The following is a 144179-nucleotide window of genomic DNA, read 5'->3' as shown; positions in this document are numbered from 1 at the left end:
CCCTGGTGGCGCAGTGGTTGAGAGTCCGCCTGCCAATGCAGGGGACACGGGTTCGTACCCCGGTCCGGGAAGATCCCACATGCCGCGGAGTGGCTGGGCCTGTGAGCCATGGCCGCTGAGCCTGCGCGTCCGGAGCCTGTGCTCCGCAGCGGGGAGAGGCCACAAAAGTGAGAGGCCTGCGTACCGCAAAAAAAAAAAAAATTATGATCACAGGCACAGAGGCAGGAAAGCAAGGGCCAACTTCATTGCATTGCAATTGGGAAGTGAGAGTCCATGAAACTCCGTTGTAGGGAGAGTTGGAAAGCTCATTTGGGGTATGCTGTAGAACGCTTCAATGCCTTACTTAGGAGATAGCAATTTATTTCTCAGGCAATGGAAATCACTGAGATTTTAACAACAAGAATTAGATAAAAAGTGTGATTCGGGGAAACAATTCTTGTAATATCGTAAAGTATAGATTAGAGATCGGGAAGTTAGGGGTGGGAAGAGCCAAAAGTAGGCTATGACAATAATTCAGTAAAGAAGGAATCAAGTGTAAATTTGTATGATTCTGGAAAAAACCAATAGGAAGAAGTCAAAGCAAAAACATCGCTGGGAAAATCTGCACGATGACACACTGTGCTAAATTCAAATACAGTTGGGAGGGGAGAAAAATTCAAAATAAGACTCAAGCTGAATACTTGGGATGGGGATCTGGGTAGCTCATGAGTAACTGGTATTCAAGGTGAATTCGGTTTACCTCCTAGGTTGTATTCTCTGTACTTTAGGATGAGTCAGGAATCAGGAAATGCAGTTGGTAAGAAAAGATCAAGATTTTACTGAGTAGAGAGTAAGAAACCAGTGGAAAGGAAGAGTTTGAAATACAATGAATAGACAGGAAATTGATGGTGGAAGAGGGTTAGAAACCAATCAAGATCACAAGAGGATAGTTAGCCTTAGAAAACAGGAGGGGTTTTATATTTTTCTCTCAGTAGAGGAAGGAGAAGAAGATGGATGAAAACATACAGATATTTTCAGATAGGACAGAATATATTTGAGGAAGATAGAGTTAAAAAGCCTAGATCAGAATAAAGTCCAGGGTGAGGGGATTTTCTGTTTGTGAGGGAACTATAATTGTGGCTGGAGACAGAAGAGTGTAGGTAAAATGGAGACAACTCACTGGGGAGTATGCAAGACCCTGCAACATCACGTACGAGGGCTTACAGCTGCTCACCCTTCATGAAGAAGTTCACACCAGCTGGGGGAAGTTGGTCTCACTCAATCTGTCCACAGCAACAATTTTGGTAAAGCTCAGATGGAATTTAAACGCCAACTACACTAAATAAGTCATAACAGGTTCTGAAAATATGGCTATTTCCCTGTTTCTTAGGAGTTGTTTTTCTCCCATTTTTATTTTTAATTGTCCCTTTCAAACTGTATTTAGATGTGTGAGCTCCTTCATTCTTTTTTCAGGAATATGTGGTATAACTATACATACTTCTCTAGGTTTAATTATAGATTTCTAATCCTATACTCTTTTGTTCAAGTGCTCTCAATCTAAAGCTGTTTCTTTTCTAAAATAGATGTAATAATCATCAGTACTTACACTAAGTTTTATTGAAGAGTATAGAGGTATACTCTATACCTTTTATTGAAGGTATAGAGCTGATCTGCCACATCTTTTTTTGTAAATTATGATACATACTTTTATTTCCATAGTGCTTTCACTACTATATGTAACATACAGTTGATTACAGTCTTATAACAACTTTGTAGTAGGTATTGTTTTATTGCCATTTTAATTTTGACAAAACCTACTTCTAGAGAGATTAGGTAACTTCCCTAAGGTCCACAAGTTGACTTCACTTGGTAAGTGGGAAGAATTAACTTAGACACTGATCTTCCTACTCTGTCCTGTGTTATGTCTATTCAGTTAACTAAGTTGAAATTTGGGGATTCATGTATAATAATTAGTCATTATTAAACTTTACCTTTAATTTAGTTAACAGATCTTTAACTTATTCTTAGGTACTCACAATTCGCTGATTTCTGTGAGAAATCAACTAAGTAGAAGGATTATCTCTGTGTTCTTAAGGAATCAGTATTCTATTTAGGAAATCATAACACATGTATGCAAATCTTCTTAGTGAGGGAGGGTATGTGAAATGAAAGGTGTGTCTATATTACAAATTTCTCATTTCCTAGTGTTTTTTGTTCTCTCTACATTGTTCACTTCCTGTATCAAGAAAAATAAAACTATGCTTAGATGAAAGAGATTGCTGGTCTCAGGGTCATCAAATGACAAATTACTTTATTCAGCAAAAATCATTAGACAAATTTTTGAACCTAGTTAAGGGCAAATACAGCAAGTTTCTGCTAAGATAATTCTGTTACATTGAAAACATATTTATAAATAAAAATAATTTTTCATTTCTGTTTTAGTATATATCACGTGAGCCCCAAATATACTTTTCTCTCTTTATTTATACAGCAATGCTAAAACTTTGTTGGCAAAGAACAGGGGATATCTACTGCAAAATATTACTAATCAAAGTTATACCTTTGCTACCTAAGAGATTTGCTTTTGAATTCCTTTAAAATAAGGACTATCAGTTTCTTATTCATTCCAAAATAGTTCTTTCTTTTTAAAATTCTCATGAAGTCCTCCTGCTGCTCTGTATCCATCTGGAAACAAGGCAAGAATAACTAAGTTACCATCTTCCTACAAATTGATGTTAACCACTTAGTAGCCACTGAAATAAGCTTTTGGCTTCAGTAAAATTTCATTATAATGTGTTCAATTTTTCTCCTTTATTACTGCTTAACTTTCAGGACTCCTGGTTGAAAGTAATGAAGACAAAAAAGGACATCCAAAATGATACTGATTGGTTAATGTTCCCACATTTGGAGGGAAAGAAACGTTCTCTTGAGCCAAAAACTGATTTGCTTTTCATGGATTCTACTTTGAGAGCATTAGAGAAGAGAGACATTTGCATATCCTATATATTGTATAAACTCAGCCTTCTCATTATATCTAGGATTGGATTTTATGTACCTTATTTCAACAATATCCAGATCATTTATGAATTATGATTTCAAAATAATTTAAGTTTAATTTGTAACATTTATGTAATATTTTATATCCTCTGACATCTAGGCCTTGTTTTATATTTCCTGTAGCATTATTCAAGATGTTCTACATCAATTGTTCTTGACCAGGAAATATTTATAGTAAATGGCCCTAGGCCAATAATATGTCTTTTGCTTAATAAAATTGCACTCTGAATAGTTTAAAAGGTGCCTGTGTTTAATGGCAAATATAACACTGGCTGCTCCTTTCCTGTGCCAAGTTGCTGTCTAGTTCAAGGTGTTAAATAGCATAATGAGTTTGGTCCCTTCTAATACTGAAATAAAGACCCAAGAGAACTTCCACAGAGAGGGGGTTTTACAATGGAGATGACAAGTCATTGTGAATATGACTTTTCCGAGAGAGGAAAGCTTCTAACTTTTCAAGGCTGTGTTCGTTCTCCTAATTCATGAGGTGGTCAGAAAGCTGTGCCAGACAGAACTGTCAATAGTTTAAGACGTATTTCAAACACTGACATTCAAAGATGTTAATATTGCTTTTTTCTAATTTTGCCTATGTGAACATTATTCTCTGCTCAGAGTAAGTGATTTGGTAAAATAGTCTTTTATTCTCACAAAATCAATTCTGTGTAAAAAGTATGAATTAAATCTTTCAGAAATCCTGAACTGTAGCTTTGGTTTGGATGAAACAGAAGCTTTTAGTGGTTATGGATTTTTTTTGGGGGGGTGGGAGTGGAGATTATAGAGTTTGACTTAAGATTTGAAAGTAATGCCCATGGACTTACACTAAAATAAAAATTCTTTCTGAGCTTTGATTTTTTATAATTTAATTATTAACACCTTTAAGGGAATTAATAGACTATAGCATATCTCATAAAGAAAAAAACTATTTACTATTTTAAAATAATTCTTCTTATACATTTTAGATACATTTTAACCTGTTGGAATTTACCTTTTCATATATTTAATAATTGGGCTTACTGATGTTTTACACAAAAAGACAAGCTTAAGATCTAGAAATCAGACCTAGTATAAAAAATTTCTAAAAATAAATTCCCCTGGTAAGCCATATGAATGATGCAAAATGTAGACTTTTACTGCTGTCTATATTCTACGTTGTAGAATATATTGATGTCCTTATAAAGCAGTTGTTTCCAAAGATTATTTAGAAGATTAGATGTTATTTCCAAAACTAATTTCTGATGAAATATATTGAGCAAATATATTTAATGAAGTTAAGCAGATTTCACATTTTATTACAGGACTTTTCAGAGCCTTTCCTATGATAAAACTCATTGTGATTATCTGAACAAATGTGTATAAATGTAGAATGCATTTCCTAAATTCTTAAATCAAGAAAGCTTCATTCACAGAGCATTTCTGTGGGATATTCTGTCCAAAGCATAGACCCAATCTCTACCCAACAAAAAAAACCAGTGTTTCCCTCTGTCCAACAGAACATAGTTCAAATTCTATTATAGTTTATAATTTCCCTTGAAATTGGCCGCAATCTATTTTAATTCTTCATTTACTGGCACCCTCTTCTATTGCCCACCTTTCCACTGGGAGAAAACAGAAGGTCTTTATTTTCCAAACAGTTCAGGTACTCAAGATTCTAGCTTATTGGATAATTAACTTTTGTATTTTTAGTGAAGAAAAAATTGTTATACATAGAAAACTTAAAATAATATTCCCGTTAGGGAACATGGCCTGAGACTATCATCTAAAGCTCTTTGGTTGAGGTTTATAACAGATATGCCTGTATAAAATCCTTTACCATAATAAGTGATATCACAGCAAAATTCTAGGTTTTATATGTGTGTGTGTATAACTGATATATTCTACTGATTTAAGTGAGATACACTGAAATTGAATTTTTAAAAAATCCCTATTATCTTTCCTTGGCTTGATGAATTCCTCCAAATAGGTACTGAAACAAAATTACCAGTATTGCAATGCTATATCTTCATGAAAATAAATGTATTTAATTTTAAAATTTATAAATATTTATGTCAACCATCTCTGGAGGAATTCTATAACTGTAATTAAGCCTAAATAGGTAACTAAAACTTTCTGTTGACCCAATAAGCTTCATTAATAAAACTCTACTCATTTTTGATCATGTGTTCAGAGACCACTCAGTTCTATTTTTGAATGAGGGGTTTGCTATATAAATGATGAATTAGTTATAGCTAGGCACTCATCACTAAGTCTCACAAAGTCCTTGAAAATACTTTGCAATTTAATTCAAGTGATATGATTTCAGCTAAGTACAAAGTTATTAGATAACTTATATTTGGCTTTGTGAATAATAACTATTTTTATTTTAGTTAACTTTAGTTTATGATAAATAATATGTATTCTGTCTGATAATATAAAAGAACACATTTAAAATTTTGAATTATATAAAGAACATGAAAAATATTAACCATAAACAAGCCACTCAGACATGATAATATTTTGCAATTGCTCCTAAGTTCATATATATGCACACATATAAATTTAATTGTGCATATAATCCATATTTATAACAAATTATTTAAATTTATATGGATAATGGAAATACATTAAAATTGAGATTGTAAGCAGCCTGCTGTGTCAATTAATCTTATATTGTGTGTGCTTTCCTCAGTTTTTATATGGTCTAAGAAAACATTGATTGGATCTTCACTCATACTTAATCATTTAGCTGGACATTGCTTGTGTTCAATTACAGTCAGCCCTCCATATCTGCAAGTTCTGCATCCACAGATTCAACCAACCAGCAGATCAAAATTATTAGAAAAAAAAAATTCAAGAAAGTTCCAAAAAGCAAAATTTGTCACATACCAGCAACTATTACCTAGCACTTACACTGTATTTACAATGATTTATATTGTATTAGGTATTATAAGTGATCTAGAAATGATTTAAAGTATACGGGAGGATATGTATAGGTTATATGCAAATATTCTATTTTATATAAAAGAGTTGAGTATCGCAGATTTTGGTATTGGGGGTGGGTCCTGGAACAAATTCCCCTGGGGATATCAAGGGATGGCTGCATTGACTACTATAAATAATATTGACATAAATATGCTCATTTATAAATCTTTGAATGAATAAGATTATATCTTTAAGATGAATTACTAAAAATTTATTAGATCAACCTACTAGATACCTTTACTATTCTTTGACCTGTAACCTTTTATCACACTGCCAACTGCAATGTGTGAAAGTATCTACATTACTGTCCCTATCACAGCATTAATATAATATTTTTGAATATTTTGAAAAATTAATTGCTTAAAAAGACATTTTTGTCAAATTCATGTATTAGTTTATTTGGTTTGATGAAACATTTTTTATATTTATTGACTATATTTTTGCTTTTGTTAGTTACCAGTTTAGATTCCTTTTCTTTTTAAAAATTAGTACACTCATGTTTATTTATTTAGAAGATATTTATGTTTTTAACCCTGAAAATATCCTATGTGCTACAAATATTTTCCCTGCCTGCCTCTTTCATTTTAACTTCATTTATAGGGCTATCATAATATGGAGGTTTATATTTTTAACCTCAGTAGCAACAGTTTCGTGCTCATTCCTCCCAGATTTCAGGGCCACTTTCTTGAGTTAACCCCATATTGTCATTTCTGTTTTTATTTCTTCTGGCATTCACATCTAGATGTCTAAATAATTTGCTCATAATAAATTTCATCAATTCAATCCTTGATAAGGGTTTGCTAATTTACATCCCCTTCCACCTCTATCTCCAACTCCAATTAGGTTTGTAAACCCATCTTTAATTCCTCTATTGCTTATAATTCGATCATTAAATCAATACCTTAAACATATAGGTAATAAGTAGTTCTTCATTCCCTCATAACTTTAAATGAACTTATCAAGGACCCTGCCATCTCATTCTCTTTCTCTTCTCCCTTACATCTGTGTTTTGCACACTTTATTAAATGTTTCTTGCTTTATTTATAGGTTGGTTCTAAAATTTGAAGTAAGCATTATTTATGATTATGACTAAATAGATAAAATTCACTGCAGAATCATATAGTTTTCTATAATTACACTTCCTTCTCTGTGCTTTCAGTGTCACAACTCCAGCACCACTCAAAAGCGACTTCTTTGTTAAAGCCTAGTAGGTGTCTCAAATTACACTGTTTTTGCTCTACTTCATATTTGAATCAGGCTTTTCCAGAACTGAAAAACGTTCCTCCTTTGGTTCCTCCTAGAGCTGCTAATTACCTTTCTTTTGTTGGGAAAAAATTAATACATGCTTTCTTCTCCATAAAGAATATTTGTGGTTGTAATGATGCCATTATATTTTTATTTTTGATGTACTCTTTCTCCTCTATTTTTCTTCGTAAACACCAAAGTCTTCTTATTTTGTCTTGGATAGGCTTCTTTACAATTGATCTGTGGCTGTCATTTACAGTTGTTTGTTTTTCCTGAAGTTTCTGATTGCCTGTTATTTCATACCTTATTTCTTCTAATGTCTCTATTATCATAATTATCCTGTGGAGCATCTTTTTCTCAAGCCTGATCTTTTGGCCAAATGTAGCCCTAAAGGATTAGATCAACTCAATCTTGAATCTCTTAACTGCTTATCTCTTGTACTCATGTTATTTTTTAAAGTATAACCTCAGTATCTTCCTATGAAAGGTACCAGGGATGTAAGAATCTTTTCATGAATGAAATACCTTTGTTCTGCCTTAACATTTGATTGTTTGAATAAAGAATTGTATTTCTTAAAGTGTGTTTTCTCAGCACAAAATGCTTTTAAAATTGATGTATTTAGATAAACTTTTATTTTCCTTTATAATATCTTCTACTGCTCTCATATTTAGTAAATAATTCTTAATCCCTACACAGATCAAAATTCACTTCAATTTTCTATTATTTCGTTTTTCAGATTGAATCTATTATTCCAAAATGTAGTATAGTGTAAGATTAGGATCAAAGTTAATTTTTTACTATAATTAGATGTATTTCTTTATACCATCTGGTGAATAATCCATCCCTTTCCCTGATTTATCTGTGATATGTCCTGTGGTATATTCTAAATATCATCTATATTTAAGTATCAACAAAATTAATTCTGCTTGACCTGTCTGTTTACCTTCTTACACCAGAATCACATTATAGAAATAATTAAAACTTTGTGCTATGATTTAATATCTTGAAGAAAAGTCTTCTTTCTTTATCCATTTTATTACTCTTATTTTTTTCTGATTAAAGATATTTACATATCTTTCTATATATAAAGATTATCATTATATATTATATATATAAAAGAAAATAAAGATCAGTGGACTACAATAGGTTCAGAATGTTAATATTTCACATATAGTTTCCAATTCTTTCATATGTATAGAGTCACAGTGGAAAATGCACTCATCCATAACTGTATCATGACTGCGTAGAATTATTTCCCTTGTGAAGATAGATGTACATTTCTGTAAATGTTTTAATACTGATGGACATTTCAATCGTGTCATTTTGTCTATTAAAAAACAGTGCTGGCAGCACTCTTTACAATAGCCAGGACATGGAAGCAACCTAAATGTCCATCAACAGAGGAATGGATAAAGAAGATATGGTACATATATACAATGGAATATTACTCAGCCATAAAAAGGAACAAAACAGTGCCATTTGCAGAGATGTGGATGGACCTAGAGACTGTCATACAGAGTGAAGTCAGAAAGAGAAAGACAAATATCATATAATATTACTTATAGTGGAATCTAGAAAAATGGTACAGATGAACTTATTTGCAAAGCAGAAATACAGTCACAGATGTAGAAAACAAACTTAGGGTTACCAAGGGGGGAGGGGGAGTGGGATGAATTGGGAGATTGGGATTGACATATAGACATTACTATGTATAAAATAGATAACTAAAGAGAACCTACTGTATAGCACAGGGAACTCTACTTAATTCTCTGTGGTGACCTAAATGGGAAGGAAATCTAAAAAAGAGTGGATATATGTATATGTATAACTGATTCACTTTGTTGTACAGCAGAAACTAACACAACATTGTAAAGCAACTGTACTCCAATAAAAATTTTAAAAAAACACAAAAAACACAGTGCTGATATGGAAATCCTTATGCATATGTCTTTGCACTTATCAGATTATTTAACTGATACAAGTTCCCTAAGGAGAATTTCAACACATGCCCCTTTCATAACTGTAATATAGTTTCAAATGCCTATTTATGAATTTATGTCAAATAGTGTACACTAGTGGCCTGATTTCCCTATTATTATTAGAAAAAACAAAAAAGTTGCTTCTGATAGGCAAAAATCATATCTCATCTTAATTATAACTTTTACCTATTTGGATTACTAGTAATGATTATAGGTCATATGTATTTATTTTTAAATTATGTGTATTTTTTCTGTTATCTATTAGACAGTAATTTTTTCTTAATGATTTGTAGAAGTAGCTCATAGTTGACTGTCAAATATTGTACATTTCCCCCAGTTTGTCATTTGTCTGTTAAATATGCTGTCATGTTTTTACCAAAAGTAGTGTTCATTTTTTAAAATTAATTTTGTGAGGGATTTTTTTTCCTGGTTTTAGATCAGAATTAGAAAGGGTGTGATACCCATAAGATTTTTTAAATTTAAATTTTCTTCTAGAACTTTTAATAATTCCATTTTCATATTTAATTTAGAAATGAATGTGGAATTTATTCAAGTAGAAGGAATAACATAAAGATTTAACTATTTTTCGCAAATGGCTTTTCATCTGTCCTAATGCAGTATATCCCCCACTGCTTTTGAATATAATTTTTATCATATTGTTTTAAAATTTGGCTCTCTGTCTGGACTTAATTCCATTTCAGCAAGCCATATTTCTATTTTTGTTCTAGTTTGAAGGTTTAAAATTACATTAGATTCTTAAAATATTTTAATATTATTGCCAATTGGCATGTTCTGTCCCCATTAATAATTTATTTTTTAATTTGGTGACTTAAAGTCCTCTCTCCCAGAAGACCTGGCTAGCTTGCTTTATTTTTTTTTTTCTCTTGTATTTGCATAGAGAAGTCCTTGGCCTCCCTTGAGTGCCCTGGACCTTGTGCTTTTTCCACAACGTTTGCAGCTTCACGTTCCTATAGGCCAAGCCACACATTCCAGTCCAACTTCCACAAAGTTTGTGTAGGGGGTTGTAGAGTCTCAGTCCAACTAATAACTTCTTCCATTTCTTAAACTTGTTAACTTTAAAGAATGCAGAGTTATATCAGGAACATCAGAGGGAGGGATAACTGAGCCAAGTTAGAATTCAAGCTTTCCTGTCAGGTGACCTGGTCAATCTTAGTTATCTCCCAGACCACAGCAACACCCGTTATCTATGGCCATGTGCCACAGGACTGTAACCAAATACCACACAAAACCTCACTTTTACTTACATAGTTATCTCCATCATAATATGCCATTTTATTAAATGTTTTTAAGTAGGAGTATTTGCTGAATTTTATAAAATACTTTAAATACATCTATACCAACAATCATATTTTTGCCTCTTAACATGTGTATGTGAACAATTACAGATTCCCTGATGTTGAAGCAAGCAACCTTGCTTTTGCAGAATAAACAAACTATAATCAGTTTATGATCTAGTATCCTTTTAATGCACTGCTGTATTTAATCTATGATCATATAAAATATATATAATTATTATACTTACAGTGAAATCATTCATTAATATCTAATTTATATCTAAGATGTTTCCATGTCTTTCATAAATGAGAAATAACAACACTTAGACATATCTATTGAGTGCCTACTCAGCAGTGCTTGGTCAGCAGTGTTTAAGGCACTTAGGTTTCAGCTGTGTCTTCATGGAATTTACCCTCCAGTGGCCAGAGATGCAAAGAAAGCATGTTAAAAAGAAAAAAAAAACAAGTAAAATAAAATTGGTTGAATAAGAAAGACAGTAATGCTGGGGCAGAACAGCCTTTGAGGGAAAGTTCAGGAGTTGCCATTTGAGCCTGAGTGATGAGAGGGATTCACAGCTTAGGAAGAACATTCCAGGGAGAAGGCAAGAAAGCAAAGTTCCAAGAAAGTGGTTTTAGTTTTTTATGTACTTTTTTTTTTTAACATCTTTATTAGAGTATAATTGCTTTACAGTGGTGTGTTAGTTTCTGCTTTATAACAAAGTGAATCAGTTATACATATACATATGTTCCCATATCTCTTCCCTCTTGTGTCTCCCTCCCTCCCACCCTCCCTATCCCACCCCCCCAGGCGGTCGCAAAGCACCGAGCTGATCTCCCTGTGCTATGCGGCTGCTTCCCACTAGCTATCTACCTTACGTTTGGTAGTGTATATATGTCCATGCCTCTCTCTCGCTTTGTCACACCTTACCCTTAGGTTTGGTAATACCAGCATCAAAAAATTATTGGGAGAAACTTTAGAATTTTCTATTTTCTGGGCTATGTTTCAGTGGACTAGAGATTATTTACTTGCTGAAGGTGTGATAGCATTTGTCAGAAAAATCAGAAGGAACTGGCTGCATCTGGTTCAGTATTTCTTTGATACTTTCCGTATTTTATATTTTTGGTTATAGATTAACTCCTAGATTTTCTACCACTTCAGAAAACCAGTTTAATACCTGTTTAAAATAAATACTTGTTTTCAAATTTATTTCCATCCTGTATGGAGTATTTTCTCATGATTTTTAACATACCCACTGCAATTGTAGTTCTTTGTATTCAATAATTACTCTTCTCAGTAATTTTCTTTATTCTGCTCTGAAAGGTTTCCAATGTTTGCTCTTTTTGTTGTTGTTTTTTCTAGTTGTCATCTTTTTACGAAGTATCAGACTATGAATTGTCGGTTCCCTGCTCTTTTGCTTGATTCCTTATTTATTATCTTCTTGTCAATTTTTTAACATCTTAGATCAAACTTTTAAGTAATGAATTGTTCCCCATCAAAAAGTCTCTGACAACATATCATTTGATTTTGTAATCAAAGTTTTGTCTTCCCTTTGACATAACATTTAATAAGAGGATCAAATATTTTTAAGTTTACATGGTTCTTATTTTTGCATAGCACATTGGAGCCACCAATTAACTTTTACTTGCTTCTAGTTTGGCCTTGCAGTTTGTAGAAATTTCTTCCAAGTGCTAATAATAAGTAGATTTTTTTTAGCTGAAGCTGTCAAAGTTTGTGTAAATCTGTATTCATTAATTTATATCTATAATTATATTAGTGGTAATTTAATAGCAATTTCCTTATGAGGTATTAGACTGATATCACTTTGATCAATTAGTTTATTCATTTAGCAGATATTTACTGAGTCCCTACCTTACACTAGTCATTGCCCCAAGAAATGGGGATAAGGCTGCTATAAAAGAGAAAAAAGATCCTGGCTTTATGTGGCATTATAGATATAATTTATAATGTAGAAAAAGAGAAAAAAAAATGCCTAACTGGAAAGATACAAAATCATCCACAGTACTTTTCATCAGTGATGAACAGTTACCACGTTGGTGTGCTTATTTCCAGTTTTTCTTACTAAGGTTTAAAAATAAAGATTTGAAAAAGAGATTTCACTCACTTTTAAAACATAAGCCAAATTCTAGAGACAGTCACATTAGATTTTAAGGGTCTTAAGGTGGGTCAAATAAGAAACCTGAACCATTTGAACCAATGTCCTCAATCTTTTTGAAAACTGGAAATAAGTCAGGCTTTCTTTGTTGCATATTTTCCATTAGCTGTTGCTTAACAGAGAGCATTTTAGATACCTCTCTTTGCATTGCTGTCTTGATTTTCTTTTTTTTTCAATTTCAGCAGAGTGGCTCATAAATAAACATGTTCACGGCTCAGGTTGGGAGTGACAGTTTATTCTTACTATTTTGATGGATTGTACAAGATATCTACAGTTCTCTTCTCTAACTAAACTTCCATGCATGGACTGTAAAATTAATCATAACATGGCAGCATGCCTAAGAATTTTGAACTGCTTCTCTCTTGGCGACTCTCAGTGTCAAAGTGAAACTTTCATTTCAGTAATGATAATTAACGTAACCTACTTTTTGAAGATTTACCCTCAAACTGATAATACATACTGCCCTTTCTTTCATCTACAAAGTTCATGTGTTCAGCTGTCTATAGATTCTAATTAATCAAAGTGAACTTCTTCCTTTGGTCACTGAATCATTATTGATGCTTTTAATAGAATCTTGTTGTGATATTTTTCACATATTTGCTGCTGACCTTGATGTCTGTGTACATACACAGTACTGCATCATTAAAGATTGGCATCCAACTGTGGTAATGCCCTTCTGTGAACCCCAGCTGCTCTGCATCTTGAGAACAAGCTTCATCCTAATTGCAAGGGAAATGGGAGGTAAAGGGAAGGCTGTGTATATATTACTTACCCCCAATACAAGGGGATGTCACACTTGTTCAAATGTTTACACTCTTTTTTATTCCTCTTCCAGCTGAGCTCTTTCAGCTCACTGGGAAGAGGCTGGTGCTTGAGATCTGAAGGTCAGGAATTCTATCACACTGGCAGGTTTCATGGATGTGGTTAGCAGATGACTATGATGCCTGTATTCTTTGTATATAGGGTCACAGATCATTAAACATCACTTCCATTAACATCTGCTTCTGTCTTTCAACAATAATGTATGAGCCAATGGAATGTCTTAACAGGGGAAAGGTAACAAATTTATTGGCCCTGCTTTCCAGGCATATTTGCACACATACACACAGAAGATATTAATGGCTGTACTTATATAATAATAACATGAAAGATTTTTCCCTTGTATGCTATATAAAAATATGGCTGAATGAAGAATTCAAAAAAGTAGAATCCCCTTTCTCAAGACCCTGCTAATGTTGTCTTCATAATGTTCCTCCTCTATTTCACTTCTCTCATGTTCTACTGCATACCCTTCACTGACAGTGCTGGACTATGGCATAATATGTAATCTAATTTTCATCTGTCTAATGTGGTCTAATGTCTCTGTAGCATACTGACTTGTTTATAACACTTCTTTACTCTCCTCAACCTCCTGCTCAAAATCCATCAATGGCTTCCTATTGACACAAAGCATTCAAATTCCTTAGCCTGATATTCAAAGTTACTTATAATATGAACTAAGCTTCTCTTTTAATTATTACTTCTTACTGCTATACTACATATACTCTCTTGTTTAGCCAGGTAAGTCACACCATGTGAGAGGGTGTTGCACAGTCAATACTTTGGGTATAGAGTTTGAGACCTGTCGTTTTAACACTAGTCTTTTATCTCTTATGATGCATTTCTAAAAATTATTAAATTTCGAGTCTCTTCTTCAAGGGGGACAACCACCAACTTTGTAGGATAGTGAACTAATGAAGGTAAAGTGTCTGCATGGAGCTTGAGGCAAGGGAGATGTTCTATAAAGAAAGCTGGTAGTAACTGTAATAATGGTGGCAAATTCTCCCAGCTAGTAGTTTCCAACCATTTCTATTACTCAAGACTAATCCTTCAATTAAGTTACAACAATATTACTTCTTGTCTTATGAGTTTTATTCATGATTATTATCAAGCTACTGATATTTCTGTCCTCCCTTAATTCTACAATCTAATTATCTGCATCATTAATTTGTGTTTTAAATGCTCTTGTTTTATACTCCACATCAAGATTGGAAGCTGCTAGAAGGGAAATCTCTTATGTTATATCTATTTTCAATTCTTTGCTACAATGGCAATTTCACAAATTTTCAGAGCATTTAATGTATATTTGTTGGTTATTTTATCTACTGATATATTACTAAGTCAATGCCATACATCTAAGGAATATGGTTTTATGACTATATTAAATGGAACTTAGTATTTTTATGAGAACTTTCACTAATAGCCTGAGTTCAACTTTAATTTTAACAGAAGTGAACGCAATTTACTAGTTGATGACAGAAATTCAAACTATCAAAAATTTCTTCTCTTTTAATTTTAGCTAAATCTATTGCATAACACAGATCCTTGTTGAACTCAATGACATAATTATTTTTATCCAATCAACTTTGTGTCAAGAACATGCTAATCCCCACATAATTCTGAACATGTTATATCATTATTCCCATTTTACAGATGACAGCACTAAAACTCAGAGACAATAAGGATAGTGCCCAAATGTAGAGAGCTACTGTGATTGATTGAAGTATTATTCAGCAAATATTCACTCACGTCCCTGCCTCCTTCTTGGAATCCAGTATGTTCTATGCCCTATCTTGATTTGGCCATGTGCTTTGGCAATGGAATATTCATAATTGAATATTTTGTGAGCAGAGCCTCTAGATGCGTTGCGTAGTTCAGCTTGCCTTTTGCCTTTAACTATTTATTATGATAGTAATATACCCTAGGTGGCCACTGATCCATAGGAGATGTACCTAAACCTGACCTGTACTGAAGAATCAGGCCCATCCTGATCACAGATTGAAGCAGAGCTGCCCAGCCAAGCATAGCCTGTAGAACCAGACTGCCTTGATCTGTAGACCTATGAACTAGAAAATTAAATGTCTGTTGTTGGGGATGGTTTGTTAGGTAGCATTCACACCCCAGTAGCTGCCAAATCCACTAACAATTCAATGAGCTAAGATTTGAACTCAGATCTGTCAAAATCCATGTACTTTCCACTATACCATGCTTCATGAGCCAAAATATACACAGAAGAACCACATTTGAAGTATTACTCAAAATCTCAGCTCATATAATTTCATATTGATCAAAGTAGCATTCTGCTTTCCTTACAGTGCCGCCAGAACACTCCTGTATGTAAAGCACACTGATTGTCAAAATGAGCATCATTAAAAATCCTTTCTTAATGCCTGAGAATCATTTTTGGCATACTATTTGTATAGTGAGGACATCCAGACCACAGAACCATTGCTTCAAAGGTCTGCTCTTACATATGTACACTACTCCAAACAAATCCTGCTTGAGGTGAATGCATTACAAGACAGTTCTAAATTAAATATAAAGTTTAGGAACTGATTATGTATTCACCAATGGTAAACAGTCATTTTTCAGAGGTAGAGGGTAAGCTACTTACTTTAGAAAGTCACGTCAAATTGGAAAACGGGTGATTAACAACATGTTAATTGTCAAATGTGGTAGATAATTGAAAATGTGATAACTGACATATAATTTTGGCTATTAGCACGTCATTCACTGATTCTAATATTTGTATGTCCTTCTGATAAAAATTCTGAGTGCCTAAAATAGATTGCTAACACAACTGAACTGGCTACAATCAGTGGTATTTAATTAACCAGTGCTAACTGGTAGCTGCTAGTTGGCATCTAACTTTGCCAACATCTCAGCATGTTCTTTCTCATTTTAAAATTTTATTTTGGAGTCTCAGACTTCTTAAATAGCAGCAACCTCATCGAAAAAGTGTTGGTGTTTCACTTGCTATCTGAAGTCTCACACATTGGAAATTCCTGTTAGCCACCACTTTCTTTCTTTAAGTGCTAGTCTGATAGTGATTGCAGGCGACGGCTGCAAAGATGGCTGCCAACAGTTCATCACATTCCCCTACATGCTTGTCCTAAACCCCCGCCACAAGGGGGAATCCATTTCCTCTCCTTGAATCTGGGTGACCTTGTAACTTGCTTTGACCAACAGAATGCTACCAAAATGACTCTGCCAGTTCCAAGTCTGGGCTTTAGGAAACCTGGTTGCTTAATGTTTGCTTTCCTGGCATCCCACTTCCGTGTAAAGAAGGTTGGGCAAGAATTCTGAGTGATAAAGCCTATGAGCAGAGTCCCAGGCAGCCCTGCAGTTCTTCTAGCTATTCTGAGGTGCCAGACGTGTGAGTGAAGCCATCTGTGATCATCAAGCCCCAGTCAAGCCACCTGAGACAATATCATGTAGAGCAAAGATGCCCCCAGTTGCAGAAAGGTGAAAAATAAAAATGGTGGTTGCTGTTTTAAGTCACTAAGTTTTGGAGTGGTTTGTCATACAACAGAGAGCTGAAAGAGGGATGTAAGATACAACGCAAGACGGAGTCTTTTGCAACACTTTTTAAACTTTCCTATGAATGATCTCAGTTCTAATAGAAGCATTTTCACCAATGAAAATCTTTTTTATTTTAAAGTCATTAAAAAGTCATGCTTTATTGCATTCTTTTCTCATTTTTGTTCAGTTTGCATCATTGGATAGCTCAACTATCTTTCAATTTTAATTGTTAAATGTATGCGCATACACTTAGCAGAAAAAATTGAAGTTCATATATAAAATATAGATAAGTCATAATATTTATTTCAACAATTTTTAATTTGGTCTTATAATAATATATATTAAAAATGAGTCATTTCATAGAGTTTTCAGCAGCAGAGGGTAAAAATTACACAAACTTTGGAAAATATTTACTTCAACAGAATATTTTGATGTTCTTTGAATACATATTTTATACCCCAATCTGTCACAATGTGGAATAGTTAAATACACTTTCACGATGACTATGTTTAAAGTGAGTTATAATTAAGCACAATTAATTAGCAACTAGCAACAGAAAGAATAACGGTTTAAACTTGGCTTTAAACTTACAATGATTTCTTCAAAGTGTAGGCATACACATAATAGAGAAAAAATTTTTTTTTAAATTCTGTATAGATAATTACAATAGTAATCTTAGTATATTAATTTTAAATTCACGTTCTTCTGACCACTGTGTCTAACAAATGAAATGAAGTTGTCCAGAATAAACAGACCACAAGGATGTTGCTGTACATACCAACTCGACTGAGAATCATTTTTACCTCCATTTTCAGGATTAAATAAGTCCCTATTAAGTAGAAAAGTCAATGACAAAAAGGCAGTAGATCAATATTGAAGCTAATTTAGTCAGTTTGGATATCACTTTGGATCAAAAGTCAGCATCACTGACATGAAGATTGTAAAGGTGGACTGGAAACTTAAACTATGGTATAACTCTCCTGATGTAACATGTATGTTGAATGGAAATTGTGGTGCTGGAATTCTTGCCTCAGGTTGCCTAGATGAACACGGAATTTTTGGAATATCTAGAGACATAAAAGGACTAAGGGAAGTAATCAATGTCAAGTTGAGAATCTGAAATATTTAACTCTGACTTTTAACAGAGACAAGCTCAAAGATTTAAATGGCTGGGAATGTCTCGGGATTTCAAAGGATTTATCCTTTTTTAATAATCATGAGAGAATAAAAGGGCTTAGGAAATGCACCTTTACACTGCATGATGAGAAGAAAAGAGGTAGAACAATAATATGTTTATAATTATTTTAGGCATTAAAAATACTCAGAATAGTATTGTATTCTGAGTACTGGGCTGCTTTCAAGCAATCAGAGCCTTGGTCACTGAGTGGAGTTTGAGATTTAATTACTTCAGCAGATGGCTCCAGAATTCTAACTTTAGGAAGAGAACTGTCTTTGGGGAAAATACCTCATTGAGACAGTTGGAAGTGGTTGATGAGACTCTGAAAGCATGGTTCTGAGGACTCCATGCTGGTAAAGGTGACTGTAGTACTGCTTTGCATTGGATATGAACAGAAATCTTAGGGGGCCGTGAGAGAGTAAAGAAAATAGGAGATAGGAGATGGCTGGGCAGCATGGTAGGAAGATAAAGTCAGAACAAAAGAAACGGTTATGAAGCTTCAGGAACAGCAGTATTTCCAGTGGGGGCTATTTTCTAAATTGACAACTTTTTAGAGCAGTTTTAAGTTCACAGCAAAAGTACAGAGAGTTCCCATACGCCCCCTGTTTCCACTGCCACCTCCCCAGCCTCTCCCACTAACATCTCACACCAGAGTGGTACTTTCTTACAACTGATGAACTTACACTGACACTTCATTATCACTCAAAGACTATCCTTTACATTAGGGTTCACTCTTGGTGTTGTACATTGTGTGGGTTTTGACAAATGCATAATGACATGTACCCACACTATAGTATGAAATAGAGTAGTTTCAATGCCCTAAATATCCTCTATACTCTGCCTATTGATCCCTCCCTTGCCTTTACCCACCAAGGTGGAATTTTAAGTTGAGAACCTTGCTGTGCACTCCTATCCCTCTAACCCTTAATAAAGGTTTATACACAGAGTATACTGAGCTCCTCCCCAGTGTTAGAACTTAAAAACAGAATAAGACGATCTAGACACTTAGTTAATCCCTAAATATAAATAAGAGAACTGCTGAAAATCAAAAACATCTTCAGAAATTCATAGAAACCTTGGGGAAGATATTTGATTCTCCACAATCTGTAGATTAGAGGTTTGAAACAATTTCATTAAGATCTGAAGAAACAACTTTTAGCTGATATCTGGATTAAACAAGTCCCATAATACTTTAAATGTACTTGGTGATAAAAGCAACAGCCTTCAATTTGGTCGTGCTGGGGATAGCCATTGTAAAATTGAGTAAATTGCCCAGTCTCTTTGTAAGTTCAATCAAAGGACACTCAGATCACCATTTCCTTGGAGTCTAGCAAAGTCCTGCACACATAAACCGGTCAATCAAATCTTAAGTATCTTAGCCTTTAAGCGATACTTTTGCCATTCATAAAGAGCTGACAAGTTTTGACATATGGATTTTTTTTTAAGGTGGGAGGACTCTTTCAAGTAAATGGAAAGGAATTTCAGAGTATTGGTCTCTCCAGGAACATTGTTTAAAAATAAAAGGAAACAGCATCAACAACAACAAAAACCTGGATGGATTTTTTTTTTCATTCAAGGAATGGACTTTTCTGAAGGAAATTTATTCATTCAAGCCATATATAATAAAAATAAATCAGAGACTAAGTCACATTTTGGGAGGAGAGGATCTTTGATCCAACAGCCTTGGGAGCAGAGATTGAGTGGAAATGCTATAAGGGAGAGGGTAGGAATCATTTTATGTTCAAGCTTGGGAAGTGGTGTGAGAAGAGAGAGAAAAGAGAGTGCAGACAGTGATCAGAGAAAAGGAAGGAGGACCCTATCAGGTCCGAGTAGATTGTTGCAGGGAGTCTTGTCCCATAGAGAAAATGTTATAAATACAGGAGAAGGGGGTAAAATGGATACAGTAAAAATATTAATATGTGCAACAAGGATGCAGAGCATTGGAACAATAGTAATAAATGAGTTAATATACAATAGAAATAATTAAACCAATGAAAGGCATGGTACTTAGTGGTTAAGAGGATAGACTCTAGAATCAGTGCATCTGGATTCAAGTTCTGAAGCCATCCCTACTGGCTGAGAAAGTTACTTAACTACTCTGTGCCTCAGTTCCTCCAACAGTACAATAGTGATACTGACTGCTTTCCTTCCTCTTTGCACCACAAGGACTGAATGAGTTAATCTCTATAAAGTACTTAGAATGGTGCTAAGCATATAGTGAGCATTTAGTACATATTAGCTATTACCATTACTAATATGAACTAATATTTAATAATGATAACAAAATATAGTAATAACTTGTATAAGTAAACCCACTGCAATATAAAATAACTGGAAAAAAAAAAGACAAGACAATATAATGGCCAGGTGAACAAGTTTGATTCACAAGGACAACTTGTGACACATAAGAAATTAGCTTAAGAGCAAAGGACAAAAAAAGGCTCGAACCTGGAGCTGTGTTCCCGCCTCCAGTCCTTAGCCACGAGCCCCACACAAGTAGCCTCAATTCAACTCAAGTTTGTATGTTTCATATAGAGGTGTCTGAATTAGTTGTATATAACTAATAAAATGGCTTAGTAAATCGGTATATGCCTTTTTAGCCATCCTGTGCTCACTGAACGAGCTTCAGTTCTGTTTTTGTTTGGGTACAGTTTTCATGTAAAAGTCCTAAGTAGGAAATTTTATGGAAATGATGCCTAGATCATCCTGATACTTCCACAGCACCCAAGGAGAACTGGCCCTCCCTTCTTGGGTTCACCCACCACATACATGGGGAGGGTTATCCAGTATCACACATATTAGTTATTTACTGACGGACTTTCTCTATAAATGAAGTTTTCAGCATTATGATTACTCTGTGATCCCAAGTGTGAGATATGACTATTATTATGTTTTCATAGAATAATAGGAATTTTTAGGTGAGAGAAATCATAAACAATATGTGGTTGTCTCACTTTATAAAATAGGAAAGTACAAGAGTACAGAGAGATTAGGTGGATTTTCTAAGATTGTCCAGCCTAGAAATAAAATGAGGACAAGACACCAGATAGCTTTATTCCTATGCCTGCATGCATTTGACAAACCTTCCTTGCTCACAGTGTCCGTTCTCTACTCACAGAGTGATGATGGTTTTCAGAAGCCAGGATAAAAATGACAATACACAGTCATCAAAAAGAATAGGGACAATACAATGGCTACTTAAGTTGCAGAAATCCTTCCATCATGCTGATCGTGTAAACGCACAATCAGCACTTAGAAGCAGTATTCCCCTGAATTGTGTCGATTGCTGCATCGGCTCAGCGTGTGCGAGCTCATGTATGTGTGCTTGTGTGTGTGTGTGTGTGTGTGTGTGTTTATTCTGTGATTTTAATTTAGCATGCTTCAGCTGAATCCTATTTACTTAGTAACCATTTTGGTCTTTTGATCCTGGTTTATTTAGTAACCATTACTTTTTATAAGTCTACAATATTCAGGGTTTTTTATGTCTAGATTGCAAGGAACTCTTTGACAAATTATACCTCAGAAAGTTGATTCAAATAATGAGTGGCAACAATAAGAATAAATCACTCTTTTCTATTCCAGTCTTATTTTGTTATTCATATATGTTGAGTGTGTGCATGTGTGTATCATGCATATATAGCATGTCTTTGTCTGTATATCTCTCTGTATATTGTTTTCTGCATGTGTTTCTGTGTCTCTCAGTCTTGTCGTCTATCTGTGTTAGTTTACGCAGCTGTTCAATCAACTATTTACCTTGCAAGGAAAATACTTTAATAGGTCTGTAGCCCCGTGGACTAATACTAGATAAAATGATAACTAAGACTAGATAAAATAATATGCAGAGCACACTAATTAACAGGTATCTGAGGCTTGGAGAATGCTCGAGACGACTGGGGAAGAGGTCAAGGGCGAAAGGAGAGTTCTACAGTCTGGGAGCAAAGCTGAATCCTGGGGGTAAGAGTCAACAAGTGTGAAGATTCCATAGCAGAAATGGTGAAGAATATTTAAGAAAAACACTTCTTAAAATTTATTTAAAAAATGTTCTGGTTTCCATGCTCTGAAAACTACCCCCTCCATTTTCCAAAACATGTACATAATGTTTGCCACACGTACATCTATAAGTTGGTGGTGCTTTAGAGAATAAAATAATCTGAGTTATACCTGGAGGAGCCATAATATAGCAATGAACACCATGCCTAGTACACAGTGTAAGCAGAGAAGCAGCTGGCAAATGCCTGGCTGAGAAGTGGAGACAAGACACACCGACCTTGCCCAAATATAGTAGAGGATGTGTACCCTTGAAGTGGGATGCATATAACACATGACCGTTAAGGTTCCCTGCAGAACCAAGTGCTATAACTAAAATGATGTATAATCTCTGTTAATCCCTTCATTTTGCAAGTGTAGACACAGACTGCAGAGAAATATAATCATTCTCTCATGACTTTTCTATTAGGCATAACTTCCTAAGAACTCCATTGTGAGAGAAGCTTAGTTTATATTTCATGATATTTCATATAATAATAATGTGGTTCCTGTGTAACTGTACCACTAAAAATAGCACCATGTCTCTGTAATTGCTAGCACAGTTGATAGTCTGTGCACTAAGCAGGGATGTGTCTCATTCCATAAATCATTCACAACTGCCGCAGTGATCCAACAGTTCATGATCTTAAGCAAATAAAAATGAACATATTCCCTAAACAACTGCACACATACACTGACCCTCAGCTCTTCTGCAGTTTGATTTTTTTTTTTTTTTGGTTAAAGCCAGGAAAACAGTATGTCTTTTTTGGTAACTTTTAGTCTTCTAGTGTTCCTTTAGATCTTCATCTCCTAACAAAGTGTAAGAGAACTCCAAATGTGTGTAATGTGACTGCCCTAAAGCATGTTAAAGGTTGGATCTATTCCATGACATGAATTAACATATCATCCTTGACAAAACCGGATTTGGAAACTTATAACTTCACCTTAGGAATATAGTCCCAAGTAAAAATAATCACCATAATGTTTGATCCTTGTGATTATTTTAAGCCCAACCTGGCCTCCCTAGGGTTCTGGTGAAAGAGGCTCCAAGTCATCAAAGAGAGAGAAAGACAAATCAGGACAATGAAGAAGTAACTCTGCTCTTCCCATGACTATGTAGCCAAAGAGGCAGGAGGTGGTACCAGAGTTGATACTCCTACGATGCCAAAGGTGGAGGATCCTAATTTTTAACCATAAAATAATCGCTTTGAAAATATTTTCTATTATAAGCTATTTAAGTATGTTAGAATAACTAACATAATTGTTAAAGCCGTACGCAATAATAAAAAGTTTTATGATGCACAATACTCACTTGGGCTGATTTTGTTTTTCCTCGGAACTAGGGGACTTTGTCCACTGTTACCATGTCATCAGCCCTCTTGTGCTGTTCTCCCAGGAGTTGAAGAAAACCCTACTAGTTGGTAGAAGAACTGTTCCTAATGACAGCATTGTGCCTGGAACGTCATAGGCATTGAATAAATATTTGTAATAGACAAATACGTGTAACGGACACGTACTTTTGGCTGGACCCATTCCAGTCTTCAGCACCCAATTTCACTTTCTGGATTTACTCTTCCTTCACGCTCAGTACTTGTTATTTGAGTGAGACTGATCCTACTCCCCCACCCCCAACCTAAAGCACAGACCTATTACCCAGGCCTGGCTCTTCACATATTTTACATATGCTCTTTCCTGGTCAAAATGAATATGCAACTTAAACTGGTATGATAAATGCTCGATTCTAGGATGTCAGTTGGAATTTTGGAATAGAAAAAAATCTTGCTTTCTAATAGAAATTCTGGCTATAAAAATGACATGAGTCTGGAAATGTCAGGTTTCTCCACATCAACACTGCCTGTTCAGGAAAGAGTTCAAAACAGAAAAAAAACAGAGAGAGTGAAAGAGCATGTAAGAGCGAGAGACAGAAAGACATGATAAATTGGATAAATTCCTATATTCTGCCATGCCTAAATCCAAACACACCTGTAATTTTCAGGCATTGAATAAAATTTTTTTAAATTTACGTTTATCTGAATTGGGTTATGGTTACTAGTAAAAGAAAGAATTCTGATTAACACATTTTCAATTGTTTCATATTTCCCCCAAAGTGAAGAGTGTGTTCCATTCATGAAACAAAAATGTGCGAGAGTATGACATGTTTCTAGGATGGAATGGGAGAATTACACATAAATTTCTTTAGGCTGATCAAATAAAAATACCTTAGAAAATGTTGGTAGTAGACTAAAACAGAAGAAATGACTCATTTTTTTAGCTCTTATTTTCTCTTAAGTGGGAGGGTGTAATACGTGGTCCCTGAGATGACCCCCAGTGATTCCACTCCTGGTATTCCTGCCTTTGATAATCTCCTCCCTTTGACTGTGGGCTGGATTTAGTGACTCACTTCTAACCAATAGGAACCTATGACATCATTTCTGCATTTAGGCTATAAAGAAACAAGTGCTTCCTCTTGAAGCTCTCCTGCGCTTTCGTGAATTTCTCACCATGTCACGTATTGTCCTGTGGAGGAGTCCATGTTAATTAGATTTGAATCAGATCGTCTGCCAGTCAAATCTCTAGATTGGACTGCAGCTCCAGATCATAGGTTGACTACAACCTCACGAGTGAGCTGGAGGCGTGGACATCTAGATACACAGCACACAGATTCTTAATCCACAGAAAATATGAAATAACAAATGGGTACTATTTTAAGTTGCTAAGCTTTGGAGTAGTATATTACACAGAAATAGATAAAAATACATAGGAATAGAATCATGATCAGAGCTTATACAACAGAATCAAAGTTGCTATTGTAAAACTGTAGCTATCTCTTGCCACCAATTAGCAAAAAGCAATCTGCTAAGGGAAATTCGGCTTGTTTCAGCTTTACCTGAATCTCCTGGCTGCTACTATCACCATAAAAGACTTGAATAAAGTTCTCTCTTCTAAGCAAACTCAGCATATAATTTCTGGCTTTTCCCTTTATGTTACTGGTCTGCCACGATTGCCTTCTATTTAACACTTAGGACCTTCGGTAGCAGAACTCGATATGATGTTACCTGCAATTATTACCTTTACAACACAAACAGGTTCTGAAATGTAACAGCAAAGAAACGTCACTTCCATGAATATGAACAAGTGAAATCAGGGCTGGAAAATTAGAGGACTACCCAGATTAAAAATAGCTAAAACTTCCCCCTAGAGGACTTTTATGCACAAATGTGCTTGGATACATAAGCTCACTTTTGGAGTTGAAATTTTATAAAGGTCTTGTAAATTTTCTTAAAATCCATGTGTATTGAAATTCTAAACTTTGATTATATATCTTAAGAATCCAGAGCCCTAAGATCTAACCCTGTGAAAATAAACTATCTCGGGAGCAAGTAAGCCAGTGGTAGTCATAAGTAAATGTCAGAATACACTCTAAATAAAATCAGGCTTCCTTTCTGGCACCATTGAAGCAACTACTTATTCAACAGACTTTTTCCTAAGTTGATGAATTTAGATTCTCTAGGATAATTTTTAATAAGGTTAAGTTTACTTTTCCTTCCACATTTCCTATTTACTTATTTAGGTTTTCTTTAAAAGCCAAGTCACAGAGCTGTCATTATGAGAAAGTGATTTACATGATCGCACAAATCTTCTTACGATCTTTTCGAGGAAACATATTTCAGCATCTCCTGGAATAGAGACCTGGAATTTTTAGAGAATTTCCAAAATACTCCATTTTCCCACACAACCACTATGTTGGCTGCTCTGAAAGAGTCTTAATGTGGACGGTTCTGACAGGAATCAAAGGGAGAATCCAAGGCAGAACATTAGAGTAGACATGACGCCTTTTGAGTTTTCTGATGAAATCTGAGTTATATCAATTAATAAGCCTGTTTTGTTTAACTCTTGTCATACTGACAGAATTGTTTGGCTATTTAACAATAGGAGTCATGGGCAAACCAGAATACCAGGAAGCACAGGAGAATGAGAGATAGATCAAAGAGAGAGAGGGAGGGTGGGATGGAGAGAGACTGGAATTTCCAGATCTGTGTCTCCATACCTGCGTTTTACAAGGCACCACTTCTAGAAGCTACCAGGCTTTTCCCTGTATCACCAATGAGAAAAGTAGCCCCTCCTCTCAAAGGGAAGAGAAAATCAGAGGATTAAATGAGGGGCAGGACCATTAACTCAACACTTCCCTCTTTTAGATAAAGGCGGAAATCTCCTTTCTGTCAGAGTGTGAAGGAATAACAGATAGTAACAGAACCCTTAACAGATCATTTTTCTCACCTCACGTGTGCCTTCTGTTCTAGAGAGCTATTCCTTTACTCATTCAACAGTGCTTCTCAAGCTTAAATATGCATACAGATCACACAGAGATCTTGTGAAATGGGGATTAATTCCATTGTTCTGGGTAAAGTCTGAGATTCCGAATTTCTAACAAGCTCCTGTGATGTCAGTCTGTGGACTACGTTTTAGTAGCAAGAATCAGAATATCTGGTATTTTGCAAGGCTCTCACACTCTCTCTCCTAGTTACTGTGGGAATATATGCAGACACTGTTCTCAAGGAGTGTACAGTATATGCAAAAAGAAAAGTCAATCTGTGTGTAAAAATAGCTCACGCATTAACAAAATTGATAGCAATTAGTGCATTGGGGAGGCACAGACAGGGCCGGCTTCATGGGTGTGTGACCTGTGCAGTCTCACGGGGCCCCATGCTAAGAAGGGCCCACACTTGGTTTCATGCTCTGCTGTCACTCTGGAAATTCTTATTTAGTTGTGAACGAGAGGCAATTCATTTTCATTTTGTACTGGATCCCACAAACTAAGTAGCTGGGTACAGATGAGGTCCTATGGGGCATGAAATAGGGTGAAATCTCCTCCTGCTGAAAGGAATAAGAAATAGTTTCAAAAGGAAGACGTATTTGAGCTGTGTCTTAAAGAGGAGAAGATTGGAACAGATATATATGTGGTGAAGTAATTGCGGGGGGAGCAATCTGGGCGGAGGGTTGGTGCGATCAAAGGAATGAGGACCAGAAACGGTGGCATGTGGGAGGAATGGCAAGTAGTTTAGTGTGGCTGGAACATAAAATGCTGAGTGCATAGGATGCACTCAATAAATTTTTGTTGAATGCAGGTCTGTTGAATGAGTGTCCCAGGGAGCAACGTACTGGCTGTACTGCCAACCTACGAGAGAAACAGTGACACCACTGTATTAAACTGTAGCAAGTAGTGTGGCCTGTACTTTTAAAGGTTCAAAAGTGGAGATGGGGGCTTCCCTGGTGGCGCAGTGGTTGAGAGTCTGCCTGCCGATGCAGGGGACGCGGGTTCGTGCCCTGGTCCGGGAAGATCCCACATGCCGCGGAGCGGCTGGGCCCGTGAGCCATGGCAGCTGAGCCTGCGTGTCTGGAGCCTGTGCTCCGCAACGGGAGAGGCCACAACAGTGAGAGGCCCGCTTACCGCAAAAAAAAAAAAAAAAAAGTGGAGATGGTTGAAAGTGAAGATTCAAACAAAGTTCACTAACAGGTATGTTTCTGAGCCCTGCAAAATGGTGGGCTCGTCACCAATTGTACCCTAAGAGATTGGGGATGGGGTGGTGATTTCATCTTTGCTAAAACATTATATTTTAATTTTCACTCATCTGGAGAAATGTTTTTTTTGTTTTGGACATTTTAAAGAAAGCACACATTGATACAAACAAACAAAAAAAGCCATTGCCTTTGAACAGAATTAGAGACTGAGGTTAAACCATTACTGTAATTTTTTAAACAGACAAAGAGCAATGCTCTACATAGGAACAGCATTCATATTACATGTGAAGAAACCATGCATAAGAGTGTAAAAGGACTGAAGTAACCAGAAAACAGGGGAAGAGTAGTGCATCATTTCGGTAATTTTTTCTTTTTTCGATAAGAATAATGAACATAAGCTTTTATTTGTCTGTTTTTTTTTTAGGAAGGAGGCCAGCATTTTGAGATAGATTCACTTAGGGAAGGCATACAACTTGATAAGGTTTATCTTTCTGCTTTAAAATTAGTGTTTGGAGTCCAAATTGACAGCTGGGGAAATTTTCATGCCTGACCGCAGTGCAGCTTTGCCCCTTTGCCCTTTAGGCATCTCTTAATTTTCCCAGAACTCGGTGTCTTTACTTTCCATCCCTGCAGGGACAGACAAAGTGGGCAGGACAACAGAATGCCATGGGCATAGCCATTCAATTAACTCCCATTTAAGATGCTGAACACACAGGCCAGAATGGTCAGTATGTTGCTCCCACAATTCCATCTCCAGGGCCAACTCTGTGCCAAGGTTCCCCTTGAAACCAAAAGCAAACGCCACACTGCAACAGGCACTACCCATGGTGGACTGCACAGCAATGGGATGTGCCCTTGATCTCTAAATCCCCTCTGCTGGCTACCCTAGAACTACTTTTGCATGATGTGATTGGTAATACAGGAGTATTTTATAAAATCCTTACATAAACCAGACCCTGCGCTTTGTATATGACATATTAACCCAGTATCTTTTTGCCTTCCATTTTGTAATTGCTATAATTGTAATTAATTTTTCTATCCCTAAAATAACTTCTCAACATAAAACCTTGAAAGGAAATAGAATGCATCAAAAGCTTTTAAGAAGCCTGAAATGTCTAACCTTACAGTTTCTCGCTTTCTTTTTGAGGAAAACAAAGCCAGACAAAAACCCAGCTGAAATAAAGCACTTTTAAAAATTATTCTAGAAACAAGTCTGTCCAGAAATTATGCATCATAAAATGGATATTTATATTTTGCAAATTAGCAGATGAAGTATGCCTGAATTGCAATAAAGATGAAAAAAAGCTTTATTTAAAATGTTTATTTCTTCATCTACAGAGTCTTCAATAAAAAAGCAAATATTGTTTCTGTCTTCTGTCTATTGGTCAGAGTATTATCTACCCAGTCAACCAGACTTTGCTCATGGTGTATAAATGCAGATATAGTGAGTTTCAGAATAAACTACTACAAACTTAGTAACTGGGAGCAGCTTTTTCATATATGGTCTGTATCTGCGGTCTTCATTGCTCCCATTAACTGGACACTTTCTAAATACTTGTTCCTTTAGTGTCACAGAGATTAAATTATATTTTCCAGTTGAGGAAACAGGTTGGCTTTTTGGTGCTGAGTCTCTCTGGCTTTTAAATAGAAATAAAACAGACCCACTTTGCAATGCTGTTGTTTGGATTGCCTCACTTATGTTCTAAGGTATCTAGGAGAGTCACTCTTCAGAAAGCACGTTCCTTGCTATGGAGACATTTGCATGCACAGAGGACAGACGAATATCATTGAATTGGCAAGTGTCCACAGTCAGGCTGAAGTGTGAAATGCTGTAATTAATTGGGATGTTTCAGACAGAAACCTATTAGACAAATAGTTAAGGGAATTGTGGGATAGGGGTTTCTTGCTTGAGTTATTCAATAATTACTCTCAATTTCATTTTGGCTATGAAAATGTGCCAGTGATACCAGATTTGTGTCACACTGGTCGGAGTGAACCCGCCGGCACTGTTGCCATGGTGAAAGACTTAGGAAATGTGCACTCAATTGGTTTCTGAAAATAGGGGATTTTTAATTTACCCTTAAATCCCTTACACATGTAAGCACTCTTCCTCTCACAATTAAGCCTTTTATGTTTTAGTTAGTTACCATTACCAAAAGAAATATGTCTAAATGAAATATTGCTGAGTTTTAAAAAATATATATAAAGTGTTAGCGAGACAAAGCATAATGACATCATAACACATAACATTCATGGTGGCTAATATATTTAATTTAGCTAGTTCAACATTAACCTCTTAATTTCTAGGAACATGTCTAAAGATAGACAAAGTTCAGATGATTTTGAAGGTAGTCAGGTACTACAGATGCAACTTGAAAGATTCATCACTGGAAATCTGAAATTCTGACACATGAAATATTATACTAGCATTGGGGATTAAGAAAAAGGACATTTAACTTGTGTACACTTTCTATTTAATCATCTACCACACTTCTCCAAAGTAAGAACGTTCCCGTAACTCTAAATGTTTAAATAGCCGATATGCCTGGGTGTTTACCCAATTCTCAATTTCTGGGTAGGACTGGGGAAAGTAGGGGGGCGTGGCTCTTCCTCCACAGGGCTCTGATTTTAGCCCAAACAGTTATACAGACATCAAAGAACACCCCTGGACAACCAGAATACAACAGCTGCAGACTTCCTTTGATCTCTGCTCAATGACCTCTTCATCACATTTAGTATCTTTCTTAGCCTGGGATAGTTTTTGAATCCCTATTCCTTCTAGGAAAGCTACTTCCTGCAGACTAACGCTAGTTACCAAAGTCTTTTCCACGGGGGAAGGAACTGTATTGACAACTGTCTTCCCTGTGGGCTGTGTGTGTTCTCTATGCCTATTTAGTACTGACATCTATGGTTTTTGATTCTGGTCTTTCTGACATAGCAACATCCCAATCTGTTGTAATTGGGCTGTAATTAGCAAGAGAACCTTGATAATTCAGGGCTTGTCCTCTGTGGGCTGCCTAGGTCTTTTGTTTCCTCAGTATTTAATCATTCCCCTGATGTTGTTCCCTTTGTAACATAAATCAGTTGGAAGAAAAAAAATTCTCAAATCAGAAAATTAGCTACCGATTCTAATAAGAAGATTGGTTGAAAAAAAAGCAACTGGAATAAATAACTCAGTGATTTCAATTTTTCATGTCCCCATGTTCTGTAGGAAAATAATTATAATCATGGTTAAGATGTTTATACAATTGTGGACCTTCTGTTCAGTATTCAGATGTATTTTTTGAGATCATTTACTTTACAACTTTTAATATGACTGATCTTATAGACATTTCACTTACTCCTATTGCGTTCCATTTTACCCACCAAAAATGTGTTAAATACTGGCTGCAGAACAGACGCTGTGCTAGGGTTCCTGTGGGAAACTTAAAGGGGGGAATAAACAAACACTCAGTAGCAGAGGGTCCTCCAATGGTATAGACTGACAAAACTCTGACACAGAGGGAAAATGTGATATGCAATACATGAAAATAATAATAAAAGATTTATCCAAATTTATGGGTAGAGGGCTGGCTTAATGGAAAAGGTGGGATTTGAGCAATTCAGTACTTTGTTGCAAAACTACATTATGCAGATAGCATCTTGGACACCTGAATAAATGTATGCATCTACTTATTCCTAAATGTATCTATATGGACCAAAAAAGTACCTGTGGATTTCTCATGCTGTGTCGAATGATTTACCACCTTAGTGCTTTGGGGAACATGTTATGGGAAGAGCTGAATGCACTCCTGTCCGTTAACTTTTTGGTTCATTTGTTTTTTGTTGCCATAAGCACTTATGATAATAGAAGGTCATCAGCAAGAGAAATGTGTTATTATACATTAAGCAATACAATCAAGCAGTAAATATATTTACTTCCTAAGAGTACAGCACCTTGTCCTAAAAGAGAATTAAAATGTGGATAATTGTTGATCACTTTCTCTTGGGTGAATCACAGGTAGGCTCATAATAATGGATATGGTGCTCGAGAAACTGACACATTATTATGTGAAGTCACTGCTTCTCACTTCCTCCCAGAAGGCTGGCTAGGTAAAGGCTATCATACGTCTCAATGATCCTAGCTCTTCTCCTTTATAGCACACAACACGCTGTGATTCTTGTTCAATGTCTGTTTTCACTGCTAAACTGTAAACTCTAAGAGGGTAGGGCCTTCCTCACTACTAAATATCCAGAGCTATAGTAGGTAAATATTTACTTACTAAATGGGTAAAGAACTATGTTAGAGGATATAGAGAACGCTTTCAAATTATGGCAAAATGATCTTAGTTTATACTTTAAAAAAAAACTGATGTATTTCTTCTTTGCTCTATATCATAAATGTACCTTGTTGACTTCTGTGGAATCATATCCCCCACACATGGTTTCATTATGTGTTTACATATCTGTTTCTCTTGTTTGACTTCCAGATCTCGCTCAAGGATATGATGAAAGAGTGTGTGGGAGATGTGCAGTATTTAGAACGGGGACCTCAGGGCTGGGACCAAGTGAACAAAAAGGAACTTTTACTCAGGATGGCTGAAACTTGAAACAGTACAGCCAGGAGGAGAACTTGCAAGATTGTCTGGAAGGTCCACAGTTAGTTATATAAAAAAGGGTTATCTTTCAGGTCCAACCTGAAGATAAACTGAAAGCAAGAAATTAGTATAGTAGGGCTCAAGTCTAGAGGATTTCAAAGAGGGAAGAATATGTAAATCAACTGTACTTCAATTAAAAATAATAAATGAAAAATAAAAGAGGGAAGAATCAAGAGTAAAAGGAAAGAGGAAAAGTAGTGTCCAGCCAGGGCCTTAGTCTGTCAGGGAACATGGAGTTGCCACTTTATTAATACGCAGGAAGCTAGGCTAACTGAGAGATACCGTATCTGGCTAGACTATTAACAGCAGGGAGCACGTTATCTGTGAATTTCTAGCACTTTGCACGGTTGTCGAGTATATGGTAGATACCAGTATTTATTGAATTAATGGATGAATCACTGCCACTTTCATATTCCAGACAGCTTTATTCTTTGGTTCTACTGGATTCTTTTACCTTGCAATGAGTATGTTTCCAAAACAATTCGACACTGTGAGCATCATAAAGATTATTGCCAAAACAATTAACAATTGTGATTTAAATGTCTTGTATGGATAGAAAATAATCAATTAATTTTTCTCTCTCTAATAAATATGTATATATATGTATATATATATTTATTTATAATTTACTTTCAAGAATAAAATAGTAACATAGTGAATTTATTTACCAAATTAACATTCTAAACTTAAATTTCATGTCAACAATATTTTCATTTACTAATGGATGTAATCTAATATTAAATATACATATTCACTTTCTGATAATGTAGTGTTTTATTACAAAAGACAAATGAAATGTGGATTAAGCTATATAATTCATGGACCCTGATTAGAAAATGTTATTCATTTTGCTTTGCTCTTTCCAGGCACTCTTACTTCCAGTTACTGTGTCATTGATAGTAACCTTTGTTTATCATCAATAATATCATCTTTAAATAGTAAAGATTATGTAAATCTTATATGAACATACATATTTCTATATTTTAATTTTGTGAGGGCTATTATTCTCTACTAAAATTGAATTGGTAATTAAGACATTTCTTTTGAAATGTTTGAAAATTTCCTTTTAGAATGTAAATACTTAAGCATTTGCAAAAGGGACATGAAATGTTCCAGACCAGAAGAAACAAGATGTCAGGAAGAAGTCTACACAGATTGGACATCACTAGGGCAGAGGAATATTGTAGAAAATGTGCATTCATGGGATGACCTGACTCCTGGCCAGCTTGAGGAAGGATATCAGACTAGACAACAGACACAAGACCCTCTCTCTTCCTGTACCAAAGACCTCTCTCTCCTCAGATCACACACTCTCAAAATCTTGAATCCCCATATAAACTACTCAATATTAGATTTGAAACCAAAACCGAGCCACAAAGGATGTAATATGAACAAATAAGAATGTAATAATGTGAAGAAAGTAGGGAGCACCTTGGATGTGTGTGACCATTCCTACCCAGGGAAGTTTCCAGATAGGGGAGGCCAAAAGAGTGGCATGCAGAAATTCAGGTAGATGCAAATTCTGCTGAGTGGGAGGCCAGGCACCCAGTCAGTGCTCAGACCAGGCTTCATGTAACTTCAGAAGCCTACTGTTTCACTTTGCTTAGTCTCCACCCAGAAATAGAAGCAATAAAGAGCAAAATAAGGACAGAATAAAGAAAACAATAATGTTAATAACGAAGAATGAAAGAAGTAAAAGCGATTGATACAATAAAAGAATTTCTAAAAGATAATAGATAACATTTTTAAGGTCAATGGTCATTTTAATCACAAAATTTCCCTCTCTGGGTAAAATGTAAACCCTCTGCATCTAGGTAGGTTCTATTTATCACCATTTCTAGGTTTAATCTTTTAAGCTTATTACTAAAGTTACTAACTTAGGTTATGCTGAGAGCGATGGTTCACTGGGCATACCCTCATGTTTGGGACACCAAGCTTTCCTAAAAACAAAATTAACAGATAAGGATTTTTTTTGAGTGGTGGTTATGGGGGAATAGCCACTATTTACTTTAAAATGTAAGCTATGAAAATATAGGTCTTGGCCTTGGAAAAGATTTCTTTTTTTCTATATGCCAAAACCAATACTTACATACAATTTTATTGTATTTTGACTTTGATCCTTAATTGTTAATAATGACTAATTTTTCTAGTACTAGTTTATACTCTGGTTTGAGTAGACCTCTCTTTCAACCATCTTGAATATTTTAATTAAATTTAAAATGTTTTCAAAGTGCACACACTGCTCTAGGGCTTTAGGCCAATATCCATCAATTGCTTTGCTCTTTCAGTTGAGTGCAAGTCTCATCCATGACAGCTTTCTGTAAATTAGAGATAAAGCCTTACTCTGCCTTTTTAACATTTTCCATGCAGCTTGATAACTTCTGCATCTTTCCTTTTTCAGGGCCAAAAGAGAAGAAAATTTGTGTTAGATTTCCTCCTTTGTTCTCTCTCATCAATTATTTGCCTTGTATTTATATAGTCGTCTTCTTATTAGCAATCAGATTAAAGTCACAAATTGTGCTCAGATGCGTGCTGTTTTCCATTAGAGGAACATGTGTCTTTTTATAAGACAAATGATTTTTAAGACCACTTTTAAACATAACAAGATTTAGAAAGGGAGATATACATTGATTTCACCATATGGCTTTTGTCCTAGCTTTGTGAAGCTATTGAAATACGTTATCACATCCTATCTCATCATTAGCATATTCTGACTTACTCTTTGTAAGAAAAATACTCTGCAGTCATTCAAGGTTACAATTATCTTTGCATTTTAAATTATTGTTACTCTAACAAAACCTAAAAACATAATTTCTGTTCACTTAAATTTAGCTTTGTATCTTTTTCTTTATTCATTAGAAGATCTTCTATTTACTAAATACAGGAATATAATTTTCACACTAACAGTTTAAAAATACAATTCACTTTTATTCTGATGACTTTTATTGTATTTTACATAGAAATGTACATTTCTGAGGCTTTAATTTTCATATTAACTATATTTATTCTTAACTATTTATTTATAATTTATAAATAAATTTACAAAATTTTATATAAAATAAAATTTTATTTTTAGAAAATAAATATAATTTATTTTGTTTTTCATATTAAGGAAGTGTCAGCTTCCAGTTGCTGTCGTTGGCTCTTGCTATTTTTGTCAAGATAGGTTAACAAAATCAAGTCTTTATTTAGGATGGACTTTGACACTTTGGGCTAAATGAATGAGGGCAGAATCCCCAAAGTGAACCAGGTACTGCTCAGAACATAGGAAGAACACAAATCCTACTTCCCATGACCTTCTAGACTCTGATATATATATACCCCGAGCTCCTTGAGTCCTGTTGTAGGATTTACTTGTGCACATATCACATCCCCAGCTCAGCATCATCCGTGAATTATGTACAACACCCCCCCATTCTCTCCAGTCACTGGAGGAGGTGACGCACCAGGCAGACCCACCACCATGATCCATCGGATTCCACGGAGCAAGCTGAGTCCTCTAGGCAGTCCCATGCCAACCGTGCCAGGCTACGATGCCTTTGCCTTTATGTGTAGTTTCTCATGTGTTTCTCATCTGTTTGGATAGTTATACCTACTAGAAGTATTTTAAAGTGCAATTTCACCAGACACTGTATCAAATGCTTTACCAAAGTGCATGTATTCCATCTACTACATCCTTTTATCTTCTATTCTTGTCTATACTAAAACGTAGGCCCCTCCCAGCTGCCAGATGCTTCTTCTAGATCCCTCTCATTAGCCAAAAGGAAGTCTGCAATTCTCCACAGCTGTGGCAGGGTCTCACGGCTCCCCATGCCCATGTCACTGTAGACTCTCACTTTTACACTACCTCCCAGTGAGGAGAAGCCCACTGATATATTCCCCCTCTCAGCTGCACAACTTCCTGGAACAGCTTAACAGTTAAGAAACCTGAAGTTTCCTCCCTCAGCTGCACAATTTAAAATCCTCCCCACCAAAGGCAGACCAGGAACCTACATTTTATCCTAAAGAAGCAGCCTTCCACTCATAGTTAAGAATATGGTGGGGCTTCCCTGGTGGCGCAGTGGTTAAGAATCTGCCTGCCAATGCAGGGGTCACGGGTTTGAGCCCTGGTCCGGGAAGATCCCACATGTCGTGGAGCAACTAAGCCCGTGTGCCACAACTACTGGGCCTGCGCTCTAGAGCCCGCGAGCCACAACTACTGAGCCCTCGTGCCACAGCTACTGAAACCTGTGTGCCTACAGCCCGTGCTCCGCAACAAGAGAAGCCACCGCAATGAGAAGTCCGCGCACCGTGACCAAGAGCAGCCCCTGCTTGCTGCAACTAGAGAAAGCCTGTGTGCAGCAATGAAGACCCAATGCAGCCAAAGAAATTAATTTAAAAAAAAAAAAGAATATGGTGATCCTGGCTAAAATATGATCGCTACCTTTGTAAGAAGCCTACAATGCCTCATAAAATATCACCCACTATGTGTTTAATTTAATGTTATAAAAATTTTTAATTGTTGTGAGTATGGGGGGGCAGGGAGATAAAAATCTGGATAAGTGGTTATGTAAAATAATGCATACTGAGGAAAATACCCGGAATTGCAGTCACATAAACAAAGAGAAGAAATTTGGTTTGAGGGAATAACATGGATGTTGAGTCTAGAAAGGAGACTGTATTGGCACAATCTTTGTGAAGAGCAACCCTTCTCACAGTCATCCACATGTTTCTAAATAGCTGGGTATTTGAATCGGGTGGGTATTGTGAACAGTTACGTTTATAGTTCTCCCCAGACTTCTTAAGTGTTCACTGAAAATAAACATAATAAAAATGGTTTTTAAAAAGGGAGATGAGAAATACTGACCAAATTTAATACTACCACATCTCAGTACAGATTCCTTTTATCCCTTGAGGGGCTGTGAAATCTGACACTGCTCTGCAGACAAGCTAAAGCAGTGTGTCCAGAACACCATCCAACATCAGAGGACACATGGCTTCAGTTTCAACAACCTTGACAGATGTGCACATCTCCATTATGGAACTAGGGCACACGTATAAGGAGATGCCCTTGCCTTATGTCATTTCTGCTTTATAAATGCAAATATCAGTTGAATTAAATGATGGACTCGAATAGGCTTCCCAGACAGAAATGAGGCTCCATTGAAACTGTCCGGATTTGGAAACATGGAGTGGAAAACACATCTATACAGTTTAAGAAGTATTTAGAAGGTCATGTTGTCAGAAAAACCAGTGACCTGCTGTGAGTCTTTTTCTAATTTTAAGCTGTAATGGATTATCCTTGCACAGGCAGCATGCACTTATAAGCCTAAGTACAGATAGGTTTGATATGATACAGTGATTTTAAACTGTGCTTTAATTTGCAGCTACTTGAACCACTTCTAGTTTTTACAGATATTGAAAGTTGGAAATGAGTCAAGCAGTAGCATGTTCCAACATATTGCTCCAAGTAACAGCATATCACTTCACTATGTACAGTAAGAGTCTGAAAATTAATAACCAAGCAAAAGACACTTAGCTAAAAAAAATGACAAAATAAGAGACTAGGACAGGCTTTTATTAAAACCTGATTATTGAGGGGGAAAGTGCTAAATAGATAGAATCCAGCAGTTCTGGCAGTGACAGTTGCTAACTCTGTGACTTTGGTCAAATCCATATTTTCTTTAAGCCTCAGATACCACTTCTATTAGATGGAAAAAATACTAGCCATTTTTATATAAGCATGGTTAATGTGAGAATCAAATGAGAGAGCATATTTTGAAAATAAAAGAGAGCTCTACAACTTCTGGTTTTATTATTATCTTCATAACCATTATTTTTGGCCAGGGCAATGGTATCTTTTCTCATGGAGCTCATATCTGATAGGAGAGACTGACATAAATAATTGTAAAAACATTGTAAATAGAAACAGAGGCGTATAATAGATGTTTATGCTACACTGAGAGAATAATCAACTCACTCTTTTTAGAGGACTGAAAAATTACTTCATACTGAGTGTGATGGTTAATTTTATGCGTCAGTTTGGCTGGGCCATTGGGTTCCCAGATACAGTAGTTGATCAAACATTATTCTGGGTGTTTCTGTGAGGGTGTTTTTGGATGAGATTAGTATTAAATCAGTGGACCTGAGTAAAGCAGTTTGTCCTCCCCATTGTGGGCGGGCCTCATCGGGTCAAAGTTTTGAATAGAACAGAAAGACTGACACCCCCCGTCCTCCCCCCAGGTAAGAAAAACTTCTACAATTGACTGCCTCAGTCTTCACTGGCGACATGGGTTCTTCCTGCCTGATGGTCGTTGAACTGGAACCTCACCTCTCCCTGGGGCCCCAGTATTACTGGCCCACTCTGCAGACTTTGGACTTACCAGGCTCCGTAACTGCATGAGCCAATTCCTTCTAAATCATATATTTTAATATATATCATATATATAGATAGATAGATAGATAGATAGATAGATAGATGTATATAGATGGTTCTTTCTCTTGAGAGCCCTAATACAGAGTATGCCACTTATCCTAAACATTAAACTCGTGAGTGGGACTTTGAGAAGTGGATGAAGACGTAAAGGACTCATAAGTAGAGAAAGCAGAATGCGAGAAATTAGAATTGGGTTGTGCAGAAACTCCGAGAAGTTCCATTTGGGCCTTCATGGTTGGGAGTTAGAATGGGTGGAAGGGGGTTGCAGGGGCAAGAGGTGAGTTTGGGTGTGAGATCACAGAAGTGCCTTGTATGCCATACGAAAGCATTTGGACTTTAACCTAGAGGAGATGAGAAGCCATTTGAAGGATTTAAACAGGGAAATAAGATGATTAAATTTGCATTTTAAAAGATTACTCTAGTTGCAGTGTCAGGTATGGATTAGAGAGGGTCAAGGCTGCTGGCAGGGAGATTACTGAACCAGTATAAGCCAGGATAATGAGGTCCTGCACTGTCAGTAGTGGTGGAAAAGGAAACCCAATGTATATATAAGATACAAAAGAGATAGAATCAACAGAATTCGATAAGTGGTTTAGCATGGGGATAAGGGGTAGGGCGGGGGGTGGGGTGTTGGTGGGTAGATAAACTAAATAGGGTGGCCAGCATTCAGGCTTGAGGAACTCAAAGGGACTGATATTGTAATACAGATGGAAAAAGAGGCTTGGGGAAAATGAGACTTAGTTATATTTCTAACACGTGACATTTATGATATATGTTGTAGCCCCAGAAAAAGATGTCTATTAGGCTATTAGATAAATGGATCAAGAGAAAGATTAAAAGTCAGGACTGGAGTTATAAAGGTAGGGATTTGGGAAACTAGATATAAAAATGATTGGTGTTGATGAGATCCTTCAAGAAATCTGTGAAAAGTAAAAAAGGAAGAAAAGTAAAAAAGGAAGAAAACTGAAACAGAACTCTTGAAGGCTCATGAAAATGAATCCCCAGTTGCTTGTTAAAGAGATTTCTGATTAGGATTGGAGCAAAAGATCCTTTATACGATGTTCCTTGAAAGAAAATAGATATTTAAACACTAGTTATGATTTGTACTATGCAAACGTGGAGTTTGATGCTGCTTTGACACACCATCATCTATCTTTCGACCTTATAAATTACATCTACAGAGCCAGCATTTTAGTGAGATGCAAACATTTTAGATGCCTTAGAAAAAGAATTGGCACTGATTTAAAATTGATGACTTAGGGACTTCCCTGGTGGTCCAGTGGGTAAGACTCAGTGCTCCCAATGCAGGGGGCCTGGGTTTGATCCCTGGTTGGGGAACTAGATCCTGCATGCATGCCATAACTAAGAGTCCACATGCTGCAACTCAGACCCAGTGCAGCCTAAATAAATATTTTAAATAAATAAATAAAACTGATGACATAAAACCTATTTTGTGTCTTAAGCGAGAATTACAGAAGACAACATATAGTCACTGTTTTCTCTCAGTAAGTTTCCTCATCAGGAAAACAAAACAACTTCAGAAACATATCAATGTTAACTGGAATGATCTTAAGGTCATTTCTAGAAATACTGGTCCATGGTCTTATGGTTACTATCCTTCCAATGTTCTTATACAAGTGGCTCCGCAAAGCTGCAGTATTTTATTGTATGGGAGGAACAATTCGGGCATTTTAGGAGGGGGAGGATGAAAAAGAGGGGAGGAGAGGAGGGAAGGTAAAAGAAGGAACAGCCCAGTCAGAGACCTTATGTGGCCCTTAAAGATCTATCTATCTATCTATCTATCTATCTATCATCTATCTATGTATGTATGTATATATCCCTTATCCCTTTAGAAAAACTAATCACTGACACCTGCATAGAGGATATATGTGTAAACAATATACAAGTCTGAGAGCAAACAGTCAAATTAACAAACTCTCCAAACAACAAAACCCATCACCACCAAAATAAAACTCCTTTATCTAAATTGACATAAACGACTAGTAATTTGTATTTTTTTCTTTTTGCCTAGTTTCCTTTGTAAAAGTCCTTTGGGGAGCACTGATTTTCATCACCAGAGCCCAAAATGTTCCAGAGAGATCCTTCCCATTGGAAAAAAACCTGTTCGTCACAAGCATTATCACTGGCCTATGAAACAGCCTCATCTCCTCTCTGCTATAGAAACGCAATGTCCGATTCATGATTAACTAAATCATCACTAATTTAGAATTCCAGAACACTTGACATATCAACAAATCTTTAAAAAAATCAACATATTTTATACTTTATCTTGGGGCAAAAATTTAAAGAAAAATGAATTGCTATTCTTACTGATAGGAAGACAAAAGTTCTTTGTAATGGTACTCTCAGGTTTTTCTTTTGATTTTTTTAAATAGCTGTTTGTTGTTTCTTTTAATAGTATTCCACCAGCTTTCACATAAGTCTGTTTTTCTTCATCTATTCCTCTGAAAAATTCATCGCCCACACTTCTCACCTGCTCTCTTTGTTTCTTCCCTCCTGATGAAGGAGTGGGGGGTACTAACAGCAACAAAACAGACACATGGCCACACCTCCAGCCCCTCACACACACTTCTTCCTGCTCACACCCCGTCTATCTGCTTCCCACCATATCCAAGAAATCCACTTTTTTTGTTTAAAAAAAAATGGCATAAAGACCCTTTATTCTGCTCTTCTGAGAACAGAATATTTCTATGACTAGAATTTTAAAATATTTCTTAGTTTTGAACAGAATAAATTACTATGAGAAAAAATATTTAAGGATCTGTAACAGAACAGAAAATATGGAAACGTCACTGTAACAAATGGTTGCATACATTCAAAGAAAAAACAAGTATCAAAAGAGATGCAGCGTCCCACTGAACTAAGCAAAACTATATGGCTAAAGGCGTTGCTGTCCAGTTATAAGATAGATAAGTCCTGGGGATGTGATGTACAGCATGGTGACTATAGTTAACAGTACTGTGTTGTATATTTGAAAGTTGTCAAGAGAGTAGATCTTAAAAGTTCTCCTCACAAGAGAAAAAAGTTGTAACTGTGGTAATGGATGTTAACTAAACTGATTTATGGTAATCATTCTGCAATATATACACATCTTCAGTCATTAGGTTGTACACCGAAAATGAATACAATGTTATATATCAATTATATCTCAATTAAAAAAAAAAGCAAAAGGCATTGCTGGATTCCTAAACTCTCATATATGGATCCAGAAAATGAAGTATTGCCTACTTCCCTGATTTCTAATTATTTCAGGAAAATTGAATTAGCAGTATTCTTCTGCTTACTTACGATTTTTCTATTAAAGTTCGTCTTATCATGTGAAGATATCAGGACCTAGGGAGACACACTCATGCTGCAGCAGAAAGTACAAAGAGCAGATGAAGAGCAATAATTTTATTTTTCTTAGCCTAATAGGCCACTAACCCAATTTGTTGATGCAATTTTGTAAGGTATACACAGGCCACTTGAACAAGGGAAATGAAATTAATCACTGCAACCTCAGTCAGGAGAAACGACCTTCAGCTAATGTCCCTTTTGAAACAGAAAAATTTCAGACTTCTAGAGAATTATAAGAAGCTCAGTGGAGCAGGCACTGCTATGCTTTTCTGAACCCCCAGCGAAGCCTGTGAACGTTACTCAATCCCACTATAGCAAGGTGGATCCTCTTACTGTTTCCACAGCTGCCAGGGTATTAAATTCTGACTGCATCCAATGCTGTGATCATCGTACTGTGTCTAACTGCACACCAGTCAAGTGTTGGAGTGAGTGCTGGCAGAGGACCTCTCCTTCCTGGAGCCTGTCAGGCTCTGATAAGTACGAGGCCTCCTGTTCTCCAGTGATCTGTCCATCAGCCACAAGGGCTCCTTGATGACCAGCACTCGCCTCTCCTGACTTTCCACATGCACTCCATATGATTTCCTGTTGAGCAATTTTTTTAAAGCATTATTAACTCTGTCAACTAAAAATCAAAGGTTTACTTACTAACAGAAAAAGGAAGCTTTTTTTTTTTTTAAAGTGGGGGATGACACTCAGCACTACCTTAAAACCCTGAATAGGTATTAACTAAAAAAAGACAGAAAATGAAGATAAATGGCTTGTACCTATTCTTCACCACACACTGTCTCTTGACCATGATTTCACTTCTGGTCACTTAAAAATAGCAGATTATGTCATATACTTCATATTCCCGCAGAAAGGCTAATGTATACCAATCACTTACAAGAAATAAAACCATAGATGATACCGCATTTTTTCAAAATATGCCAGTAAGTTAGCACCAATCATTTTATATGTATATTTTTTAAAAGTTGCCACATTTTGTGATAAATGGTTATGGAAGTTTTTTATGTAGTTATTTCTAAAGAGGTCCCACTGTGTGTATAGGAAAGTGATGGCTGTTATTAGTTTAAGTAATCTTATAAAACACTTCAAAAATAAATTTTCTATTGTTTGTAATCTCTTTTAAAATATTAATAAGATTCCCAAAGACACATACATAAATAATTTCTTTATATAAATATATATAAAATTTTTCCATAGTATCTCATTTTTCACACAAAAAAACTCCCTAATTTTTATTTCCCAAGAACTGTGGAAATTCAAGGTTTCAGATATGAGTTTGTGCAAATTATAAAAATGTTTTTGATTTCTTCATCAGTAGTTACTGTTTGTGTAGACTTTGAAAGTACACAATAAGAAACTTATTTGTAAGGAATGCATTTTGAGTCCGACAATACAGAAGAATGAAGGGAATAATCATTTGTGAATGACTACCTATTGTCATTTCTTTATAGTCCCAAGATCTTCCTAAGGAATATACCTACCAGATAAAACTTTCAACTTTCTAATAATTAGTTTTATCATAGTTGCAAATTATAGAAAGATAAACTTCACAAAACCTAAGGTAATACCAGAGTTAGCATACAAATATTTTAAATACAAATTATGTTGAACTCTCTAGCAAACAATTATTATAACACTTGGAGATACAACCAAGATTTACACTGCCATTAGATGTTATGTTGCACTTAGTGACATGTAATTTGATGCCATGTTTTTTTGCAGTAATTTCTCACAACCGTTCTGTGCTACCCATTAAAATCAATGGTTTCTTTCTAAAGAGAATAGAAGTAAATGCATGACGATGCTTGCTGAAAAGCACGTAGACAATTCCCTGATTGGAGTGGTAGGCAGATTTCATAAGTCTCTAGTTTGTAGCATTACTCATATTTATATAGAGTTGAAAGTGTCTCGTCTTAGAAAATGTATAGTGAAAGAACTAAGGGGATTAGGAAGGAATTATGTACAACTGAGTTTCAAACGTCTGATAAAAAATAGCATATGGCCTTTTAGATTTTCCTTATAAGCAGTTTGAAATAATAATAATAAACATGAACATATTTGAGTGTTTACTGTGTGCCAGGTAATGTGTTAAGAACATTGTGTGAATTATCTATTTTAATTCTCATAACAATTTAGGAGCAATACTCCTGTCATTCCTCTTTTCCATAAAAGAAAATTAGGTCTTAGGTTAAGGAATTTCCCTAAAGACATACAGCTATACTGTGACAGTGTTTCTGATGCCAACATACGTGCTTCTAACTACTTCTTTAAATAAAGGTGAAAGTATCAATAACTACTCAGGTGAACAAAACAATATTTGCAATCGAGATAACAAAAAACCCAAAAAGCAAAAGGAATGCTTTCAACATTATCTCTAGAATTAAAATTGTAGCATTACCGCTGATTCCTCCTTTTATTTCACATCCTTTCTTCACCTCATTTAGCTTGACTTTCATAAACACAGGCTATGCATTTTGACTATGCATAGATCTTACCAATTGGAACTTTGTGGTGGTGGGGGAATATTATTAAATTCATTATGTGTATAGCTCTAACACACTTATAAAGATCACATGTACAGAGTGTGATTATAGGGTTGGAGAGTGCAGGGTGGAAAACAAAATCCTAATATCTAAGAGGTTGCCTTATTCCTCTCTGGGCCTGAGCACCCAGCCCATATGCTAGGCTACTTTCAGTTTCACATCATCAGGCTTTGCCTTCTGCCTGGATCCTTTTATCATAGTGTCTACAATACTTAAGTTTTTTAAGATCTGTCTCTCCCTCTGCAGTCTAAATTCCCAGAGTAAATAGGCAGACTTTTATTCCTCTCTGTGTCTTCCACTGACATCTTGGTGCTTACCACAAAGAGATACTTTAAAATTTTCCTTTTAATTTAAAGAATAACAATTCGTGATTGGAATATTAGGTAGTGGATTCTTAATTTGAGGGAAATTTGGAATGGATAACTTTGTAAGTCCCTTCTGTAATTATGTGTTTAATATTACAGGTCAGTAGAGAAAATAGCACATGTATTTTGAATTTGGTGTGTAATGTTAAGGATATTGAGTTTACTATAAAAAAGCATAGTTTACACAAAAAAGAGAAATAATGTAACACATGTTCATGTACTCCCCACTCAGCTTAAGAAATAAGGCATTTTCTTTTCTTTCTTTTTTTTTTTTTTTTTTTGCGGTACGCGGGCGTCTCACTGTTGTGGCCTCTCCCGTTGCGGAGCACAGGCTCCGGATGCGCAGGCTCAGCGGCCATGGCTTACGGGCCCAGCTGCTCCATGGCATGTGGGATCTTCCCGGACCGGGACATGAATCCGTGTCTCCTGCATCGGCAGGCGGACTCTCAACCACTGCGCCACCAGGGAAGCCCAAAATAAAGCATTTTCTATAGGATTAAAGACCCCTCTTCCTTCTGCTCCTGCACAGAACTTGCTTCTACGCCTGAATTACAGATTTGCCATTCCCATACATTTCTTTATATGTTTTAATCATACCTTAATGTATCTATGACAGATTTATAATGTTTGTATTTATATTTATAACATTGTTTTCTGTGCTAAAAAATCTTCTATAAAAGTGATGTCAAACTACACATTCTTCTACCTTTTTTCACCCAGTGTTTTGTGACTCATCAATGCTTTGTGTAGAGTGCTCTAATTCATGACCTTTAACTTTGAAGAGATAAAGAACAAAATAGCATAGACTTAGTCCTTGAGCACTTGGAAGCGGCCACATGAAAATATGATCAGAAGCAGTCAGGGTTCCTCAGCTGTGTTTGGGGTTGGTTCTGGTGTGTGTGTTACGGTTATGGACTGGAACACAGAAAGGAAATCAACTCCATGAAGAGCACGAGGGGCAAGAGGGGAGCTATTGGGGGTTCAGTGACTCGAAAACAGGGAAACAGAGGTTATTTTGTCTGTGATTTAGAAGGTATTGACCCTGGGCTGAAAATGGGGGCACACTGGATGTTAATGAGAAATTAACATCGACGGAGATAAGAAATATCTGTGTGCCCTTGAGGTTAGTGAGAAGAGCTTGAGTGTGATATGTTTGGTGACGGGGAGTCAGTAATTATGTAGGGATCTGAGGGAGAACATTATAATGATCATGAGTGGAATGTATTGGAGAGGATGTAGAATCATGTCAGGGAAGTCAGTCATTAAGAGTGGTCTTTAAGTGAGGGATCAGCCATGGAGAGCATATGACTACAGGGGAAGCTGTGTCAAGGTGAAGAAGGATAAAACCAAAAGACAATTGTAGAGGAAAATCACAATTGTAGGCACAGCATCTTGATTAATCTGTCTCGCAAGAGGAGTGAAGAAGAGATAAGGGTTTATACACATTATCAGTGTTCCAAACCTGAAAATGAGCGTTTTTTCCTTTTAAACTACAAATTATGTAAATTAGGAAAGCTATCCCAATTGATAGAAAAACTTACTGGTTGATAGAGCATATAGATGATTGGAAATTAAAGGAAGATGAAAGACTTATTTCATCCTCTCTCTCAACTCTCTTAGGACTCTGTGAGGGTTTGGGGATTTGTGAGCAGGGGAGAATGAGAATAAACAAAGAGGAGGGGAAGAGAGTGAAAGTGCCAGGAACTTTCTGGAATGGATTAATTTACTCAAAGGTAAAATCAAAATGCAGAGGAAAAATGAGTTCCCACCTTTACCCTACCACCACTCGTTCAAATGCTAGCTCATTTGCAATTTTATTTTGCTTTATCTATGGCCAAGCTAGTCCAGTTTCTTCAAGCATGACATTCTTGAGGTCAAAGTCTTGGGTTTGATGCTTCTACAGAATAATTAACTTTGCTCTAACCTGTGGTCACAGCTCATATCCCAAACCCTGACAAGTTGCCTTTGTTTGCAAGAAGGGATGAGATGAAAGAACAATACTGTGAGAACAACAACCCCAAAGCACGCTCAGCAGACAGGCATCAGTAATGACATATTTATTTATAAAAGATGAACTTTGGACTCCTAATTTTCATTTTGTAGTCTTAAAAGATGAAAACATGAAACTTGCTATAAAGCATAAGGTCAAATTGACTTCTTCTAAATGAGCAAACTCAAAGAATACACTTAAAAATATTATAGCAATTAAAAAATCTTATTTTCCACTGTAACATGACTAGAACATCTATTAGCTAAATAATATAACTGATCATTACAATAAATAAAATAGTTTATACTATGAATTTTTTCCAGAAGGTTAGCATGATTTTTGATATTGAAATTATAGAGTTTCATCTCAGTTTTTATTAAATTTCACTTATTTTCCTTTTATTTAGATCCACAGTCATTAGCATTGCTCAAAAAGACTGGAAAATATAATATTCATTCTAAAGTCAATTAGAATTCTTTAAAGATTATTTCACACTTGAAAGCAAGTAAAACAAGTTTTTAAAATATTATATATTTTATTTCGATTCAGAAGTATTATAAGCGGGTTTTTGTTTGTTTTGTTTTTGTAGAAGCTCTTATTCTCATGGAATTCTTTTTCCTTTCTAATAATATTTAAAAATATTTCTCTATATTTCAACGTTAGAATATTTTGTATATTGCCCTTTATTCTAACGAATGATTTTAGAATATAAAAAATTCAAACAGTTTTTATTTAATCTACTTGGCTGTTTTAAAATTACAGTTAAAGGCAATATATAACATCTTTATGTATTTTCTTTATCACAATTGCATGCAATTGACTTATAAAATTATTCTTTGGTTTTCATGCAGACTTGTATATTGAATATATTCTTCCTCTTTATAATTTCACCTCTTTATCCTCTGTTAGATTTTGTACCTATCGGATTTGAAGACTAAACATTTTTTTCAAATTAAAAAAAAATTGTCATTATCAAACAGCTTTTTTTCATTTGCCTTTTCTCAAGTCTCTAGTGAGGGAAGGAAAACAAACATGGCCTTCATCTTGTTTGTGAACACACTACCTTGTTATCAATGTCACTATAAACTAAGCTGATCAAAGAAAAACCCTGTATGTTTTAACCCTAACTGTGGAAAGCATTTGGGTTAGACACAGTTAAGCATGGCAGAATCAGAGAGGGTCTAGGTCTTGGCTAAACTAGCATAGGGCTCACCCAAAAAAATCCAGTTTTTTTTTAAAATTTAGTTTTATATTGTAAAAACAAGCACATAGAAAACCTTATACATTTGAAAAATATCTTTATATTACCTTAGAACATTTCCTGAACTTTTATCAATGTATATCCATGCATTTATATAGTCTTAGTTGGTAAATGTTGGCTCTGCTGACTTAATAGACACATCTTCATTTACTAACACTGTCTGCATACTTATCGTTTTAAATTATTTGGGGGGGGGCGGTTGATGAATGATTTTTAATTATGCAATATAATTTTAAATCATTTTTAAATTGCATTAAAAATTTTTAAATTGCATATCCCTAAAGGTTAACTTTAGGGATAAAAAACAATAAAGGATTTGAATTAACTAACAATCCTGAGAATTTGTCTTTACTAAATTATTCAGCAGAAGACAAAAGCTATGTGCAATTTACCATTATCAATGAAAATTGGAAACCATAAAAATAGTCTGTAATAAGTGCATGGTTAAGAATAGAATATGATGATGTATCAGTTTGACCGACTACAGTGTAGTGATCAAAAATAATTGTTATCAGGCCTGATAAATATGGAGCCATATGTATAGAATTATGAAATGTGTAAGGCTCTGTATAAATATTAGAATAACTGTCTGAAAATGAAAACAGTTAAATTAGAGTGGTGGGATTGTGTAGTGTCTTGTCATTTTTATCAAAAACATTTTGAATATTTCTCCATTAAAGTGACTTCTTTTAAAATTAATGTGCTGCATCCTAAATATAGTTTGTGAGAGTAAGTTCATTGAAAATAGCATGATCTTGGTGGGAAAATAGTAGTTTAAAACCAAAAAGAAGCACTGGTCGCATAAAAACATTTAAATAGATGTTACTCCTGGAGGGAGGTTTTCCTTAAAAAAAAACTTCCATAAAACAAGAAAGAAAATAGGCAAATTCCAACTATTGAATGATACTGCATAGCAAATTAATATTAAAAATTGGTATGAAGAGACACTCTTTTGTAAATGGCATTAGAGTGTAGTGACTAGGAGTCAGGTGACTTGATGTTTTTTGCTCAGACTCTGTTAATCAGTGGCTTTATGATCTTAAACACTCTGGACCGAGTTTCTTACTATGAAAAATGAGTGTTTGAACTAAATGACCTTTTAGGTCCCTTTCAACACTGAAATTCTATGATATTAATTATTAGGACTTGGACCAATTAAATCAGCTGAGATAAGTGGTGGAAGAGAAGATCAGCATTAGTTCAGTGAAATTTGAAAGCAAGATTTTCAAAAATTGCAGTAAGAATATTTAACATGAGATACATCTTATTTTTAAGTGTACAATAAAGGCTCGTTATTGTGCAACAGATCTCTGGAACTTTTTAATCTTGCAAAACTAAAACCCTACACCCATTAAACAACAACTCCTCATTTTCCCCTCCCTCCAGTCCTTGGAAACCACCATTCTACATTCTGTTTCTATGTTTCTATTAGGTCTAGATACCTAATTTAAGTGGAATCATGCATTATTTGTCTTTTTGTGCATAATGTCCTCAAGGTTCATTCGTGTTGTGGTATATGGCAGAATTTCCTTCTTTTTCAAGGATGAATAATATTCCATTATATGTATATACCACATTTTGTTTATCCATTCATCTATCAAAGAACATTTAGGTTGCTTTCACCTCTTGGCTATTGTGAATAATGCTGCAATGAACATGGGTGTGCAAATATCTCTTTAAGATCCTATTTTCAATTCTTTTAGATATATTCCAAAAAGTGGGATTGCTGGATCATACGGTAATTATTTTTAATATTTTGAGAAACCTCCATACTGTTTTCCATTGCAGGGGCACCATTTCCCAGTTTTTAAGAATACATATTATTTTTAGAATAGTCTTAACTTTATAGAAAAATTGCAGAGTATTAAAATTGCAAAAAATTAACATTATAAAAATATGAGAGATATTAGAGTTCCCATACAACCTACACCTAATCTCCCCAATATCTCATGCTTATTAGTATGGTACATTAATTATAATTAATTGATATTGATAGATTTTATTAACTAAAATTTATACTTTATTTAGATTTCCTCAGTTTTTACCTAATGTACTTTTGTTGTTTTTCCAGGATCCAATCCACTTTACCACACTGCATTTAATTATCATCTCTCAGATGCCTCTTGGCTGTGTTAGTTTCTCACATTTTTCCTTGCTTTTAATGACTTTCACAGTTGTGATACATACTGGTCAAGTATTTTACAGAATGTCCCACAGTTAAGATTCCTCTGATGTTTTCCCCATGATTTGGCTGTGGTTGTGGTGTTTTGGAGGAAGACCACAGATAAAGTGCCATTTTCATCACATCCTATCAAGGGTACATACCATCAACATGGCTTATTACTGTTGATGTTGACCTTGATCACTTGGCTATAGTAGTGTATTAGTTTGCTATGGCTGCCTAACAAAGTATGACACATCGGGTGCCTTAAACAACAGAAATTTATTGTCTCTTGGTTCAGGAGGCTAGAACTACAAGATCACACGTCCGCCGATTCAGTTCCTTCTGAAGGCTCTGAGGGAGAATCTCTTCCATGCCTTTCTCCTACCTACTGGTGGTTTGCCGGCAATCTTTTGGCATTTCTTGGCTTATAAATGCATCACCCCAATCTCTGCTCTCATTTTCTCCTGTGATATTGAGAGTAGAGCCTGGACACTGACACATCAAATATCAATGTTTTTTTTCTCTGCAGTTAGAAACAATGGTATAAGAGAATCTCATAAATCCCTAATCCCACACCTTCCTGCCATCCTTCCTGTTACTGTATGAACAGTAGTTCTAATCTAAAGCCAGTCTGCCTACTTCTCTTTCCTATTCAATGATTTTATTTAAGAAATTTGTTTTCTCTCTCCTGCATCACCAGCCTTTTCCTCAGCACTGTCATTTCTTCTTGCTACCATCCTAGCCCAAGTCATCATCATCTCTCTCCTGGATAACTGCAATAGCCTCCCAACTGGCTTCCCTAGTTCCACCTTTGTCTCCATATGGTCTTGTCTCAAAGCTGCAAAGAAGATCTTTAAAAACATCCATCAGATTATGCCTACTCAAAATTCTCTAATAGCTCCTCATTTTATGCAGATTAGAGACCATAGACCTACATGTCCCTGCGTGATGGGCGGCTCCTCTTGCTCTCGGACCACATTTCTGCTGCCCTTTCCCTCACTCAGTCTGCTCTCGACAGAGGCCTCCATGCTGTTCCTTGAACACCTCAGGACCTTTGCACTGTGTGTTTTCCATGGCTTGCTTCATCACCTCCTTCAGGTCTTTGCTCGAATTAACTTTCTCAGTTAGGTCTATCCAGTCCACATTGGTTAAAAGTATGTGATCACCTGCTCATCAGTTCTGCCTCACCTGTATCCATAACATTTATTACTTTTTAACAGGAAATATACCCCTTGTTTTTGGTGTGCATTTTCTGTCTCTTTCCATTAGAATATGAGCTCCATTAGGCAAAGATTTAAGTCTGTTAATTTCTCCTGTTTTTGCCTAATGGCCAGACCAATGCCTGACACTTGGTAGGCTTTCAACAAATTTTAAAAAGAAATGTATATAATAAGATAATGACCAGCATATTGAATATTTTCTATGTGTTAACTAATCTTAATAGATTCTTTATACATATTAACACATTTAATCCTGAAAACAACTCTATAAGGTAGGTACCATTATTTTCCCACTTTTCAAATTAGGAAACAGGCCAAGTTCCCAAAGCTAATAAGTGGAGGGTCCAAGAAGTGTGGTCATTTTCTTATTTACCTTATTTTTTATTTTTCAAATATTTTGCACTAAGTATGTATTTCCTTCGTAATACCAACAAAATTTTAAAAGTCCTCCAAGTACTCCTTCTACTGTTACCTCACCCAACAATTTCTTACAAGATGTATTAGCTGATATCTGTGATTCTTTTCCTTGACTATTTAAATGCGTATTTTCTATATATTGTTTATCCCTAAAATTAGCTCCTGTGGTTATAACTACTCTTTTAAAAATGAATCTCACAGATTTTAATATAGTGCTCATTTATTGATGTCTTGAATGAATATGGGGTGATAAACATTTGGTTGTATCCAACTTTACTAAGAATGTTTATGCTTGTGGGTGTGCATTTTGAAAGTAAGTCTTTTTTTTTTTTGAAAGTAGGAGTTATTAATGCATTTGCTTCAGTTCTTTTACTTTGAAGTTGAACTACAGCATACTGAAGGACTTCAGCAAGCTAAAAGATCCTCTAAGCAGCCCCTTAAAACATGTCAATGAAATAATACAGGGTAATTATTTTGTTCTATTTTTAAAGATGGCACATAGAGGTTAAGTAATTTTCTTGAAAGCAGAACATTTACGTACTGTATTTTTAATTATCTTAACTTACCTGTGTGATTTACTCCTAAAATTTTTATGAATGTACATGTGGTTCAAAAGCTAGCAACCTGATGATACAGAAGGTAAAGAGCCAACAAGTTTGTGGTAAAAATGAAAAAAATCACTAGCAACCATTACAATCTCAATCTGGTAAAATGGTCTAGTGATATGTAACTGTAGTCATTATTTAGATAACTGAGTAATGGAGGTTAATTAGAAATCAGCACAGTATAAAGAGAAGTAAAATTTGGGTTAGTTAAAACAGTATTTGGGAATCAAAATTCCATAGCAGATTAATCTCTGAAAATTTATCTAACCAAACGAAATAGAAGTTAAATGCTATATTTTACTTGGTACATGGGCACTTATTAGGGGAGTCATCTGTCACAGTGTTAATCTCTGCCTTCCTGGTGTGTGTGTGTGTGTGTGTGTGTGTGTGTGTGTGTGTGTGTGTGTGTGTGTGTGTGTGTGTGTGTGTGTGTGTGTGTGTGTGTGTGTGTGTGTGTGTGTGTAGTCATAAAATGAGGCTCACATACAAGCGGTAGTTTTTTATAAAACAATGAAAACAAAATGATTTAGCAATTGACAGATTGACATAGTGTTTAATCTCTAACATGATTAATAAAGGCAAGATAGAAATTAATGACAAGGAAGTTAGTAGAGGACCGAGATGATATGTTTTTCTGTATGGACTATGTGTGGTGCACAGATACAGAGAGAAGCTTTATGGAAGATCTACTTCTCAAGTTAGCCCATTCTGAGCATTATTCCTTTACTGAATTTGCACATACCTTCCATGGTAGATAGTTTCCAAAATGACTGCCATAATATCCGTCTCTCCCTATATGCACATACTGCTTGTTATTTGCTCTTGGTTTAGCCTTAGTGCATTGTTTATCCAACAGAATGCAGTAGAAGTAACATTCTGGGTCTTACAAGATTAGTCCAAAAACAGTCTTGCAGCTTCTACTTTGGCTTTTGAATGCCTGCTTTGGGGATGTTTCTATTCGGAAACCAGCCCCCAGGCAGTGGGAAGTCAGTTGAAACCACATGGAGAGACCATATAGCTGCACTGGTAGACAACAAAGATGAGCTTCTAGGCTGAACAGATAGCATCACTGACAATATGAATGAGCCACCTTAGATGTCTGGCCCCGTGGAGTCTTCAGATCACTCCAGCCATAGCTGCCAACTTACTGTAACTTCATAAGAAATGCAAAAAAACAATCAACCAATTGAGATCAGTCGACCTACAAAACCATGGGAAATCACAATAAATGGTTGTTTTAACCCCTGAGTTTTGCAGTACTTTTTTCCCACAGTAATAAATAACTAGAAAAAATACAGTGCCAGAGGTTGGTTGCTGCCTTCACAAGAACTTAAAACATGTGGCCATTCTTTGAAACTGAGAGGCAGACACAAGCTGAAGGGATCTCAAGAGGATTATTATGGTAGATTTGAAAGGCATGGAGGGAATTTTGTTCGAGGATAAAGAAAAGTGACCCATTTTATATTTGTTGTATAAAAATGTTTGGCAACACTTGGGATTAAGCAGAAAACAGAAAATACTATAATGGATTTTGATTAAGATTTCCAGAACCATAAAAGTACAAATGTGTTTTGAAAGCCGTGTATGATCAGGTACAGATAGAGAGAGAAGGGATGAAAAGCGAATTGTTCATTTTCAAAAATAATTTTGAGGAAATATAACAGTCTGGATATTCTAGGTCAAAAGTTAAATCGTTTCTAATATCTTGGACTTTCACAATGACAAAAAAGCTTTCAAAATAAGGAACGGACTCTGGGCAAAGATCAAATACAAGGTCTTGCCAGTAAAATGAGGCTTCGGGGTAGCAATGTTCAGACTGAAGTTGTGGTTATAAGGCCTTTTGTTACGACTTCAGAAATATTTAAGGCAGTGCTTTGTGTACCATCTCAGCTAAGAAGACTTCTAAGAATCTTAAGGGTATACTTCCTAGGCATTTTAAGCTGGGAAGTATGATAATGATATACCTTTTAGACTCTCTCTCTCGACAAAAAGATTTCTAAAATCTTTATAGCATTGTGTCATGATTCTCAGCTCTAACCAGAATGGGGCTTGTCCCAAAGAAATTTTTGACTATGCCTTCAGTCAAGTAAATTGAACCCTAATAAGATTTATAAGAAATGTCTAACATTTTAGGGATATTGGATGAATAAAAATGTCATCACTTTGGAGTAAAAAAGGCAGAGGCAGTTCAAAATGAAAGCCTTCAGGGCCCGCAACCTTCTATGGGCAGAAAGCAAGATGAGAGATACTTAGCTGCACACACTGGTCATTTGTTATGGATGACGTGGATCTCAGAACCAAGAGTCTGGAAAATGGACTTAAGAGCAATGGAGAATCATTCCTAGAGGATAGATTTTAAGCTAACCAGGTAACTGGTGATATGTGCAGAGGTGGACTGGTGATGGCTACGTGCCCCCATCCTCTTTTTCACTTTTGAAATGGGAATGTCTATTACAATTTTCTTATCCCTGCATCACCATTTTATACTGGGTTTGAGAAGAAGGCATAGAAGAGGCAGAGCCATTATAGTTCACAGATTTTCAGACAGCGAGGGAGAGGACTCATACCTGATAACCTGGAGTTAAACCCAATTTAGATGCTAAGATCCTGGGTTTAAAACTAGTACTGTAATGAGGTGAGTTTCAAGCTCTTATTTGGTGAATAACTGGATGTCCCACGAGACATGAATTATGGGTCTCATAGGGCAGCCTGTGGAGGATCGTCCTGAAGATGCTCATCATCAATTCCTTCCCTTGTTATCCACGCCTACTGCTCCTCACATTAAAGGGTGAAATCCCCTCTCTCCCTAAATCTGGACTGTCTCTAGTGACTTATTTAACTCATAAAATATGGTGAATGTGACATTCTGGGGCTAAGTTAAAAGGCTTGCACTACACTTGGGCATCTTAAAATGCTGACTCTTAGAATTTATCCTTAATAAAAACCCAACACACTATAAGAAGCACAAGGTACAAAGAATAGCTGTTCCATTAAAAAATCCAGTTGAGCTTTAGTCTAGAGCCATAATCCACTATCTGTCATGGGAATGAGCTATATCGGAATTTGATTCCAGCCCCAGCCTCCTTTTGACTGCAACTGCATAAAAGACCTCAAGGATAGCCAAGGTGAGCTTGTCAACAAAGAGAACTATGAACGATTCTAACAAATTGATGGTTTAAACCAGTGAGCACTGGGATGGTTTATTTGCAGCAATAGATAACTGGAACACCATCATTGTGGCAATTTGGGGGCAGGTCAGGGGAGACAGAGCTTATCCATGATGATAGCAAGCAGGAGGTGATTTTTGGATGTTGGGGGAGAGGCCAACATCCTGCACACCTCTGTGGACCTTTCTATTGTATGGAACAAAACCTTAAGCTGCTTGGGGAAGGGTAGCAAACACTCTCATCTATAAGATGTGAACGGAGTAATAAGCAGTAGCACGAGGAATAGGGGCAAAGCTCTGCTCTCTTTCCAAGGTTCTTCTCTATGATGAAGTACTAGCCTCTGAGGGAAGGGCAAGTGTTTTTAGGTCTTATATCTTATATGAACACCAAGCAGAGTTTTCCTTCTACTGGAGCAGTGGTAGGAAACTCCCACCTAGTACCAACCACAGATACAAGGTCGGATTTGGCTCCCATGAGGAAGTGGATTATCAATGCTAAGATAATCCCACCCCAAGGTCCAGATGTATATGGCCTCCCTAAGGCTGAAGTGAGACAAGGATTACATAGAACCTCCCACCCCTAAAACAAAGTTGGTACTTATTAACAAGCAATATCAGCCAACAACTGAGGGAAAGACAAGAATGTGGAGAGAGACCCTTTCTGTGGTATGGGCATGCAAAGATGGTGAAAGCTGAATGTGGAACATAAGTGCTCAAATAAAACTGTGTTGCACCCCAATCTGCCCTCCCATAATGCAATGCTAGTTGACAACCAGAGGAACTGAAACTTGTAATATACTGACATTAACTGTACAAGCAACAAAACCAAAACCCAGCTAAGTTTCTGATTAGACTGACTGAATAGCCCTCCATTCTAATGGTCTGAATAAAGAGCCTATATTCATATTAAATATTATTTATCTCAGTCTCTATAGATTTAAAGCCCATATCTGGAATTCAGTGAAAAATCATAAGATATGCAGAAAAATAAGAAAAACTAGTCATTGTCAAGTGATAAATAATCAACAGGACCAGATTCAAACACAATACAGTCTGTCCTTTGAAACTTTGAAGCCAGGCATTGACTTCTCCTCTCTAGCTATGAAAATCCTAGATGGCATCTTCTTCCAATTGAAGGCTGTTTTGTTCACATTGAAAATCTGTTGTTTAGTGTAGCCACCTTCATGGATTATCTTAGCTAGATCTTCTGGATGACTTTCTGCAGCTTCTACATTAGCACTAAATGCTTTACCCTGCACTTTTACGTTATGGAGATGACGTATTTCCTTAAACCTCATAAACCAACATCTGAAAGCCTCAAACTTTTCTTCTGCAGCTTCCTCACCTCTCTCCACCTTCATAGAACTGAAGACAGTTAGGGCTTGTGCTGGATTAGGTTTTGGCTTAAGGGAATATTGTAGCTAGTTTGATTTTTCTATCCAAACCAATAAAACTTTCTCCATATCATCAATAAGCCTGTTTTGCTTTCTTATCATTTGTGTGTTCACTGGAGGAGCACTTTTAATTTCCTTCAAGAACCTTTCCTTTGCATTCACAACTTGGCTAACTGTTTGGCACAGGAGGCCTTTGAGCCTATCTAAGCTTTCAACATAGCTTCCTCACTAAGCTTAATCATTTCTTGCTTTTAATTTAAAGTGAAAGACGTGGGACTCTTTCTTTCTCTAGAACACTTAGACACCGTTTTAGAGTTATTAATTGGCCTAATTTCAATATTGTTGTATCTTAGGGAAGAGGTAGGCCTGAGAAGATGAAGAGAGAGGGGGAATGATCAGTTGCTGGAGCAGTCACAACAGACACAACATTTATCACTTAAGTTCCCCTTCTAATGCAGTGCCTCAAAACAATGACAATAGTAACATTGAAGATCACTGATCACAGATCACCATAACAAATATAATAATAATGAAAAAGTTTGAAATACTGTGAGAATCACTAAAATGTGAAAGAGAGACATGAAGTAAGGAAATGCTGTTGGAAAAAAGGCGCTGATAGATTTGCTTGATGCAAGGTTGCCACAAACCTTCAATTTGTAAAAAAATGCAATACCTTCGAGACACAATAAAGTGAAGCACAATAAAAAGAGGTATGGCTGTATTAGAAGAAGTAAAATGTCAACCCACAATTTTATATCCAGTTCAAAGATCTCTCAAAAATGAAAATAGATTGAAGCTTTTTTTTTTCCTGAAGAGAGAGAATTTCTTTTTTAGCAGACCTGCACTACAAGGGATGTTCTTCATTTAGAAAAAATATGCCAGAAGAGACTTCTCTACAAAAGGAATGAAGCACTCAAGAAGTAGTAAAATAGAAGGTACATATATGTACCATTATGTGTTGCTATGCACCACTCTAGATCTTTGTCTTTCTCTTCTTGAACACCAAATTACACAATGGAGGAACGAGCCCCTAGATAAATTTTTCTTCCAAATCTACATCACAATAACCAATTCTAGAGCTGCCCTATGTTCTTCATTTGGATTCTTTAAGAAAGTAGCTCCAGGTGGAGCAATTAGCCACATTTGATGCACAGGGTGATCAGTTTGATAACACATCAAAAAAAAAAGAAAAGCTTTTTTCCTTTCTAACTCCACTCTCTCCTTCATCATTTATAAAAACTGAGGCTATGTGTCTTAATGAAATAATAGTGTATGTTTTTACCAATCTCTGCTTTCAGTGGAATTTGGGACAGATGTTGGGATTGGTTAGTTAAACTGCTCAGCATAGCGATACATAGCTGTACATAGACCTGGGTTTTTTCTAGGTTTCTGCTCCACCATCATCAGGTGAGCTTTCTCTTGGTTGCAAGATGCTGTGGATTCCATTCTCATGATAACCTCTCAGTTCAGAAAAAGAGTTTTTATCAGAGTGGAAAATCTGTCCCAAATGACATGCAGCAGAGTTCCCCCATGTAACATTGGCCAGAGCCACGTAACCTGCCAGGCCTAAAGTAATCACTTCAGGGAATTAAGACCAGTGTGAATGGGAATGAGACCAGTGTGACCCATTTAGACAAATAATGATTCATTCTTGGGCCTGAGGACAGTGGCCATCTCCCATGAAAGATAGATATAAAGGATGTGGTGTGGAATCTAACAGAATCAGTTTGTTTAGGAACTTCTATAGATTGTAATCAGGCAACTGCTTCCCCCTCTGTCCAACTCTTTTTCCAAGAATTATTTCAAACTCCCCTGTTGAAAGTTGACAAAGAATCAAGTATAGAGAAAATAAGCAAAGATTTCTCAGGTTAGAGAGAATGGCTAACTGAATACGCAACACTAAAGCCATCTAAGCCCTCTCTAATCATTCAAGCCATTGGAGTTTTAGCAGTGTGTACTGGGGAGAAGCAAAGCTTCTTTGGCAATAACAGTGTGTCTTAAAATGAACACTTAACAAATTTGGAAGTAAAGACTCATGATCTGTATCCTACAAGAGGATGGTGACCAAACCGGGACAGAACAGAATGGAGCATAAATAGTGTGGAAGGAAATAATAGGATAAGCCAAAGCTGCACAATGAAACGAGGAATTCAGGCCAAGGCAGAACGATGTTATGCAGTTTTTACCACTTCCTCAGGAATAGAAGTAGATATTAGCAACATGTGGAAACATAAGAGTTGTTGAATCTAATTATGCCCAGGTTAGTTCAATATTCAATATAATCCTACTCACTAGGAGGTTCAGGCATATTTTTTTTCTCTCTCTTTCCCTTTTCTTTGCACCTCCTCCCTTCCTTTCTCCCTCTCCCAACCCCCACCCTGCCCTCTCTGCTCTCATTCTCATTCACACACACACAAAGACACACATACACAAACTTTATACTGATAAAATCTGGAATTATACCTGGTAGATATTTGGACTGAGTAGAAATTATAAGTTTATTAAAAGTGGTCACACCCTTGCAAAATATTGCATTAAAAAGACATATATTCTATTTTTGAGCTTACACATTACAACCGCACATTCCCCTTTGCACAACAACACTGCAATTGTAGAGTGTGCCATAAATTGGCTTTGTGGGTCTACATACATTGCTATGTCCCATAAGCATGCCATTAAGAACTAAGTATGGTCTACTTATTTCTCTGCCAAGACTTCTACTTTTTCTCTTCCACTGACCAAAATTTCTCACTTTTTTATTTCCGTTAAACTTCTGTTCATGTGTATTGTTCACTTATCTTTCTTACTCCAGTTGTTTTTAAATCTGACAGGCTAAAAACCCATTACAGAATTGAAGTTAATATCTCAGTAAAGGGCATGACTTTAGAATTTATACTTTTATTACAATAATATCTTATGCTTTAATGCATCTAAATATACATGCAGCTTATTCTTAAAAAGAAATAAGTTTTAAAACGGTGCATGCAATAACCAAGGCTTTGAAATCCTCCCAATATTAAATGACAAAAAATTAACTTAATATCTTTATTCCTCCAAAAGCTTTTATGCAATGCCTTGCTGTTATTTATTTTCTTTACAAAACTTTATACTTTGGATATTTAATTATACAATTTCAATAGAGTTAATTTTAAATAGAGTCACTTTCCAATTATCTAAATCATGAGATTAAGGCTACATTATGATTCTCAGATGAATGATTTAGAAAGAAAATTTATATTAACAACCTCAGAATTATTATTAGTCACTGTTAAAAATATTTTTTAATTTCTATCTCTTACATGTTTTTCTTAACAATGATCTTATTCTATATAATCAATGATTAACATGTTTTTCCTACCATTAGAATGTACACCTAGGAGAGTGATACATGAGGCTCTTAAGCCTCAATGTTTAAAGACGAATAAATGGATGAATAAATAACAAAGATAGGTAAGTGCATCTACTATCTATTAAGTGCTATATACTGTAACTAATACACCTACAGTAAAAGCTTTGCTCTTTGAAACAAACACATCCTTACAGATGGCCAATAGACACATGAAAATATATTCAACATTGCTAATTATTAGAGAAATTCAAATCAAAACTACAATAAGGTACCACCTCACACCAGTCAGAATGGCTATTATAAAAAAGTCTACAATCTGTATATCTTCTTTGGAGAAATGTCTATTTAGGTCTGCACATTTTTGGATTGAGTTGTTTGTTTTTTTGATATTGAGCTGCATGAGCTGCTTGTAAATTTTGGAGATTAATCCTTTGTCAGTTGCTTCATTTGCAAATATTTTCTCCCATTGTGAGAGGTGTCTATTCATCTTCTTTATCGTTTCCTTTGCTGTGCAAAAGCTTTTAAGTTTCATTAGGTCCCATTTGTTGATTTTTATTTCCATTTCTCTAGGAGGTGCGTCAAAAAGGATTTTGCTGGGATTTATGTCATACAGTGTTCTGCCTATGTTTTCCTCTAAGAGTTTTATAGTGTCTGGCTTTACATTTAGGTCTTCAACCCATTTTAGTTTATTTGTGAGTATGGTATTATGGAGTGTTCTAATTTCATTATTTTACATGTAGCTGTCCAGTTTTCTCAGCACCACTGATTGAAGAGGCTGTCTTTTCTCCATTTTGTATTCTTGCCTCCTTTATCAAAAACAAGGTGACCATATGTGCATGGGTTTATCTCTGGGCTTTCTATCTTGTTCCATTGATCTATATTTCTGCTTTTCTGCCAGTACCATACTGTCTTGATTACTGTAGCTTTGTAGTATAGTCTGAAGTCAGGGAGCCTGATTCCCCAAGCTCCATTTTTCTTTTACAAGATTGCTTTGGCTATTTGGGGTCTTTTGTGTTTCCATACAAATTGTGAAATTTTTTGTTCTAGTTCTGTGAAAAATGCCTTTGGTAGTTTGATAGGGATTGCACTGAATCTGTAGACTGCTTTGGATAGCATAGTCATTTTCACAATGTTGATTCTTCCAATCAAGAACATGGTATATCTCTGCATCTGTTTGTATCATCTTTAGTTCCTTTCATCAGTGTCATCAGTATATTTTTCTGCATACAGGTCTTTTGTCTCCTTAGGTAGGTTTATTCCTAGGTATTTTATTCTTTTTGTTGCAATAGTAAATGGGAGTGTTTCCTTAAATTCTCTTTCATATTTTTCATCTTTAGTATATAGGAATGCAAGAGATTTCTGTGCATTAATTTTGTATCCTGCAACATTACCAAATTCATTGATTAGCTCTAGTAGTTTTCTGGTAGCATCTTTAGGATTCTCTATGTATAGTATCATGTCATCTGCAAACAGTGACAGCTTTACTTCTTTTCTGATTTGGATTCCTTTTATTTCTTTTTCTTCTCTGATTGCTATGGATAAAACTTCAAGAACTATGTTGAATAAGAGTGGTGAGAGTGGACAACCTTGTCTTGATCCTGATCTTAGAGGAAATGGTTTCAGTTTTTCACCAGTGAGAATGATGTTGGCTGTGGGTTTGTCATATATGGCCTTTATTATGTTGAGGTAAGTTCCCTCTATGCCTACTTTCTGGAGGGTTTTTATCATAAATGGGTGTTGAATTTTGTCAAAAGCTTTTCCTGCATATATTGAAGTGATCATATGTTTTTTCTCCTTCAATTTGTTAATATGGTTTATCCAACAAACACATGAAAGGATGCTCAGCATCACTAATCATTAGAGAAATGCAAATCAAAACTACAATGAGATATCACCTCACACCAGTCAGCATTGCCATCGTCAAAAATTCTACAAACAATAAATGCTGGAGAGGGTGTGGAGAAAAGGGAACCCTCTTGCACTGTTGGTAGGAATGTAAATTGATACAGCCACTGTGGAGAACAGTATGGCAGTTCCTTAAAAAACTAAAAATAGAACTACCATATGACCAGCAATTCCACTACTGGGCATATACCCTGAGAAAACCATAATTCAAAAAGAGGCATGTACCACAATGTTCATTGCAGCACTATTTACCATAGCCAGGACAAGGAAGCAACCTAAGTATCCATGGACAGATGAATGGATAAAGAAGATGTGGTGCATATATACAATGGAATAGTACTCAGCCATAAAAAGAAACAAAATTGAGTTATTTGTAATGAGGTGAATGGACATAGAGTCTGTCATACAGAGTGAAGTAAGTCAGAAACAGAAAAACAAATACCATATGCTAACACATATATATGGGATCTAAAAAAAAAAGGTTCTTATGAACCTAGGGGCAGGACAAGAATAAAGATGTAGACATAAAGAATGGAGTTGAGGACACAGGGAGGGGGAAGGATAAGCTGGGACGAAGTGAGAGAGTGGCGTGGACATATATACACTACCAAATGTAAAATAGATAGTTAATGGGAAGCAGCCACATAGTACAGGGAGATCAGCTCGGTGCTTTGTGTCCACCTAGAGGGGTGGGACAGGGAGGGTGGGAGGGAGATGCAGGAGGGGGGAGATATGGAGATATATGTATATGTATAGCCAATTCACTTTGTTATAAAGCAGAAACTAACACACCACTGTAAAGCAATTATACTCCAATAAAGATGTTAAAAAAAAAAGTCTACAAATAATAAATGCTGGAGAGGGTGTGGAGTAAAAGGAACCTTCCTACAGTTTGGTCGGAATGTAAATTGGTGCACCCACTATGGAAAACAGTATGTAGATTCCTCCAAAAACTAAAAATAGAGCTACCATATAATCCTGCAATCCCACTCCTGGGCATATATCTGGAGAAAACTCTAATTCAAAAGATACATTCACCCCAATGTTCATAGCAGCACCATTTACAATAGCCAAGACGTAGAAGCAATCTAAGTGTCCATCAACAGATGAATGGATAAATAAGATGTGGTATATACATATATATTATATATATACAGTGGAATATTATTCAGCCATAAAAAGAATGAAATGTCATTTGCAGCAACATGGATGGACCTAGAGATTATCATATTAAGTGAAGTAAATCGGACAAAGACAAATATTATATGATATCCCTTATATGCGGAATCTAAAATATAATAGAAAAATTTATTTACAAAACAGAAACAGACTCACAGATATAGAAAACAAACTTATGGTTATCAAAGGGGAGAGTGGGGGAGGGATAAATTAGGAGTATGGGATTAACAGATACCCACCATTATATATAAAATAGACAACAAGGATTTAATGTATAGCACAGGGAACGATACTCAATACTTTGTAAAAACATATAAGGGTAAAGAATCCGGAAAAGAACAGATAGATAGGTAATCTATCTATGTATATCTGAATCACTTTGCTGTATACCTGAAACTAATACAATATTGTAAATCAACTATACATTAAAAACAAAAAAACAAGTCCTCCCTCCCCCTGATGCTAAGGGCAGCTTGTATAACTAGGTGGCAAAGTAAAGGTATCTTCCTCCTTTCATCCATGCCTACTGACATTTTTTGCTATGAGATGAAGTCTTAAATGTCCAAGATTTCTTCCTCTCTGAACTGTATACATTTTGCCTCTCTTCTATTTTTATGTTTCATGTATTCCCACCGTATTTTCCTTGATATCTCACCTCTTCTACCTTTATACTGTGATGGTTAGGTTGCTTAGACTGAAGCAAATCTATACATGTCAACATGTGCTTGGAGATCATGGACAGGATGGATAGAATCCGGGAAAGCTGACTCAACATCTGCATTAGCTCACCCCATGACCATTCTTCAGTTTTTTTGTTTTTGTGTCATTACACTTTGTTTCATGAAGGTGAAGAAGTGGTTTAATAATGAAGGGTCTACAAACTTTATTGGAAAAAATATCTCTTTGGTAGAATTCCGTAGGAATGTCCTGCTGCTCAATGGAGAGTCCCTTTGATTTCAAAATTTTCTGTTAGAACCAAATTGTAAAATTATTGCTAATAAATATTTCCCACCTATAGTAAATACCCTCAATTATAATAAAAATTAAATAAATTTCTTTTTCTACAATAAAAAATTATCTGAAAGTAATAGAAAATAATAAAATTAAGGTAAATGCTATAAATATAATTTTAACTTAGATACAATTTTATAATTTTTTTGTAAATATTCCATTTTCAAAACATTACAGGTGCAAGTGAGGTTTATCTGTTTTATAGCTCTCATCGTTGAGAGGCAGTAATATATTTATTGAATTTATATTAATATTGTATGAAATTAGCAATCTGTCTTTTGAGTATTCATTTTTGTGCATATTTACATATGAGTAAAAACATATTGGCACATAATTTATACACAACTAGGCATCTTTACTGTCAAGCTTACCTAAATTAAGATAAAAGAAAGAAATCCTTTTAGTTCACAAAGTTCAAATCCATTTGGTGGCAAAGAGAAGTGAATTGGCAATCAGTGAATTAAGAGAAAGAGACTCTCTATTCCAGTGTGCTGAGCCAAGGCATAATTTTATTATTTCTTTAAATGTAAAGGCTGAATAACTTATTTCATTAAAAATGATGGTGCAGTAAGTTTAGAATCTCTATTTGCATATTACTCCTATAGCTATGAATTAACATTTGATGTACTCCCTTTAGTCAATTTGTGCACATGCACAGATTTTCATTACATCTACAGCAAGCTGCTGCCTGAGATCCAAAAGTCAAGGATCTAACCGCAAATGGTTTAGAAGACATCTTTAAGATTAGTGAAATGTGCCGTCATCCCTCTGGATTTAAGAATTAAAGATGAAGAAAGAGAAAATATAAGCAAAGAAAAAAAATACATTCACAGCCAGATTCTTCTGCAGTGAGTTTACCCAGCCAACTAAATACTGCTCCAGAGTGCAATGTACAAAGCTTGGCAAGTCACTAAAAGTCAATCGACTTTAAATATGAACACATTCCTCATGAAGCAGTGGTGACCTTCTAAAATGACTTGTTTGAAAACAAACAAAAAGTAATACAAGGGGAGTGCTACCACTACTAAAAGTAAATGCTGTTTCAAAAACACTGTTTCAGTGGAAAACGAGTGATTTCCATAGGCCCAGAGCCTAGCCCTTGCTTGAAGGGTTCAGCTGTTTCTTAAGGAAAATGACCTTTCCTGCCCTGGGAGGCCCAGGCAGACACTGGGCTGAGCACTCCCTGAGTCTGCTGAGGGGACTGTCCACACACTGGCTCCCTTCTTACCTGTGTGTAATAGGCTGCTTCATGCATACTTTTTACAGGGAATGTGCACTGGACAGGAAAGATTAAAATAGCTAGTCTTCTAGATTAAAAAATTAAAAATCTACGGTTGATACTGCTGAGTCGCAGCTTCTCTCAAGGGGACCTTCCTTTGGGAACTTTGCTTTCAGTTCTTTCTCAGCAAAGGGCGGAAGTCAGAATTCAGAGTTCCTGTTTAAACAGTGCAGTTCCACAAGTTCAGTGGTTTAGCTTTTCTAATAGTCTACTGAACAACTGGTTAACATGGTAAACATACTGTCCTAAGAGGTGACTAAAAATGCTTTTAGTTTGACTGTGGTTGAATTCATTAAAACACACACATGCACACATGCTCCCACATTCACGCATGAAACAAGCCCACTCAAAATCTCCAGGCTTTATATTTTAATTTGTTAAACAAAAACTTGTCTGATTTCTATCATTTGCAAATCTCTACAAGGAAATAAATGCACCACAAAATGACTTAAGTCATTTAGACAGACTGAGGCAAGACAACAGGAGGGAGAAGAGTGGAAAGTCACATGGTGCCGAACCCAGAAGAAGCAGGAAGATAGAAGAGAGTGACCAGGGACAATCAAACTCCTCAGAATGACCATCTCTGCCTTTTAAGAATGGGAGGAGGCATCTAGCAGAAAGTAGATCTGGAAGCAGCAAAATCTGGGTCATTTCTCTAAACTGATCCATCCAGGAATATTGAGCTAGTTTGCAAATTTCAGGAAAGACCAGAATGTGTCTCAATTTAAAAAAATGAACATAATGATATGTGGCAGACAATGTGTGTAGGGGTGTTATGATTAGATTAGGTAGTTTTTACATTTTCACATAAAGAATCAGAAGACTGAAAGTAGCAGGAATCACAAGCATGAACATCTTGAAATTGCAACTAGGCCTAATTATTTTTTTAAGTTTGAGGTTTTGCAAGTAAGAGTTCCACTTAATATAATTAGATATTGTAGCTGTTTGAGTTTGTTGAAGCATGTTTCTTATCTTCTTTTATTACTTTTTCTCTTTGGTGGGGTTGGGGACAAAAGGATTATGCAGGCTTTGGAGAGGATCTGGGAAAAACACAACAGATCTAAAGTCCTTTCATCTTCATCTTAGTAAATCTCTAGACTGGACAGGACCAAGAAGGATGGCAGCTTTTCTTGCTTGTGAAGAAGTCCTAGCGAACAAATCTGCCACGCATGGCATAAAAAGGCAGGAGCAAAACCCCGTTCTCACTTCAGCCTCACGCTGTTGGAGGCCCTTGAAAGAAATTAATCTGAGCAGATTTAGGACTGAGGGCTTTATGTCCATATGGATTGGCAGTTGGTGAGACCTCACTATTAACGGTGCACAGTTAATAAATAATATGTCTCTGTTTGCTTTGGTAGCTGTTTAAGCATTAAAAAGCTTATGAAAAGATTGCTTAGACAAAAACCCCACATATGGGCAAGGTCTTGGTCTATGCTGGACGTCTTCCATTCAGGAATCCCATTTGCACTCTGCATGGTACGTCACCCCCCAAACAACAATTTGTTATTCATTTTACCAAGACAGACCACATGAGTTAGGGAGACATTAAAAATTCTAATAAATAAGTCAATAAATAGCATTCAAAAATTAAAAAAGGATAAGCATATCCTACAATGGAATAATGTTACTGTTCCAGCATGCAGACAGAGATTGGAATCTAAACAGCTACTACTTACTTACAGGGTGAACCTGTGTCTTCTCAGAGTATTTACATTCTCCTGCTTGATAAATGAGTCTAAGACACACTCCAATTCTGATTTCAGAAGCAAATTAAATTTCAAAATTAATACACATTTAATTTTAAATGTCCCTTTCATAGCACCTATCTCTAGTAGACTTTACGAAGAAAAACTGCAGGCTCTGTGAGCCTAAATGACTTTTGACCTGATTTAAACCCTGGGACTTAAAAAAAAAAAATGAAGACACCAGCTAATGAAGGCGTCTGCTAGAATATCTTATGCAGCATAATGTTTAATCATGTCCAAGCACTGCTCTGTGTTTGCAAAATCTTAGTTCAAGTTTTATCAAATCCAATCCATAAATGGATACATTTCAATTATTTTTTATTATATATTGATTGCAACTGCGTATTGAAATGCTGTGTTAAGAATAATCTGATCATCTTATGCTAAAAGTAACTTTGTAAATGAACTGAAAATAAAATGGAAATGAAAGCACCTAAACCCTATGTCTCCAAAGATTGGCTCACATATCTCGGACATAGGTTGACATTGTAGATTATGCATTATAAAAGTATTTTCACTTTCTCTTTCTTTCTATAATTCTTCCAGGTGAGAGTTCATGCCTGAGTTTCCTTTTACTTTAAATTATTGTTATTTTTTTAATTTAAGGGAACTATTACTCTTTTACAAGTAAAACTTTCCAGGAAAGCTTGTATGGCATTGCTGTTACATGAGTGACATTTGCAAATATTGAGCATAATCAGTTTGCTTTGAAATTGGTCACAGTTTTTCTACAAGAAACTCAGTTTAATGGAGAGGTTGAAGTGAATATGCAGATAAATTAGGTTATTTTGGATGTACTAAATGAAGTCCCCCATATTCTTTCACACTCTATTGTATTATTCTATACTACACACAGTTAAGGCTAGCATATTATTCAAAGTACTACATCGTATTTCCCTTCAAAATTAGTACAATAATCTCATAATTTTGGATGATGTATTAAATTTATTCATTGCCAAAAAGTCTGGCAAATGAACAAACACATCCATTAAAGAGAAAAAAAAAACAACCCATCAACCTATGACTTCTTTTTCTGGAATGACCCTTCCTGGGCCTTCAGCAAGCAATTATTGAAATAGTTGCTGCATTTTCTTGGAAATTACACGGTTGTATGCAAACAAGACTTCATCCAGAAGTTTTTTGTTTGTTTGTTTGTTTGTTTTTGCGGTATGCGGGCCTCTCACTGTTGTGGCCTCTCCCGTTGCGGAGCACAAGCTCCGGACGCGCTAGGCCCAGCGGCCACGGCTCACGGGCCCAGCCGCTCCGCGGCACGTGGGATCATCCCGGACCGGGGCACGAACCCACGTCCCCTGCATCGGCAGGCGGACTCTCAACCACTGCGCCACCAGAGAAGCCCATCCAAAAGTTTTAAATGCAGATTTCTAGGAGTAACTTTTCTTCAACTGGGATTGGGAGAAATTACATTTTATATTGTAATGTGGATTTAATGTAACCATGGTAAAATGTGGCAGGTTAGGAATCCTGTCTGTCACTGATTTACTGCTTAACTGTAGGGAAACACAATAAAACAATGCCCCCAGCACTGTCATAAGCCCTTCTTTATTGTCAAGGTGTCAGAATACTATGTCAGGTAGTCACTAAACTTAAAAGTGATTTATGATTAGAAAACCCAACTAAAGATTTAGTTTAGTTTATCATTTTCAAAACTACATGAAAAAATCTTTTAAATTATATCCTTTTTTTCTGGTCTGTGCAATATGACCCGCAACAGAGCAGTTAGCTCATAAAAAGAACATACATTATGAGAATGTTCTAAATTTTCACATTTTGTTTATATTTTATGGCTTTTACTTAGGTTAACATGTGGTGCAATTTTACAAAGCCTGATTGTTCACGTATTTAATTTCTATGCCCATAAAGCCATATATTTTTAATATAATCCAACCAGCAGGAAATGATCAGACTCTATTAAATATTTTAATATTAGCCTGAAGTTACGAAGTTAAATATAAAAGAGAAAGTGGTTTTAAAGCCTGTGACATTTCACACTATTCCATCAGTAATAAAGATATATAAATCAACTTTTCTGGAATGTGATTTGGGAATTTTTAAATCCTAATACTAATGCTATGAAATAATTAATGAAATATGATATGTAAAGCCAACAATGAACATAAGAGTATACTTTTTGTTAGTAACTCCTTTTCCATTTTAATGCAAGAAATTTGCATTTTAAAACGCAAGACAGTTATTACACAAACAGAAATTCTGGTGGTTTGTAAACTGGAATCCTGTGTTGTTCTTATACTTGATTTGTAAAATTGCTGATCAATTACTTTTGTCCTAAATTTTAGGCATTTTTAAGAAATCACATCTGTTAAAAAATAAAGCACTCTTTTTAATCTTTTCTTAGCTGTAAATTGTTATTGTTTTAAGTTTAGTTCTGTATATATCCCAATTACATATTAAAAGAAGGGCTGATGCAACTGTTGTGTGGTAAGCAGGAAATGGTTAAATAAAAAACCCCAAAAAGAGTAATACTAAAGGTTTTTAACTCTAATTTCTGAAGTTAGGCTATATTGAGGGACAGAAAAGAGCACACTTTTTTTTAATAATAAAGAAGAATCATGTAAGTGGACTCTCCAAATACTCTTCTCTCAGATAAGGCCATTAAAAAAGACATTAGTAGACATTTTGTATACAATCTTCAGAGAGGATATTTTGTGAATATATTTACATTGGAGACAAGTCCCATCTCCTAAAGTAATTATATGGAATTGGTTCGTACCATAACAAAATAGAAATGGAAAAAAATTACCATTTGTAATAAGGAGACTAAATGATATTTGAAACATGATATTTCAAAGCATTAGAGTCAAATTTTTGAGCCATGTCAGAGAGAGAAGACATTTCAGTGAGTCTCAGTTGTTTTCCATCGGTAGAATCTGTGTGGGATGGATAAGGAGATGAGAGATAAAAGAACCTGGGAGAAGACAGAATAGTAGAACGTGTACCAGAATTTAGACAGAGGAGTATTTGATAATTGCTACTCTGCTGTTTAAAAGTCTTCAATGTCTTTCTAAGTTCCTAGATATAACATATTTAACTTTCAACGTTCTGCTTTCAACTACCTCTCTAACTACCCACCACTTCCCAAATATAATGTACACTCACACCTTAATGAACCACTTAAAGATCCCTGAGCACTAGGTGCCTCCACCCTTGCACATGCTTTGCTCCTTGTTTGAAGTGCCCTTTACTTCCTAGCCTGTCAGGAGAACGAATGACTCACCTTTTGAGAGTCAGTTACGGTGTCACCGGTTTTGGGAAATCTTCTCTGACCCACTTTAGATATTTATCGTTTGTGCCATCAAGACTTGTGAAGGATTTTTATTATATTTATCAGAGTGTATTGCAAATATTTAAACATATCTTTCCCACCTACTAGGCTTTAAACTCCTTGCCAGAAAGGAAATTAACTTGTTTCTCCTCTACCTCTGGTTCCCAACATAGTGCGTGATGCGTGAGAGAGATGTAACTTACTCTTGTTGAATAAATGAATGGATAATGGAAGGATATTTGCTCAGATACTACTGGTTAGCAACATCACCAAAAAACCAATAAAAAACCAGAATTGGGCATTTGTAAATAGAATAGTGCGTTTCAATATTATATTTATTTCCCACTGCTTAAGACATTCATTGGGGGTACTATGAAAGAAATACTAGAGATGATAGAAAAGGGATTAAAATAACAGCTATGGTAATATATGCATTTTGACCCACTTGCTTTTTTTTCTTTTTTAAAGAGCACAGTAGAGGGTATATTATTTTCTCAAATGCTTTAGTCAACTGGATTGTACTTTTCTCTGCACATCACCTCTCTTTGACGGGACCACTTGAGTTCCCTTACTGTAAAGGTTATCCATTCTGAGCTTTCTGTCTACTCATTCAGACATGTACCTAAAGATCGTTAGCAGAAAAGACCCTTAAGATTATAGGAAAACTAAGTTGCTATATTAGCTAATTCTGTAAAGCTGTGAGGCTCCCAATCTAACAATACATATATACCTAACTTCTTTCTAAAGCAGTTAAAAATTGGTGAGCTCTCACGTTGTGTCAGGCATTGTTGTAGATACTTTACATGTACTCTCTTCTTTAATCTCAACAATTTATGAAGTACTATTTTAAGCCCATCTTGTAGATGAGGAAAGGGAGCACAGGAAGTTCACATTGCTAATCAGTGAGTATTTAAGAAAACTAAGCCTTTACACATTTATACATTTGTAGTGGTCAAGACCAAACATAATATGCCAAATGCACTTTCATGATTTCTGCTTTTGCTAATGACAGTCCTTCAATTTAGAATCTCACACTCCTGTGAAATCCTAGTAAACTTTCTATGCTTCACTCAAAAGTTACTTTGTTAAGAGTTTCCTTCCTCTTTGTTGCCAAAGCATTTTGCTTGCCCTTCTATTGTAACACTTATTTCATTCATATCTGTGTTATATGCATGAATATTACTTTTCTTGTGCTAAATTGTAAGCTTCTTGAGGTCAGCTACTGTGTAAAAATGTCTCTGTACCCCCAGCAATCCTTCATCATTGTAGTTCAGTAGGCACGCAATGAATTTATGTGAAATAAATTATTCTTCATAATTTAATATAGGGTGCTATTTTCCAGTTTGACTTCTGATACTGAATATCTCTATCTTGTATTCATGTAGAAAGGGGATAGGGATACCTGTTATTTGTAACTGAAGCATGTTTCAGCTAACTAGCTCATTCATTTCCCTCTCATTCTCATGTCTTCCTTCACTAATGATTTTTTTGTTTTCTTGTAAAGTAATACAATTTGGTAGTGTTTAATTAGCATTCTGGCTTTTCTTGCTGGAAGTTGGAGAGGCAGCTTGCAGGAATTTTTAAAGGTGGTTTTGGGGAAACTTTATATGCAGTTCTAGGAGTCTTTAGGGCCATCAAAGCCTATTTCTAAGAGCAATAATATTCTTCAAGTTTTAATAGGTTACTGTAAGAGACAGAGGGTTTATATTTATTGCTTGGCATTTGCCATGCTATTGGCATAGTTCCATCAGTTGCATAAAGTAAAGGTACAAAAGAAAGCTTCATGTTCCTTAGCTGAGTCACTTGAGAAATCTGCAATCTATCCCTTAGTGGTAAGATGTACCATCAAATTCAGTCTTGCCATCTTCACTGTGCCTATGCTAAGCACGGTGTCAAACACATGAAAAGAAAAAAGAAAAAGAAACAAATTATCTGGAGTAGCAAGTGACAGTCATTTACAAAAATAATTTTGTTATCTTGGAATCAATTTAGAAACACTAGGCTAGTGTTTAGTGTTCCCTTAAAATTTTTTATAACGACCAATACACAGCCAGTTTATGCAACATGATGTCCAACTAGGACATAGTTTGCCACCAACTCCAGCATTCAATTGAAATATCATATTAAAAACTGTTAGGTATAAAATAAGCTACAAAGGATATATTGTACAACATGGGGAATGTGGCCAATATTTTATAATAACTATAAATGGAGTGTAACCTTTAAAAATTTTGAATCACTGTATTGTACACCTGTAACATATGCTATTGTACAGCAACTGTACTTCAATAAAAAATAAAATAAAATGAAGTAAAATGATCCAAAAAAAGCCACCTCCACAGATAAATGGGGGTCCTCAGTAAACTTTACATCAACATAGTCTTTTTATGTTGGAGCATCAAAACTCACGGGCCCAGGGCTGATTATGTTTTCTCACACAGTCTCGTTGAGGACTCTTTGTAGAATTGAACTGAAATCTAAGAAACTCAGAAGATCCACCTAAGCACAGTTATCTCTATAATAGCAGAATGAAAGTTTGCCATGCAAGTTTTATGCCAAATACATTATGACTTTAAATCTATTGTATCAAAGAATTGCTCCTAACTTCAAGCATCTGATTCACCCTGAGTTAGTGTCAGACTCTACCTGTTTAAGGACTCAGTCCCACAACACTGCCATCCCCAAGGGAGCCACTTCTGTCTGACTTGACTACAAAGTCAGGCTTCCCACAACCCCTCCTACATGTTCAATCATGTGTTACAGACCTCACAGAACTCAGGGAGACATTTTAATTATGTTTACCAATTTATTATAAAGGATATTATAAAGAATACAGATGACAGCCCAGTGAAGAGGAATATAAAGTGAGGTCTGAAAAGGTCCTGAGAACAGGAGCTTCTTTCCCTTTGGAGTTCAAGAGTGCCACCCTCCCAGCACATATGTACCTATGTTCAACAACCTGGAAGCTCTACCAATTCCTTCATTTAAACTTTTTATGGAGGTTCCATTGTGTAGATATGAGTGATTAAATTATTGACCATTGGTGATTATCTCAGCCCCCTCCCCTCCCTTGAGGCTCTGGTGTGAGGATGAAACCTGCGACATTCTAATCACATAGCTGGTTCTTCTGACAACCAGTTATCCTCGAATGGTCACTTCATTAGCATAAAGTCAGGTATGGCTGAAAGGTGCTTATTATGAATAACAAAAGATTCTACTCTGACCCCTATCACTCAGGAAATTAAATGTTTTAGAAGGTCTGTATCAGGAACAGGTGATAAACACATTCTCAAGTAAATCAATGATCAAAAACACCTATAGGAAATTAAACACAACAGTAAAAGAAAAGAATGAGACAGAGAAAACAAATATTTTTGCCATTCATGATTTCAAAGTTGAGTCCACTCGTGATTGTTAACTTGCCACAGTTTTGTGGAAGTCATAGAATTCTCCAACAGTCTTTTAATTTTCTGATTGGGATGGGAATTCCTTTTTTTAGAGCTTTAGATGGGGTGAAAATTAGGTATTGCCAATATTTTCCTTTACTGGTATTGATAGATTTTTACTTCACCTTTTGTTTAGTATTTAGTGCCAGTGAATATTTTCTAAATATTATTTTCCCTAAACATCCTTTATAGTTTTACAAACATCTATTGTTTTATATACCTTGCTGATATTTTTATAATGATAACTTTTATAATGTTAATTTCTTTGTTTATTCTTACTATTCCATAGTTTAAAAAGCTTCAGGAAAATATGAAAAAGAGGGACTCATCTTACAGTTACATTTTTACTGAGCTTTAAGGTTAGTTGTGCTTTATTAAATTCAATAATACATCTCAAAATTTTGAAAATAAGTTTATCAAAAATAAAAAATGGTGATTTTAACACTTTTTATAAGTGGGGATATTATACACTAATGTAACACAGAGATTGATAAAAATTCTTTGCTATGTTTGTTCTTTTCTATACAACTTCTTGGTTTTTGAATTAAATTCAGATAAAAATAAGGACTATAAAAAGTTAGAATTTCTGTTAACAATAGAATTATCTGGATGTTATCACTAAATAGTTTTCATTATTATCAAATAAAAAGTATCTCTCTAAAGTAAAAAAAATTCATGCCTATATTTAAAAAATAGGAATAATGAAGAGACTTCTTCCCATATTCTTTCTTTCTCTGAATAAAAACAGATACATTGTGTGAATACAAAATGGGAAAATTTAATTTAGCTTATTATTATTCCTTTCATTCTCATTTTATGCCTAATTTTATTATTTTTTACATTATGCTAGTCACATTTTTTAGATTGGAATCCCACAGAGGACATCTATTTCAGTTATGTAATGTTATAATCTGATAACTTCACAATTCAAAAAACTTATACTCAGAAAGTCTCAACATTGAATATGGAATTTCTCAAGAGTCAAATTTCAAAAAATCCATACAACAATGTTTAAGAAATATATACCTCAGATTTTCCAAAATTCCAAATATTTATACTAGAATGTACACTTATATTTCAGGACTTATCTCCCAATTTTTTTTTAAAGATTTTTTTTTGATGTGAACCACTTTTAAAGCTTTTATTGAATTTGTAAAATATTGCTTCTGTTTTATGTTTTGGTTTTTTGGCCATGAGGCATGTGGGATCTTAGCTCCCTGACCAGGGATTGAACCCACACCCTCTGCATTGGAAGGTGAAGTCTTAACTACTGGACTGCCAGGGAAATCCCTATGTCCCAATTTTTGATAGAGACAACTATGGATGTGTAATCTCATATATCTAATCGCTTATGGTTATACAACACCTTTCCAGCAATACTCTAATGAAACTGGTATGATAAAGAGTGTTTGCTATGTTTCAAAGTCAGGATCATAGTCAGTGGCTTTTCAGTGGGTGAGTGAAGCAAGAGTAGAGAATGAGATCTGATCTCTAATGTGGACAACTAAGTAAAAAGTGATGTTTCTTTGTGATTGAAGGAATAATAGTATACAGTCATTGCACGTTATCCATGGGAAATTGGTTCCCGGACCCACTATGGATACATAGTCAGCCCTCTGTATCCACAGGTTCCTTAGCCTCAGGTTCAACTAACCATGTACTTGTAAACGTAGTACAAGACCTGCAGTTCTTTGAATCTGAGGATCCAAACCCACAGATATGGAAAGCCAACTGTATTTTATGAAGAAGGTAACGAACTCATCTTTAACATAGGAATACTGGTGTTTATAGGACACCCGAATGGAAGTATCTAGTAGGATATAAAATATATAGATTTGAGATAAAATCAAGCATTGACCTTGTTAGCATTGTGTATATGATAGTGAAGCCATGAAAAAGAGTGAAATCATCTAGGAATAACGTGAGAAGGATCAGAAAATTCTAGAGACTATCAACATAAAACAGCATCTCATAGATTTTGAGAACTCTTGTCATAGGAGGGGCAGAGATAATAAACAGTGGTTATTACACAGATAAAAGTGAAAATCATTTCAAGAAGGAAGAAGTGATCAAGATGGAGAAGTGAATCAGCAGTGTTTGAAGCTGCAGAAAAGACATTTAAGATCAACAATCAAACCTGCCATGGATTTAACATCAAGGATGTCACTACTGCCCAAAGTTTTAGTTGGGATTGAGAGAATAATGGCATCATATATGGGATTTGGAGTTTGAAAGTGGGATAGTATAGAAAATATGCATAGACTATGTTTTTACAAATATTGATTTATTGACTGCAAAGTGAAAAAAATAGATGGCCAAAGGGCCATGCAGTGTTGAGTAAAAAGTTTTCTTTTGAGGAATAATTATTAGAGAGACTTAGGAAAGTTAAATTCTGAGAGAGAGAGAGAGAGAGAGAGAGAGAGAGAGAGAGAGAGAGAGAGAGAAAATAGAGTAGGCAACGGTTTAAAGGTTCCTGAAGGTTTGGTTGTAGACAAAAAAGGGGGGAGGGTTCTTTTTCCTTGGAGAAAGGCTAGAGATGGGATGGAGGAGGAATTAAGAGGTCCAAAGATGGGCTTCCCTGGTGGCGCAGTGGTTGAGAGTCCACCTGTCGATGCAGGGGACATGGGTTCGTGCCCCGGTCCGGGAAGATCCCACATGCCGCGAGCAGCTGCGCCCGTGAGCCATGGCCGCTGAGCCTGTGCGTCCGGAGCCTGTGCTCCGCAACGGGAGAGGTCACAGCAGTGAGAGGCCCGCGTACCGCAAAAAAAAAAAAAAAAAAAAAGACCCAAAGATAAGTTTTAGGATAAGTTTTTCAATAATATTTATTAAACAGATATTGTCATTTACTAAAGATGAAGAGGAGGAGAAGGAAGAGGGGGGAGGGGGGAGGGGCAGGCATAGGAAGAGGCTTAGGTGTCCCTTCACCTAAGCAAAGGAAGAAGGGGAGAAAGAGGTGAAGGCACACTATTGCCAAAGACTTGCTAATTTGTAGACAGATTCTTAGACACCATGAACACTAAGCTACGCTGAAGAGTACAATTTAAGCATAAACAGAACTTTGAAAATTTGCTTTAATTCCACCTAAAAATTGCATTTTGCATGATGTTTATTGTCAACTGCTCAAAAAAGATCCTTAGGTCCAAGGAGAAAATTATTTCAGCTGCCCCTCTCAAGTAGTCCCCTGAATTTCTACCTTTTTTTTTCATATATATTATTTCTCCACTCTTGGTTGAGATGTTCTACTTTTTGGTGGTTATTTCATCTTCAGAACTTTTACAGGCATAATTGAGTTAACATGCTTAAAGTCAAGGAAGACATTTAAAGTCAGATGCCTCCGAGGCACTGAAAGTGACAGCTTAATTCCTTGGCTTTCAGCTTCCTCTTTATTTTTGGCCCCTGAGGGGATTCTCTTGATTTATCAAAAGCTAGGCTATACATTTAAAAGGATGTTTGTTATATATTATCCAGAATTTCCTGGTGTTTTGAAGGATGATATTAATGATATCTTATCTGCATATTAGTAGAGTTATAAATCTTAGTCTCTTGCTCCTAATTCTAACAGATTTTCCTTGTATCCTATGAATTCCCCTATCTCTTAACTATTCCTGGATTTTAATTTTAACATGGAGACATCTCTGTCAGAATTAAAACCAATAAGAGATTCTGGAAGGGGAAGGAGAGACTACTACTCTGAACGTCTGAACATGTCTTCTGTCTGCATCTGCTGCTTTGTGAGGAAGGCTTGCTTTGCCTACACGATGCTCTACAGCTGCAGGAGACATCTGTGGGATGCACAGCTCCATTTATTTGGGAGACTGAGTGACCTTGACTCTCCCTGCTCTTGGACTCCAGTCTTGGCAGTCCCTCAGACTCCTCCCAAGCTTACAGTGCTCTTACTGGGTGGAGGCAGGTATGGCTGGGTTAAATCCTTTTTCCTGGAAATATAATTTTCCTCTTGGAGTCAGAGCTCAATACTTTCTTGGAGCAGTACTGTGACATTTTTCTGTATAACACCTCTGATGCCCCTATTCCCCCACTTTCTGCCTCAGTACTGCCATCTGTATAATACTCTCTCTTCCCATGCTACATAATAGCAAATTTAACTAAGGCCACCATCACATACACAATTACACATTATTGCCATTTGCTGGGGTCTGCTATAATTTAGCAAGAATCCTAGTTTTCAAATGTTGAGAGAATGTTTTAATCCAAAAATTGGTGTGAGAGGCTCAATAATGGCCCCCAAAGATGTTTGTGCCGTAATCCCTAGATCTTGTGAATATATGTCACCTTACATGATAAAGTTAGGATTGTACACCCAGGATTAAATTAAGGGTCTAGAGATGAAGAGATTACTCTGATTATCCCTATATAATCATGAGGGTCCTTCTGAGAGGGAGGCAGTAGAATTACAGTCCAGAGAAGGCTATGTGACAATGACAAGCAGCAGACATTGGAGTGATGTGGCCACAAAGCAAGGAATGCTAACAACTTCTAGAAGCTAAAAGATGCAAGGAACAGAGTCTCCTCTGGAGCCTCAAGAAGGAACCAGCCCTGCTAACAACCCTGATTTTAGCCCCATAAACTTTATTTGGGACTTCTGAACTCTAGAACTGTGAGGAAATAGATCTGTGTTGTTTTAAGCCACTACATTTGTGGTAAGTTTGTTGTAACAGCTAATAAAATCAGGAATTTAAATATACATAAGAACAAACATTTCTTTGTCCCCCAGGATAATCGTAAACATAGACAATGTAGTAATAACAGTGGTTCTAGCAGCTTCACCTACCAAGATTGCATTATTTACAAGAAATTCTTCTTTGTAACCTACCCACTTTATTTAATTCATATAATGGCACTGCTATTCCCATTTTACAGAAACAATATCATAGAAACCCATTTACCCACTGAGTGAAAGGCAGAGCCACGATGTGAACACAGGGCTTTGAGATATCAGTTTAAAAACTGGTACATTATAAAAGCAAAACACAGATTACTGAGGAGAAGAATTTAAACATGGCTGAAAGGAATGTTGAAAACCTATCAAGGCAGTGTTATCAGTTGAGCTGGATCTCTCAAAAAACATTATGTGGGAGTCCTAACCCCCAGTCCCTCAGAATGTGATCTTATTTGAAGATAGTTTTACAGAGGCAATCAAGTCAAAATGAAGTCATTAGGGTGGGTCCTAATCCAATGTGACTGGTATCCTTATCACAAGGGGAACTTGGGTTAGAAAGACAGACTTGAATGCCATTTGAAGATAGAAGCAGAGATTGGGATGGTGCTTCTACAAGGCAATGAACACCAAAGATTGCTGCTGAGAATGAGACGAATGACCAGAAGCTAGGGGAGAGGCACAAACAGATTCTTCCTCACAAGGCTCAGAAGGAACCAACCCTGCTGACACCTTGATCTTGAACTTCTGGCCTCCAGAACTGTGAGACAATAAATTTCCGTGGTCTAAGCCACGCAGTTGGCAGTACTTTGTTATGGCAGGCCCAGCAGACTAACACAAGCACCAGTGATGATGAAAATTAGGACGATAACAGCAACTGCAGCTGATTTTAAAATATCAGTATTCACTCATTATAGTTATAAAATTTAAAAATGTAGTTCTTACAAATCCTCTTATTATATATGTTAGTCTAGCACACTTAGCAATCACTTTAAGGAGAACTCTGAATAAAATGTGATCACATTTCTAACTAAATACCTATAAACATAAACGGCATTTATAAAGATAGTATGTTCTATTTCCTTTAAAAATACTTCACTTGGGCTTCCCTGGTGGCGCAGTGGTTGAGAATCTGCCTGCTAATGCAGGGGACACGGGTTCGAGCCCTGGTCTGGGAGGATCCCACGTGCCGTGGAGCAACTAGGCCCGTGAGCCACAACTACTGAGCCTGCGCGTCTGGAGCCTGTGCTCCGCAACAAGAGAGGCCGCAACAGTGAGAGGCCCGCACACCGCGATGAAGAGTGGCCCCCGCTTGCCACAACTAGAGAAAGCCCTCGCACAGAAACGAAGACCCAACACAGCCAAAAATAAGTAAATAAATAAATTAAAAAAAAACAAACTTCACTTGTCTGACAAACAAAATCTTCTTGAGTACTTAAATTCTAATAAATTAAGCTTTTAAAGATGTTGAATCCTGAAGACGATTAAACGTTCTAACGCTATATAGAAATGGTAAGATTTCAACTTAAAAACACAAGCCTAAATCAAATACTGAGTTAGACATTTAAATTTACTCTTAGGGGTTAAATTATCTTAAACCTTTCAAGCACATAAAAAATCAAAACCACACAAACTTCTTAACCCACGTATATAAAAGTTATGGGGTGGATCCTCTCAAACATTCCTATACTGAATCCTAAATCTTTCTCAGGTTGAAACGTACTTGCAAGGGGACAGAAACAATTTATCATCACACACAAATCTGGGATTACCTTCTCACTTTGCTGAAGTTACCTAAAGAAGAGGAGATAGTGGCTGAGGCATGACTGGGCTCATATCCCTGCACAAGCAGGAATTTTAAGCCTTATTCATGGCCTGCAACAGGGATTTAAGGGAGAAAAATGGTTTCGTGTTCCACATGCCTGAGATTTGAGTCAAATTGTTACTCACTTTTCAAACTGAAATACATTCTGTACCCCCTTCCCATGTGGCTACACAGATGGTTTTTGTTTTTCTTTGGCTCTTAAACAAAAAAATGAACATTAATATGTTGTTAACAAAGTATGAAGCACAGACCTAAGTGCTTTAAGATATATTAACTAATTTAATCTGTGAATTGAGATACTAGGTCCCAGTGGTGGCCTCAGCATCTTATCAGCATCAACAAATGAGGAATGTCTACTTGTATAACCAAAATATCCTATAGCTAGATGGGCAGGTGTAACAGAGTCAACATTTGTTCAATAATTATATCTAGGATCAACACATTACAGTTAATTAGTTTGTATATAACCAACTCTAGTAAGCAGTGAAATGGAATACCCCAGGGCAACAGATCCTGATCAGGGAATAACAGGCTCTTCAGACTGTAACAACTCTATCAACTAGAACAGCTCATAGCTCAAGGACACTTGCTTACATAGCTGGTTTGCATTTTTGTCTCTTAACTCTCCTAACTCTTGAAGATCAAAGTCTCTGGATGGAGCCTCAGGACCTGTTCTTGATGAGGCCTGGTGTAGGATTGATATGCAGTAGGTTTAGGGAGAGAGAAAGCACCCACAATGATGAGGTAACTAATGGGCCATCAAATGCATCCCACCTAAAGTTTAAGGTGCCGTGGCCTTTAATACAATTCCTAAAGCATGGGTGTATCTTGTGCTTATTGATTAGAAAGTTTATTCTGAGTAGATTAAATAATTTCATAATGAAAAAAATTTATGGTTAATATTCCAAAAATAAATATAAGTTGGACAATGTCTTACATATATCTAATAAGATAACTTACCAAACCCCTGAGTTACCAATTAAGGAAGTGAGTCTTACAGAAAGTAGTAATAAGGCTGGTCAGGAAGAAGCAAAGCTATGATTCAGACCCAGAGCTGTCTGAATCCCGAGCGAGCTCTTGAATCCCCACCCAGTGACTTAAATGGACTTTTAGCCTCTTGCATTTGGTTGAGGAATAAGACCTCTGGTAGACCACTATATTCTGAAATTGTGGATTAAAAGAAAAAGAACATGAGAACTTTGTTAAACCTATTCCTCCTCTCAGTTAATGACAAATGATAAATGAAAAGGATACTCTTTTGCGATTTGTGATAAGAATTATCAAATTGGACAACAAAGAAAAAGAGATAGAGCCTTACTATTGTTCCTTCAGATTGGGAGATAGGTTAATTTCAGAAGGGAAATAGGAAAGGGAGGTGTTTCAAGTTGGGCATTTCAAGCTATCAGACCTGAAAAATGGTAAAACTTGCAATCATTATCTCATAATGGTTGCAAATCTTGGTGCAAATCTTCCCATTATTGCAATGATTTAATACATACAGCATCAAGCAACTTACATTTTAATAAGATGACAATTTATTGCTTGAAGTAATTTTGTTTAAGCTATTTTTACTTCTTTTCCCCCTCTTGTTAACTCTTAGAAATACTCCTACCAGCATATTCAGCCCTTTCCTTGTTATGGAAGTGTTACAGCTGCTGTAGTTTACGGCTCTTCTTTTGCTTGGGGTCAGAGAAAATTTTCTGGATAATTCATTTTTATCATTCCCTTTTCTAAGAATTCATGTTCATTTTTAAAGCAGTAAGCTTTATTTTCTTTTCTTCCAGATAATCTACAAATTATAAACATACCACAAAAATTTTTGAACATAATTCATACCTTTTGCAAACTAAAATCAAAACTTCAGTTTACAACATTTTCCCAAAACAATGATCTGTTTATTCTTTTTAGCTTATTTTTTAAAAATGGTCAGAGTCAACATTTAGCATATTTCAATGCAAAACAGACTGAATTTTTTCTTCCTAGCAGCCTCTGATTTGTTCCAATCCTACCTTGAAGCAGAATTAGCATTTTGGTGGATCCTAACTCCATAAGACATTAAACTTTTCACTGAGGACTCCATGGGAAAATTAAGACATTTAAGAAGGTTCCCTGGTTGGTGTCCCCATTTCTTCCAAAGATCCCTGTGACTCCCATTAGACATTTATCTCTCCTTTCTCAGACTTAGTGGGACATCCAAATAACACATTAAGTGACTTTTTGCAGTAAACAATTTTGAAAGGATTGTTATAACTTTGCTTTTGAAGTTATTTAGCTGGAAGTGACTTTTAAAATTACAATTGACTCTGATTGTGCTGTATTAATCATGTTAACTCAAGGATTCTTGCAAAGTGAAAAGAGGTAACCTAAAATTGTTCTCATATATTATGACTTTTTTTTTAGAATTCAAAACAATTGTTGACATGAGGGTCTACATTGGTAGACATTTAACTAAAAGTTAATATTTATTTTTCATTATGCAGGTTTTTTGGGTTTTTTTGTTTTTTTCTGTGATTTGGAGCCAATGCTTTCCTCAGATCTGACATATTTTCAGAGGACCCTGGAGAGCCTCAGCATTATGCCTTTTAGTGCTAGTGCAGAAGATGTCTACATGGCTAGGCTAGGAAAAATCCCTGCAGTACTCTCATCCTTTTAGCCCTAGCCCTCAATTAGATTAGCATAATGCACTCAGGAAACAAAAGTTTGATCATTAGCCATCCCTAGCCCCTTTGAAAGCTATCTATCTCTATATATTTACATATAAATATGTATTTATATATAATAATATATACAAATATCATAAATTGTATGTGATATGTATTTATATATACATTTTATATATTATATAAAAATTATATAATGCTATATTTTATATATTATATATTTATGTATAAATTATATATAATGCTATATTTATTTTATATATAAATTATATATAATGCTATATATATTTATTTATATATAAATTTAGTTCTCTCAACATCATAAGGAAATACAAATTTGATAAAAGCAAATCTTTTACTTAAGAGGAGGCTACCTCTAAGAAAAAATGGTTTTCCTTGTATGAAATACCTCCTCTTCAACCGGTGAATATTCTTGGCCCTCAGCAAATCTACTTGAGCTGCTTTTCCACAAGATGTGGGGCAGACAGTGTGGTGGAGGCTCTCTCTGGCATAGAAGGAAGGGTAAGGTCAGGTCATCACAGCCTGCAGTCTCTACAACACAGCCAGAACTGAACCAGACCTCATTCCCTTCCCTGCTGTCACCTTCCCCCAAGCCACCAAGCCTCTGGCTGCCCTCAGTCAGTGGCCTCCTCCCTGGCCTCCTACTTCAGCTACTGCTCTCCTTCAGTCACCTCTCAACCCAGCGGCCAGAACGACATTGCCCAAACTGAAGTCAGATCACATCCCTCCTTTGTCATCACCCTCCATCACCTCCACCTCATTCCATGATAAAGCCAAAGTGCTTCCAATGGCCTCACGGGGTCGAGGTCCCCTTGGCTCTCTGACCTCTTCTGCTGTTCTCCCTGGTTCACCACTGCAGCTGCACTGGCCCCGGCGCTGCTCTTGGAACAGGAGACTTCTGTTCAGTCTACTTGCTCTCTGGGCACAGCACCCTCTTCTCCCAGTTGCCACACGTCTCCCTCCCTCACGTTTTCCTTAGACCACTTCTCAATTTGTTTTGCTCTTTAGCACTTATCACCAATAATGCCTACAACAGCGGTCCCCAACATTTTTGGCACCAGGGACTGGTTTCATGGAACAGTTTTTCCGCAGACGGGGGGTCGGGGGGATGGTTCAGGCAGTAGCACGAGCGATGGGGAGCAATGGGGAGCGGCAGAGGAAGTTCACTCGCTCCCCCGCCGCTCACCTCCTGCTGTGCGGCCCGGTTCCTAACAGGCTGCCGACTGGTACCGGTCCGAGGCCTAGGGGTTAGGGACCCCTGACCTACAACATAGCTGACTCATTAATCTTGTCTGTTGTCTTTCCACACTAGATCTAAGTGCTGCGAGGCAGGATTTTTTGTGCCTAGAACAATCCTTTGCTCATTTCACATGATATTTCCATATTTGTTCATTGAATGGGTTCACAATATGTTCCTTCTTAAAAACGTCAATGGGAAGATTGACATGATATTTAATCACTATCCAGGCCTCTACCAACTCAAGACTCAAAGGTTCTTCCTTTAATCCAACCCCTAATTTCTATTCCTAGGAGTGTTGGCCAAGCCAACTGTGAGGCCATTTGGGGAGAATTTTTCCCTTGGACTGGTGACTTCTGTCTGGAGAAGTTTCCTGTCCCCTGCTCCTCACAGGCACTCCCCCGGAAGTTAGGTTAGAACTGATCCTGTCCTTGTTAGTCAACTCTGTTGTGAGGAATATACTAGAAATAGGATTCAAAAAAAAAGAAAAAAAATGGGGTTTGGGAGATGGTGTTTTCTTTCTAGTCAACACATTTTAGTACAAGACCTGACTGTTATGAGGCCCATGATCAAATGATGGGAGGGTATCTGCTTATCCCACTCTACCCTAGACTCTTGCCTTGGTGGAAGACCAAACTTCAAGGATGAATACCACTTCCTGTTCCCCAAGTCTGCACCACCACAACCCAGCTGGCAGATCTTATTCCTTATAGAAAGCACATGTTACCTCCTTATCTTCCCCTTCCTGTTCTCTCAGAACTATGAGAGCTCAGGAAGTCCTTGGTGAAATTTTTTTCAGCAGTATATCCACAGTCCACATAAATTTCCCACACAGTGATCTGAACCCCTCAGACCAGAATCTTCAGGGGACTCTCATTAGCACTTTACACCAGCAGGACTCCTCTCTAAAATTCTCCCATCTCACAGCCATCCTTTCTCTTTCGCTCATGTAGTCTCTGTTGAGGGTTGGCCATCCCTGTGGCTCCTCTAGCGAACGATTTACGCACAACTCAAGTATTTCTTCTGGTCCCTGGTATTTCACTCCCAGCACACAGTCTGTCTTTCCCTGTTCCACAATCTGTGTGAGAAAATATTAGCCCCTTCAGTTCATGTGACTGGTCCAGGCACAACCTGGATACACTATCACACTCTCTCTAGGTTCCTTTTAGACACTAAAAAAAATGTCAAGAATGCCTCCAAACAGTTGTCGCGCTGCTAGTGGCTGCTGGATGATTGAATCAGAAAAATTGTGTGTATGTAAAATATATTTATAATTTGGTCTAGAGAATCATTAATTCTCTAGGTCCTGGTGAGTATACCAGGATCCCCAGTAAAAACATGGTCTACTTAAAATAGAAAAATTTGAGACAAGTTTATTTACAAAAAAGCAATTTACTGCAGAAGTATGATTGTAGGGGTACCCAGAGAATTGTGGAGTAACACAGAGTTAGTAACTGCCAAGTTGTTACCACCCCTCAGCCTGAAATGGGGTGGGGAAGGCAGTTCCAGGAACTTGCAAAGAGTATAAGTTGGCTGCCTTGCCAGGAGCAGTGACTTTTGGTCTTGTTATAAGGGAGCCAAGGAAAAACATACCCTCAACGCATTTTCTTTCCTCTTTCATCTTCTGCTGGGATTTCCATTGGCCCTTCACAACTGGACAATCCAAGGCATAGGAGCCTTCCTATTTAGTCCCTTTAGGTCACGCTCCCCCTCCCCTGAGAAGAAGAGGGGGGTGGATTTGGAGGGGCAAATACAATGGGCTTGTCTCAATTCTCCGCAGTATTGTAATGTGCTATTTGAATGTACAAACATATAAAACCAATGTCTATACATTCCTCAGACATTCACATCTCTCAGGGCCATGCAAGACTGTGTGAGACCTTATAAAAGAGAACTTCCACCTGTACTTTTGCCATTTAATGAGATTTTTTAAATAAGTGATTATTATTAAAGGTTATGAAAATATAAGGGAAATTCAAAGAGAGCAGACAGAAAACACCCAACTGAACATTTCTTAGACTAAAGAATTAAGAAGATAGAAAATCCTACAGAGAATTTCTGAGACTGAAATTTTAAAATTCACTGAAACCATCTGGAGATTGATGTAGGAGTCTATATGCCTGAAAATTTTTTCTTTTAAAACTTCAAGTTTTCAGATGTTGATGCATTGTCTACAGGGAATAAACTGCAATCCACAAGGCAACAGGTTGTACTGCAAAACTCTGCAGATATCCTGACTGACCAGATGACCAGATATCCTGACTCTGGATTGGTTAAGAGGATCCTTGTGGCGTTTCTTGCTGAATTGTAGGGTTCTCTTTGCACATTGATACTGAACATGTAGATAATAGAAATAGACTTTTCAAGGGTGTGCATATTTTCCATGTGAAACAATATGTATTAAACAAATTAAAGTTGTTTTAAAAACAGAAAAGTATTTTGTTCCAGAACCACTTCATAGAAACAGAAGAGAACTGCAACCCAGTAATATAATGACAATTTTAACAAAAACTTGGTGAGATTGAGGAGTTGTCGGAAATTAAATAATGGGCATTTGTGGTGCTATTTTTAAAAGCCATTTCTAATTAACAAACACACATAGTATACAAGTGTGTTCCTATTTGCATTAGATTATTTCAGATGAAAGCCAGCTACAAAAAAGCTGACTTTGTTTTACAGATGCATTTTTAATTTATCTTTATACAAATAAACAGATCTATCTCTAATTTGACAGCATTTCTATTTTGTGTTTTGATGAAAAGACTCAATCCTTTGGCTTTCCTATTAACTGAAGTGCTTTTGTATTAGCCTACTTGTAAAGAAGAAAACAGACCTTATATTCTAGAAAATAAATTGTTCAGGCCAAGCTTCAGACCAAAGAGGCCAAGCTTTGAATTTGTAGTGTAGACAGTTTTTATAATAATGTTGCCATTCTAATGCATTTGAGATATTTAAAAATGAATAATAGCACTTTTCATTTAACTTTAGGTGTAAATTTGCCAAGATATCTTAGTCATATTCTTTTTTGCTGAATCTGAAATTGTCTTTGATATCTTCTACCTATGTCCTATTGGAAGGGGTTGCTTTCAGAATGTACTATTTATCCTTTTGAAAATACCACTAATGCAGCAGTAATGATTTGTTTGAACTCTCCCTATATTTATGTTTGCTTTTGATATTAAATTTTAACTTTGTCTATTTAGAATCTAAACTAGTTATTGAAACACATTTAGAGTAATTTTCATGGTTTAGCAATCAATTGTAAATTCCATAGTTTGGTACTATTTTTTGTGAAGAAAAATATTAATGACCTTGGTTTAGGGCTTGGGCAGTGTTTTTGAAACAGCATGAAGGGAAAGATTGATAAATTTTAATACATTCAAATTAAAACCTCTATACAATAAAAGACATGATTAACTAAATTAAAGCTAGGAATAGACTAGACTGAGAAGATAAATTTTCATTGTATGTAATATACTAAGAGTTACTATCCAGACTATATAAACTACTCCTAATAAGCAAAATGAAAAATATCAACAATTCAATAGGAAAATAAGAAATGAATATAGGTAATTCAAAAGAGAAAGCAGATTGGCTAAAAACATGAAAAATATTTAATTTCAATGAAAATTAAGGCAATGAAATTTCAATCAAAGATAGGGTTTTTAATCTATTGAACTGGCAAAAATAAATATCTGATAATAGTTTCAGTGAAACTGTGGAGAGGCAGTAATCCTCATATACTCCCGGTGGGAACATGCAATGCCACAGAATTAGGCAGAATCTAATAAAATTACAAATGCTATGGTAGGTAAAATTCTAAGATGGCCCTTATGATCACCACCCCTCCCCCTCCGGTGTTATGCTCGGTATAATCCCCTCCCTTTGAGTGTGAGTGGGACCTGTCACTTGTGTCTAATCAATAGAAAAGATGATAAAATGTCACTATTGTGACTAGGTTACAATATACAGTCATTGCTTAGCATGGTTCTGATATGCACAAATTTCGTTTACCATACTTTAAATAACTATCACCAGTCCCCCAAATATATCATCCAGATTTCATATATTTGCATATTAACTGTATTTGCAAATATACAAATTTTGCTTCTAGTTCTTCAGTCTACATATAACTATAAATAACAGATGCACATCATGATCAGTGACCAATCACTGATTTTCTTTCAAAGTCTGTTCATAGTTGTTCACTACACACGTTAGTCACTTCATGCACTTACAACAAAGCATGTAGTTGTATTATCTCCTTGTGTTGCAATAAAACATGGAGCATTTCACAGAAATGGATAAACAATAGAGGGACTTGACTAACAAAGAAATGAGAGGAAAGAAATGAAAAATGAAAACACTGGGAGTAAAACTTGATTTGATTAGAGTATTTGAATATGGAGACAGCAAAGTGGAAATAGGACAAGACTTATCCCTGCATGAAGTTACTTTTTCTAATGGTATTTCAATGATATTGAAAGAGTACCATGAATCTATTAAAAAAAAAAGGGCAAAGTTGTTTCAATATCTTCAGTTTAAATTGCACTAAGGAATGGAGCTTTTACTTCCACTTTGAAGGCTGTAATAAACACACAAAAAATCCCAGTCAGTTTGTGTAGATTCAGGTCAAAGCACTGACTTTAGTTGCTTCATTGAAAAAAAAGAAGATAATTACTGAGGATGAAGGAATAATTTTTACTGCCAGTAAAGTTTGGTTTCATTGTTTCAGAAGTAGTATAAATTGATTAAAATTAAGCTGTTTGGTGAAGCTACTAGAGCTGATAAGAGTGCAGCTGTAAAATTTGCACCCAAATTCCAAGTATTGGTTAAGGCAGTTATAATAATTGTGAAATATTTAATGGTGATGAGACAAGTCAATTTTGGAAGGTAATCCTTTTAATGATTTACAACAATGGTACAGAATTACAAGTGACCATAAAGGAGATGCACCCTGAAGAACTCAGTAAAAGTGAACTTACCAACATAAATGGAGTGGTTGGGATGGAAAGGATGGAGACGTCCAGAAGAAGAAGCTGGTAGAACACTTTACATAAAAGGAACTCTTGGAAGCCATCTCATGATATTGAAGGTACAAAGGTTAAAGTGTTGGAGGCTAACTCAAATTTAGAAAGGCCTATGACATTTCACCAAGGCATAGAAAAGATGCTCATTCCATTTAATAAATTATGGGATGAGAAGAAAGTGAGCACTGTTCAAGCTACTCATAATTAGCTTTTTTTTAAACAAAGAAATCAAACACTAATTCTGAATGTTTCTACTGTTTGAAATTACAGTTCTAGATATATTTTAGTTTTACTATTTAAAATTTTTTCTATATATTTTCAATCTATAATAAGAGAATTTTTAAATGTTTTGACAAAAATTTAAGGCCACAGAAAACAGTAATGAAAATTGTAATGTCTCACTGATTGCTAAGATTTTTCTGCATGGTTTCAGCTTGCACTGTCATTTTTATATCCCCACCATACCCTGCGAAGAGAGGACTGCCTGAATAAAGTCTCAGCCTTACTAACACACACGCCAGGAGATGCTTACACTGGCCTTGAAGAATTAAGCTGCCATGCTATGAACTGCCAATGCAGGGGGCCACATGGAAGAGAACTCTCAATCTCAACCCTACAACGGCAAGGAGCCGGACTCTGCCAACAGCTACATTAGCATGTAAGAGAGTCCCACATCTTCAGATGAGGCCACAACCCTGACTGAAACGTTTATTTAAGCCTATAGAGTCTGAATAAAGCACTCAGGTTAAGCCATGGAAATTGTGAGACAATAGAAATTGTTTAACATTAGACTTCTCAGTGTATCACTTTAAGCTACATGTCTCTTAAATGTGTGTCGATAGAACTAGAGTTATCTTTATCAACATGAACAGACTAAAAAATATTTTCACTGACAAAATAAAATACCAAAGAGAAACACCCAGTATGATATGGTATCTTTATGTAAATAAAGAAAAACACTCAAAAAGCTATATATATTCTATGAGCAAATATGTATATATAAAGGTAAGGAAAATGAACTAGAAAATTTTTACAATGCATCCCAAATAATGCTTAGCTCTTGGGGGTAGGAATGGGATAAGGGTATGGGACCTGGAGTTCCAAACAATAGGAATTTCAACTTTAGCAGAAAAAGAACTTTTAATAAAGAAAAAAATCACAAAAATGTCAAAAGTTAAATGGCAGGTGTTTATTATTTGCAATTTTCTATATTTTTAATTGCTAAAAAGGAAATGCCTGTAAATTCTAATATACATTTAAATCCTAATTTTTATCTAGCCATGAAAAGGACAGGAGGAGGAGTTAGTAAGGAAAATGTTCAAAATGTTTTGGCAAGGGCGGGAGAAATTAAATGTTCAGTCTTAGAGCATAAAACCAAAATTATATAGATTCTTCCTTGCTGCTCCAGAATGGCTGCTGCCTGGGTTTTAGAAAAAGACTTTCTTCAATCTTTTGCTAACAGCCTGCACTTGCTCCTATGCAAAAACCAGACTCAGCTGGCTTCCCGTGGGAGGAAGCTTGAAAGCACTTCAGTGTATCTTACCAGGTAGGTTATAATGATCTGCTTCAGAATCACCCTGAGTGCTTGTTAAGGATACGGATGCCTGTACCCACAACACATTTACTGAGTCAGAGTTTGGGGGCATTGTGGCTAGGGATTTTCATTTTTACAAATTTTCTAGGAACTCTTATGCCCTCTCGTTTTAAAGTAATTATTATTTTAATAGTAGAGTTCATCAAAATGAGAAAATATTTGCAAATTTTAATAATTATCATGTACATGAGTAACATTTTATTGAAAACACATTTTTTTAGGGAGATGAACAGAGGGTATTTATGGTATCTTGATTAAAAATGTTTTTTTTTTTTTTTTTCGGCACGCGGGCCTCTCACTGTTGTGGCCTCTCCCGTTGCGGAGCACAGGCTCCGGACGCGCAGGCTCAGCGGCCATGGCTCACGGGCCCAGCCGCTCTGTGGCATGTGGGATCCTCCCGGACCGGGGCACGAACCCGTGTCCCCTGCATCGGCAGGCGGACTTTCAACCACTGAGCCACCCGGAAAGCCCCCAAAGTGTCTAACTTTTGTTTGACCAACTCCACTCCCACCTTTGGGCAATGTACCATAGTACGGTTCAGGATGAACGACAAGTACCCCACCCCTTTGTTCTTTCAATCTTTCTTTGAACTTTTAATTTAAAAAATTACAAAGGAATTGAAAAGCTACAAGAATGCTTAATAAACTTATTCTCTTCACTCACATTCACCAATTGTTGGCTTTTGTCACATTTACTTTGTGTGTGTGTATATACATATTTTTGCTGAACAATTTTAAGAGTAAATTAAAGATATCATAATTGTCTACCCCTAATTGTTTCAGTATGTTTATCTTCTAAAACAACAGGGTATTATTTTATATATAATGCAAATATAAAATAGATGAATTTTAATATCTTAGAGTACTATAATTTAATATACCACCTATATTCAAATTTTGCCAAGTGTCTTGAAGTTCTGTTAGAATTTCTTCTAATCCAGCCTTCATGTCTCCTTAGTCTCATTTAATTAGGAATGGTTCCTAACCTTTTGCCATTCATGACATTGGCATTTCTTAATAATAGTAGCCAGAGATTTTTCTGAATGTTTCTGAAACTTTTTTTCTGATTGTTGCCTCATAAATAGATACAGGTTATGCTTTTTTGTCAGGAATCAGGAATACAAGTGATTTCTTGTCCTTCTCAGTGCCTCACATCCAGAGACACATGATTTCAATTTATCCCATTATTTGGTGATATTAACTTGGTGGCATTTGGTATATATTTGCCAGGCTTCTCCACTAAAAAGTGACCATTTTCTTTGTAATTAATAAATAATCACTTATGACATAAACTGACGCTTATAAGTAATCTATTTTCCATCAAACCTTTTTAGTTTTAGCATGCACTGATGATTTTCCCCCAAAATCACTTATTTCTATGATGTAAAAAGGGATTTTATGACTATAATTTATCCATTTTATTATAAGGAAGAGCTTTCTCTTCTCTAGTATCAGCATGGACACAGATTCTTTTTCTTTTTAATACAGAATTGATTAACATCACTATTTGTTTTGATGTTCAAACTGTTCAAGATTTAGCCATTAGGAGCCCTTTATCTTTTTGACATGATTCTGTTGTTTTTCGAGCACTTTAAAAACTTTCTAGCACTATAAAGTACTGTACTTTCCCTCCATGGCCCTTCAAGCAACCATTTCTCCATAGTTCCTTGATTCTTTTTAGTGGGAGATGGTGTGTTGGAGATGAAAATATGCTCAAATGTGCTCACGGCTATGGGTGTTTTTGCTTCTCAACTTCCCAGCAAGCACAGCTTGTACTTATTCCTCTAACGTTGCCCTTCAGAATTTTTCTCTCTGTTCCCATTCCCTATTTGTATCTTCCTTCTTTCATGGTGAAAATCCTGGATCCAAATATACAGTCAATTTTGAGAAAGTGCAACTATGGCAACGAAGGACAAACACCCCTCTACATGAAACTTGGTAAAAGCTGATGGGGATGTACGTTTTCCCCTTGTTCTGTCTTCAGTTACACTCTCCAGTGCTACCCAATGATGAGAGGATACTACTAACACTGGAAAGGGAAATAAGGCATCCTCGCCTTGTGAATGAAATATTCTGGGCAATCAGACTTCGTCCCTCTAATTAGGAAGCAGAGTCAGATGGAGTAAAGACAGAGGTTGACGTGTATACCGTATTGTATACTTGATTACAGCGTTTTAGACTTATATCTGAACCGTAAATGACATTATAGGAGAGTAAGCTAAATACTCTTCTCCACTGTCTGAGAGGATTTTAATAAATATCAGAAAACACATCAAAAAATAAAATAGGGGCTTCCCTGGTGGCGCAGTGGTTGAGAGTCCGCCTGCCGATGCTGGGAACACGGGTTCGTGCCCCGGTCCAAGAGGATTCCACATGCCGCGGAGCGGCTGGGCCCGTAAGCCATGGCCACTGAGCCTGCGCGTCCGGAGCCTGTGCTCCGCAACGGGAGAGGCCACGACAGTGAGAGGCCCGCGTACCGCAAAACAAAAAAATAAATAAATAAAATAAAATAAATTCTATCCCCTTACTGGAAATCTCCACACAGAGTTGAAAAGGAAACCTTAATAGTAAAAGTTGGAAGGCATCAATTTTAATGAAAAATATTTTCCTATTTTTATTGTATACCAGTAACAATAAAAATAATTTTATTTATAGCTTGTACTTTTGTTTCTCTTTAAATACAATAATTCCCCCACCACACACACAAGGTTCCACCTGAAGCCAATATGTTAATATACTAAAATGTGAAAATCAATCATTTTATTTTTTTAGAAGTATAGAGAATCAATTTAATGTAGCTCACTTTTGCTCCTTAAGATTTATGGAAATGTTCCCTTTAATTCATTACTTTCAGACAACCAAATTCTTTTGAATTTGATAGCAAAAAAGAGTAAAATATGATTTCCTATCTTTCATTGTCATATCATCACCATCTAAACATAGAAAGAAACATTATATTACACTGGATTCAAAGAACCCATCATCATTAAAAAGCATTTAACAAGATTCAAAAATTACTTGAACGTATAGTGTGTTTTCTAGAAGTTCAGCATCAGTGTCAGTCTAGAAATAGTTTAGATTAAATTAAGATGTAATTTTTCTCTATTGAATCATTAAAGTATTTCTTACACTTGTGCTTTAGAGCTTAATTTTTATATACAATTATCATTACATGAAACTCTTACAAATCCACCCTGCTGTTGAAATTACCTTTTCAAATAGCCTCTTTTAACGGGAGTAAATTCTAGCTATTCTTTGTCCTATAGTTCACTTGGCTAGTCACCTGGCTAAGAGAAGGGCAATCGTCGTTTATCAGTCTGGGCTGGGAAACAACCTTAGAATTGTTTTGCCAGGTGGTAAAGGTTATCATTTTGGGTTGCTCCCCAGGTCTGGGAGTCTTTTCCTCAGTAATTCCTGAGAGAGGAGTCTGTATGCTCCATTCTGGTTTAAATGTAAAATATCACCTTTAGAAAAATTTCCAAGGCAAATTATAAGGCTTCATTATAAATTATCAAAATAGAAAGTGAGTTAGGACCCCTATTCAGTTCTTTGGGTTTATACTTTACAGTCTATGAAGAATGATAATACTTTTACATATTATATTAGACACATAGAAACATTTTTATTTCAATGTAAAGATAATGGGAACTGGGTCTCTTCTGTGAGTATGAGTGTGGTATAAATAGGCTTTATTTTTATATTTTTTAATTAAGGAAGAGAAATTCTTACTTAAAGCAATGTAACGTGGAAAACAAGGAACACATGCTAAGGAGTCAATTCTGTATCATTGTAAACCACAGGTGATGATGATGATGGTGATGATGATGACAGCTATAATACATACCTCACCTAGTCTTACCATGTACCATGCACAATTTTAAGCACTGTATAAAGTTTTTTACATTTTATATGTATGTACATACACATATATGTGTGTAGATATATACACCATATATAGTTACATATATAATATATATATATAACTATGAGTTAGTACAATTTTTATCTTCATTTTACAGTTTCATAGGTTGGGAAAATGAAATTCAGGGGTTCAGCAATATTCCCAAGATCATTCAGCTATATTAAAGATCTAGGAACTTATAGGAAGATTTAATGACTGCTGTATTAGCCCAAAACTACCTCAGAACTAGTCTTAGATATAGTAGATGTGAGCAACATGGAACTTATATTTAAAGAACTATGTTGTCATATGAAAATGGGCTTAGAGAAGAGTAGGACAAAGACCAGTATATGGAATGTGAAGAATGGAGTTTAAAAATTCAATGTAAAAACTTCCTTACACAATTAGGGTCACTCTTGAAATTTATTTTACTATACCGGAGGCAGACAGAAAGTACAGTTAATAGAACATGGCTTTGGAAGTAGATGCACGTAGGTTTGAAGCTCAGCTTTCCTATCCTTTTTTTTTCCTACTTGAATAACCAAGGGCAAATTATTTTCTTGTCTAAAACTCTGGTTACTCATTAATGCACTGTACACGCTTCTTTGTGAGATACGAGAGGATTTTATGAGAATCCTGTGCAAGGGAACCTAGTACAGATGGTTGGTTCAGGAAGGCTATTTTAGGGCGGTTTTCCTTCTTGCATCATTGTCTTGTAGTACGCCGTGTGCATTTCCTACATTTTAATCTCCTGGTCCTTTCCTCCCTTCCTTCTTACTCTCAGCAAATTATCCTGCCTTCTACATCACAGAGAAGTATCTAGCAGGTGTAAACTTCATCAGTTTAACTTCCTCTAGCTGGAAGGACAGGTATTAAACTAATAAAGACTCAAAAGTTCTTTAGTTATAATTATGTATTCTTAAGCAGAAATACAATTCTGAAGATGTATAACCTGTTACTATTTTGAAGGTACAACATACCAGCTGGATAACTGATTCTTAAACTGTGGTTCCTAGACTAACTCCAAAGTAAATGAGTGTCTAATAAAATAAAGACTTTTGTTCCCATTCTAGAACTTCTGAATCAGTATCTCTGGGAATTGGACATTATAATATAAATGCTCAGCAAGCTTACCAGGTGTTTTTCATGACCCCAAATTTGAGAGTAACTATCAACACATTTAAAGACGAGGATTATGTATTTTTCACCTACTAGGAGACTAATATAATGCTGGGTGCATGGATACCTTTCAAAAATTTGAATGAAAAACTAGCTGAGACAAATGGAAATCTGTCTTTTCTGAAAGAAAGGCATTTTTATTAAACTCACTCAAATTGCATAGCTAGGTTTTGGTATTCACTCTTAGCATGTCTGTGTGTTCCAGACAGTGGCAGAACAGATGGGTTTTGCAGGGAGACTCCTGTCCAGTGCACACAGCACTACCTGATCCAGCTTCTCTTTGCTACTCTTTCTGCTCTGCCCCAGCTCCACAGGCCTCCCTGCATCATACCCAAGGCTCACTCCTCTCAGGACTTTTGAACTTGCTCGTGTCTTCCTGGAATCTTCTTCTGTTAGAAACTCACAGGCTTGCACTCTATCCTTCTATCTTTACTTAAGCGGCACTTCCTAATGAGAACTTTCTTGGGCTGGCCTGTTTAAAATTGCAACTATGTCCTTACCCAGAGTTCTCCATCACCTTCTCTGGTTTATTTCTATCCAAAGCACTTATTACTTTTTAATATGAAAAAATAATTCATTTTATTACATGTTTCCTCAAACTGGATTATAACCTCCATGACAGCAGGGCTTTAGTTGGTTTTGTTCATGCTATAGCTCTAGTGTCTAGAACACTACCTAAAACATAAGCGCTCAATAAACTCTTTTTGACTAACCTAATATGGAGGTTTTTAACCTTCTATTATCTGTATTTGGCATCCTATATAATACATCTGAATGTATGTATTAATGTAATTTCTCTCTTAGAATTTGAATTATTAGGTGACAGAAAATAACATATTTAGTTCTTCAACTTTAGATAAAGTTTACATGCAAATCATGATACCATGGTCCACATAAACAGCAATGGGGGAACATGATTACAAATAAGAGTGTAAAGATAAAATGTTGGGACTTAGTAATTGCGCCATCAAAGTTGACAATCTTTTATTCTTGTCAGCCATGGAAGAATGGGTTATCCAAATATTATAAGTTTAAAAAAAATGAAATCAGAAGAATAGCATTGAAGAAGTCTTTCCAAAGCTCTTAATACAAGAAAATTTCCTTACATATTTTAGTAAGAGGATGCTTTTTCTTCCTGATATGGTAGATTTCAATTTAAATATGTTTAAACACATAAAATAAGTAAATATTGAAGAATTGGGGGAACATTCATTTAGTTAAAATGTATGGTACAATGTTAGACATTTCCTCCCTCTGTCTCCCCTTATCTATCACTGTGGACCTCCATCTACTCTTTCATTTCTCACTATCTCCTCTGTTGCCATTATAGGGCAAACCACTTCATCTTTCTTCTGGAAAATCGTTACACATTATACAAACTTCATGTCATAATTTAAAAATTGTTAATTGTTGAAAAAAAATCCCCTTCCGTGTGTGGCAATGAGTGCTGCTTCCTGGTATTAGGAGGATTTGACACAGGGGAAGTAACCTGAAAACTTGCTCCTTTCTGATCTGGGGAATTGGGCGTAGAGTGTAGGGGTGCAGGAGGGAAGAAGAATCCACAGAAAGAGGAGAATCTGAAAATAACGTCACTTCTTTCTCCATTTCCCACCCCCATGATAGCACCCAGCTATCCTGCACCTTGGAAATACCCAAAAGACCCCTTAGGGAGAGAGTCAGGGAGTGGAGAGGGAAGCCTAATGAGAGACATGGTGTCTTATCCAAGAAAGATTAAAACATCAAAGGAACTAACTATCACGTCTGATTAATCTTTATGTAAAATCAAGAATTTAGTTATTTCCACCCCATGCTGATCCATGGGTAAGAGATAGGAGGAAATTAAAGACAAATATGAGAACCTATAAACAAGCAACATAATACATGTTTTTATGCACATTTGTAATGTTGTTTTAATTAAATTGTGATCCTGCTATAACTAAACCAAATGACCTCAATCCCATGATTAAAACCCTTAATATCTTTCCCTTACTATGACGTACCCATTTTTAATAGGCTAGGCCTAAAGTCTACAGAGTCTGGCCATTGCTTATTTTAAATGATATCATCTTGCTCTAGTTTCTGCCTGAGTCACAAGGTTCCAACAGATATTTCAATTCCTTAAATGTACTAAACACTTTGCAGTAGAGGGTCTGCCTAGCACACTCCCCTTCCCATTTTTCACCTGTCTATTCTAACTTGCCCTTCAACGCTTACCTAAAATGCTATTTTCTATGAGTTTTTCTATAATATCTCAATCTTACTTCATTATTATTTTTCTCAGTATTCTTTCCTTCCTAGAACTACAAAATGCTGTAATTTTATACTTATTTGTGTAAATCTGTTTCATGTCTGTAAGCTCCATGTGTTTGGGGACTATACCATTTTATTTACACTACCTACTAGGGTCTGGAACATAGTAGACATTCCATACTTTTTCTTATGCAAGCTAGACATAAGTTGTTTTCAAGGTAGCTTTGATATCTGCTCTATCATGTCCCTTTAATTACAACATCAACATTTTGTAGTTATTTATTTATATTCTTTAGCACCATTAATCTTGTCGGGTCTAGTTTGAGCCCAAGTGATTTTAACCTCTAATAAAGTGTCTTACGTGAAGTGAATTATTAAATTTATATAAAGTCTTCTTTGGAATGGGAGTAAAAGAAAGAAGTTATGAACTACTGCTAAATGGAAACTATTTTCATTCTCATCACTGACTTACTTGTATCACTGAGATTTTAAAACACCAATAAACTACTGTTTTAGAGGTTTTCTTAAATCCCAGGGGGAAAAAAGGAGGTGTAGATAAAAAGGAGACCAGTTAGCAATTTTTCTGTTACACTAACATGATGATTTGTGTCTGAAGAAATGAAAAAGAGTGCATTTCGATGTATTGGAAGGTAATTAGTCAAAGTGTGGATGGGTTAATTGAATATTATGGTGAGATTACAAGTATAGATTCACCCAACACCTTAATGGTAAATTTTTGTCATCAAGGTCACAATGCCTCGAAGGTGGCTCTGGAATTTAGCAGAAAGTTTATCAGCTGTGGGGTGACAGAGATTTCCTGTTTGCCTCATCCCCTCAATAGCTCTGTAAACTCAAGTAATTTGCTTAATTCTCTGAACTTTGGAGTCATCTGTTGTGAAATAGGTACACCCAAAACTGGTTTTGAAAACTGCTAATACATATGAAGCACTAAACATTGTCTGCACACAGTAGGTACTCAACTAATGGCAGGTGTTTTAAAGCATAGAGCAGCTCTCGGCACACAGTGAGTGCATAATCACTGTGTGAGGAGGAACCCAGCTTCTGAGTTTTTATGTGGCCTGTAGAAATAAGCAGAATTAGGAGATCTCTTTCTTTTAACTTTTCATTATTTGGAGCATCAAGTGAAAAGTGGTTTTATTTTTATCTCTCCCCAACACTACAGAATAACAAGTAAACTGTTAACGCATTGATAAATGACTATCTCTTGGGCACATCTACCCACAAGTGTGAAGAACTCATTACTGGCCTGGGGTCAAGCATGGTATTCTGCATACACAAGATGCTCAATATACATTTGTTAGTCAGTTAGCTGTCACCTTTTAATAAACATTTATTTCTCAGATTTTAGCCTTTTAACTTATCTCTTGAGGTTCTCTATTTCTCTTATACACTTTATTGCCTGTGCTCATTTTTTTCCATTTAAAAACTTTAATGGTTTCTGATTCAACTCTATTTCAGAATCATCCCTGTTGTTCAGACGTATATTAAAGATAGCTCAATATCCTTTCATTCAAATTATGCCAAAGAAACAAGGTATAATGATTCTGCACACAAATACATATTAAACCACCATTTTATATTTGAATAACCTAAGAGATCTTTAACTAATTAGTAACATAGTAATTGTCCATCACCTGGGGATGCCATCAGTATGAACTTGCTGGTCACCTCAGGTGAGATAAATCATTCTACATAGAAGTACATGAATGTGATAACATTGCTGACATTCATAATTTGGAATTTAAAAATACAGTCAACAGTTTAATCAAATACTGTTAGTAATAACAGAAAATTCATACATACAATAAAGAAGTATTAGAGCCTTTTTTCAATGTATATACTGCAACTTTAAAATCTTTGTAACTGCTTCTTACTATGTCAAGAAGAGCCCTGTGTAAAGTTTTTGTCTATTTCTTTGAGTTTTCATTCTGAGGTTAGAAGCTGTTTGATCTCTAACAAACACACAAAGTCTCTAGGCAAAAGTATTGCTAAATGTGAATCTTTATATTAAAGAACCTGCTTAAAAATCTTCTCTCTGAATATTAGTGATATTGGAGAAGGAAGGTTATATAAAGACCGTTGTTTGGCAATTATAAAAAGAAAATAACCAGCAACCAGAGAATCATTCCATGTCCTTATTGGATCTATTAAAATTATTTACAGGAAGTCCTCAGTTTCTTTTCTCTTCAATTCCGAATAAAAGATTTATGACCTGTCACTTTTCTGTTTACTTAAACTTTCTTCTGTGATCCTGATAACTTTTAAAGAAATTACACCAAATTTTAAAAATTAAAGAAAAGTTACACATAATTTGTTTCTTATGTGATATTTGGTAAAACATCAAGATAAACAACTGAGCTTTTGGTTTTCCGTACTTTTTTGACTATTGTAAAATGAAGCTACAAAATAAGGCCCTAGTAGGGTAAACACATAGACACTTTGCTGATCTTATGTAAATAGCAGACAGAGAGACTACAATGGAGGGTAAATCATGTGAGCTAAACACAAATAAGACAGTGGTCATATTCCCCAAAAGCAAGCCCTGAGAAATGTTTTGCTAGAAGTCGATTCAAAGATGAATTTTTGAAAGTGTAGATTTCCCCAAGAAATCAAAAGAAGCTTCAAGTAGAGCACCTATGAAAGTCTATTTCAAAGTGAACATTATTTCCTTCAACTCACTTTTATGTTAAGGTAGTTAAAATCATCTTGTAATGTTCTAGGATTATCCTTAATCTTAGCAGGATTTTTGAATTGGGAGTGGGTGGGCTAACACATAGAGACCCTTTGGAAAAGTAGGTTCCTGAAGGTCTCTATTATGGGGCTTGAAATTCTAGGGCTGCCCTAGAATTTCAGAAGGTGAGTTTCAAGAGCTAATGCTCATTTACAGGGACACAAACAGGTGATACTTAGGCGCACAAAACTGTTTTATCATGTTTTATCACTGAGACTTGGTTATCAGGCCTTTCCAAGGTAATTTATACGAAGCACCTCTCTAACAGCGTTAGTCATCAAAGCTGAGTGGAACAAATATGCAATCAAACTTTACTTATTTAGCTCGAATCTATGAATTAGTTCCTGCTGTTTTAACAAGTATCCAACTGGCATTTGTTAGAATTAAATGATGATCTCCCAGGGAGAAATATAGTATGTTGGCAATCATTAGCATTTTATTGACCAATTTGGAATCACTGAATAAAACTGAAATGAAACAAACGGCTGTTTGTATAGTAAATAAGAATAAGAAAAAAAGAAAAAAATCTTTCCCCTCTGGCACTGTTAATTCTTTTCAAATGATTAATGAGGAAATATTAACGGGAAGTCAAAAACAACCCCACCTATCAGATTTATCACTAGCCCTCAAAGGGCACAGAACAGAGACTCAATTATTGAAGTTCTTACAGGTTTCCAACTCCTGTTTTATATTTGGGAAACGGTGTCCTTAAAATTAACAGAATTGAAAAAAAAATTATCAGAATTGAAATGTGCAATATTTATGATCTTCATAAAACTTGTTTTCATTTTGTTTACATAGCTAATGTTACAAAATTTTGAATATCTGAGTTATTATTTTCCCAAGATGTTTACAATGCTTTAGTAATACTTCCTCTAATAATGTTTTCTGTGTTAAGGGATACTACAAGGACATACAATGGTGTCTCTAGCATTTTTATATTTCCTTAAAGGCAGGGGATTTAGAAGGTTTTGAATTCTTGAGGTGAAGTGGGGACTACAGCAGTACTGTTTTGTAAAGTTATACTGAGGCAGGTAAAAGAAAGGGAGAGGAAAGAAAAGAAAGGGAAAGATGGAAATGGGAATTCATAGCGAGCACTGCTTTCACGGGGAACATTATACATGTCCTCTCATTTACTCCTTACATGCAGCATGGAAAAAAAACAATACTCGAATTTTAACAATAAAACAAACAAGGATAAGTAGAGATATAACTAGTAATTCTGATAGAGGAAGGCTTTGAACTCAAGCCTTTCTTAAGCTACACTACATACTTTTTCACTACATCCTGGATGACCAATATTTAGCAGCTCCCCGGACACTGTGTATATGGGAATAGACTGATCGTGAAAGTCGGCGCAGATGCATAAAACCAAACTGCACAGTCCCACCAGGTCTCTTATGATAAGTTAACAGTAGTAGTTGGGAAAAACCAGGGCCCTGAGATGTGGCTTGCGTTCAATTAGACAGACACAGATGAGGCTGAGAATCTGAACCCTCAAATCTGCCTGAACGTAGCATTCTGATGGAGCAGCCCCTCCTACCATCCTCCCTCTCCAACCACTCATTCCTGCTGAAGAGAACCAGTCCTGTCTCACATTGGAAACCAAAAAACAATGCGAAATGAAACAAAAATCTTTAAATCATGTTACCTGGTGCAGATACTTCACAAGGAGATGCTGATTCTCTTCAGTATCCACTCCCAACATTCCTCATCGACTCCATTCTCCAAATGAGAATCAGATTCAAACATGACACAGACAAGGGCCTCCACCAGGAGGGAACCGCTTCCACGCCGAGACAGTTGTCAACTTGCAGGAAATTCTCTTCACCAATGCACTGAGGAGTCCATGGCTGAGGGGATCACCAGAATTCACGAAGAGGGCTACGGTGGCTGCTCTCTATGGGCTCAGGAAGACAGCGAGTCTGCTGCCATGGAACTAGGCTCCCTGTGGAAAAGATGGCTCCCAGCGTGGAGAGGTCAGGTGCTGGCAGGTTACCCCTAGCTATATAGTGGGCACAATTACCATAATCAGCCGCAGAGGTCTACAGCAGTGGCTAATTATTCCCAGGGCTCTGGGAATGAAATTGCTGGGCAACCTCTTAATGCGCTGTTTGACTTTTAAGCAGAACATTCCAGGCCTGCTGAGCAAAATTAAGACTTGAAATACCATGGTGAGGTTCACAGCCTCTTGTTAGGTTCTAAAATGTAAACTATCTCATAGACCCAGAATGATTGGCAGGGAGGCCAGCCCTCTTTGAGGAAAAACCCTTGAAAAGGGCCTCAACCCTGTACTGTGAATCTTCCTCCAAGTCCTCTCCGAAGGCTATAATCCCTTAACAATGTGACTGAGAAAAAGCAAATGGCCAGACCTTACATGATTATTAGATGCTGGCTCTAAGTGGAAACATGTGGTCCTCTGGTCAATTAGGGGTAATGGAGATCAGGTGAGAGATGCAATCTTGGCAAAGCCAATTTTACACTAAATCCATTGGGATTGTTTCTCCTGTTATTTCCCTAGGCCTGAGATATTTTGGAGTAAATATATATGCTTAGTAACTGACAGAGTCCTCACATTGGTCCTCTGAGCTAAGGAATGAGGGCTATTATTGTAGAAATGTTCCATATAATTTCCTCTAGTGGTGTTCTCCCTCAAGATACTAAATCAAAAGATACCAAACCAAAAGCAATACCACATTCCTGGTGGGTACTGCAGACATTATTGTCGCCAACCAAGGACTTAAGAGATAATGGAGTGGATGTTTTTATTTTCTACCCATTTAACTTTCCGGTTTGACTACTGCAAAAGTTAGAGGGATCTTGGAGAATGACTGTGTATTATAACAACCTTTATAACCATCAGAAAATATGACAATTTGTATCTACAGTTCTGGACATGGTGTCTTCACTGGAGCAAGTGAATGGATGCCCTAGACCCTGGTATGCTATCACCCTTCACCCTAAAAAACACTGTTTTTAATGGCCAGCTAATTAACATAATCAGAAACAGATTGTCTTCACACATCACAAACACTATTTACCATCTTTTTTACCATCTTTTTTTCTTTCTCAGTTCTATGATAATTCGTCTGCTCTCTGTCATAATCTAGTACAGATGAATTTTCTTTCTTTATCTGGTTGCTTGTGGCACGCTGATCCATTGCATTACGCTAATTGAAACAGGTAAGAAGAAAGTAACAAGGACCATATTTTGATACGTGCTGGCCTGCAAAATCCATGAAGTTTCTTGGCGTTTCTTAGGTGGGGAATATCTAGGGATACTCTCTTAAAGTAAAAGATAAGTTGCTGCACTTTTCAATACCCTTCCCCCCAAAATAGGCATAATGGTAGATTAACTTCTTTAGATTTTAAAGCAAATAACATAAAATACCTGGGCATGTTGTTTCGATATGTTTACCAAGCGGTCTTTAAGGCTATAGTATTGAGTGGGGCCCAAAGCCAGAGAAGGCTACACAGCAGTTCTAGGCTGCAGTGCACGCTTCCCTGACATATGGTCCTTAGGACCCGGCAGGCACAGTGGTCCTGCGAGGGGCTGTGGTACACGGAAATACTTTGTGAGGTCTCTAGCAAGTGGAAACATGAGAATAGCAGCAGAGACCTCTTGGATTTTAGATTAAATCCATGCCCTATCCTGCCAAATAGCTATACTCGACTTGACAATTAGCTCCTGGCATACTCTTAAGTCCTGGTAAACTCTTAATGCCTAACCACGGGACACCAAGTGATTTTGTGACTCAAGCCACCGAAATGGAAAAAAAAAAAAAAGACAAGAACAGATGTTAAGGGGTACAATGCTGAGGGGTTGATTGAAAATTGTGTTGATTTTTCTGTGTGTTCTTCTGGTTCAATTCTTTACTTTTCTACACCCTGTTCTGTTCTCTGAGAGGCTGAAAGTATCCCTGGACTCTCTTGCCCTGTAGCTTCTTGTTGTGTTTGGCCAACGGGATGCAATAAAATGGCAATGGGAAAGATTGATTATTTGTTCATTCCCTACACTTGCTCTCTGCTGAGCTGCTGTTTAGCAGCAGCTGTGTCCCTCTGTCTATGGCCACAGCTCTAAATTCCTGGAGCAGCCTGAGGATATGTTGGCTTCCCTCTGTCACTAGTTCTTGGGATCTTCAACATTCTCTTTTGTTGCTCTTAATCTTTTCGACAGCTTTGTAAATAGTTCCTTTATTTAACTGTGGGCTATTACTCCTTTGAGCATGCAGTCATTTTTCCCCCAGAATAAATGACAGAACAAAAAGAGGATTCTGGGGAAATATCACATCATAATCTACCACATACTTAAGGATTTTTCTAGTAAGAGACAAATAAAATTGATCTTTTTAAAAGGCACTGTTATCTTGGGGCTTTATATCATAGGCAGCCGAGCATAATCTTCAATGAGGTAACTCCTCACTTTGATAACTCCTTGTTCTACTTGTCTGGAAAGTGCTGCTTTACTGACCACATCCCAGCATCCACTGTATCCCTTGGCTGCCACTCCTTCCTCTGAATGTTAATAGACTTACAGCCTTTACCACTTACTTTTGGCTGAGAATGTCTAAATGTATCATTATCTACCATTCTCATACCATCCACTGTCCCTTAACTAAAACGTTGCAAACATGCCCTGAACTCAGAAGTTAATCAATGTATGTTATTGATAAGAATGACGCTTTCCCCATTTATTTCGGAAGAGTCAAATTTCACATCCTTCTAAGTGCAGAAGACTGATAGTTTAAGTATTTTCTTTCTGGGTGCTTGCCCTAAGTCTGTCTTATGACAAGTTGTGTTTTTTCTTTTCCCTGAATCTGCCTGTAAAGTATGTAGAAGAATGTGATTGGGGGAGGGGTGCTTTAGTAAAGAGAGAAGAAGGAATACAGCAGGGACCCAGGCCCTGCTTCATCCTGTTCCATGATCGTGAGCTGGGACAGCCTTTGGAGTCAATAGCTCCCACAGACCTCTCTGCGGGGTGTGGTCCTGTCAACATCTGCTCACTTGACCCCTGTAAAAACTCCTCTTCATCCACACCTGTTCCTCCACAAGCTACAGAGAAGACTGTCAGCCTCTCACTGAGAATTGATTTTTGTCTGCGCGTGTCTGGCATGTAACTCATGAGACTAGAGGCACTAGAAGGGCAAAGATTTTTCCTGTCTCGGGTATTTCTGTGTCCTTAGAAGCTAGCACATGCCTAGCTCATAGAAGAAAATCAAAGAAGTAACTTCAAAGTAGTAAACACATCTTCAAGATAGCACTGGAAATCTAGCACAGTACTCCATGAAATCTTCCTTCCTACTATTTTCATCACCTTCAAATATGCTGTACCTAATGGCGAGATTTTACTCCTCTGTAATTCCGTAGTAATTTGTATATGCTTCTCTTATAGAATTTTTTCACGTTACCTCACAATTCTATACGTCTTTCCCACTAGCCTATGTAGTTGTCGAGCACAGCAGCTTTTACAGCTGAGTGTTTTAAACCTTGGGCTCTGAATCTCAGCTCTGCTACTTCATGGTTTTATCATCTTACTTAAGTTACTTAATATCTCTAAGATTCAGTTTCCTTATTTGTAAACTGTATATAATTCATTCATATATTTATTATGCGCCAGGTGCTAATGAAAGTATTGGACAGAGTTAAGTGGGGGGGGGGGGAGGAAGAAAGAAAAGGAAAGGAAAGGGAAGAGGAGGAAAGGAAAGGAGGAAAGTTCTTGCCCTCATGGAGAGTACATTCTAGCTATGAATGTATTCATATCTATCCATATCTATACCGACAGAACAAATAAACAATAGAAGTTCATACATTTATAGCCACTTTAAAGAAAATAAAGCAAGGTAAGGAAATAGAGCTTGACAGAGCTAGCAAAAAGTCCTGATGTTTATTGGAGAAGCTGATTTGAGGATTGTAGAAGACCCTCAGAATTTTAGGGCTGCTCACACATATTGTTTCTTCTTGATGTATGATAGGATTACACTTTCTACCATCTTTGGAGTTAGGCATGGCCTAGTGACTTGCCTGGAAAGTTAAAAGTTGACTTGCTTTGACAGCAGGGAGCTGCATGCAGAAACTTTCAGAGGGGCCAATTAAGATTTGCCATACCTTCTCTCCCCTGCTGGAAGTACCGCAGAAACATTTATGGAGAAGGGGCCTCCTTCAGCTTAGGCCTTCATGTTGACTCATGCTGGACATCAGAGGTGACTTGGGGATTGTTTTACAAGAGGATAATCTGTCCTATTCTTACTGATGCAAGCGTTATCATAATGTCTGACACCCAGAAAGTATTTGGTAAATTCTTACTATCATCATTATTAATTTTATTATAGCAACATTTGTATTGCCACTGTAGAAACATAATAGGGAATCGATATCTTTCTCTTAAATGAGTTTAAGGCATTAAAGTGCAAGTCCTTACATTTTTACTGGGAGCTTGCCTGTCTTATAAATAAAAAACCCAACTAATACAGACTGTGACTTCTCAAATTCCAAACCGTCTTTGCTAGATCTATGATATATTTCAGTTTTGTCTTCTTGCTTATCTAGACACAAGAAACATAGTCAAACTCTTTTTAAAAAAAAACAACAACACATTATTACATGGTTCATGATAGCACGGGCTCTGAAGATAGATACCTGGACTCTCGTACTAGTGTTTTGTTTTCTTTTTAATATAAAGGTATTTATTGGTATAAATAAATAAATAAATAAAAAGTGCAAGTCTTTTGGTCCTATCCTCACAACTAGGAAAAGTAACGTTGAAGTATTTCAAATTACCTGTCAGAGGTGGCAGAGTGTCAGCACTTAGACCCAAAGAGGTCCCCTCGGTGGGGAAGATTAAACCGTGTTTTTAATGTTTTTCTATTGATTAGAAATATAAAACTAGATATACACACTTTAGAAGTCATGGACATAATACATTTAATTATGAATTCAAGAAACCTTTAAAAAATCAAGTATATAAATAAAAAACGTTAACTCAAGGGAAATACCATTAGGAATAGTAAAATTTGTCTCAAAATGTCAATAGAAGCTAACAATGGTTATTTTTAGGCATAAAAATTAAATTTTCAAAGAAACAACTAAGTAGCTTCACTGGACAGAAATGTCCTTTTGAACTGAAATGTAGCTCATTTTCGCTTACACCTTTGCAAGGGGACCACAGGAAAAAACTAAAGCATAACTTTCTGTGGTGGCAGAAATTGCTAACAACACCAGAGTAAATCTGCTGGCGGTGAAACATGGAAGGACACATCTGGAGAGGGGCGGGAAATGCAAAACACATCAGAGGCAATTTTTCAGTGGATAAAATTAAATCAAAGGAGAAAGCAAATTTACTGGAACATAAATATAAATGATAAAATGGGAACTACATTTTCTAAAATAAGACTGTGTCTCTTATATATTTCAGTGGTATCTACAAAATCAACTCCATGATTTAAAATTCTACAAATGAAATTCTAAATATCCTATTCCTGATGCATACAAAAAACTACTGACGTGAGTGTATTGTTTCTTTTTTAGAACTCACCATCTACCACAAAAATAACTGCAGCAAAAGAATTAAATTGAATGTGTATTATATGTTAGTAAGGAATACAGTATAATCAAAATGGTTGCTTTAACAGGCTTGGCTGGAAACAAAAAGCTTGATTTGAAAATACTCAGGTAATGCTTTCTCTAAGTCATTGAAATAACCAATGCACTTCTCCTGCTCTGGGGCCTGAGCAAGAAGAAATTATTCAATAGCCTAGGACACAGAGTTATACTGTACTTTTAATGTTCCTGTTGTTTGAAAATACATGTTTACCTAGATAGAACAGATTTGTAAAATGTGTTCTGGTAAGAATGAGAAATTTTTACAAATCTGTTTTGCTTCATTTTGAGATTTTTAAAAATTTAATTAATTAAAAAAAATTTTTTTTAAACAGTACTGATTATATGACTATGAAAAGAAGCCTTACCCAATCAGCCAAGTTTTCAGCAAGCAGTCCCTAGGGACCGCATGGGTCAATTTTTGTAGGTATTAAAACACACACACACACAAATCCATACACAAACTAAATCAATCAAAAAAAATCTAATTCTTAAATTCTATCAATAAAAGTTTATTTTAATTGATATATACCCATTTCAGTTGATAAGCAGCTTTTAGATGCAAGAAGTTGAATATAATAATCTTTTAATCTTTTCAAGTAATAAAACATAAAGAAAAATGATTATTTTCCAAGGGGAAGATACACATATATATTTTATATAAGGTCATACGTATATATGTATATATACATACACACACACACACACACACACACGTGTGTGTTTATATGTGTGTGTGTAAGGGGGAACTTAAATTCTTTGATTTGGGTACCATATTGGAAACAATATGAACAAAGATTGAATTAATTTAAACAGAAACAAATCATGTTTTCTTTTGTTCTAAAGTGCAAATACCGATCCTCTCCTTTTCCTGAGTTCACTGAGGTTGCCTCAAGTGACTCGACACTACTGAGCTAGCAGGAGCAGTCAAACTTCCCTGAATTTTTAAAATGTGTTAAAATAAAAGACTCTTCCACTAACAACTTCACTAGAATTATCAAATCTTCACCACTGAAGTTTAGTCATTAGGCAGATGGATGGGTTTTTACTCCTCCTATCATTTTTAATTGTCATGGAATTACATTTATCCTCCCTAAACCAGTACAATGTATGCTGTTCTAGGTTCAGTTGAAAGGGATGCACCCTAGAAGAGACAAATTATTCCACTATCACCAAAACATTTATTAAATGTCCATATTTTTAGAAGACAGTATTGAGTGTTATAAACAGGAATTAATTAAGCTCAATTCCTGCCTCATTGGAGGTTAGAGTGTGAGCTGTCCAGAGAGCAATGATGCAGGCATTTTAAGGTCATGCATTAAACAGACAGAAAGAGATAAGTAAGTTTTTACCATGAACATTTGCACTCTTGAACAAAGTATATCAGTGAACTGGGTGAAAAAAAATCAGGAGATGCATGTCACAGTGATTCATGACCACACCACCAATCATGCAGGAAAGACCCCGGCTGAAATCCCAGGACTTGACTGAATGCTGTTCAAATGAAAGCATGATAAGAAGGGGTGGGCACAGTGGAATTTTTCCTAAATCTTCTATATCTCATCTGAGAAATTACTAAAAAGAAAGGATTGCTAACTTGCATCTGCTTTACATGTTTTTAAAATGCTTTATATACTGTGGGGAAGAGGGTCAAATAAGAAATAAACTACTTACTGGCAAACACAGCAGAGAACCACACTAGAGCAATATATACTTTTCATTCTGGTAGAGCGTTAAGTACATGCTTAGAGAATTACTGCCATTTTATATATCAGAAATCCCTAATACACCGACATATCACTACCTCTCCTTTACTCCACAACTCTAAATGGTTAACAGATCTTACTAATTCTGCCATATCTCTACCTCTCAAACTCATCCTTCTTCACCATTTTCAGGACAACCAAATTAGCATGGATTGTTAATCCTTTCTTTCTGGATAATTGTAATAACCTCCTAGCCATTTTTCTTTCTAGTCTGTTTACCAATCCTTTCCATAACAGGTCCACACTGCTGACTTGAGATTAATTTTTTTTTCAAAAATACACATCGTATTATACATTTTCCATTTTAAAAATTCAAGAGCTTTCCCACCCCCGTGTTCACAAACTAGTGGTTACCAATGGGGAGAGGGAAGAGAGGAGGGGCAAGATAGGTGTATATGATTAAGAGGTACAAACTACTATGAATAAAATAGGTAAGCAACAAGGATACACTGTACAGCACAGGGAATAATAGCCATTATCTTGTGAAAACTTTAATGGAGTATAATCTGTAAAAATACTGAATCACTATGCCATACACCTGAAGGTAATATAATATTGTAAATCAACCACACTTCAATAATAAATAAATAAATAAATAAATAAAATCCAAGAGTTTCCATCAGTTAGGCAATAAAATCTTGACTCCTCAGACTAACACATGAATGACCCTGATATACCAGTTTTGTTTTCAGCCACCTCTGGCTCACTATCTTCCCATTCCCCCATCTCAGCCACAAGTTTGATGAGTTCATTATGATTTTTCTTGCTTATCTGTAGGGGTACATATTGTTTCCTCTGTTCAGAATACTGTTTTCTTTTATCTCCACTTGAAGAACCCTTACTTTACCCCCAATATCAAGTCCAAATGTTATCTCTTCTGTGTAGCTTTCTGTTATGTTCAAAGGAAGCTGAGAACTCCTTACTGTTTTACCCATGACATTTTATGGGTATGATTTTTCCACTTAAAAGGCAGACACAAGGTGTTGCTCATATATCCTCACTTGCCAGCACTACCAGTGAAGTAATAATACCGTCTTCTCATGACTGGTTGCTTTTGATTTTCAGAGTTCTTTCAAGCACATTGTTTCATTTTATACTTTCAATAAGTTTGTAAAGTATTACACAGCAGATATCTTTCCCATATAGCATAAGGAAGTTGAGTGTTAAAGTCAATAAATAACTGAGAGTTTTTGTTTTGTTTTAAATATTTGCTTTGTTTTATTTTACTTATACTTTAATGTCTATCTAGTATATCACTGTCTTTATTATTTTTTTATAGTTGATTTACATATAGTTGAAGTATAGTTGATTTACAATGTTGTGTTAATTTTGGCTGTAGAGCAAAATGATTCAGTTATACATATATATACTTTTTTTAATATTCTTTTCCATTATGCTTTATAATAGGATATTGAGTATAGATCTCTGTGCTATACAGTAGGACCTTGTTGTTTATAGTCTTTATTATTAACATTACATTTAATCTCATATATACATGTGTGTACTTCCCCGCTGCTGTGGGATAGAAAGAAACATTACCCCTTTGTATATACATGATTTTCTTTGAACATTCATTAAGGATCAGTATATTACAAACCAAAAAGTCCCTTAGCTTTCATTTCTTTCATTTTGATTCTACCTCATCATGACATAAACTATGGCTTGACTAATGATCTAACCAAGGTATTATAAAACATTTTAGATAGGTGCTTTAGGATAATGATTTATGAAATAATCATTGAGGTCAACTGCTATGAATGGAGCTTTCCAAAAGTCTTAGTACAAAAGTCCTAATAGATCATATCCTTTGTACACCTTAGGGGAGGTAACCATAAATTTATTTTGATAATGTCTATGTCAGTCAGTATGTTTTATTTCTCTTCTACGCAAAAGACTGAGAATTAATATAAGTGAAAACCTGTGAGTAATACAGCCAAATACAGAAGAAACTAGTCAGTGTTGTCCTTACATTTCTGTGTTGAAAATAAACCAGATTTTGTTTTCATCCTACATGGGAGGGAGAGGGGAAGAAGAATATTAACCAAATATACCAACTCAATTTTCTTTCCAGAAACCGTAAGAGTCTACACAGGGAAAATAATGAGAGGAAGAACATTCAGGCACTTGTAGGACTCTAAAAGGAAAAGCAAATGACAAGATAATAGGTTTTATGAGATAATACTATATTTTCCTATATACAACAAGGTCATTCATGCAGCTTGCAGTGGGCCACATTGCTTTCATTGCTTCCATAGTGGCTGCCACAGTTTTGTCCTGGTTCATTCACATTCCATTGCCCAATCCCTATTTGTGTGCGTAGCTCTGTATTTGTATGCAGATGCCTGGGATCTGTTAGTAACCTTCTTCTGAAGGTTACTGTGTGAACAAATATATCTTCTTATCTGAACATTTAGAGCAAAGTTTGGTAAATAGTGCAAGACCCAGGAGGGAAGACAAATCAAAACTAAAATCATAATTTCAACGCCTTGAACTCTTGCTATATATTTTGTCATTCTTGGGCCTTACTCAAATGGTTAATGAGACCCAAACTATTTTAAATGCATGTCTCTAAAATCTAAGTGGGATGCAGCCACATTTGAGTAAAGAGCTATTAAAATGATGATATCATTATATTGTATCTAAGGATAAAACACACAGTAAATATTTAGTCTTTCACAGTCACAAACCACTTAAATGGATGAATATAGTCTATTCATTGGTTTATGGTTCTAATAGCCTCCAGGAAATGTCAAATTCACATGTTGTCCCAGAACACAAGATTTAGCTTTTGGATTTTTAACTTAACTAAAAGACGTATAAAAGCACACAGTGATCTAGCTCCCTATTGGCTCCACATCTGTGTAGGATTATATGCAAACAATATTTGAGCTAGCATTGGTCTCACATCAGTTCACTAGCTTGAATGTAGTTAATTTTTTTTTAGAGACAAAAAAAGTAAAGGAAGACAATTTGGAGAAGCACTGTTTTCAGCAATAATCTTACATAAAAGGTAAGGCTCAAAGTTGCCAAAATGGAATCTGGAAATAGAGATCCATAGTCTTATGTCTAAAATAAATCATAATTGTTCTGAAAGTGATTAATGCTGGGTGACAGCCAATGTTCCTTTGATAAAATAGAGCTGACTCTGATTCTACAATTGAGTAGACAGGAAATGGCTCACCATTTGGTAATGAATTAACTCTTTCTTAGAGGGCTATAGTAATTCTAAAGTATAAGCCACAAAAATGTCTAGGATGCCAGGAAATTAAACAATGTCCAGGGGTAGCAAACAATTGCTCTTTTTCTATCACTGTCTCATGCTGCTCTTGCTTTTACTCTTTTCTTATCTGCAGAGTTTGGTGGACAACGTACCTATTGCTCAAGGAGTTTCTTAAAAATTGACTCTGCTGATTTGGCTGCATCCAAGAGGAAGTTATTAAACAATGGCAGTACTCCTTGGTGGCTTTTCAGCTTGCAAAATTTGCGCACACACACACAAATGCCATATATATATATATATATATATATATATATATATATATATATATATACGGCTTATGGAAGGAAACACATTTATTGAGCATCTGCTACATGTCACACACAACCTATGTGTTTGTTTAATCTGATAATAAATAAGTGTAAGTCAGATTTCTCCCCAAATTACCCTTTAATATAAGAGCTTTGCCTTACATTCAGGTCTTGCAATGTTTCCTGTATTATGGATGTTTTCTCAATTATTAATTTATTATTTATTTATTACATTTTAAAAATTTTATTATTTTTTTCTTCCAGTTTTATTGAGATATAATTGACATACAGCACTGTATAAGTTGAAGGTCTACAGAGGTAGTACGCTCTTTAACATAGGTCTTAGTAGTATTTTTTTGGATCTGTCTCCTCAGGCAAGGGAAACAAAAGCAAAAATAAACAAATGAAACTACATCAAACTAAAAGGCTTTTTAGTGAAAGAAACAAAACAAAAATTCCACCTACTAAATGGGAGAATATACTTGCAAACAATATATAAGATAAAGGGTTAATATCAAAAATACACCAAATAAATCATAAAATTCAACATAAAAAAACAACCTGATTAAAAAATAGGCAGAGAATCTGAATAGACATTTTTCTAAGTTAGACATATTCATGGTCAACAGGGACACGAAATGATGTTCAACATCACTAATCATCAGAGAAATGCAAATCAAACCACAGTGAGATATCCCCTCACACCTGTCAGAATGGCTATTATTAAAAAGACAACAAACAACAAGTGCTGGAGAGGGTGTGGAGAAAAGGAACCCTTCTGCACTTTTAGTGGGAATGTAAATTGGTGCAGCCACTATGGAAAACAGTATGGAGATTCTTCAAAAAATTAAAAATAGAACTACCGTAAGATCCAGCAATTCCACTCCTGGGTATTTATCCAAAAAAAGGAAAACACTAATTAGAAAAGACATATGTACCCTATGTTCATTGCAGCATTATTTACAAAACCAAGACATGGAAGCAACCTAAGGGCCCATCAGTCGATGAATGGATAAAGATGTGGTATTATATACAATGGAATATTATTCAGTCATAAAAAAGAATGAAATTTGCCATATGCAAAAACATGGATGAACCTAGAGGGTACTATGCTATGTGAAATAAATCAGACAGAGAAAGACAAATACTATATGATTTCACTTATATGTGGAATCTAAAAAACAAATGAACAAACATAACAAAACAAAAACAGAATTACAGATACAGAGAACAAACAGGGGGGTGAGAGGGTGAGGGAAATAGGTAAGGGAGATTAAGAGGTACACACTTCCAGTTGCAAAATAAATGAGTCACCAGTATGAAATGTAAGATGTGGGGAATACAGTCAATAATTATGTAATATCTTTGTATGGTGACTGATGGTAACTAGACTTATTGTAATGATTATTTTGAGATGTATGGAAATGTCAAATCACTATGTTGTGTAACAGGAACTAACAGAGTGCTGTACGTCAACTATACTTCAAAAACAACAAACAAACTCATAGAAAAAGAGATCAGATTTGTTACCAGAGGTGGGGGTAAGGGGAAGGGGAATTGGATGAAGGTAGTCAAAAGTTACAGACTTCACGTTATAAGATAAATAAGTCCTAGGGATGTAACATACAACAAGATGAATATAATCAACTGTACTGTATGTTCTATATGAAAGTTGTGTAGAGAGGAAACCCTAAGAGTTCTCCTCTCAAGGAAAACAGTTTTTTCTATTTCTTTAATTTTGTATCTATAAGAGATGATGGATGTTCACTAAACGAATTGTGGTAATCATTTCATGATGTATGTAAGTCAAATCATTTTGCTGTACACAAAATATTTTTAAATACTATGTAATAAGCTGGGACACAGGCAGAGCAAATTCCCATAATTTGTCAAATGTAGTCATTAAAATTGTAATAAGATCTTGAGAGTTCCTGATTCCTGGAATGCAAAAAAACTATGAAGCTGGGTCCCTGTCATCATATAGTATATTTAAATACCCCTTTTAGACACACATCTCCCCATTCCACACCACACTCCCTATATGCAACATTGTCAAGCCCAGGCTCTTTCTCCCCACGGGCATAACTTAAGTCCATCTAGAAAATGATTTGATCTGCAGAATGCAGATCATTTTAAACTGGAAAGAAGAATAAAGCCTTGGAGACAGCACAGAATGTGGTTATAGTAGTCCAAGTTAAAAATGACTAGAGCATCAGCAGGGGATTTCACTGCTAGACTAGTGTGGTTATTAATGGACAAATGCTCTTTCCTCAACTGGGGAACTGCTTCTACTTTTTGTGGTTATGGGAATAGGAAATGGAAGGAGATAACACTTTACTGGCAGACACATTACTGACCCTGCAGAGGCAGCAAGAATAATGAGCAGAGAAGAAGGTTTTAGAGGAGACAGTCCTGCCAAGCAGAATAACTGCTGCAGGAAGTGCAGGATTCCTTGGACATGATGGTGACTGGGTTGGGTCACCCTCTATTAGAGTAGGATGGATCAAGCAAAAGGACTGGTGAATAAAATCATCCTAGAATGTTGAAATCATTAGGTAAAAAGCCAAAACATCCTGATTCCTGTCCATTTGTGAGTCATGGTTATTGGAAGGAACCAACCTTTCACTTCACTTATGACACATCTTGACAATTACTTGCTACTCATATATCTGGTATGGTCCTGAGTTCAGATATTCATTCTGTAATCTGAGTATTCTTGATTTTTTGCTGGGATAAATATGGCTATCAAAATAATATAGAATGCAGATTTTAGACTAGTATAACTCTCCAAGATAATGTTTAAAATAAATTAAATGGTCAGGATTTTCTTTTAATTGCAGATTTTAGGAAATAATTTTGGCTGGAAAGAAACAAGTACTAAATGTATGCTTTTAGATTTGATGTTTTGCTTGTTTCACATCTCAAAACTGTTTACTTAGAATCAAATTCTTATGAAAAACATATTTGGAACTAGAGTCAATAAATATAATGCATGAAACAGACAAAGGAGGAATAAATAATGGAAGAACATAAATAAATAAAATTAAATGAGAAAGCAAGTCATGTTACTGTAGGCTAAATAATATCTAGAAGTGGCCCTCCTTGGGAGATGATAACTCTGTTTAGTGTTTTTCCTTCTCTTTCTTTCACTTTGACTTTGGGAGCCCAGCAAATAGCTTTGCCTGGGAACAAAAATACAATTAAAGGAGTCAGGTGGAGGGACAAACCAGTCCTCATCTCTGCCACTAAGAACTTGAGGCATAAGTGGATAATTTCTGAAGCAAGATGGCTTTTGCAGAACTATGTTTTTGAGATGCTTAAAATTCTTCCACGAACAATATATTCTTCCACTTTTGATGTGTTATTAAAATTTAGAGCAGAAATGTATCAAGGGTTTTGGGGCCTCCACAAAACAATTTATTTAAATGAAACTGCCCCTGGAAAGGGTCATAACATTATCTGCAGACTCTTGGGCAGTTTTCTTTGTAATCGCGTTAGAAAATCTGGCTTTCTGGAAAGGAAAAATAAGATGATCCTCTAAGCAGCTACAGAAAAAGAAAACTAGGTACCTCAACTGGGAAGAAATGGACGTAGAAAGGAATCAGAAACGGCCTTTCCCTGGATCTCTGCCTTTTCTGCCATTTGCCCCACTCTGCCTACAAAGGGCTACAGCTCTGCCCACTCGTCCTGATGATATTATTGGCAGTCAGCTGAATGTCTGCACAGAGAACACCACAGTCACGGCAGGATTGTTTCTGTATTGAAAAAGCAGAAACCAGCTTCTTGGCACTCCTTCAGAATAGATGTGATTTCCTAACAAAACAGGAATGCTCAATCAGAAGAGTTTTTGGAACTTTTCCATCTGCCATGAAACCTGGTGAATGGTCTGAGTTTTTCCAAAATTACTTGAAATGTAGCTGCTGGGAGGCTGTGCCGATTGTTCCAATTTTCCTTTCAATTTTGCATTTTTTTGGATGCTTCCCTCAAGTCTTCGGTGTAGTTCTATCATTAGTCAGAGCTGGAAGGTTTATTATTTATTTTGACAGTCACCAGCCTATTTTGTCAAGCAGTACACATTACTGCTCCATTTGACAGGTGTTACTCTTAAAATCCTTCAGTTTCTTTTTTCCCCCTCTGAGTGAGGCTTCTATATCTGCTGTCTTGTTTACCTTCCCAAAGGAAGCACAGTACATTTTCTGGTTGATAAAAGCTTTGTTTTGTTGCTACTTTTCAGTGACAGATTAAGCAGCCATTGGCCAAAGGGGGGAGAAAAAAACCTTTTTTTGATTTAATCTAAATTTTGGTGATGTGCTTAAGCTGGGATCCAACAGGCAATTAAAAAATAATAATAAAATAAAAATAAAAGAAAGGATAGTGAATGTAATGTAAATAGAGGAAAGAAAGTACTGCCGTTTCACCTACAATATACATATTGTGAGATTAGAAAGGTGAAAATGAGCTTTAAGTTTGGGGTAAAAAGAAATAAGCTGTATAAAATGTTCCAACTCTCCCAGAAGAAGATGCGTTGGCAATGATGATGTAGAAGAGGATACTGGCTCACGTTAGAACTCAGGCCTTTCTGAGGAAGATGGTGTATGAACTCATTTTAAAATACAAATAGTAATACAGACAAAAGAAAAGATGGTGAACAGCCTTCTATATTGATGCCAATATAGAGATGGGAATTTGATTTTGGACGTGCCAATTATAACCTATTATGAAACACTGGGGAATTATTTTTTTCCTGATGTTCATGGTTCCTCACTGTGACCTATTCAGTGCTCTAACTTCCTTTTCTGTTCAAATGTTACCTCCTCAGCAAGCCTTCTCTGACCACCCAATGCAAACCCTTCTCTACCACCTCCTTTGCAGCTCGCTATCAAGTCCTGTTTTATGTTTCTTAATAGAATGCTTCATTTCCTGTCAGGAAGAAAAAGCAAATATTTGTTTAATTATGTACTGTCAGTCTCCTCTCTTTTAGCAGTACTGGGTAACACAGTACCCTACACGTAGTGGACTAAAACAAAACACATTTATTATTTATTTATTTTTTTTGCGGTACGCGGGCCTCTCACTGTTGTGGCCTCTCCTGTCGCGGAGCACAGGCTCCGGACGCGCAGGCTCAGCGGCCATGGCTCACGGGCCCAGCCGCTCCGCGGCATGTGGAATCTTCCCGGACCAAGGCACGAACCCGTATCCCCTGCATCGGCAGGCGGACTCTCAACCACTGTGCCACCAGGGAAGCCCGAAACACATTTATTAATCATGACTTTGTGATTCAGAAATTTGAGCAGGGTTCCTCGGAGGTGACTTCTCTGTGCTCTGTTGTGTCGGTGGCACTCACCCATTCAGATGGTAGCTGGGCTGGAGGATCAGGATGGCCTTACTCCCATGCTGGGGGCCTTAGTGCTGGGTTGTTGGCTGGGGCCTCTCTCTCCACGTGGCCTCTTTCTCCAGATGGACAGCCTAGACTTCTTTACCAGGTGGCTCAGGATAGCAAAAGAATAAAAGCAGCAGCTGCCATGTCACATAAAGCCTAGGACCTGAACTAGTACAGCATCACTTTTCCCACATTCGATTGATCAAGTAAGTCTAACCCGTATTCCAAGGGAGAAAAAATAGGCTCCAATTTTTAATGTGAGGCGTTGCATGCATGCACAGGCACAGGAGGAATTGTTACAGCCCTCCTTGCCGACTATTCATCACACCTCCTAAAATTTGAATTTCCAGATGGCATCATTTAGTTGTGTGGAATCAAGAATACACTTGCTCATTTATTATTATTTTTCATTATGTCTACAGTGAGACAATGTTGAATACCATACCCACATCTCCAAGGCTGATTTCTTTTTTTAACTAGGATTTTTAATCTCTATCTGATAATGGAATATTTCTTCTTATATGTCCTAGTATCGCTTCAGAAACAATATACACAAGTAAAGCCATCTCTCCTCCCATGCCAGCTTTTTCTGATAATTCTATTCTATAAATGCTATTATCTCAGACTTTTATTATCTCCAAGGATATAAAATGTGGAGTTACCTTTCTCCTCCTTTTGCAATCAGATAGAAAGAGAACCACATTTGAAACTGGCTCTACCTTTTACTGGCAGTGTGAAAGTGAGTAAATCACTTAGCCTTTCTGACCCTATTTATTCATCACTTAAAACTGATATGATACTTTCATCTCAGGGTCATTGTGGAGATTAGTTTTGAAAAAACTTTGAAAAGGCCCGAACACGTTAAGCACACACCAAATGCGAATGTCCAACTTCATGATGTCTTTCTCTAGGGCTCATGCGTCCCATACTTATTGCTAACATTTTCTGTATGCGCTGCACCTCCACAATTACAAACAGTAAACTCCCTGAAGGCAGTGACTCCCCAGATTCTTTTTTTTTTGCGGTACGCGGGCCTCTCACTGTTGTGGCCTCTCCCATAGCGGAGCACAGGCTCCGGAGGCGCAGGCTCAGTGGCCATGGCTCACGGGCCCAGCCGCTCCACAGCATGTGGGATCCTCCTGGAACGAGTCATGAACCCGTGTCCCCTGCATCGTCAGGTGGACTCTCAACCACTGCGCCACCAGGGAAGCCCCATCCCCAGATTCTTGACATACGACCACACACATCCAGAACTCAGAACGTGATAACGTCTGTCCATTGACTCACATTAACATTAATTAAAAAGTTTAAACACCATTTTGGGGGCAGTAAATGTGAATTCACTGGCTTTTTGGAAAAAGAGGCAATATATATTAAATAGTTTTTCGTTGTTTTGTGTTCTACATTATGCTGTGTTCTCTATACAGCAAACTCTACTGAAAAGAAAACTATACAGGAAAATAAGAGGGCTGGTAAACGTATCTTTTGGTGGGAGCATTTAATCCATTTACATTTAAAGTAATTATACATATGTATGTTCCGATTCCCATTTTCTTAATTGTTTTGGGTTTGTTATTGTAGGTCTTTTCCTTCTCTTGTGTTTCTTGCCTAGAGAAGTTCCTTTAGCATTTGTTGTAAAGCTGGTTTGGTGGTGTTGAACTCTCTCAGCTTTTGCTTGTCTGTAAAGGTTTAAATTTCTCCATCAAATCTGAATGAAATCCCTGCTGGGTAGAGTAATCTTGGTTGTAAGTTTTTCTCCTTCATCACTTTAAATATGTCCTGCCACTCCCTTCTGGCTTGCAGAGTTTCTGCTGAAAGATCAGCTGTTAACCTTATGGGGATTCCCTTGTATGTTATTTGTTTTTTCCCTTGCTGCTTTTAATATGTTTTCTTTGTATTTAATTTTTGATAGTTTGATTAATATGTGTCTTGGTGTATTTCTCCTTGGATTTATCCTGTATGGGACTCTCTGTGCTTCCTGGACTTAACTATTTCCTTTCCCATATTAGGGAAGTTTTCAACTATAATCTCTTCAAATATTTTCTCAGTCCCTTTCTTTTTCTCTTCTTCTTCTGGGACCCCTATAATTCGAATCTTGGTGCATTTAATGTTGTCCCAGAGGTCTCTGAGACTGTCCTCAGTTCTTTTCATTCTTTTTTATTTATTCTGCTCTGCAGTAGTTATTTCCACTATTTTATCTTCCAGGTCACTTATCCGTTCTTCTGCCTCAGTTATTCTGCTAGTTATCCCTTCTAGAGTTTTTTTTTTTTTTTTTTTTTTTTTTTGTGGTACATGGGCCTCTTCACTGTTGTGGCCTCTCCCGTTGTGGTGCACAGGTTCCGGATGTGCAGGCTCAGCAGCCATGGTTCACGGGCCCAGCTGCTCCACGGCATGTGGGATCTTCCCGGACCGGGGCACGAACCCATGTTCCCTTCATCAGCAGGCGGAATTTCAACCACTGCACCACCAGGGAAGCCCTAGAGTATTTTTAATTTCATTTATTGGGTTGTTCATCATTGCTTGTTTCCTCTTTAGTTCTTCTAGGTCCTTGTTAAATGTTTCTTGCATTTTCTCTATTCTATTTCCAAGATTTTGGATCATCTTTACTATCATTATTCTGAATTCTTTTTCAGGTAGCCTGCCTATTTCCTCTTCATTTGTTAGGTCTGGTGGGTTTTTTATCTTGCTCCTTCGTCTGCTGTGTGTCTTTCTGTCTTTTCATTTTGCTTATCTTACTGTGTTTGGGGTCTCCTTTTTGCAGGCAGCAGGTTCGTAGTTCCCGTTGTTTTTCATGTCTGTCCCCAGGGGCTAAGGTTGGTTCAGTGGGTTGTGTAGGTTTCCTGGTGGAGGGGACTAGTGCCTGTGTTCTGGTGGATGAGGCTGGATCTTGTCTTTCTGGTGGGCAGGTCCACGTCTGGTGGTGTGTTTTGGGGTGTCTGTGGCCTTATTATGATTTTAGGCAGCCTCTCTGCTAATGGATGGGGCTGTGTTCCTGTCTTGCTAGTTGTTTGGCATAGGGTGTCCAGCACTGTAGCTTGCTGGTCGTTGAGTGAAGCTGGGTGTTGGTGTTGAGATGGAGATCACTGGGAGATTTTCACCATTTGATATTACGTGGAGCTGGGAGGTCTCTTGTGGACCAGTGTCCTGAAGTTGGCTCTCCCACCTCAGAGGCACAGCCCTGATGCCCGGCTGGAGCACAAAGAGACTGTCCTCCACACGGCTCAGAATAAAAGAGAGAAAAAATGGAAAGAAAGAAAGAAAGAAGAAAGAAAGAGAATAAAATAAAATAAGATAAAATAAAGTTATTAAAATAAAAAATAAAACTAATTATTAAGAAAAAAATTTTAAAAAGTAAAAAAAAACCAAAAAACAGATGGACAGAACCCTAGGACAAATGGTGAAAGCAAAGCTATACAGACAAAATCTCACACAGAAGCATACACATACACACTTACAAAAAGAGGAAAGGGGAAAAAATCATAAATCTTGCTCTCAAAGTCCACCTCCTCAATTTGGGATGATTCGTTGTCTATTCATGTATTCCACAGATGCAGGTACATCAAGTTGATTGTGGAGCTTTAATCCGGTGCTTCTGAGGCTGTTGGGAGAGATTTCCCTTTCTTTTCTTTGTTCGCACAGCTCCTGGAGTTCAGCTTTGGATTTGGCCCCGCCTCTGCGTGTAGGTTGCCTGAGGCCGTCTGTTCTTTGCTCAGACAGGACGGGGTTAAAGGAGCCGCTGATTCGGGGTCTCCGGCTCACTCAGGCCCGGGGGAGGGAGGGGCCCTGAGTGTGGGGTGAGCCTGCGGCGGCAGAGGCCGGCGTGACTTTGCACCAGCCTGAGGCGTGCCGTGTGTTCTCCCGGGGAAGTTGTCCCTGGATCACGGGACCCTGGCCGTGGTGGGCTGCACAGGCTCCCGGGAGGGGAGGTGTGGATAGTGACCTGTGCTTGCACACAGGCTTCTTGGTGGCGGCGGCAGCAGCCTTAGCGTCTCCGGCCCATCTCTGGGGTCCGCGCTGATAGCCGCGGCTCGCGCCCGTCTCTGGAGCTCCTTTAAGCAGAGGGCTGGTTATTGTAAAGGGGACAACTGATTTTGACGGCCAGAGGAAAGTTTTTCAAAACCTGATGCCAGATGTTGGGTCAATCTTGGGAGTTATATTCATTTTAGCTTTACATTAAGATCTTTATATCTCCTTTTTAAAAGTCCTTAATATGTCAGCAATGATAGTTTTAGGAAAAAAATTTTAGAGACCAAATACTTTTTTTTCCTTCTCTGAAATATTATTTCAATTACTAGTAGCAACAATTAATCACTAAGTGATTCATCAGCCTGCAGCTGGGATTGGAGAGCTGACTTCCTTTCTTTATTCCTATTTTATGTTCTGTGCTCAGCAAGGATTGAGTAATAGCAAACTAATAACTTTTCCCTACCCTCAGCACCTTTTTCTCATACCAGCAAAGAAGAAAATTTTGAGTATTTTTTCCCAAGTACACTTTCCCTCACACATTTCTGAATGGAATTGTAGAATTACAAGTGTTAGTCCATTTTGCTATAAGAATAAGGCATTATAGAAAAAGATGGTTCCTTAAGATTTGACCTACCATTCTTAGTTATTTTTCACTAAACAACTCATGCTTGAGGCATGGCTAAATAACTGACTCCAAACGGATAATGGTTTTCTATTTCTTGGCTACCTGGCATTTTGAACTTCATGTGAATGACATGTAAAATGCTAGATTCATGTCCATGGTCAGAGAACAACTATTAGCAAATCCATTAGTTAGATATTGTATATACTTCTGAAGTTTTCAATAAGCTCCCCCCCGCTACTTCTAATGTATGAAGTCAAAACTAATTTAGAAATGTATCTGATTCATATGACTCCGGATTTACACTATATTAACATATACCCATCTACTCAGTAATGGATCATCTTCAGATGTTCTAGTGTTCTGATTATCAATATGTTTCATTGCCTAGAATTCAGTTAGAGGGTATTGTAACCTGTTATGTCATTCCTAGGAGGGGCCAGCAGGTTGGCCTGGGAGCAGCACACTCACCCCGCACTCCAGAAAAGCAGTAAATTCATTTAGAGCAAGGTTCTCGTGTAAACAATCCACAGACTTAGAACCATCTACAAACGTCAAAGCAGAATTTGTGTCACCGGGCGTTTTCTATACCCTTCGTCAATTTCTCCAACATATTAAAATAAATCCTCTTAGTGGAAATCAGAAGTTCTCTTCAGGACTGTGCTGAATTTCCTTCTATTTAATCACATTCATTTATTCACTTAATTAAAGCCCAGTATGCCTTGAAAATGTTAGCTACAAGATCTGTAGACTAAGGATTTTTTTTCTCCTACTCTCCTTAGTGTAACTGAAATTATAATTAGTATACATTAGCAATATTATACACGTCAAAAATTTAGAAGGGTCTGAGACGTACTCTACCTGTGTTGCAAGTTAGCTTGCCGCAGTTTCGTGGGTGCTGGCAGAAGACAGGAGACTGCAGAAATAAAGGACTTTATTAGTCACAGCAATAGCAGTTGTCAGCATTTATGCTGGTGCCCCATAGGACAATGTGAAATGAGCCAAGTGCCTGCACACACACAATGGTTTGTATTCCAGGAGTGGGATTCCAACCTTAGGGAAACTGAATCTTTTATAATGGGCAGCAAGCCTCCCTGATCTTTGCCTCCAAGAGAAACACTGTCTTTGTCATACTGAGCAATAAACAGGCAAGACCTATGGAGACATGTCTTCTAATGATATCCACCTTTCCAACCAACACTGTCTTGGCATCCGGAAAATTTCTCCTCTGAGCATAGCCCTCTGTCAGCCACATTGATTAATCTGGCTGATAGAGATTAGGGCTAAATATGTTCCATTTGGCTCACACGACATTTCATTAAGGCTGATATCAATAGGGCTCTGAGCTGCAGTATGCGGAAATTTGCAGTATTAACATCAACTGTCCCAGACCCAACCAGCTGAGCAGATCTCACAAACCATCTGGATCTACCTCAGAAATCTAGGTGTTTTTCTCCTTAAATTTCCACATTGACCTTTCAACTTGGCCTATGGCCTTAGTCTGATACAGCAGGAGTTTTAGAGATTACACAAGACTCTACCTTGGCACTCAAGGAGAAAATTTGAGGGCAATATCATCTGTCACAAGCCTGATCACTGAGTTATTACTAACCTGAATACATACCAGGACTGAGGCAGTGTCTTTGATCACCTCAACTAATATCAAAGACAAATTTTGTATCACCTTTTCTAGTTGGACAACTCACATTGTAGGGAAAACTGACTGCAAGGTGGGTGCAAGTACAAATCAGTTCCCTTTCTGGAAAGCTTGCCCAAGTAATCATTTTGGGAAGATGGCGCAGTCATCTAAGGGCTATGTTATTCTCTAGGAGTATTTCCTTAAAAACTTGGACGTCTCTTGTGACCACTCCTAAGGTTATAATCACCATTTGGGGGAGAGAAATAAGCTAATGCTTGGTTTCCACACAAGACATATAGTCCTAAGCATACACGTGGTATCCCTAAAAAGAAAGTGCTATTGGGGCCACTGAAGTGGGGGGGGTCTACATTATCCAGTAGCACACTTTGACTCCGCTCCAGTGTGGCCTCATAACCAGCTAGTAGATCTTATGTTTCTCAGTTTAGTTTGAACGATTGACTCTAGTTATTGTTTTTGAAGGTAATGTCTGAGGACAGTCAGTCTGCTCTGTCCTACTTTTCTGCATCATCAGCTGGATGGCTTTTACCCACTCTGTAGCATCACTGAACTACAGTACTTGGCATAGGGGTGAAGCAGATACTAAAGGTGTTGACAGGAATTGTACTGTGAAGTGTAGGGACCAGGGCCATCATCTGCCCCTTTGATAGGCTTCTGGTCATTTTAAGAGGAATGGCAATCCAATGGTGACCAGAGCTGCCTGGTGGGGGAGAACAAATCCTGAAATCAGTTAAATTTAAGTGCTCATTAGTTTGAGAGAAATACATGAGGGCCTTTATCTTGAGGAAGACTCCAGGGATGGTCTGAAAGAAAAAAAAACTATTAATGTTACTTTCTCATCCATGTCTCCCAGAGTGTAAGATGTTCCCTCTCCAGTTCCAGGGTGATGCTCTTCCTCCACTGCCATAAAATATCTGTGTCCCATTACAGTAGCTATAACTTCACCTTTTTCAGTTATCCACTGCTCACACTCAGAAGGGATAGGTGCAGAAGTGCAAAAGTGACAAACGCAATTTAATAGAACTTACAGAGCTCCCTTATTTCCCTCACTTTGGCCAGTGTGGGCTACTGTAGGAGATCTTGGCAAGCAATGTTCTCAACCAAGTGGTCGTTATCTTTATGATTTAACTCTGTCACTGTTGCAAGAGGCATCTCTGGATGTATGGTGCTTCCCTTTGCCAGAGATTCCAATCAGCAATATCATCAGTCACAGAGGTCATTTGTGTAGAGATCATGCAAAGCTCACTTGATAGCTTCAAACCCACAGTTTTGGTCTGGGTCCCATTCAAAGGATGCATATTTGTGAACTAGCCAATATCATGTTCCAAGTAGAATGCCCACTTGAGACATGTACAGTCTTCAATACTCAAAGAGTTCTATAAATTGTTGGATCTCTCTTTGAGGAGGGGCCAAGAGACAGCTTTTCCTTGATTGCCAGAGGGGTTGAGAGCTTTGATATACACTCACATAGTCTCAAGATACTCCTTGGCTAGCACGTCTCTAAATTTTGTTGGGGTTTATCAGCCACTCCTGCTGGGAGAAATGTAGTAACACTGAAGTCAAGACCATTTACACTGAGGCTTCAAAGTTGCAAACCTGCAGGCTGTCATCTATTTAGTGAAGACTTCAGACTTCATAAAGTAGAGACATTAATGTTACCTAGGCCACTCCCCTGAAGGCAAATGTCAGGGGAGCGTAGGTACCCCCAGGGGAGTACTGCAAATGCATACTGGAGGCCTTGCTGCATGAAGCTACACTGGTCTTGATCCTCAGGTGCCAGTGGGATAGAAAATAAGGTTTTGCCAATGTTTAACACAGCATACCAAGTGATATCAGTAGGTGTAATGGAAATCATCTGTGGGGCTATAGTAGCAACAACAAGACTCAGTTGCCAATAATCCACTATAAGCCTCCATCTCCCACTATTATTTTTCACTGGCCACACAGGGCTGTTGTGGTGGTATTGCAGCCTATCCTTGATATCTTTAAGACCTTGAGACTGTGATTTCCACTTGTCGTCCTTGGATTATACATCACTTCTGATGGACCACCTTGGAGGAGACAGGCAGAGGGTCTGGTTTACATGTCCCACTAACAATTTTCTATATGTGACACTTCCTAATTGGGAGAATCCACTCTGGATTCAGTAAACACATATAAATTAATAAAATTGTACATTCAGGAGTAGAAATCACAACAGTACATTGAACTGACCCAAAGGGCCCCATCCACAAGACATATTAACTCCCCTTCCCTAATGGGTACCCAGCCCAAATCTCATTACCTAAATCTGGGTATCCCTTGAACTACAGAATCAGGAGGGATTGTGACTTGGGACCTTTCTCCAACAGAATTATACACATTTGAATTTTTTCCTTCCTCCAAATTCCCCTGCAAATCTAGATGGAAGCATATGGCCTTTGGTTTTTCATGGAGTCAAGGGACACCTAGAATTCATCCAAAATCATCTTTCCCTTTAAAGTGGCTGAAGACAGGTTAATGAAGAGGGCGGAATGAGAGAGCCTGGAGGAATCAGAAAGCAAGCCATGTTTACTTTCCATTGTGAGCAGAGTGGTGTCTACATACAGCTCAACTAAATGAACCTCCAATGTTTTCAGTCCACCCAAAGCCATATATGAGCACTAAGATTACACACACCGACACCAGCTATTTTAGCTTTGGGGAACCTTTGATCCAATTGCCGTAGTCACATTGCTTTCTGGTCGAGGCTGTGGATTTATTCCCTTTGGATTGTTTGGATGTGACATATGCAGTGGAGACTTCTTTTATTCCACCTTAATCTAGGACATCTGAAGTTCCATTATCAAAATAACAACTTAAGTTCTTTCCCAGTTTCAATGTAAGGCCTAGGGGAGTTTTCCAAAGTGACATTGCTTACTGAACAAATTTACTAGGCTTCTTTGGGTCCATTTCTTACTCATTAGTGGGTCACTTTCATCAGCATTGTAAAGCTCACCCAGGGCAGTAAGAGCACAAATCCTTATCAATGCTGCTTTCCCAAAGGAATTTTCTTTATCATGGAAATCTACCTGAAAGGGTCAAAGCTCCCTCATAGTAGCTAGGACCCCCTGCACAAAGCCCTGAGACCATTTATTGTCATCTCTGAAAACATCTAGTGTTGGCATGCTAGACTGCAGAAGGCACTAAGTCACAAGACCACCCTTCTATCGCCATTCTTCCTTAATAGGTATATATGCCCAAGTCAGGTATTATTTCCCATGTCTCATCTACCCAGCCAACTAACCAAAATTCTAATGGCTTGCCTGCTTTCTACTCTCAGTGGTCATGAAGTTCCCTCTACTCTTCCTTCAGCACATCTCTCTTTTTTTTTTTTTTTTTTTTGCGGTATGCGGGCCTCTCACTGTTGTGGCCTCTCCCGTTGCGGAGCACAGGCTCCAGACGCGCAGGCTCAGCGGCCGTGGCTCACGGGCCCAGCCGCTCCGCGGCATGTGGAATCTTCCCGGACCGGGGCACGAACCTGTGTCCCCTGCATTGGCAGGCGGACTCTCAACCACTACACCACCAGGAAAGCCCATCAGCACATCTCTTTTTAATGAATGGTGGTAGAACTTTCTGCCACCGAACTCCAGGACAAGTCCTAGTACCAGTTAATGCAAAGAAATAGGCCTGAGGATGATCAGTGGATGAGAGCCTTCAGTTTCCCCTCTTACAAAAGAATTAGCAATACCTAGGTCATCATTTGAAATTGTCTTTACATCTACTTCCTAGTGCTTGGCCTGAAATCATCTCCACAATTCCTCTTAAGTAAAAGAAAATAAAATGGAGGACTTTTTATACCCACTTGATCTTCTCACATAAACTTCGCTCTTCTAACTTCCCTCTTCTCCTGTTAATCAGCCATGAGACCCTTATCTTTATTCTTGCAGAAAGCCATGTCTCCACCAGTATCCCATCTCTCAGGACAATGGAGGGGTTTGAGATTTTACCTGACTAGCAAGTTATTCTGCCTCTCTTTCATAGATACTCAGAGAAGGCAAAAAATAAATAAATAAAAATAAACCCCTGGGATAGGAGACAAAGGACTTTATTATTTCCAATGACAGTAATAGCCAGACTGTCAGTGTTTACACTGGTTCCCCAGGCTCCAATTCCCATAGGGTGGCACGAAGAGGTTCAGCTGACATCTGAACATGTAGTGGGTTACAGTACGAGACACAAAACATGAGTTAGAGAAACCAAGTCCTCTGTAATAGGTAGAAAACATGCCTACGTTTTAACCAAAGATAAACATACTGGGCAGTGATATAAACAAACAAGAACAACAAAAACAAAGAAACAAAACAAAAAATAAAACTGCCTTTTGCTCCAGAGGCAGAAACTACCTCTATCTCCTGAGGTTGTTTGCTATACTAACATCCTTGAAATAATAGTCCAGAACAAAGGCCTGTGCCTCTGCTCATAAGGCATGCAGAAATGTGAGAAACTCGTGGATAACTGTCTCCCAAAAACGTTCCCCTGTAAAAATGTATTAAAGTGCATTTTCTGTCTATGTTTTTGTTTCTGTCTCTGTCTCTTTCTCTTACACACACACACACACACACACACACACACACACTCCCCCCCCCCAAAACGTTGAAGAAGTGTTTTTGAGGTATCTTATAGCTTTAAAATAATTCCAAGAAGTTTTACAATAAAAATATCAGGATATTCATATAATATGAACGTCAGAATTTCTTTAATAGTTGATAAAATAAAAAAACCTGTTTTTCCAGTAATTATTAATGGGAAATGGAATGAATTCTAACTATATTAATAACATAGATAAGAAGAATGACTGCAGGGACTGACATGGGGAAATATCCAAAGTCACAGATTAGGAGCATTATGTGTAGCTAAGCAGGTATCAAGCTGGGAAAATTGGCTGGAATGAGAAAGTTTGGCAAATATTTGAAAAAAGAAAACAATTTGAGTTAAATTTATAAACGAAAAGAAATCCAGTCAGTTAAGTGATGGAGGATGAGTGAGGATGAAGCAGTACCGCTTCACTGAGCAAGATAATAATCTGCTCAGAGGATTCTGGACCCTGGAATTTTAGAGACTAAAGATTTAAGGTGGCTATAAAAGAATGAATTGTAGTGGTTGACACAGGAAGGATGAATAAGGATATCAATTGATGCCTACTCAATGTAAGGAAAATCTGGCAATATTTCAGAGATGATGAGAGTCCAAACTATATATGGAAGAAGAAAAAATTCTTCTCGGAATGTTTCAGTACAGAAGCCATTTAACTCACGTGGGAGTGAAGGTCTTTGGGACAGCCATCTATTTCACAGGACACAAAGATCTTCTCTAGTGGGAGTTAACAGATTTGGCCCTCCCAGCTCCTGTCTGAAGATATATGCAGCACAAGTTTAGGAAATGCCTATTATTATATTGTTTTATTGTATCATAAATATTCATAGCATCATACCACAGAGGAAAATTGTGCCAAAGGGGAGATAGAATTCCAGCATCAATGAGCTTATGGAGCAATGTAATATTCAGAAAGAACAGGAGAAATGTAATATACTGACTTTTAATTTTTATTTGAGACTGATGCTCATGGCTATCTAAAGCTAGCCTCATTAGCAGAGGAGCAAAATAAATATACCAGTACAGGAGGGAAGCACACTACAAATTCCAAATTCTAGATTTGACAGACTTATTTATTGCATACATATGATGAAAATGTAACTATTACCATTTATAATTATGCTTTGCAGTCAGGTTTTGTTTTTTCCTTTGTAAAAATGCACATATGTAATGTGCAAGAGACATTGGATAAGGACAGTTTAATTATCCTCTCAAAAACAAATATCTTCGTACAGTCAAAGGTACCACACAGGGTGTACACATAAGATGGGCATTTCCTTTTTGATATTCCCATCTGGGCCTGCCTTGAAACTGAAAACTAAAAGGGGCAAATGCAGAAGTTAATACATCAAGACTTAGTCTTCCTAAAATATTTTGCATCTCAAGAATAAACCTATAATGAAATACATTTCATTTCGGCTTAGCTTTCTCAAAAGCCACCTACTCCAATTGCTTCAAATCATGCTGCCTATGCAATCTATCTTGCAACAAAGTCTAAATTAGTTTGTATCTGTATTACAGAAGCTAAACACAGCTGAAAGGTAGGTCTGTGAAAAGACATTTGTGTACATTGTCATATACACAACAAAGCAGATCTTCTGGTTTGAATTCCAACTTTGGGATCCAGTTCTATCAGTAGCTTTGTGTAGACATGAGCATACAGTGGAACTGACTTTGAATTCTAAGAATGTGGGTCCAGTTTGATTATATTTGCAATGTCTCTATGCAAACCACTAGAGGAAGGGGCATTGTCAAATAAATAATAATAATATAATAGCTAACATTTATTCATTTTTTTCTACTTATCAGGCACGAGATAAACATTTATATGCAATTTCTTATTTAATTCTCACCCCAGTCCTATGAGGCAGGTACAATTATCTATTATCTCTATTATATACATGAGGGAAAGCAGGCTTAGAAGGTTATGTAACTTTCCCGAACTCATAAACCTGTTAAAAGATAGTATCAGGACTTAGGTCAAGGTCTCTATGACCTTGGAATCCAAAATCTATGAATGACCTTGAGAAACACTTAAGTACAATCTAGGATTCTGCAAAGAAATGAATCTAAAATTGACTAGAGAAAGAAAGATGAGTCATGCAATTCAAACTCAATTTGTTAGAACATATTATTAAAAATGTTTTGTTATACTCTCCCACACTGGGAAGTTATCTTTATCAAGAATCCTGAGTCACAGAGTGCAAATCCAACCTGGCAAAGTGCCCTGCAAATACAAGCTGCTGTAGGTGATTCAGCATGAAACATCACCTTTTTCAGAATCTCACATTCAGTCCATTATTATAATTCCAATGGTACTGTCAATATCTCAATTTTATAGCTGAGTATCTCAACAATACCTTGTTATATAAAATTTTCTTAATTTAAAGAAATACCTTATAAAAGTTTTAAGTTAAATATAGAGTCTATGTTTAGGGCAAACCATTGAGTATAGAGCAGTCTTACTTAGGAATTCAATACATATTGATCAGAAATAATAGTTTTTTAATCTTGCAAAATGACTTACCTAATAAAATGTTTAAATGACATTTATAATAAATACAGATTGAAGCTGGACAATTACATGATTTAATCGTGCTCTAATATCTGAATTATTTTCCTTCGAAAGTAAAATGAACTCTGATTAAAATTTTAATGCAGTAAATTAATCATCACTTCATATGAAAGTTATAAAAAAGTATTAAAAATAACTGGAACTACAATAATTTGTTAATGGATACACAAGATAAAAGATGTAAATTTTAACATCAAAATTATAAAATGTGTGTGTGCATGAGTGGGATAGTAAAAATGTAAAGCTTTATTATGCATTCAAAGTTAATTTATTAACAAGCTTAAAATAAACTGTTACAAATATGAGATGTTTTATGTAAGCCTCATGGTAATCACAAAGCAAAAACCTATGTAAATACACAAAAGATAAAGAGAAGGGAATCTAAGCATACCACTACAGAAAATCATCATATCAAAAGAAGAGAGCAAGGGAAGAAGAAAGAAACAAAGGAATTATAAAACAGTCACAGAACAACAAATAAAATGGAGAAATAAGTCTTTACCTTTCAACAATTACTCTAAATGTAAGTGGACTAAATTCTCTAATCAAAAGGCATAGAGTAGCTGAATGGGTTAAAAAACACAACATTCAAATATATGCTAACTACAAGAGACTTCAGCTTTAAGAACAGATACAGACTGAAACTGAAGGGATGGAAGAAGGTATTCCATGAAATGAAGCCCCAAAGAGGGTAGGGGTAGCTATACTTATACCAGATAAAATAGTCTGCAATAAGAGACAAAGGAGGTTATTATATAATATTAAAGGAGGCAATCCAACAAAAGGATATAACATCTGTATTTATGTACCCATATTGGATCCCCTAAATATATAAGGCAAATATTAACAGATCTGAAGAGAGAAATAGACAGCAGTACAATAATAGTAGAGGACTTTGATACCCTACTTTCAACAATTGATAGATCATCCAGATGAAAAAATCAATAAGGAAACATTGGACTTAAACTACACACTAGACCAGATGGACCTAACAGACATATACAAAACATTCCATCCAAAAACACAGAATAGGCCTTCTTCTCAATTGCACATAGAACATTCTCCAGGATATATCATGTGTTGAATCTGAATGAGGCTGCAGCACCTGTGCAGACATGGCCAAGTGGGGCAGGGGACCTGCCCTGGATCATGGAGGAGTGGGAGGACAGACCAACATGAACGACTGGCAATGGACAGAGCAGGATGTCACCAGCTGGTCCAAGGGGAAGTTCCATGAGCTACTGGTGGTCACTGTTGTAGAGAATAGGCTGGCTGCTGCAAGATCAGTAAGCTGAAGCAAGTGGAAGGTGAGGTTTTCTGCAGCAACTGGAAAGGAAAGCTTATTTCATTTTATGATTGAATATCAAACTGGGTTATAAAGGTATAATTAAAGAATCTAGAGCAAAGCACAAGGGATTGATAGAAATATTCAACCTTTCTGAAGAAAATGAAGTAGATGACATTGAGGCAAATGTGAGTAAAAATAAAGATGGGGACATTATGAAAACTGAAGGTACTGTCAAGAGCAGGGAAGCTTTTTGAGATTGCCTGAAGGCACGTAGGAAGGAATTTAAGATGGGAATGATTTACTAACAAAGCTATGACAACTCAGGAATTGCCACTTGTTAAAAGGAGACTGAGTGAGAATACCTTGCAGGCCTCATCTCCTATGGCATTGGGCATCAGGATTCCCAATGTGGTGGCACTGCACATGATGGAACTATTTGATACATTTGTAGAGAAGCTGTATAGTGTCTTCAGTGTGAAAGTTTGGTGCACAAATTTTACAAGGTTCCTGCTGTATTAGAAGATGAAAAGGGAAGGAAATCACAAATGTTTGATGGGAAAATCACCGTAGTATATGGAATTGTTAACAAATGAAAATATAATCATTGAGTGGAGATGTAGGAACTGGCCAGAAGTTGAACTGAATTTTGTGCCCCATCCAAAGTAAGTGAAATTACAATTGAAATGTAAAGGACTTCCTGTTTGTAAAGAAGAAAACATGAGATTCTGTTGGCAGAAGCAGCATTTTGAAGAAATGAAAGGTTTATTGCAGCTGACCACCCTAGATGGTTGAATTAGTTAGAAGATTTTTATAAGGGCATTACTTTTTGTAATCAGAAAGTGTCAAGTTAACATCTTCCCTATTATTACTTTTAAAAACGAAGACAAAAACTCTTAATTCATATTGGATGAAATCCATGAACTTATACAGAATTTAAAGCATTGTTTGTATCTTTACTATGACTAGACTCTGCATTGAGTTAAAAGCAGCAAGCAACCTGAAATTAGGTATTAACATTACCTCCCATAGATGATCCTCTGGGGATAGATTGAGTCCCTGAGTACAGATAGTTGAAGTTTCCCAAGCTAAAGGTTGTCCTAGAAAACTTACTTTCAGCTGTGGTTTTAGCTCAGGAAGACAAAAATAATAAATGGCATGTTGATACCATTTCCCTTAAAAAACAAACAAAAAATTATCTTTCTTTTTCCTCTAAAATATATTTGCTTTTTTTCTTTGTGTTTTTATGTTTTGGTAGATAAATTCTACCTGACTTCTCATTGTTTACTTGAAAAGAGCAACAAACTTACTATCTGTTTAAATTATTCTCCTAAAAAGTCAGCAAAAAAAATTAAGCACAGTGTTTACTGTACTAGTAGCACTTTAGAACTGAAGAAGTCATTTTTGTTTACATTTTGAAATTGAACCCAGAAAGGAAATAGCCCATTCATTATAGGGCTACAAAGTTCAAACTACAATTTTTTAACAACCCCTTCATTCTCCCTCTTCTGTGAATACTGGATGGATATCAATAATATATTAGCTTCAAAACGGAAAGAGTTAAAAAACTACATAATGGACTGGCAGGGAAACAAAAGACCCAGGTTGTGCTCCCAGATTACTGCTAGTACTAGTCTGGGCCTCGTTTGTAAGGTCACAGTAATCCTAACAAACCTCATTCTCACCTTCCTGCAGTGTGAAGAAACCATACAAATAACTATGAAATAAAGCCCTTAGCTGTTCTTCAGCATTCCAGCTTGGTCATGGAATTTCCATCTGTGCATAGACAGGTCTGATGCTCACTAGAGGGTTGGAAATAATCACAGAAGGGGCCAGACTTGGACACAGCTCAGTCAGAAAGCTCTGTATAAAATGAGAAAAAGGGTTTCCTTGAACGTGGGGATCAGTTTAGAATGCTCACAAGCTTCATGAACAAATCGAGATGGTCTCTGAGGTAAACCCTGAAAGTCTCCCAGGAGTTCTTGGACTAGGAGGTGTTCATCCATGACTCTACTATAAACTTGCTTGGTCCCTTGGTGGAAATAATTCTTCCAGAATTTTTTTCAACCTCGAAATATATATCTATATTTCGAGGTATATGTGTAATATATATATTTGCACATATATATATATGTGCAAAATTTCTTGGCTGGAAATGCTTCTGTGCTGCTGACTCCCTCCCTGAGATACAGGTAACCCACACATACCGAGACATAAGCACTGATCAATTGCCTCCAAATTTCCAGAGAACAGAGGCCTGTTCTCAGCATAAGAAGTCCAATCTCCCAGGGGCCTGTGCAGAAGCAGCCAATCGAGAGGTGCCCAGGCTTTATGTGAAGGAAACTCATATGTTGCCTTGTATCCTGCAACCTTGTTATAATCACTTATTAACTCCATCTTCTTTTTTTTTTTGTCCATTCATTTGGATTTTCTAAACAGTTGTCTTCTATGAACAAACACAGTTTTATTTCTTCCTTCCCAAGCTGTATATCTTTTATTTCCTTTTCTTTTCTTATTGCATTAGCTAGTACTTCCAGTACAATGGTGAAAAAGAGTTGGTTAGGGAGGATATCCTTGCCTTGTACTTGTAGGAAAGGTTTTATGTTAGCTGTAGGTTTTTTGATGAGAATATTTATCAAATTGGGGAAATTATCCTCTGTTCCTTGTCTGCTGTTTTTATCATGAATGGGTGTTGGATTTTGCCAAGTGCCTTTCTGCATCTAATGATATAATCATATGATTTTTTTTGTTTATTGATGTAATTGATTACATTATTTAATTTTTGAATGTTGAGCTAACCTGGCATACCTGGGAAAAATCTCACTTGGTCATGGTATATAATGCATTTTATACATTGTGGGATTCAATTTGCAAATATTTTGTTGAGGATTTTTGCATCAATGTTCAAGAGAGATAATGGTCTTAGTTTTCTTTTCTGGTAATGTCTTTGTCTGATTTTGATATTAGGGTAATTCTGGCCTTAAAGAATGAGTTAGATTGTACCTCCCCTGTTTCTACCATCTTTAAAAGATTTTAGAGAATTAGTACAAATTCTTCCTTAAATGTTTGGTAGAATTCACTGGTCTGGTGCTTTATGTTTTGGAAGGTTATTAATTGTTAATTCAACTTCTGTAATAGGTTTAGACTGACTCAGATTGTTTCTTCTAGGGTGAAAAATTGGGTCATTCAAGGAATTTGTCCATTCCATCTAGGTTTTCAGATTTGTGGGCATAGAGTTGTTTACAGTATTCCTTTAACTTTCTTTTAACGTCCAAAGGATCTCTAGTGAGGCCTTTGCTTTCATTTCTGATACAATACTTTTAATCCTCTTTTTTCTTAGCCTGCTAGAGTTGTATACATATTTTTTACTAATCTTTCCAAAGAACAAGATTTTAGTTTCATCAATTTTCTCCATTGATTTTCTGTTTTCAATTTTGTTGATTTCTGCTCTAATTCTAATGATTTATTTTCTTCAGCTTACTTTGGATTTAATTTGCTCTTCTTTTTCCAGTTTCCCAAGCTAGAAATGCAGATTATTGATTTAGATCTTTCCTCTTTTCTAATATATTTATTCAATGATATTTTCCTCTAAGCACTGCTTTCACTGTATCTCACAAATTTTGATAAGTTGTGTTTTCATTTAGTTCAAAATATTTTAAAATTTCTCTTGAGAATTTTTTCATTGACCTATGTGTTGTTTAGAAGTGTGTTGTTTAATCTCCACTTATTTGGGGATTTTCCAGTTATCTTTCTCTTACTTATTTCTAGTTTAACCCCACTGTAGTCTGAGAGCAGATAATGTGTGAACTCTATTTATTCTCTTAAATTTGTTAAAGCGTGTTTTATGGCCCAGAACATGGCATCTTGGTGAATGTGTATTCTGCTGTTGTTGGTTGAAGCAGTCTATAGATGTCAGCTATATCCAGTTGATTGATGGTGTCCTTGAATTCAACTGTGTCCTTACTGATTTGTTTCCTGCTGGATCTTCCACTTCTTATAAATTAGTATTTTTTTAATCCTTGAAATTCACACATTTCACCAGATTATGACTAACTAGATCCCCCCTCCCTCCCTCCTTCCTTCCTTCCCTTTCTGTCTCTTTCTTTCTTTCTACTTTTATTTTTTGTCCAGTATTGAAGGGACATTTTTAATCATCAGAATTGATCTTCAATTGGGGTAAATTTGTTGATTTTAATGTATACAAAACATTTTTCATTAAAATGATACATTGGACTGAAATTTCAATATTGTAAAAATCATTTCATACCAATTAATTTATTTTCAACTTATCATTGTACAGAAACACTTTATATTATTGGTATTATTTGTTTGTTAATTTTTTCTTCTCTGTATGTCATTTACCTTTTAATGTTTTATGGCATCTGTCATTTTACAGAAGTTTTAAATATTCTTGTAAGCAAAACTGTTACTGTTTTCTAGTTTTTTCCTTCCTAGGGAAAGTGTTGTTTATGTCAATGTTGTAGAAATACTCCCCTACAGACCTCCCAGAAATTCATTTATTTTCCTTTTTATTTAATGCTTCAATCCATCCGGAAACTACTTGTGTGTGTGTGTGTGTGTGTGTGTGTGTGTGTGTGTGTGTGTGTATGTGTGTGTGTATGTGAGTGTTAGATCTCTAACCTGATCTTTTTTTGACACTAATCAATATATATCTTTTCCTCAATGATTTTAAAGATCATGCTCATGATAAGCAAAATTTGTACATGTACATAAATCTACAGTTATTTCATACTTCCCATTCTATTTTACTGACCTATTTGCCTATTTCTGTGTATACACTACAATGTTTTGCTTGTTTGACTTTATAGTATGAGTTGACATTTTCCAGACCACTAATTCTCAATATTAAGTTGTTCCATATCACTAGGGAATATTGGGAAGGTGTGGGGGTATTTTATGGTGTCACAATGACTGATGGTGTGCCACTAGCATTTACCCAGTGAAAGCCAGAGATGTTAAGACATTCCAATAAGTAAAAGAGTCCCATCCAACAAAGAATTATTTTAACCAAAATGTTAACAATATCTCTATTTGAGAAAACTTGTTTAAGGAAAAGCAAAAATAAAACAAAGCAAAAAACAAAAAAATCAAATGAAAAAAGTTAGAATCAGTTGTACAAATACAATTAAAAAGTGAATTTGAATTTTTTAAAAAATTAACTGATTTGGAGGAGAACTAACAAGAAAAATTAAGAATTAGGATTGAAACTCCTCATTCAGGAAAAAAAAATCTTGGTATATTTCATGTCTTCAGGAAATATTTCCCCCCCCCCCACTTAGGTTTTACACATCCTCATCAGATTAATCCATAGGAATCTTACAGGTTTTGCTACCACTGTGAATGGAATTTGTCCTTTATTTTACATCATAATTTTCTATTATATATTTTCACTGCGTTTTCTAGTAGTTGAATCTTGTGTATATGAATGGGAAAGCCATTGATTTTTCTTTATTGGTGTACTCAATTACTTTTTAGAACTATTTTATTAGGCCTAATTTAAACATTTTGTTCCATTAATTCCCTTGTGTTTTTGAGATAGATGATCATGTTTTTTGCAAGAGTAATTTTTTCCTACCATTGTAATGTCTCATATATGTATTGCTTTGTATAATTACATTACCTAGGAACTCAGTCGGTAGTAATAGTGGCATGCTTCTCACTATAATGGCACTGCCACTAACATTTTAACATCAAGTATATTGTTGGCTCTGTTCCTACTAGATATGCTTAACCAAATTTTCTTTCTATTCTAGCATATTAACTATTTTTATAAAGAAACTTCCATCTGAAGACAAGTATCAGCTCTGAGAAAAATACTCATTCAATTTTTATCACTTAATTGTTTAACATAAGATGAAAAGTGAAAGACATCTAATTGACTAATTTGTTCCAATAGCAGTTCTTAAATTAATAATAGTAACAATTGTCTAAATGCTCTCTTTTCTTTGTATTTACATATTTGTATTTTTTTTCAAACTTAAAGTGGCTCTTACCTCTCTACTACTACTACTACTACTAGTTAACTAACACCTAAAAGTGCATACTATATGCTGGGTACCACCTGTACCTGTTTTGTGTGTGTTACTCATCTTTTCCTCATGACATCCTCAGAGGTAGATATTATTATCTTCATTTTAGAGATAATGAACCAGTTACAGGAAGGATAAGTGACTTTCTCAAGGTCATACAACTGATAATTGAGCATATGGAAGATATTAAATAAAGATGGCATATTAATCAAATGTCTCTTAATATCCCTTCCCCCTTAATCTCAAATAATGAATGCCTCTATTACATTCCTGTGTATTACCAACAGAGATTACCTTTAGTTTCTCTTCTGTTTGCTTTGCATTCTTTTTCATGCTTACCCATGATCTATATTTGGATTTATGTCCTTTGGATTTATCATCTATCACTTTCTGGTGTGTGTAGCAGTGGTAGTATGTAGTGGCGGATCTGTACCATGGCACCATTTGTACCTAAGGGGCATCCAAACAAGTGCATTTCTTCAACATCATCTCGGCTGCAGTTCCTCCGACAAAGCTTCTGTTGTCTTCTGCCCATTTTCCTAGCAGGTCTTCCATCCTGCCAGTTAATTCTATGAACTATCCAACATTCCTTCAATAAATTAATTTTCTCCTTTTATTAGCCAGAAGAGCTGTTTTTGCTGCTCACAACGAAGATCCCAACTGAGAGAGAAATTGTTACCAAGGAATGGGGTGCATTGATAGATACCTGCAAGGGAATATGGGGACCATCAATTGTTTATCTGGCATAGCTGGGTCAGCTAGTCAAAATCTTGCTCAAATGCCAAGATGGGAATTCTTCAGCAGTGAAAAACCTAATCAAATCATTGCCTGTGGTCACCTGGCATCAAATGCACAGTGCAGGCATGACTTATGGGAATTGAGTTGCTCTTACCACAGAACAGTAGGATGACATGAGGAATTTATGGACTTAGGAAAGGAGCAGCTGTTTCAAACATAATGGGCAGCTTAAAGAAAGAGAATGACAAGTTAACATCCTTGAATTCTAGGCTCATAGCACTGATTGAAATCCAGGGAGTTTCTAGGATCAAGATAAAGGAATCTCTTATCTTTTGTTGCTGCAGGGACTGAGCTGGGTAAAAAACAAAATGTGGTCTTAGAGATAGTAAAATTAAGACTATCAGTTGAATTCACAGCTTTTCCTTCTCTCTCATGTGGAAATTAAAGACCTGGTAGGAAGAGTATGTTGGCACCCTGAACAATTCCCACCCATAGTCCATTGACACTGAAGAACATGCAAAGAAGCATCCTCATTCCTCTCCGTAAAGACACCTATAGCCACTTACCAAGGTAAAGGTTCCCTGGTGAAAGGGAAATGCTTATTCAGGCTTTAAGCATATATTAACTCATTGTACCTATTGGAGGATACTCTTTCTTTACAACCTACAGGGCCACTTGTGAATCTCATGGTACAAAATAATGCCACAGGAAGTCCAGTTTTCTCTGGTGCTAGTATATCATGTAGACCTTGACAATTGTTTCACACTGCCTTAAGCAAGGACCTATAAGAATTTATGGGAAGTGGCTGCTAGTTTTTGTAGATAATAAGGAATCTCAAAGGATAAGTATTTTGGAGAGGAAGGAGAAGCAGGGAAGAATTTTTTTGAAATGGTCTTGGAACATAAAGAATATACATGCTCAAAGGACATCTTCACTCATAATAATTAGGTAGACAAGAGAACATGATCTCTCAGTGTCAGTCATCTCCCTTCTATAATATCTTCAGAACTTGCCTAATGAACTATGTGGCTATGGTGAACAAGATGGATGCAATTCACAAGTGCACCAACACAGAAGTCCCTTTACCAGCGTATGAAGACATTTTTCCAAAAGTAGTAAATATGAACCTATAATATTGTACCATAATACCTCTGCACAACAGTTGATGATTTATTTTTTTTTCTTTTACTTCTTTTGTCGTGGAGAGTTCCTGTGATGTGGATTAGTTACTTATTCTGTATTTGGATTTAGATTTGATTTCTCCATTCATCATGCCTCAAGGCAGCATTTTCATGAATGTTGTAATCAACTGAATACCTTATTCAACATGATGATATCGCTCATAATTTCTTCCAAACAAGGAACTCAATTTCCCATGAAAGAAATACGACAATGGGGGTAGTGCTCTTAGGTTACTTTAGTCTTATCATATACCTTATTGAAGAATCAGTTATGGCACCAGATCATAGGATGCTACCTATGATTTGAAACATTGACCAGTATATGGTGCTATTTCTTTCATAATAAGTATATATAGTTCCCCCAAAAAAGGAATAAAATTGTAATTAGCACCTCTCACAGTTAAACCTAATCAGCCATTCTCATTTTTAGAAAAATTCTCATCCCTGAGATTGGGAACTACTAGTTTAGACATTAGTAATAACCATGGGAAAAATGTTCTACCAGGGGATTCAGCAATGCTTACATGGAAGTCAACAACACCATCTAGACAATTCAGTCTTATGAAACTGAGTCAGCAGGCAAAAAAAGGGGTTACTGTATTGGATTGGGTCATTAGATTCTGGAAATCAAGAGAAAAGAGAATAATGTTGTGTCAAGGAGGATGCGTTCTTAAATGGTCCCTGAGGATTTTTCATACAACCATATCTACTGGTAAAATACTGGGACTCTGGGCTTCCCTGGTGGCGCAGTGCTTGAGAGTCCGCCTGCCGATGCAGGGTCACGGGTTCATGCCCCGGTCCGGGAAGATCCCGCATGCCGCGGAGCGGCTGGGCCCGTGAGCCATGGCCGCTGAGCCTGCGCGTCCGGAGCCTGTGCTCTGCAACGGGAGAGGCCACAACAGTGAGAGGCCCGCGTATCGCAAAAAAAAAAAAAAAAAAAAAAATACTGGTACTCTGTATAGATTGGACTAGCAAGAACCTGGAACTCCTAGGAATAAAGGGTTGATCACTTTACTGGCTAAAGAACTCCACAACAGCTGATGGCAAAGGAAATATACAGTTTAAAGAAAAATAAAAGTGATATTGGGACTTCTCTGGCGGTCCAGTGGTTACAATTCCACGCTTCCAATGCAGGGGGCCCAGGTTTGATCTCTGGTTGGGGAACTAAGATCCCACATGCCTCGCGGTGCAGACAAAAAAAAAAAGTGATATATATATATATACATATATATATATACACACACACACACATATATATATACACACTCATATATACATATATGTATATATTATTTTGTGATCATTGTAAAAATGAGTATTGGCTCCAATGTATACATCTTTTTCTCTGCAAACTTTTTTTATTTAAAATATATATACATAATTGTAACCTCTTTCTCCTTTCAGTTCCTTTTCTTTCAGTCACTACTGCCACAGGAATAAGTGATGGTTAACTTTATAATTTCAGACATATTTTGTTGAATATCAAGACTGGATTCAAGAGAACTAGGGTCAGGACGGATGTTACTGAAGGATCCTAGACTTGGAGCTAGATGCCGTGATGGAAGAGACATAGAGTTTTCTCTTTTTGAGACACT

General features: G+C 36.5%; 1 pseudogene; it reads left to right on the top strand.

Moving 5' to 3' along the window:
• Nucleotides 1-84816: 84816 nt before the first annotated feature.
• LOC132530489 (activator of 90 kDa heat shock protein ATPase homolog 2-like) lies at nt 84817-135410 on the top strand (annotated as a pseudogene).
• Nucleotides 135411-144179: the final 8769 nt, after the last annotated feature.

The sequence above is a fragment of the Lagenorhynchus albirostris genome, chromosome 12 (assembly GCF_949774975.1).
Source record: "Lagenorhynchus albirostris chromosome 12, mLagAlb1.1, whole genome shotgun sequence".
NCBI lineage: Eukaryota > Metazoa > Chordata > Mammalia > Artiodactyla > Delphinidae > Lagenorhynchus > Lagenorhynchus albirostris.
Note: the sequence above shows the minus strand (reverse complement) of the source record. Positions and strands in the feature narration are given on the sequence as shown.